The following is a 129,205-nucleotide window of genomic DNA, read 5'->3' as shown; positions in this document are numbered from 1 at the left end:
CATACAGTCTATAGATACATCTATCTAAGAAAGCTAGAACTTAGCACAGCACACTGTCTTCCTTGTATGGTCACTTCTGGCTCAAAAAAACTTAACTTGAGCTTTCAAAATGGGACCGTTATAATTACAATAATTTTCTACATTGAACTGTCAATGTAAGTTTGGCCTGTCATACTTTTTCCACTTACAGTGGAGGAAGCTGGGCATTTTACCCCATTTAAGCATTACTTATAGCCATCTATTTCAGCCGGTTATTGCTTACAACACTTACAACAATTTAGCTATCACTTTAAGCAAACTATTACAACTAATTTAGTGATTAAAGAAAGACTTGGCATTCTGCTCACTTGCTAACTAGCGCATTTTTTACTCTCTCAGTGCCAACACTGGTAAGGTACTAAAACTGATTCTGGAAAAGCACCAGGATTACTAGTCTGTGAGCAGTTACCTTACATCAGTGCATCGAATGCAGACCACAAAGACTCAACTATGATACATGTCAAAAATAAATAAATAATATCGAGCATGTCTTGTGTAGTGTAGACATTACGGTGGAGCAGCGTTTGCACCCCTGGGTGCCTCTGCCATTTCAAATGGCCTCAGACGTCTTGTCTGTTGCATGACCATGCAGATCTATGATCAGACCTAAAGCCTGTGCATGACTGACAGCAGCTACTGTTAGAGATCCACCATCGCGTCTCAGAGCTGCCAACCCATACTGGGCTGAAGGCTTTCCTAGGTTTGCTCCAAAAAAGAAAAGAAAGGGAAATGTCAACCACCTGAAATATTTTTCTTCACTCCACGATGCAGTCTGTACCGTTTTAAGCTTTTTGACCCATCTTTGTCTGCATATGTTTCCACGATTTTGCAGACTGTTATTTTTCTCACACTATGCAGGTGGATTTACGTGCACAGCATGTGATTCACCTGTGTGTGGCAACATATTAAACACCTACACACATAAACATGTATGTGTGTACCCACACACTTTTATTTACGAGAACCTTTTGCTGACTGTATTTATCACCTAAGCACATATTGTAACAGCCACATTTCAACCTAACATTCAAGCATTTAAATCCTAAACCCTTTAACCTACTCTATTCTATGATATTAATGAATTCTGCACACAATTTATAATTCAGCAGACATGTCCATTACAGTGAGAGCAATCAGTGTACCGCTGAAGACAGAGCAGCATGTTAGGACTGTACTGGGAACCGTACATGAGGAATAAGAAGCTCAATGACAAATCAGGAGGTAAAACTTTGATAGGAATAGTCAGGCCTATTAGCAGTAGGTGTTGGACACAAAAAGCTTTGTTACAATTTGAATTTTTAGTTGGCTTATCTCAGGGTATTTGTTAGCCCTTCTTTTGTTTTTTATTTTGAGCAATGGTCTACAGCAGTCTTCTTCCAGGCCAAAGGTGCTTCCAAAGGTAAAGATTATATACAACCATAGCAGCAGAAGTTAAAAGTCAGGCAGTGCTATTTCAAAGCTACAATATTTTAAATTTAGAGGTAATTCTGTGTTGCTGTGGATACTGTTTTCTGGTTGAGCTGCAGCAAGACCATTTTAAAGACTCTTTTTTGGAAAGTTGTCTGCCTGATTTTTTATAACTAAGACTTGTGAATCCTCAAATCATTTTCAATTCCACTCAGTCTGAAATTGGTGCTGAGAAGGCCAGTACACCAAAGGTGAAATATTTAAATCTCAACAACCCTTTCAGCTTATACACAGGCATGTGAATTATTTTTTAAAGCAGACTTAAAATCTTTAAAGCCATTTCTTTAAGATGTATCGCTGCATCTAAGATGGCCAGCTTCCTTCTGGCTGGGAGTAGATTTGTGCAAGTAAAGGCGCTCTCATGGTTTTGCTGATTAGTGAGCGTACATAAGATGCAGAATTAGATATTAGCCAGGGTTAAGAAGAGAGTCAACTAAGCCAGAAGCTAAAGCTGTAGATATAAAGTCTACTCTTAATTTGTGTTCATTAACTTTAAAGTAATAAGATTATTACTACGGCTGACCTGAACTATTAGCCTTCTTTATGACAGTCTGGGCTCAACCGTATTCGAACTGGATAAGGACTTCTGTATCCAGAAGGCCATCTGCTTCTTTTTTTTCTTTTTTTTTTCAAAGACACCAACTGTGGTTTTGGCATCTCATCCGGAGCCCTCGCTGTGTATGGAGGTTTTCTGGGCATTAAGGAGGAGACGCAGAGCACAATGCAGGGATTATATAGACATCCCTTTGGACCCGAGATTGCTGAAAGAACACCAGGAAGAGTTGGAGGATGAGTTGTGGTTGAGGAAATGTGTGTCAGGGCTAGTTTGTGTCCCCTGGACCATGTAGTGTAGGAAAAACGGGAGGGGGTATGATGTTTTAAAATGAAGTATATTGCCAAACTCTGTTACATTAAACCAGGGGTCAGCAAACTTTAACACCCAAAGAGCCATTTGGAGCCGGTTTCCATGCAAAAGAAAACACTGGGAGCCGCAAATACTTTTTGACATCTAAAATGCAGATAACTCTGTATATATTGTTTTTTACTATTATGCTTTGTGTGACCAACTAAGGTGTGTTTCTTATGCAATCCATGAAGTGCTACAGAGAAAATTACATTTTATTTATGTAATTAACACATTTTGAGCTCTTAAAGAAATATAACATAAGGAAAGACACCCAGCTGAACTAAAATGATCCATGTAGCAAACAAAAACTGTTGTGAGCCGCCACCCTTATATCGCCTTTGGGCTTTTGGAGCCTTGACCTGACTTTTAAAAAATAATTGAAAAAAAAGCACTATGCTGCTGAAAAAAATGAAAAATAGATATTTGCATAATTCTGCCTAAATATGTATTTTACCTGGTTAATGTGTGTGGCGGGGCGTGGTCTGCAGTGTCGCTGCAGGAGAGGCGGACGCACCTGAGCGGCACCCGCAATCACGCCTCGCCGCCTTAACGTCTGTGCCGTCTATGCTGTTGTTGGTGTGTGTCGGGCTGTGAGCTGAAAAGCTACAGCCGCCTGTATGCGTACAGCAACCGTGTGTGAAAAGTGGTCAATAAAGAGATGCTGAAAAGCGCATTCATGCAAACATCGTCGGGTCTGCCGTGGTATGTTTACAGTGGGACTTCTGCTCCCGAACCTCTGCGTACAGCGTCTGCAAATCGGAGCTGTACGAAGTCACTTTCATCTTTACACAGGACTGTAAGCTGTCATCTGTGAGGCGTGAGCGGTTTTAGTTTTTAACATGGTTCACGGTGGAGAATAGCTGCTGACATAATGTGAATCCGAAGATCCATAATTGGCCCACCTGGGGTTGAAAGTCTCGATAAATGCACGGCGTTTCGGCGGGTACACCGGCTTCTGCGAGTGTGACGCTTGTTTTGAGCGATGAAAAAATGAAAGAATATAATTGTATTTTTATATTTCAATATCACAATAATCTTCCAATTTAGAACAACAAGTTAAAAAAGAACTGCATTAAACTATTGAAAGTTCCGTTTAAAATTACAATATTTAATTAATTACACAGTACAGAGTACATCATAGGGGCTAACGAAAAACTCTGTTTCTGCTGTTTCATCAGCCTATACTGAACCAAAACACAAAGGCACATTTCTAATAGTATAAACTATTTAAAGACGCTAACAATACCACAGCAACCTTGTGATAAGAGGGTGTACCTGTTTCTGTTGGCTGCATGGAGCCATAGACTGTATATAAAAGATGGACATAGTGGTTCAAATAGTGATGTTGGTTTTTAAACACTATGTCATAAGTGTAAGCTATTTAAAGATGGCTGCTCCTTTTTTCTGCTGGAGATTTCTTCCTGTTAAAAGGGAGTTTTTCCTTCCCACTTTTGCCACCTCCTTGCTCTAAGGGGGTTGGGATTTTCTGTTATTATAAGGTCTTTACCTTACAATGGAAAGCTCCTTCAGGCAGCTGCTGTTGTGATTCTGCATTAAATAATAACAGTTTATCACATGCCTCTTCCTTTCCACATTGCACATAAGGTGTCTTTGGACACTGGTGTCTTGATGCAAAGGCTGCCTATTCTCAGAAAAATAATGTTTTGCAGATATGCAAAGACCACATGAGAGTTATATCAGTTCATGTCATTTATACCTTTCTGTTTAGCATTTGGTTTCCCTTTTTCCAATTTATTTTATTTTCACTCACTTTCACCCACTACTTAGGTTTTGGCAATAAAAACTACTTGGTTAGGATTAGAAAGAAACTGCAGGAGTTAGATTCCCATGGCTCTTATGTCATAACCTGGTGAGGCATGCAGCTACCAAATGGCACCTTTTGAGGAATGAGGCATGCCAGAGGATTTCACAAAATTGTAATATTATAGAGACATAGACTTCTATCCAATTTGAATTACCCATTCAACCAGAGAAGTCCCTGCTCTGCATTAAAAAGACAGCAGGTTTAAAGTGCAAAAGACTTTCTGCCATAGACTGTGTATAAAAGATAGATATAGCCCCAGAAAAGTTTGAGAAATGAAGTGGCTCTTTCTAATAGCCAGCAGGGGGCTAAATCTGCAGTTTCAGAAATCTTCCTGGTTGTATGGAAGCTTTGTCTCTGTGACCGCAGTAAACCCTTTCGTAATGTGACAGTCCATTTTCCACAGGCAAAGACACTAAAGGCAAAAATGCTTAGTTTAAAGAACTTATTATGCTTTCAACATCTATGAGTCTGCTAGGATCTCCTCACGTTTGAGTGGCGTGAACTTCATCATCAGATGGCATGCACGCGGGCCAGTGCAAACATCCCAATGTCTGCTTGTTTTTTGTGGATAATTTACAACACAGTGTGCAAACTATGGACACTGAGTCTCCAGTTGTCTGTGTCCATGCCTATAAGAGACCATAATGAAGTTAACATCTTTAACCGCTACCCATCTTTTATATACAGTCTATAGCTTCTGAACTGGCTTCACTTTTCAGCCCAGAAAGCTGTATCTCTCATTTACTCATGTATAACTTGTGTATGCAAACATTTCCAAGCTTTACGTTTGTTTGCTTTTTAGTGCATAAGCGAGTCGAACCTGAAGTTGATCCGGCTGGCAAAATGCCAACGTTGCAAACTCTAAGCGCTCACCTGAGCTCTAAAAATGGGAATCTTCCTTTGCAGAGGTATGACAGCGCTGTGCCACCGTTAGCAGAAACAGAGCTGTTTCTGTCAGCCGCATGCAGTCATGAAGTTGTCATTATTGTGAAATGTGAGGGCAGCTCTCTACTTTATGCCCCCCACCCCCCTGCAGATACAGTGTGCTCATTATTTGGATCATGAGCTGCGGGAGGGTTCGGGCTCTTTAATCAATGAACAGAATGACACAGGGTATAAGTCACAGTGATCTTCAATAAAGCACACTACAGTAACCAGAAGATGAAGACATAAAGTCCATGTGGTGAAATGTACAGAATTACTGTGCAATAGCCTGGATGTAGATTAAAAGTAGCTGGCTGGACCTGGTGTGACGTTGAGAGAAAACAGGTGGATGGTCCAATGTAATGTGTGTGTTCCCCTTCTGTTTCATTTAGTTCCTATACTGCAATTACACGGATGAGACTCACTGCAAGGCTTTTTCCCTCCAGTGCTCTTTCTCTCTCCCTCTCTCAATCCAAGTCTGTGATTTCATGTATAATTACTTGCATAATTATAGTTCCCTCCATTCTACTGTTTCAGGAGGTCTGTTTCTGTCTCTCTGGTATCGCTTGTCTTTCTCGAGCACTCACACATCCCGCGCACACAGACACAACAGTGCTTGCACCCTACTGATTCTCCCACCCTTTCCCTTTGCCTGGTGGTAAGACTTGTCTTGTCACTTTTCTTTGTTTAGTCGTCGTCTGAGGCAGGCCTGTTCTAATATTGGAAAGACAGCAGAGCAGATACAGTGTGCATGAAGAAGCTGGTGCTTTACTCCTGAGCTGCCATGCTTCCTCATTAATTATTCATCCAGACATCGCAAACTTAAAGAGCCTTAAGGTGTGTCACAGGGAATGAGGGGAAACAAAATGCTCTATAATTTTTTTTGTTCTTGCTTACAACTTAAAGCTTCCCGAACTGTGTGAGAAGACAAGAGGCGCACACGCGCACACACACATAAACACTGATCGTGGCATTGTAAACCAGCACCTTCTAATGTTTTTAACGTTTCCTACGGCTTGTGGATGATGCCAGTAGATACAATTAGTTTGATTGCTTAGCAACAGAACATCACTTTTGAGACAGGGTAAGATTCAGGTGGAGTATCGAGGTTACATGCTGTTTTTTTTCCCAAAGAATCTGTTTTTCCCAAAACTTCCATGCAAAGTAGCACGCGGTGTATCTTCAGTGCCGCTTTAATGTGTCAATCAGCAGAGTAACACACCACGCTGTGTCTCGGGTTAACTGACAATACGATTATATCAACACCACACATAATCCACACACACATACTCGCAGAGTCATTTACTGCTCGACAGGGTTCAAAATATAAGCTTTGTACCGCACTGCAGGTCTACTGTGTAACCAATCATGGCCTACTTTCAGGTATCTGGAGGATTTCCCCGCTTTATCTGGCCACATATGGCCTCATCCTATTTCAACTCATCTTTATGCTGCGATGTAAAGGAGGAAATTCAATTTCTTGTACTTGGAAGTGTTTCAGGATGAGTGCCAAGAGTTACGGGAAGATTGGCACAGTTTGGGAGCCAGGTTTGGCATTTCGATAAGCGGTGCATCAGTAATGTAATGATGCTTAATAACCTGCCACTCACAATTACAGCACAGACCCTAATGGTGGTCAGTTGTGTTCTTTGTCACTGTGCTCTTACCCCCTCTGCTGGAGAGACAAGAGACCGGGACCTGATGTACTCAGCGGTGGGGCAGGTCTCGAGAGTAAAAAGTACCTTCACATCTCCAAGGGAGGGTGATGTATTTGCCCTAGTTCACAAATGTCACACCTCACACTTTCACTCTCCAACTTGAGCTTTTCCTTCAGTCAGGTGAAGTTAGGGTGTGTGTGCGTGTGAGGGAGGGCAGGCACACTTGGGTTGGAGTTGCAGCACATCGGTGAGGCTTTAATTTGGTGTGCGAGGCGAGCCGCCGCGGACTCTCCCAGCAGAGACGGTGCTGTGTTTGTTTTGCGGGTGTGTAAATTAGCGGTAATTCGTTTGCTCAGTAATGACGTGGGAGAGCTAATTAGGGCAGTGTTGATGGGTGCATTAATTAGTCTCTAGTGTGTGATGCTAATGAGACCCTGATTTGGAGTGTGTATGTTTGTGTTCGCATGTGCATGAGTGTAAACCATGTTTCTGTAAACGCCCACCAGTATAGGTCATGCCATGAGGAATGTAGTATGAGAGCATGAGGGAATGGGTAAATACTGCAAGAGAGTGCATTGTGAGTCAACACTGGTACTTTGTGTGTGCGTGTGGTGGAGCAGCAGGGCTATATCTGTGTATGAGAACCTCTTTAATCCTGGTTACGCCATGATGTCGGCTATGCCTGACTGAATATTGATCCCTCCATTGAACCATTACAGGCCCCTGCTCACACACCACAGCGAGGAAACAGGGGCGTGCGTACAGCCGGTCAGTCACACTGCGGTGCTTTCAGTGCTGCAGCTGCATCCCAATCATAAATTCATACCAACCTATAAAAACGTCCAGGACACAAAACAGACAACACAGGGAGCCGTAATGGATGAAAGGCTGTTTTATAAGTGTGTTCAGTGACAGGTCCACTTCACAGATAAGAAGGATCCATCTGTGTGTGTGGTCACAGCAGGGCAGCTCTACTACTCTACACTGTGGGTTCTCTCAGTCAGGGAGTGACAAGGTGGCAGCGTGCTGAAAGAATTTATGGCATATTACTGATATGGCATTCATCATAGCAGCGGTGAAAGGCAAGCATATGCGTTTAGGGGGGGGGGGGGTGCACGGGGTGGCTTTAGAGCCTCACAAGTGATCTATTTTAATCATATTTATTCATGACTATCCCGTTATACATAATCCATTACTATTCCTGTTCAACTGTATCCTCTGCTGTTTCGCAGTGCCGCTCATTTCTTCGCCTCCTCCCCTTTCTCTTGTAAAACTGTGGAGAAAAAGAGAAATTTAAATCAGCACGAGGGGCCAGCAGATCATCCTGTTTAAAGTCATCTGTGGCTCTGAAACTTTCTCTGACAAATACAATAAGGTGATTTATATTTAGCACAGGAAAAGGAATTCTGCTTTCGCCTGAACAACAGCTCAGGCAAAAGGGGTTGAGGGGATGGAGATTTGTCATGGTGAGCTTTATTGAAGCCTGCCAGGGAGAGACTTGCCCTGACTTCAGGTCATGCTTTAGCTTTGAAACTACATTGTTGTGGGAAGTGAAAACTACATCGACATACCTCGAACCTCCAGAGTGCACTCCACCTCGTCTTCCCCGAGGTCATTGATGGCCCTGCAGGAGTATCTGCCCCCATCAAACAGGCTTGGCTTGCGGATATTCAGAGTCAACACTCCCTGGTTGTTTTGCATCAGAAACTTGGGGTCTTCACCGATGATCATTCTGTTCTTCATCCAAATGATCTTTGGCTAAGGCACAGTAGGATGTTGGAGGAGCAAGCAAAATTGGTGGGATGCAGGAAAGGAGAGGAGAAGGGTGTGTGAGTGTACGCGTGGGGGGGGGATAACACAGCGAGGGACGTCAGGAGGGTAGGAGAGAGCAGAGGGAGGAGGGTAGGAGGTGAAATTAGGTCAACGTTTCGCCTTGACAAATCTTTGCCGATTTTGTGTGATTAAAAAAAGTACATGCGCTAAAAGATCTAGCTGCTCCACCTCTTGTTCTAGCTTCCTACATAAAAATACATTCCTGCAGCAAAGGCATCAAAATCCTTTCTGACTGTTCACACACTCACTGCTTGACAATCAAAACCTGTAAAAAAAACACAAAGCAGGAAATCTGTGGCAAACCCTTGCAGTGCAGCTATCACAGGCCAATCCAGGTAAAGTCCACACACGATGGTGCTGTAGTGTGTAGTATAGTCATTTGCAACAAACAGCTGGGGGTTACCTTTTGTGCATTCAGCACTGCTTTATTGACAGCCATGACTTTTTTTTTTTGTCTTAACACAACCACACTAGGACACATTGTACTCACTTTATTTCACATTTATTTTACTCGTCATGCATAAACTAGGAAGCACACTTCTCTATATTTTATCTTTAGGTTTTCTAGATATGTTTGAATCTGTGAGCCGCACACAAACTACCATCAAAATCCACATACTGATTGGTGTCTAAATACCTAACAGTCTAAATACCTTGTTGCTTGGTTTTACAGACCAATTTTTAAACCGATTTTTAAAAATTATTTTATATCTTAAAAATATAAAAAGACAAATAATTAAGAGCAGAAGGATAAATACCTTGGGTTGTAAATGAACTCCAATCAAATGCCCAAAAAACGACATCACTGACACACACCTGTAAAAAGTAAAGTTCAGATACCTTGGGGTTGCCACGAACGGCACAGGAGATGGCGGTACTGTATCCTGCAATGACACTTCTGTCCACCAGGGGAGCTGTGAATTTAGGACAGCTGCTCACGTCTATCTCTTTGTAGGGTGAAGTGTTGTAGAGCAAACCTGGACATGGGGTGAAGACGTTGAGACACACATACACTCACACTGCTTGATGCCAACACAGATATAATGAAACATAATCAAAGTCAACATATATGAAAATAAAGTACATATATCCATAAATAAATCAAAAGGCAGGGTAAAGAGATAAGCTTCAAGTTTATGATTAAAGATTTCAACACGTCCTCCAGCAGACTGGAGCATAAAAGCTAACGCTGACTCCCCAAAGGTTTTTGTCCTGTGCTTTCCAGCTCTTTCTATGATGAATGTGAGACTGAAATAATCCCGAATTTGCTTCCTTGTATCAATAATGGATATTCAACAAATTTACCCATTGATGGGTTAAGAGGAAATTCAAATAATTCTGAGAATTTTCTGAAGAATATGATGAAAAGACAGATGAAGGCCATGTAGCTGAAAAGGCTTACATAGTGTAGCCTCAGAAAAGATGTTTTCATTTCGGTGGGGCATGCCTCAGTTTAAAAGACGCCAAGCTAGTTTGTACCACGCTGTAAAAGTCGATTCTGTCCAGGAAATGTGTAACACATAGACTGAAATGCATAATTATTAACCTTCAGTTGTCACTGTCCACTATTTTGGGAATGTTTTGTCTGTAATATCCACGCCGCATCCTCTCACACAAGCAACTGTTCTCAACTGGCTTTTGAGTTATCGAGGCAGGAAGCTGACTTTTTGTTTTATGCTCAGGTCAGGTGGGCACCGCGATCAACAACCCTCCAAATTTTATAGGCCAGACTGATGCTTGGAACACAAAAGAGATTGGCTGGTGGGCTGCCAAGTCTTCTGGGAGAGTAAGCAAATGCAACAACACAAAAACAGTAGCAGCATTTGGCTGGTGGCAGGTGTTAATTTCCCAGCCTGGTTGCTTTCATAATATGCGGCCAATATTAAATGGTATTTAACACTCTGTCAAAGAATATTTCTGTTAAGCGTAATCAGTGTGAATTAATTTAGTTTTAAACCATGTTCAAGCAATTAATCACAGCCGATAATTAATTATAGGTAGTTCTAATGTTGTTACTGTGTTCTACAGCGAAAATAATACAAAGCTGCGTTTTATTTAGTGTAGCTTCTGTTTTTCACTACTGTACCCTTTACAAACCACAATGCTCACTTTATCTTTCAATTGAATACAATGTGGTCTACCGCTCAGCATGCGTTAGATGTTGCTCAGCATCAAAAGCAATACTATCATGTTACAGAGAGCAGAGCTCTGCGGGGATTTCATTACCTGTTTTGGTAATGACAGCGGTGTTCTTGCTGATGCCAGGCTCATCGCTGAGGCCACAGATGTTTTCGCTGAACACTCGAAAGGAATACTCGTTCCCCATGACCAGGTCAGACACAGTGCAGCTGGGCCTGCGGTTGTGCTCATAGACCGTGAACCACTCCTGATGTATGAGAGAGAAGGAGAGGTTCAAAGAGGCTTATAGCTGAGGTGGAGCTCTATATGCTGAAGAATCTCCAGTGCCCAACATCTATGTTCTTCTAGGCCGCCTTCCTGTCGATTCATTCAACATAACGACCATGGTAGCGTACGACGGCTTTGCGTACGACGTACGACGTTGGGTTTTTTGCACATTCGCTGAGCATTGCACATTCTGACTTTGGAGTAAATTTTCTAGGAAGCCAGAGTGGGAATGCCGTGTGGAGATGACATGTTTTTCACTTGTGAAAAATCTTTCTCACTTGGAATAATGGACTTCAAAGCCTCAAAACACCTTCCCAGATTGATGGGCAGCAAATATTGTTTCTTTAACATGATAGCTGATGTCTTTGCATCTTGGCAATGTATCTACACACCTGAACGCTCCAGACTAGCTTTTACAGGAGTGCTCTCACTTATCAACTATCAGTTAATTAAATGCATTTGATTATATGCACTTGTCTTTCGCTTTCCCTTATATTTCCTGTTGACACAGTAAGGGTGTACTTACTTTTTTTGCACACTGCTTCTGCATTTTGACTTAGTTTTTATTAAATAAATAATGGCAGGGTGTAATATTTCATATGTAATTTTACCCAATTTTAACACCTTCCAAGGATCTTTATTATGTGCTGATTGACAAACTGATTGAAAAACTTAGAACTGACAGTTGATTTCTTTTTTACCATGACTGTAGTGTAAAGTGGGCTTTTAGAGGTTTACTGCTTTCAAGAAATTGTTCATAAAATTGTAGGGGGGAGAGTAACAACAATGAGCAGAATAATTTTATATATATATATATATATATATATATATATATATATATATATATATATAAACATTAAATTGATGCTTTTTTTTTAACATGAAACTTGGGTTAGTTCAACATAGAAGCTGAAAAGTGAGCTCTGGAAGTGATCCATAGGTGCACAAGGAGGCGACCCTGATGGGCAAAATGGGACAAATCAGGTTCAGTTTTTGTTTCTGTAGTTACAGAAAGTTTAAGCTTGCATTTTTTGGGGGTTTTTTACATTCTGTTTCTTTTCTGATGATCAGACACAGTGTGATCGTTCCAAATTTATTCTGCAGCAGCTAATGTCAGCAAAAGATCCCAAAGCAGGACTGATCTTCATGGAGTGTGCCTGGCTGTTTAACATTTAGCAAACCACAATATAGAAAATGTCAGGCAAAAACAATTAAATCTAATCCCAGTGACATTAAAAACAAAACACAGAAGAATTTGGTTCAACTTGTACTTGGATGCATAATTTAAAAGACACTGTTGCTCCGGAGTTGCATGCCTCCAGCACTATTATTAGCGAATTACCTTGCTTGACAAACCCTCTCAGTACCACCTGTACACTCTGTCATGCATACCTTAGTCTTCTTGTCAGCTTTCTGAATGGTGTAGCCAATAATCTCACAGTTGCCGTCATCTTTAGGCGGCTTCCACTCCAGCGCAGCATTGAAGCCCCAGATATCTGTGACATGCACGGCGATGGGAGGACCAGGCTTTTCTGGTGGGATTGTGAGAAGTGGCAGAGTCGAGATACAGGTGGAGGATTTTGTGTGAAACTATGAACAAGACAGGTTCATTAAACTGCACAGCTCAAGGGTGGTGAAAAAATGTTCCACACATGCATAGCTGGCTGAGATAACTCTCTTCTTTGCCTAGACATAGATGTTGGCAAGGCTTTTAGAGGCTGAGAGAGGGAGAAATGTACAAACAGATATGGAGCAGGGAAGTCCCAGTGAGACAAAGAAATCAACACTTGCAGCCGTAGAGATTTGACAGATTAGACAGATTAGAAAGATTGACAGATTAGCAGAGCAAAAGACAATAGGATCAAGGGAAGGCGGTGATAGCTGCATACATTACTAGAAAAACTGTTGGCATAGACGTAACAAAGAAGAAGTATGCCTCGATAACAAAGCAGAGAAATGCAGTGTATTTATCACTGATCCTTCTCTGTGGCCTTCACCAAACACAGTGCAGTAAAGAAAACAGTGCAACATAGTAGTGTGTGTCTCATTAATCTTGCTGTGAACACTCTTTTCTTTTGGAGTACAGTACAAACTGTGAGCACTGCTTCTGTTTTTCCCCTTTAATCCCTCCTGTACTGTCTCCTGCTAAACGAGTACAGTGACAGATCAACTGAGGAGGGGGGGGATCAGAGCCTCTCATTATTAGCTCAACCTTCTCAGCAGAGGAAGTGACAGAATAGCCCTCAAAATCCAAACCTAATCCAAGTCTATAAGCAAATAATCTCAGCAGAGCCCCACCAAATAATCCACCCAGAACCCTGACCCGCGGAGACGAGCAGTAAGCTGGTGAATGAGCTGGCGGCCACAGAGGCAGGAGCCAGGATTATAACAGAGTGAGAGAGGGGACTGAGCACTTTGATGATTTGCTACTTTGAGTCACAGATCCTTCAGAGTATGAAATAAGGAATTATCATCAAATTTGACAAAAAAAGACTCTTGACATGTCACAGATTCAAGCTCGAAGATTCATCCCATTTCAAAAAGGTTATTAATCATGCACTTTGTGAATTACGTGCTATGTTCTAATCTTAATGAGAGAACATGAGGTGCGAGTTTACATTCTTTAGGTGAAGCTTAGAAGGTGTTGCCATGGTGAAGGGACTGACCTACAACCTGGATGTGTATGTCAGCGCTGTCTGACATGTTTTCAATCTGAACAGACAGTGTGTACTTTCCAGAGTGGACCCTCTCGGCAGAGCGAATAAAGAGGATGGTGTCAACTTCACTGGTACGAGTTCCCACTGTGCGGTCCTCCATGGGAACACCATCTTTATACCAGGTCACAACAGGACGAGGCTTTCCCTGTAATTAAAGGAAAGGAAAGGAAATGATTCCAAATATTTCAAGGAATACAGTCTTTCCAAAAATCGGGCACAACCCTTATAGCAAAAGAAGATCATAATTTCCATCATGTCAGACAGTATGTCTCTATTGTCCCATGAGACCATTCTGCCCCGCTAAGCATTTATTTTAAAATACTGAGGCAGCAAAAGAAGCAGGAAGACTTCAGCACAGAACAGAGGAATCATCACTGTCAACAAACCTGATGTTACCCACATAGCAAAATTGGTATGGCCCAGATCTGGCCCACACAATGTGCTTACACATGGCCCACATACCGCAAAGAATGACGGCCCTTTGGTGGCCTAGATCAGGTTTGCCAGATGTGGCCCACGCATGGCCAGCAATGTGTCCACAAGTGGCCTTTTGCTGGCCCTGTGCTGGCCCAGAACAGTTTCAGCTCTGGCCCCAGATGTCAGCCTAATGTGTACCTTAATCAAGCCATGTAATAACAATGTGCATAATAGTGCAAAGTAACATGACAAAACTCTGTTCAGACAGTGAATGGACTGATTCTTATATAGCACTTGTCTACTCTGTCAGATTACTCAAACACACCACACTCACTTTCTCTAAACTGAGTGCTTCCGAACTACATTTATACATATTCACACTTGACATACAGACTGGAAGAGGCAGGGATCGAACCACTAACCTTGTGATCAATAGGTGAACTGCTTCACCTCCCAAACCAAACCACAATTGAGCCAGATATGGCATGCCATCACATAGTGCCATCTATGCCAGGCCTGGCCCATATCTTGATGTCATATGTTTTACCATGCCAGAAGTCAGCCAGCAGTACCGGCTTGATACCAGATCCGGGCCAGACCTGCTTGCTATGTGGGTAGCTGGGGTAGAGGTGGGTTACAAAGCAGCTTGCAGATACAGAGATACACAGCCTGCCCAAAGATAGAGACATGCCACTGAAGTAAATCTGAATAAAGATTTGTTGGCAAAGAATCGCAACAATATCAGATGGACTGCAGAGTGAAGGCAAAAGGGCCAACAAGTGCTCAGCATCTCTGTAATATAAATATTCTGATCCTGATTTGAACCTGCTCTTTGCTCCTGCCGTACATCTGATATCTCATCCCAAACCATCTCGACTGGGTTTAGGTGACCAAGGAGTCCAGGCCATCTGGCGCAGCACTCCATCACTCTCCTTCTTGGTCAAATAGCCCTTACACAGCCTGGAGGTGTGTTTGGAGTCATAGTTCTGCTGAAAAATAAATGATGGTCCAACGAAACGCAAACCGGATGGGATGGCATGTCGCTGCAGGATGCTGTGGTAACCACGCTGGTTCAGTGTGGCTTCAATTTTGAATAATTCCCCAACCATGTCACCAGCAAAGCACCCCCACACCATCACACCTCCTCCCAGCACAGATTTCCACTGGTCTAATGGCAATTCCTTGTGTTTCTTGGTCCAAACAAATCTCTTTGGGTTGTTGCTTTTCCTTAGTAGTGTTTCTTAGCAGCTATTTGACCATAAAGGCCTGATTCACAGTCTCCACTGAACAGTTGACGTAGAGATGTGTCTGCTACTGGAACTCTGTGTAGCATTTATCTGGTCTGTAAACTGAGGTGCTGTTAACTTGCGATTTCTGAGGCTGATGACTCGGATGAATTTATCCTCAGCAGCAGAGGTGACTTTTGGTCTTCCTTTCTTGGGGTTGTCCTCATGTACGCCAGTTTCGTCGTAGCTCCTGATGGTTTCTGTGACTGCACTTGGGGACACATTCAGAGTCAAATTTCCCAGACAGACTGACCTTCAGTTCTTAAAGTAACGATGGACTGTCATTTCTCTTTACTTAGCTGATTGGTTCTTGCCATAATATGAATTCTAGCACTTGTCAAATAGAGCTGTCAGCTGTGTACCAACCTGACTTATGCACAACACAACTGATGATCTCAACCCCATTAAGAAAACAACAAATTCCACAAATAAACCCTGACAAAGCCCATCTGTGAAGTGAAAACCATTTCAGGTGACTGCATCATGAAGGTCACTGAGAGAAGGCCAAGGGTTTGCAGCGCTGTCAACAAAGCAAAGGGGGGCTACTTTCAGGAATCGAAAATATAAAACATATTTAGAGTTATTTATCAATTTTTTCTTTGGTGCATAATTCCATATATCTTGCTTCATACATTTGATGTTTTCTTTTTATACCTACAATGTAAAAAATAGTAAAAGAAAAAAAAACATTAAATGAGAAGGTGTCCAAGCGTTTGACTGGCAGCGTATCAGAATAACTAACTCAGTAGCTGAGTCTTCAGCTGATATGCCATTATTTCATCTGACCTCGATCTGGGGGCCCACCTAAACTAATGCTTTGGTTAATCTGTTGAAAATGAAACAACTGACTTGATTACTCACTAATAATGTCCTTACTAGTAAATTGATCTTTTGATTAACAATAAATAGATCTTATAGAATATTTTTTTAAAAAATTTAAACTTTTGCACATAAAATATTTTATTAAACATGTCACCGATAACTTTAGTTATGGCCTGATATTACATCAGTGTAAAAACAGCCGCGGGAACACACTCAGTCCAGCTCGTGGATGAGATGACAGAACAGTCGGTGCTCTTTTTTCCCAGGAGAACACTATGTAGCCATGTTCTCTGTCTCAGAGAAGGCTTTTCATCTGCTTCTTCAAAAGGAGACCGAGCTATGGCTCGCTTTCTTCTTGTCTATTTTTATTTAGAACAATGGTTTACCCTTTACAGCTTATGGTTAGATTCTTTTTTACCACTGCCATAATTTGCAAGTTGCTGTCAAAAGCTGTAACGCTCCCTGTGCCTTTAGAACTCTTGTTCCCCTGTTACTACCAACATTAGCACATTAGATTCCAGAAGAGGACGATATGTTTTCAAGTAGCAGCCATGGGGAAATAAGGGCTTGGCTGTTTTTTCTTCAAATGACCACTCAAGGATTCACTTAAAATATCTACAATGTGCAGTGGGATTGAGCTTGGGTAGGCTTTGATACAAATGTTACCCCATTTTTAGATTTTTAGATGCCCCGGTGCATGATATAGCCATTTGTTAAAGATAACTAAAAATAGCAAGTTTAAAGTTAAGGTAATGTGGTATTTACAGATGGCCCCAAACACCAGAAATGTGAACCAATAACTTTTGGCTGGGGATTGCTTGACTAGCTAATCATGTTTTTCTGCCATCTTTAGGTGAAATTGCATTTTCTAGTGGAAATAAATTTAGAATAGCAATTAGTAAAGATTTGAATATATGTCTTTTTAAATCATTTTCAACAGTTAGTCATTATGTTTTCTGTCCAACCTCACGGTTTTGCTCACAGCTCATATTTCAAAGCTCATGACTGATTTTGACTCCTTCTGTATTTTTAGATTCTATAAATATTCCATAGGCAGTCGAGTGGAGGTATGTGTGATGTGAAAGCCTGATTTACAATGGGTGCAAAACATTTCTTTAATCTACTCTCTGACCACTTTACCAAAGCTAGATAAAAAATATTTTTAGGTGTCATGTGGATATTCTGCCTTTACTCTCCTTTAATTAAATATTAGACATGGGGTACTGACACTTTGTTCAAAGTTAAAGTGTATAAAATATCACCACTAGGCTTCAGTAGAGTTTTTACCCCTCAAAAAATGTTAGTGTTTGAGGGGTAAAAACAGTAAGCTGTTTACCTCAGCTGTCTATGTGTGTCCGTGTCTATTTATTCTGGAGGCTTTAAAACTCCTCCAGAAGTGAAGCTCACTTCTGTGTGATGACAGCGATACTGGGGAGAGTTGTTGAGGAAATCCTGAACTTTTCTTTTGGTAAGTGCTGCTGTTTTTTGCCACTGTTAGCTACTGTTAGTGTGTTAGTAAAAATTTCTTTAAAGTGGATCTACAATTGCTGGACTTAGTGGGGACTAAGACTGATTATAAGAGGGAAAGTGAATTCTAGAACACTTGCATGATGTTAGCTTATTTTAACAAACTGTTGTTGTTGATTAGACAGGTCATTATCAGCCGTTCGGAAACAGGAGGGTCACATTTAATGACAATAAGTAATTGCAAACATATTTGGAATAAATAAGATGGTTTTGCACAAACCCTGACTTCAGTTTGGGAGATGAGGTTTGAGGTAAAGAGAAAAAGCATGATATTTTAACCAGATGCTGATTGTGTTGTCTCTTTCCTTCACGTTTTGCATCTTTGGTGATGAGAACCCCGTCTTATGTGATAAAACATACTGTAGGTACGATCCTTCATATCTTGAGTCTGGCGTGAATAAAAGTTGCCCTGACAGCAAAAGAACACCTATGAGTTCTCTTCTCCACCGCCTTTGATGTACCACATATGCAGCTGGTCTCAAGCCACACATATAAAACACAATTAAGCAGAACAGCAGTGTCCATCTCGGGTGCTATAGTCAAGATGGCAGGGCAACGTGATAGCTTTCACAAAGCAGTGCCTGCTCCTATGTATTTTTAATGGATTATTTAAGTTTATTATATACAAGTTTATTAGATTGCATCAATTTGTTGAAAGGCATAATCATACATCACATTAATTAATGTATATTTATGAGTACAATATCCTGTTTTTCTATTAAATGAACTCAAAAAATACCTCAAAACCAGAATTTTAGCCTCGAGACATAAGAGCTGTATTTTGGCTGTTATTCCTTTAACATAATCTCATTCTCCTCAACCCTCACTGTCTACTCATATATCCCCGCACTTACTCTGATTCAAAACCAAAAATCAATCATTAAACTTTATGAGAAAACAAGCCGTATTTGCTTTCACTCCATATTTTTTCATGGTCATCTGTCCCTCACCTTTGGGGACTCTGAGCACATGCCAAATGTAGGACTCCAATAAGCAGGCAGAAGGTAGCAAAAGCAAACCTTTTATTTATATTTATGTATTTAACAAAGAAATCCAAAAGCACAGCAAATTGCAACATAAAACTTAAACGAATCCATAAACTTTAAGGGAAAGAACAAAGAGCGCACAAGGGAAGATAAACAAAGACTGAGGCGAAGGACACGACTACTTCTACACAAGAGGGGAAAGTGGAAACAGGAGGGTAACAAGACACAACTGAACCAAATCTATACAATGAGACAGAAGGTTCTTAGTAAAACTAAATGTAAAACCAAAGAGACGAAAAAATTCCAAATGAGTAACAATAATTGCAACAAAGAAAACACAGAGACATGAGTGAAGGTAACAGATGGGAGAAGACGCAGAATGAGACAGAGGAAGCACTGAGGGGACCATAAAAAGAAACTAGAACTAGAATCAAAACCTAAATAATAAACAGAAATAAAAACATACAAAAAAATTCATATTTCCAAAAACTCAAAATGCTGGAACCACCCAGAGAACCCACTCCACATTTAGAGAACCACTGTTCTAACATTTGTATATTTCTTAATATTTGCTAGGATTGTTTACATCTCATTTCTGTTTTTTGTTTGTTTTTGTATTTTGAAGAGGAAATATGTGCCGTTTGCATGAGGAGTGAGACTGGTGTTCTGTTTACAGTTGTTTACTGCCTGTGACTGCACCTTGTTCATTTGCATTTTATGCAGTTAAACAATAAACAAACAAACAAAAACCACATAAGAGCACCTTGTATTGTCCACTCTTTTTTTCCCGATATTGCAAATGAAGTGTAAAAGCTAAAACTCTAAAACCAGACTCACCTGGAAGGGGATGACCAAGTTCACCTTCTCGCCCACTTGTGTGATGAATTTGGTTCTCAGACGCCGAGGCAGGCGTATCTTTGGATTTTCTGGTTGGTGGACACAGAGAAGCAAAAGTTAACTTTGTGAAAGAGTGGGTGATGTGGGGGTGTATAGATATGTAAAATGTAAAACATGTAGAGCTTTTAGGTTTTTCTGTATGTTCCTTTGCGTGGTTACAGTAGAAATGAATGACTCTTATTGGTTAAAAATCTCCGATATTTGCAGTAAATTTATAGTAGCTAAATTATTTTTTTCCCCTCTGATTTATCCTAAATGGTTGCTGAACATGATGTCTATCCCTGAATACACTAAATATTTGCTGTTAAACAAATGTGTTCATTAAATGCTGTGTTTGATTAAAGCTTGTTTCTGACCCACAATCTCTCGGATAGTGACGGCTTGGGAGAGAACGGCAGGAGGACTGTGGCCGGCAATGTTGACTGCGATCACTCTGAATAGCATTTTCTCCCCCACTGGGAGTCCCTTCACCCTGTAATGGATATTTCCCACCGGTTCCTCATTAACCCGCACCCACTGGTCACCTAAAAGCAATAGTAGGAATAGTGAAGAAACAGATCAGAAAACCAGGATTAGTGTGTAACTTTGAGATTAATACTGAGAAATTAATCACGTATAAATATTGCTTACCAGTGAACAGGCAGATATACAAATAACACTAAAACACACACACAGGCACATTGGCAAATACGTCTTCACTCAAACTTTTTTCTTATACCTACTAATCTTAAAAACTCACATACAGTTTGTAAATAGCTGAATGATGATTGCTATTACAGTAGGCAGAAAGTTGGACAGTTTTCTATAGCGCACATTAATCCAGCCTCAGGTGGCCTTTTCTCAGGGGGTCACAAGCTAGTGTACTCCTACAGCCTGGATAAATGAGAAGGTTGCATTAGGAAGGGCATCTGGTGCAAAATCTGAGCCAAATCAAACATGCGGATGTGTGTGCTGTGGCAATGCTTTGGGAAATAAGGGAGCATCTATAAGTACCTCTCACATTACACCAAACACATGATTTCTTTTGCCTTTGGTCATGTTTTTTTGTTTGTTTGTTTTAAGAAGGATTTGTCATATCACTCATTTATTACTTTAACCGAAGGAATAATCATGACCATTACAGTTCCTATAATAAATAACTTTTAGGCAGAGAGGTTTAGCAAATGATCAATCGTTCTCTTTGTATGAATAATTTTTGGGTTGCCAGGATTTGAAGAATCTCATTTGCACGACTGATTTCTAATGTGTCTAAATTCCAGTGTTCAGTGTTACTGTAATCACATTACATTTTTCAGTAATGCAGTGCGAACTGAAGAAGCTTCTAAGATGAGAGGTGAAACGTCTTCAAGCAACTTAAAGAAGTCCCAACGCTTTTCTTTCCAAGCTCCTTAGACTTCTTCCTACACTTGTGCTGCGTTCAGCTGATTTTTTTTCGTGCATGACAACAGAAAAATGCTGGAGCGGTTTAGAGCTTTTGAGGAGCAGTGATATGGATTTTTTTTTTCCATCGGAAAGAAATTCCAGGACATAAACAACTATATTATACTCCAAAACTTTGGCTCTTTGCAGGCATCTACTCAAACAGCATGCTAACATAAAGCTAGCCAAGAGTGACGATAAAGCTCAGCAGACAGGTAACAAAAGCAGCAAGTAGTCAGGCTTGTAGCCTCCATTTCTCTCTGTTTGTGTTTCTACAGCAAAATCCCAGTGCCATGTAGTACATTATGAGTTGACTTGTAAAGGAAATGAATTTCAACGGGGTAATGTTGTGTTAAATCCAACATGTTAAACTTTTCAGTTTCAGCAAATAACATTTCTAATGTTTGACTGTGATCATCCCACTATCTTCTGCCTGTCATGCCTCTGGCTATACATAATTCATGTATATACACAAAACACAACAGATGCAAATATCACTGTTAGCATTTATATTGTAATGATTATCTAACCTGCTTAAAATTGTTTAGTGGCCCCTTCCTTTCTGCTGCATACCCAAGATGGCAACCACTGAGCGTGACAAGTGTTTCACACGTGTAGAGCATTTCATGCAGCCTTGATTGAGAGCCGGAAAACAATCATACACTCAGAATAGCAGGTGTAAGTATGAATTCCTCTTGCTAGCTAACTCAAAGGTGCATAAATATATATTAGCCCACAATTTACTGTTAATATCCCCAATTTGTAAAGTTCTGACATTTATCTAATGTCGTTAGTTATAGCTTACAAATCCAAAATAAATCCTTAGTATAAAGTGATATCCATTTTGGTTATTCTTACTTCCTTCTTTGCAGTATTCAATGATGTAGCCATCGATGCCACCTGCTCCGATTTTCTCTGGAGGACGCCACTTGAGTGCACAGGTAGAATCTGTCACATCATCTACTGTGAGACGAGTGGGCTCACTGGTGGGGGCTGAGAGAGACAAGAGCTAATTAATACGTTAATACGGGGTATAATGGGATGGGAAGGTAGGTTAAGCTGCTTCAAAATGAGCATTGTGTGAAAAGCCTCTGTTAATTAACCATTCTGCTAATGACAAATGGCAACGCACCAATGGGCATGAAGGGCTTTGAGCTTGCACTGGGCTGAGAGATGCCAATGTCGTTGACTGCAAACACCCTCATCTCGTAGAGTACACCTTCAATCATCTTCTTAGCCTCGTATGTGGTGGACTCGTAAACATCAAAGTTGAGCTTCGTCCATCTGGGCGAGCCTATCTTCTTCCTCTCCATCAGGTACCCTCGAGGAAGCAGGATCAACATACGGTGAAGTCGTTAAAAACAGCTCCAAGTCAGTTAGAAAAAAATATTGCAATGTAATAAACAAAATGGAATTTAAACTCCTCTTTTCTCCTGGGAGGAAGACATCAGATGTGAATATTACACGCTGCATGTTTCAGGGGTACCTTTAACGGCAACTCCACCGTCAAAGGCGGGAGGGTCCCATGTGATGATGGCAGAGTCCTCGCCAACTGATGCGCACTTGACGTTCTCAGGAGATTTTGGCACATCTGGAGAGGCAGGTTACAGTTAGAAATTGAAAGCATGGAGAGATGAAACACAGAGAGAAATGGGAGCGTTTGAGGTTTTTGATGTAGTACAGTACGTAAGACAACATGCAGATGTGATTTAGGGAGTCAACACCAAATGCACTGGTAAAGCCATCATATGTTTCACTGATCACAAATGAAAAACGTTACATTTTTTATTACCTCTATATAGACACTGCCACTTTGTAGAATAAATTACATCAGTGGTGATTACAAATCATGTTAGAGCAAGCTATTCTGTGTGTTTTATGACTCTTAAAAACTATTAATCAAATGTTTCTATGTCCCTTATTTAAGTAATTTCATCCACTGCTCTCTATTCATTGCTTACCCTAAAATCCATCTTGGACTAGAGACTAGATAATTATTATTTATTATATAAATTATGTCTTGGTCATTCTTAGTTCTATTAAGAGACAGACAAATTCCTTACAGTATGTATTTTAATGAAAAACAATATCTGAGGTGAAAGTCTAAAAACATATATTTTTTTAAATATATTAATTGTTCTGGGTAGAAGCTGCAAAGACACTGGACCTAAAATTCAGATGATGTGAGTTTTTAAAAGATGGCACCACTATTGAAAATTATGGATTTCCTTTTTTTTTTTACCATGACCCAGTCTCAAACTCTGAGGAACTATTGCCCTCAGTCAGACAGAAGTAATAGAAAGGGATCAAGGAAAGAAAAAGGCAAAAGTAAGAAACAGCCACTGACCCACAACTCTAACAAAGAGATCCGCCTTGTCCTCGCCGACAGGGTTAGTCACCGTGATGGAGTATTGGCCCTCGTCCACTTTCTCCGCCCCCTCTATTACAAAGCTGCACACATTCTGCTCTGACTCCACGTGGACCCGTCCCTCAGCCTCGGACAACACCTACCACACAGGGCAGCACAGTGAGAGACAGAACAAAAGGAGATTGCTGAAGAGGACTGTGTCGCATGACGACAGCCACCACAAAGACAGGTGATTCAACCGTCCCACTCTAGTGTTGTTTCATTCTTCTTTTGTGCTGTTTAATGACTAACGGCGAGGTACTCTGATTGACGCAGAACATATAAAATATCTGACGCGTTTGTGATGCGAGGTGAAGGATAAGAGCCATTTCTTTCTCACTTGGTCTCCTTTCATCCAGCACACAGTGGGGGCCGGCTCTCCTGTGAACTGAACGTCCAGGCGAAGTTTGTTTCCAGCCACCACCGTAATGTTGTTCTTGCCGCCGGAGCTACCGGTGTCCAGGAAGATCTTGGGAGGATCTTTCATTGTGACCAGATGAAGACAGGAAGAAAGAGACCATTTAGTTTAGAACAATGATGTTGGTTCTTTTTTTGTTTTTTATATTTGAGATTCAAGGTGTCTCAAAGGTGGCACAAAGACTAAATTTACTGTTTTTTTATTCTATATATGGTCTTTTTGGACTCTGGCAAAAAAAAAAACACTAGAGGGATTTGGGGGTTTTACATTTGGAGCAGCATCATACTATACTGCCTAAAGCCAAACAAGCAAGTTGGAGCTTTTGTCTACTCGATGGCTTTCCAGAGCTGTGAGCATTTTCAACTTTCACATTCTTCAGTTCATTATATATTTTTAAATTGTTTCATAGAAGAGCCTTTTGTGTTGCATTTTATGAAAAGATCACACAATTTTGAGAACAAAACAGAGAGCAAAGAGCAACTTAACAGCAGCTAAAAAGCAGTTTGTTGTGATTTAACTTCACACCTTTCTGCAGGGATGTATAAATGAACTCCAGGGTACGTCTGTAAACTCTAGGGTGTTGTTGCAGGTGGAACAAAGTGCACTACAGACATACCTAAGCATCAGTCTGAGTGTGGTTAAATAAAAAAGGAAGTGCAATTTCACCAGTATTGTTCAGTTTTATGATTAAGAAATGTAAGTAAATCTGCCAATAAGACATCTGTCACTATGTCTAAAATTACAGAAAATGCTCCACCTCATGGACCCATTATAAAAAAATATAAGTTGCTATAGTAAAATGCTTCTGTGTTTTAATTGTTTTTGTTTACCTATTACTTTATTATTTGGCATAGTATGAGTAACAATAGCAGAGTTCCCTTATCAGTAGGAAAAACTGTAAATACAGTTAAGTTCAGTGATAGGTTTTCAGTCCCTCCAATCCTCTTATGGCTCAGGGACATTATAAGTGCAGCAACCAGAGCTAAGCTCCAAACAAAACCTGCACATATGAAGATTAGAGATAGCCCAGATAACTGTCACCCAGTCTATTTGTATTACCAAAGCATATAATAATGTCTGCGCTAAAAAACTGAAATGAAATCCTTGATGTGCTTCTGGGATAGATGAAAACCTGACATAGACAGAATCTGTCCCACTAACTATAACGTACGGTTAGGCATCAATCAATAAGAGTGTTACACTAACAATAAATGATCAACTATTTGATTTTTTTAAAAGGGCACAAGGACATTTTAACCATTTCCCTGTTCAGAGGGTCACTCAGTGGCATCTTATATGATATTTGCTATATTTTCTCAACAGCTGATTAGCTCAATAATGTCATACACGACAGTATAAAGTATGAATTTTGTCTTTTAAAAAAGCACCTACCTTGTCGTGGAACATATTCAATTTTTATCTCTGTGGGGAAAAATGAAACAGATCAGGAAGATTCAAATTTGCAACTTATAGGTTGAATTCAGAAGAACCGCTTGGTATTTTGATTTTTTACGTCGCTCTCACCCAGGAAGTTCAGTTTTGCTGAGAGAGAAAGTGCGTAGCCATCAGGGACGAAGGTATAATCTCCAGCGTCTGAAGCCTTCACATCATTGATCGTCAGCTTGTGGATCCTGGGGACATGTCGCCAGATGTTACCAAGGAGACAGCAGTTGTTATGACCCGAATTTATGCAAAGGACAGTTGCCCTAGCAACATACTTCAAGAGACAATATCGCAGAGTGAGAAAGCTACTAAATGGCTTTCACCTTGTGTGACCGCTGTCACCTTGGCATATCTCCTTCCATAGGCAGCTCTGATGGAGGGCTTACTGAGAGAAAACCCAGACCCTTGGGGTCTGTTTGTTGTTTGTGTGTGACCATGTGTGAGTGTTTGAGGGAGCGTGTCTATGTGTTTAGAGGTTAGAGCTTTACAGATTGCAGCCTATCCCCAAAAAATGGGTCAAACAACTAAGAAAGCCCTCTGGTAATAGTTTTCCAAGCCATGTAGCAAACTGTTTATTGTCATAGCTATATGATTTTGTGAGCCTGGGTGTGTGTGTTTGCTGTTGTCATAATGCGTGCAGCTGTACATGATAGGTAGCCAAGCTGGAAACAACAGTTTTATCACAACAGAACATCAACCCACTGGAGTCTGATAGCGATACCTTCCAATGTGTGAAATTTTGATGCGATCGCTGGCCTCGACTTCGATACCATCCTTGAACCATTTTCCGGTCACGTTTTCATCAGACACCTCACACTTGAATACAGCTTGCTCAGATGCCTTCACTGTCAGGTCGGCTATGCTCTGTAGAACCTCCAGCTCCTTATCTGCACCACAAAGATCAATCAAAAGTTTAATTAATTAAAAAAAAAAGCCTAATTAATTAAGTGTATCCATGCAAAATTAGTGCAAATACAATGTTACAGTTTTGCGCTTGAGTATTACAACCTGGATTTTATTTGTGTGTTCCCATTTCCAATCTTTAGTGTTGAGTTACATTAACTACCCATTAGAAACCTAATTATTACCAAGTATTTATAAAGTAACGTTGGATTTGGAGGAATCGCTTCCTCCCCCTTTTTTTCTTTAAAAGAAAAAAAACTCTACTATATACCTATGCTGGCATTGCTACAAACTAACAGCGACCTCCACACCCAAATGAAACCATTGCACAAACGTCAAAACTGCAGTTCTGTGAATGAGCACTTGAGGCTAAAACTGAGTCAGTCTCCACAGACTCCTATGTTAGGCTGCCTCTTGCACCGCAGCAATAAACATGATCGCAAAAACGTGTCTTTAGCCATTTTCCCCCTTTTATGCATTCGTTTTAGTACAACTAATCCATACATACATTTTGTAAACCATTTCAGAGACACCCCAAACCCGCTTTTCTGGTCATCTTTTATCTGAAAGAACCCATCCTACTCGGATTCCCTAACCACCACTATGGAGTAGCAGTTCTGAGTTCTGGATGACCTAGAAGATCCCAGAATCAGTACAGAAGAAACTAATTTTCTTATATCTGCAATTTGCTTGCAGCCACAAGTGAACGGTAGGAATGTAGATCAGCTGGTAAATCAACACCTTTGCTTTCACGCTCATCTCTTTCTTCACTGTAGATCTGAGCAGTAGTCACATTACTGGACGGTGACACAGGCAACACTGACAACAAACGGGGAGTGTTGCCTCTGAGAGGAAAACTATTATCCAGCATTCCTTCGTTACCTCATAGGCTTTAGCCATGCTGGTTTTAGCCACTTTGACTGTAGTACTTTGTTTATATCAGCTACCTAATTCGCAGTTACTATAACTATACTATTTTTTCTCTGTATTTCTATCCTTCATCTGAGGGGGAAGGACGCAGATTTTTTCACACTATAATCAATTTATGGGACTCGTTTGACTCACAGCGTGTAAGTGCCTGATATCTGAAGCCTGATATCAATTTTGGAGGTGTAAAACCAAATTAGTATGACGAATAGTGTGATACAACTGATACAAGAGATTAATGAAATAAAATTAATGATGACATGAGTAATGACTAATTTGTTGCTTTTCATGCTTGTCAGGACGGAAAACATCAACATGTGCTGAAGTTTGTTTCTAACTGAGGAGTCATACTGGAAATACATGTCTGTAAACTTTAAACAGCACCACAGATTTCATGGCCTTTGCAATTTAAGAACATTAATATTTTAATTATTAATTTTTATTTTAATTAATAATTATGTAATGTTTAATTTTTAATTGCTCCAATAATATATGATCATGTTGTTATTTGCTTTTCATGATCCCCATTTGTTGTCAATAAGCCCGGTTAGCCTGGATAGCAAGTTTTCAAGCACTGGTGGACTGGAGGACAAATACCTTCAACCTCCAGCTCTGCCTTTGACTCCCCACCGTTGGTATAGACGTAGTACGTTCCAATATCCTCTTTAGTGGCTTCATTTATGATCAAAATATGTCTCTTCCCATCTTTCTTTAACCTGTACTTTGAACCTGCAGTGTCTCTATTCAACTCCACTCCATCTTTCATCCTGTGAAGAAAACACACACACATATATACATCTGAAATACTTTAGCACAGGAACGCGAGAAAAGGGACTGATACTTGAGATGTTGGCAGTGTTGTAGATAGTGAGATCCTTCAGGAGTCAAAAGGCTTTGGGAAAAAGTTGTGCAGTAGGTGAGGATTTTTTGTGTACAATATCTGTACCAAAAAAAGCTGTGTATAGCTTTTGCACCGATAAATCTTTATTTTAAAGCTTTTCATCACACCATCTTGGAATAATAAACCATTACAGTACTGAAGTGACAAAACAGATAAATCTCCACCATTGCTTTTGGTAAATACTGTCTTATTTGCTGAGGGCAGTTAGCCAAAGTATAGTCACAGTAGAAATAAAGTCCACCTATTACTTAGTAGGTTGTAAAATTAGATAAATACACATCAGACTGGCTCGTACTGCCAATCTTTTTAAATCTTATCTTAAAACACATTTGTATTTACTGGCTTTTAATACAATATGAGAGTTATTTGACAATTCATATTTGATGTTTGCTATCAATATTATAAGATATTTTAATAGGTATTTTGTATTCTTGTACAGCACTTTGGTCAACATTCCTGTTGTAATTAAATGTGCTATATAAATAAATAAACTATATAAATGATATAACTATATAAATACAACCTCAGTACAACAGCAAAACATGACATATTACACTTTGTCATCATTTATTTAATCAAACTTAAGCAGACCTGCAGAAACAATACTTGAAAAACTAAGACAGGACAGAAGACAGAAAACCTGATTGAAACGCTGTGCCGTCAATAACCTCAATGAACCTCAATGAGCTCAAGTAACATTGAAAAGTGAGCCAAAACTCTGTGATGTGAAAGCCTGATAAAGTCGTATAGAAAACAGCTACTTCAAGTTACTGCTGCAAACATTCGCCCTAAGAGGAATTGAATCACTGGGTACTTTGCTTTTCACACAATGCATTTTGGATTTTGCATTTTAGTTTTTAAGAAATAGATCATAATATGTTGTAATATGTCATGTGCTGTTGTTCATATCTCGCTGTATTTACAGTATTTAATTTTAAAATGTAAAGCCTTAGGAACTGACATCTGTCCTTTTGCCATGACTCTGTTGGAGTGTCCTTATGCAGAAACCTCAATTACACACTATTAGCCAGTATCTTTTATGTTAGCTTGTAAAAATTAAAAAAATTGAGCTGCGTCAGCATTGCTTTATGAGGCCTGAAACGTATTGTCTCATTGGACTGTTTATTCCGTTATACAGAGAGTTTTATTAGCTGAGTAGCACATTGATGAATTTCAAACTCAAAATGAACCGAAGGGTAAATTAGCTCACCATATGACGTTAGCGCCTTCCTCAGACACTTCCACTTCAAACTCCACCCTCTCACCCACCACTGTATGAACATCATCCAGCAGCTTGGTGATGGTGACTGGAGGTTCTGAAAACAAATAGCTTTGAGTCAAACAACAGATGGGAAGTGAGTCATTAAAGAGATACGCTATTTTATGTAAATCACCAACGGGAAACTGGACATATCTAAATCACCGGAGTACACAAATACGAATGGAGAGTAAAATAAGTGTGGCGAATAAACACATCTGCAAGGAAGCAGGACTTGAGGAGAGTGACTAATGCTTTTCTACGATATTAACAGCAATAAGAATCTATCATTAAAAGATATTAATTATGTCATAATACAGTATACATGTACCTGTAGGTCAGGTTTTTTAGCATTATTTTCTTCTTTTTGAATGGTCGATACCCTACTTTAGTACCTGTTAGCAGAAAAATAGGATAGCACACAAAACATGTAAACGCTCCTTCGTATTTGAATAACAGCATAGTATATTCCTGAATTTCTTATCCAAAGCCACCAAACACACCCATCTTGTGGAGGTGGAAGGCACCTCAAGTCTCCTGAGGTGGTGGGAGTCACATTGTGTAACCACATGGTGTGATGCTTGATGCTCTACTAGCCTCAGCTATTTGTCACAGTCGGCCTCCAGTCCCCCTCCGGACGTTTCAATTCTTTCTCCCCTTAGCTGGTGTGCCCGCAAACTCTCTGAACTACACTCACAACACCACAGAAATATGTAAAAATCTGACTGGCATCACAAAAGTTTTGTGAAATGAATTTGATGTTGTCCACATAAAAGCTGAGGAATATATTCTCTCTGGAATACACAGACACAGCTAGAAGAGTATGACACTGAAATAGCCCAGTAGGTTTGTAATAGCGGCCGTACCTTCAAGTCTGGAAAAAGCAATATGTGATTTGTACTCTGATATGGAATCACCGTGACATGTTTGGAGGCTCCCAGAAACTCTAAAAGTGAGACACTGAATGCAATAGAAATGTAGATGTAGATACAAAGTCATGTAATCAATAGTTTATCATGAATTTGTCCCTTCAATGAAGTAGCTGAAAAGGCAACTGAGTGAGTGAGCTATACAGGTTTCAGTTAGGACAAGAAAAACAATATTTAATCTAGCTTTAAGGGTTTTTTCAGTTACATAATCTGTTTAGTGTTTAATAAATAATCACAAGCTTCATTTCCAACTGTTTTTTTATGTCTGTTTATCTCGTATCCCTTCACCCGTTGCCTACTGGTGGTGGTCAGAGGGCCCGGTGGCGCCAGTGTCCGGCAGCCTTGCCTCTGTCAGTGCGCCCCAGGGTGGCTGTGGCTACAATGTAGCTTGCCATCACCAGTGTGTGAATGGGTGGATGACTGGATATGTAAAGCGCTTTGGGGTCCTTAGGGACTAGTAAAGCGCTATATAAATACAGACCATTTACCATTTATATATTATCATTTTGTTAGTCTATGTATTTATGTAAGCCTGTGTTATTATTATTTATTATCATTATTATGCTATAACAAACAAATATGGGATAAATAAAATATAAACTAAAAGATATTTATTAACTTAATCTAATAACTTGTTTTATCTAAACTGTTCCAGCTGGTCCCTGATTGGCTACTTTTCTTTGATTGGGTGATATCTGAAAAGTTTATTTTTGCTTGTATATTCTGTTTGTAAGCCATGTGAAATACAGGGCTTCAAAATCCCTTTTTGTAATCTAAGGCTATAGCCTGTTATTGTCACAAGGGGGCGCTGTGATGCAGTCTTGTGTTCTGATGACCTTGCGTCTAGTGCGCAGGAAGTATTACCTCTCTCTTCCTGTGAGATTTTCCCTCTGATGGCGGTCAAGTACGTGTCGGAGCGCATGGAAAAAGTATCTTGGTGTGCAATACTGCAACCCGGTTAATGAGACCAGATTGTTTTACGTATAAATGCTAATAAGGTACTCTTTTATTAGGCCCCGAACTCTGACCACAAAGGGAATAACATCTGTCAAGTTATTTGTGTCTGAAAATCCCGGTGAGTCACGTGCTTTCGTTAGCTACCTGTTAAGTTAGATAATGTATTTCACTAGCTGATTCAGCTCAGAAACCTTTGAACAAAAACCAATCGGGAGCTATGAGAATCTGGCGTGTTGTTTTACTTCTCCTGTTGTTCTTTACAGTGTGTTATAAGTGTTGAATGCTTTGAGCTAAACGATGTCGATGCTAGATGCGATGCTAGCTGCTAATAGCTGTTAGCCACCCCACCCCGCTGAAGCCATATTCTGATCGGGGAGGTATTCAAGTAGAAGCAATAGCTCTGTTTATATTAGAATGGTTATGTCTTAATAGATATGAGCATATTTCAAGTTTAATAGGGTTTGCACACTGACAATTCCCCTACAGTACACCTGTTTGGGTTTTCAACGACTTTAAAGGACAATTCAGACTGGACAATTCAAACTTCACAACAGGAACACTTTAATCTGTTTCATTCATTCCCAAGAGCTCTGATACTGTTCAGTATAAATCTTCCATTTAAATGTCTTTATTTTGTTTTGTTTTACATGTATTCACCTTTAAAATGCACTATTAGTGTGCAATTTGGGTTATTGTGTTGTATATGTATATAAATGGTACTGAGGCAATAAAGGTCCCAGTTATTCACTTCCAAGCCAACTCCTTTTGTGAGTCCCCAAAACAAAACCTCCTCCTGAACCTAGTAAGATGTCTAGGGTCTCTATTTGAAGTGAGAGTGTACTGGTCCTGAGTAGAGGCGCTACATGTTCTTAGAAGGAAAGAGAGAAAAGAAAAATATTGGAAAAACTGGAAATTGGAATCGTCCAAGACAATCTAAATTGATGCATCTTTACAATAATGGTACTATAAAGGCCAAGCAAATCTACTTTAAAATTGTATATTGTAGTGTAGTATAGTATTCAGAATATGAATTTGAAGATGGAAATAAGCATGAGATTTCGCTTTAAGAATCTAGTGTTATTTCATAAAGAGCTCAGAGGAAAAATATATGAAACTAAAGCAAATCAACAGAAAAAAATGGGTTTCTGAGCACATCTCAAACTGATGTCTGCTAGCCAGCTTACAGAAATCACCTCTACAGTCAGATTTTGACCTGGTTTGCTGGAGCTGAAAATGCTTCCTGTCTGAGCACACCTTTATGAGTCATTTTCGATCAAGACACATAGACACATTGTAGCTGCCTGGGAGTGGTTACAGAGCTTATTTTTATGGTTCTGATGATGTAAGAGAGTAAAGTATGGGATTAATATAAAAGCAGTAGACTGAGTTACATCCATTAAAATGTACAGTAAAGTGGCATGCATTTAGTCGATCAAATAGGCCCAATTAATACCGAAAATGACATGTGTTACAAGAATACGCAAAATACAAGTGCTTCTTTCAAAAACCCTGAATACAGAGCTATCATACACCAAATCTGCCTAGCAATTTTACTATTACCATTGATCCGTATTCAAATTGTCCTTCAAAAACACACATATCAGTCAAACTCGGATAAATATGTCAGCACATTAATACAAACAGCACGGCGACAATGATACATGACAATAAACAAAGCATGAAAATTTCACTCGCCACGTACCCATTAAAAATGAGTGAGCAGACAACAGAGCGCAGCATGTTACTGCGTGGCATAAAAGCATTGAAATACACAGATGACATGAAGGGAACAGAGCTGTCAGGCCTCTCAACACTCAAATGACAGCATTTGCTAAACCAAGCAGAAAAACCGCTCCCTCCTGAAAGGATTCCTCCAAAGACAGTGACTCATATACCTTTGACAAAAAGCTCCGTGAAGCACTTCTCCTCCCCGACCACGCACTCATATGCTGCGTCATCCGACAGGTTGCACTTATTGATAGTGAGTGTCCGCTTGTTGCCCACGCTCTCAAACACATACCTGGACGCAGAGGGATGGCGGGGGAAGATTATACGAGTCGGATAAAGAAGAAATGAAGTGAGAGACAAAGAAAGGGAGAGAGAGCGAGAGAGAATAATGATTAAGTGCTTTCAGCAAATCCAACCACAGTCAGGCGAACGGGGCCTAAAGACAACAGAGTGACTCAAAGTTACAGATCGAGACAAAGAATGCACACATTTAATATATGCTCCCACACACATGCGTTGAGCTTGCTGTGAAAATATGGTGCCAAACATCAGAGAGCTACAGTAATGCCACAGTGTCATCACACGCAGTGATGAGGCAGTGATGAGAAAGATTCCCATGGTTACAAGCTGCAAGCATTCACATCATCAGACCACTCAAGGTCCATTAACAGTAGGTGTAATTTGAATACTGAATAAGTACTTATTGTAAGGCTAACAGTTAAGCAGAAATGTTAGAAACAGAGTGTTCAGGATTAAAATGTATTACATTTTGATTTCATTGATGTAAACATGTCATGGTCCCTGGATTTCTTTATTATTCTCGTATACTGCTCGAGACAAATAAAGGAACACTTAGGAACACTCAGTGACGCGTTAGGAATAAAATGATGCCACATCATTTGATGGAAATAAAAATGATCACACGGCAGAGGGCTGAATTGAAAAGTACCCCAAAAATCAAAGTGAAAAATACTGTCGGCTGCGATTTCTACCCCTCACAGCAGTTTCAGAAAACCTGACCTCTGACCTTGACCTTGAGGTGGAGGTCACTGAGACCCAAACTCATCTGAGATTTTTAGTAGCTACAACTGCATTATTCATTTCAAACCACTACGTCACTTCATTCTTGAATTCTCGCATTCACAAGCTTGCATGTCTGCACCGCCAGCCCGCCACTCGGCAAGGTGACGACAATATCCCATCAGACTTTTATGAAGCAATACCAAATGTAACTCAGTAGTCTGTATGCCCCCCCTTGCTTGTATGCATGCCTGACAATGTTGGGGAATGCTCCTAATGAGACAACAGATGGTGTCCTGGGGGATCTCCTCCCAAATCTGGACCAGGGCATCACCGAGCTCCTGGACAGTCTGAGGCGCAACCTGGTGTTGTCTGATGGATTAAAACACAATGTCCCAGGGGTGTTTTGTGAGGGGGGCAGTCAGTGGTATAAAGTCCTTCATCCTCCAGGATCCTCCATGGATATGCCTCCCTACACCATCACTGATCCACCACCAAACTTGTCATGCCGAGGAATAGTACTACCACTAGCAGTGACACTGACCCTAGTCAAATGCAAAAATAGTGAAAAAACAGTGAGGAAAAAATGTCAGTGGCCTCCACATGTAAAACATTGCCTGTTTTGAGGGTTGTCTCATTGTTGCCCCTCTACTACAACTGTTGTTAATTTCATTATTGCCAAAGTAGCTGAAACTGATTAATAAGCCCCTCTGCTTGTTTTTTGAGCAGCGTATAATGTGATTATTATAATCAGTAGTAAAGGTTGTAATAAACTCCCCATTGCTTCTTTTTGTACCTTCTAATGCTGTTGCACTCATTGGCAAAACTAACAGGCAACCACGCAACCTAAAAACTAAAGCAAATGTGACCATGCCAAAAACTTGAGTAAATCCTCATAGAATCCAAAGCTATAATACCTTACTTCACAGCAAAAATAACCATGGTTACAGCCTCGTATTTAGAATAATTTTAGTCTCTACAGCATACACTGGCTATGGCAGATTAATATATGAGTGCTAACTCAGCTAATACTAATGTTAGCAAGCTTTTATAAGTTAGTCACTCATCCAAACTTGAGCTCAAATGGCTTGGATGATCTGTACCACACCACAATTTGTCTCATAACCTCAATACACCTCCTCCAGAAGGAACCAACCGCTTAAACATGGAGTGAACTGAATTTTCAGATGATAGATGATAGCTATAAAACAGCTACCCTCGATCAAATGCTCCTAAACCTTAAAGCTTACCAGTATCTAAGAAGATGAAAGTTCACTACCGTAGTATTGTTATAAAGGGACAAACTTTCCATAATGCCAACAATTGTTTATTTACCGAGCTGTGAGGGTGGTTTTTATTGGTGTTGAGTTTGGCATTTTAACACTGGTTTTTAAAGCCGACCTCAAGTGGAATTGCAGCTTGTAGCAGTTTTGCTGTGATTTAATTTTTCAGCCCTTGCTGCTCAGTCATTCTCCACAGACTCCCTTTTGAATAACCCGATTTCAGGAATCAAACTAATATGCTTATGATAATAAAATAAATTAAATCAAATAACAAAATAAAATAAAATATTTGCATCTGTATGGCTATTTCAGGGGGTGATTTTGTATGACTCGCTCAATTAAACTCTTAAACACTTGAAGTTTTCGTTATTAGGGAAGAGTCCACTTTGACTCATAGGTGGACACCAATACTGTCTCATATAATGGGAGGCGGAGCCTTCAGCTATCAGGCACCTCTCCTGTGGAGCTAGCTCTCCATTTTGATTTGGGAAACATAAATCCTTTAGGATTGAGTTTAAAACTTCCTTTTTTGATAAAGCTTATAGTTAGGGCTGGATCAGGTGACTCTGAACTATCATTCAGTTATGGCGCTGTAGGCTCGAGCATTTGCCTTCTCTCTCCCATAATGAATGTTTTAGCATAATCTCTTTATGCTCTCTTCTCTTTCCCTTCATCCAAACAGTCAAAGCAGGTGGTTGTCCCAATCTGAGGCTTTCTTCTCTTAAAAGACAGTTCTTTCTTTTTGTTACTGCAAAATCCTACACATATGGGGTCATCTGAATTGGACCACTGGTTAAGAGGACCATTTTTTAAAGAAAACATCAGACAACTAGCATGACTTATAGTGTAATTAATTCTACAGCCCAAGAAGTCTGTGTTTTAGTTATTTTGAGTAAAATTCTAGTATTTGTATGTTATTCTAATAACTAGCAGGTATATACGACTGTACAATGCATGCATACATACAATAGATGCACTTTGCACCGATGCACTGTCCAGATATTGTCCTCAACTGATGACAGATGAAACTTTAAATTGCAAGTATACAATCTAACAAGCCACATAATTGTAGGTACAGCCATCTTTAAAATACAGTCTGTTTGCAGAACTTCCTATGCCCATGTTACCCACAATGCACCTAACTCTGTTTAACTCTGCAGCTCCAGCTGACTCAACTAGCATCACGGGTGGTCTTTCATTGCCCATATGGAAAAGAAACAGAAAAAACTTATAAAAGACTCGCATCAGATTTGGCTTGCTTCATATAATGAATCATATAAGGCTTATATGATTTACTCATGAAAGTGGCCACTTTCTCAATACTTTCATATATTGTTTTAGGAAGTATCCAAAACATACAAGTTTCATTTATATAATTTTTCAAGGAATCTTTTATCTGTTTTCACTCTTGTATGCTTTTCATACAAGTTTCACACAAGACAGATACAAACTTTATAAGATTTATATATATCTTTTCCATATGGGTGATGTGTTATTTATCCATACTTCACAACACTCCCTCTGTAGCTACAGACGTCTTTTCATACTTTTTTCCCCAACACCTGCGAACCAACTTTCAGTAAATGTCTGTTATTCCACGACATTAGTTCTTGAAGGTATCATTATGTCATGTACAGCGTCCTGCAATCTTAAATTATGGTATTTTTTAATAGAAGAGTAAATTAAAGAAGTGCAGATAGACTAAATTTAATCAGTATGGCATTTTTTCCTCATCTCTGAGGCTTTGGTAAATTAAATGAAACAAAAAGACAACTCAGCCTTCAAGAAAAATCACTTTACCTAATAAACAATGTTTTAAGCTGCTATCAGTGAAGGAAAACACAAAACAAAATTAAATTTATTTTCTATGGTGTAACACTGAGCGGTAAAATAGTGAATCTCAGCTGACCATAATAAGATAATCTCTTTTTATATGTATTATGTCAAAAGAGTTTTTGGATTGGTTTTGGTTTTATGCTTTATCCACAGCAGTAGTAGGAGTGAAATAAAGCAACAACAAAAAAGAGCAGGGCTGTAATACCCTGATCCCAATGGCTTTTAGTCACTAACCTAAAACATTTGATTTGTTAGAGCTGAATGGTCACAGCCCACAGCCTGGAGAGACCTCCAGGGAGACTCTGCTCAGGCCAAAATAAAAGTCGCTTCTCCCGATGTAACTGTCTTAATCATAACAGGAAGAGGGCCGCCTTACTTTCCAATAACAGCATGAAGATTCATGAAATAGCAGATGGTGGAGCTATTGAAAACATAGCACTTGAAACAGCTGTAGCCTCTTCAATGAAAGACCACAAGTAGCCTTTGAAGAAGGAGGGAAAAGAGCACAGAGGAGAGCGACGCAGACACTGGATAAAGCTCAGCAGGCTAAAGAGGCTCAAAAAGTAACATATGTATTCTGTCAGACATCCCAGTCAGAGCTAAAGGATTTTGAATTAACCGTTTACACTCCCTGCACCGTGTTTTGCTTGAGGAAGGATGTGCTTGCTGAACTGCTTGAAATGTACTCTGCAACTCTTGCAGTTGCTCCAGTTGGTCAAGTTGTTATTGCTATAATGTTAGTGACATAATGAGAGCAATCAAGCTAAGCTAAACTATTTAAAGGACAATTATGTTTTATTTATAGATGTTGTATCTCCCCTTAAAGTGACTATTGTGGCTGCAATGCAAACTTTGCACTCTTAACCTCTGTTGAGATGCAGGGAAATGAGAACTCTGACAAATCTGGGACATCCTGCCAGCTGATCTAATCACTAGCATATTCATCTGCCCACGAGTTTGTTTATGTGCATGGGGCTGACCTTAACTGGCGTCATACTGTCAAAAGTTTGTCTTCTTGGGAAAGTCATCACCAAAATGGTGGATTGCCCTAAAACCAGTTATCCTGCTACGGGAGCAGTAAGTCATTCTAGATGCTCAGCCATATTAGTGAAACCAGCGTCAAGAGAACAAGGAGCTACATCAGATACAACACAATACCTGTAGGATGAAGACAGAACGATAACAGGTCTATCCTAAGACATGGTGTTGAATTGCACACAGCACTTTTCTGAGTTAGATGTGAGTTAGAGTTAGACTTACAGTTGCCACAGTTATGTGTTTTCACAGGACTCTGTGTAGTCCGTAAAAACGAAGTACACCCCATAATTAGCTTGTAGACATGTATTAAACAGCAAAAACCTGAAGTATGCATGTTCTATATCACTTCATCTTCCTCTCACGTCATTATTTTGGTCCACTGTTCTTTACAGTGTTGCTTCAGTTTGGTGCAGTCCTTGTCCTGCTGAATGACCCAGCTTTAGCTGTCAGACAGATGGCTTCACACTCGATTCTGAAATGCTTTGGTATACGGAAAACTTCATTGTTGACTCAAAAACTAAAAGGTGGTCAGGTCCTGTGGCTGCAAAACAAGCCCAAATCATCACCATGTTGACAGTTGATATGAGGAGTTTGTCCTGATATGCTGCAGAAAGGGTGTACTTAGTTTTTCATTACATAGACTCCTATGAAAACTTTCTTCTTCACATAATCATAGATGACAGAAATGTGAATCTAAATACAAAAACTGGCACAAATGCAGGATAGTTGCTCACTTAGCTGATGGTTTGATTTCCTGTCCATTTTTGAACCATTTGACTGGAACGTTGGGGTCAGCCACTTCCACTGTGAGATGGATCTTCTCGCCCTTGTCCACTGTGTATGCTGGATCCAGCTTCTTCAGGAAAGCTGTAAAGACAAAGACTCTAAGGGCCAAATAATACCTGTGCCAACCAACAGCAGGCATATGCTAACACATATTCCACCTGTCGTCCCAGTAGCAAAACTGCTCCTCCTTAAAACGCTGGCCTTTATATGCTGCTGGTATTTACAGCCTGCTGCCTGTTATCTCATTCAAAGCACAAACTCTGCTTTTGCCTCATAACTCCGTCCCGTACCATCACTCTTTTTGGACTCAGCCTTCATCTTCTTCAGCCTCGTCAGCATACCCCTCAGGTCTGTGATGCCGTATTGAAAGGCAATCTTCTCATAGTCGCAGGGCTTAGCTTTCTTTAGGATTTCCCATACATCCACTTCTGGTTCCTCCTTCCTCTTCTTCTTCTGCCTGGTGGTGTTTAAGATTGATTGTGAATGAGTTAATGAGTGCAAACCAAGTTTAAGACACATATAGATGGAAGATGCTTCTCTGAAAATGTAAATTATCTTGCCTTTTCTTGAGCAGTGCACTGAAGTCTAGCTCTCCAGCATCCTCATCTGCATCTCCACTGGAATTAAAAGAAATTCAATTCTGGGATTATTATTTATTTCTTTTTATCCTGTGCTTTTTACTTTATTTGTAAATTAGGTGGCAAAAAGACATTAATAATGTATTTACATTCAATAATATACCCTTTTTTATTCCATATTACACATAGGAAATTCTAATACGCAATAATACTGAAGATGGTCGAACAGTAAACTTCTAACAAATTTGTGCCTGTGGTTAACACTTACCCTTTTACCATCCTGCATTCAGAATGATGCAAAAAAGAAAATGGGGGCAGTGAGAACATAGAGTGAATCATAAGCTCTGATCATGCCCTAAACTTGACTGACAGAAGAATCATAACAGACAAGCAGCATGTAATAAAATAAAAGTCTGTTTATATAAGACTCTTGATCTGTTAGGTCTCTGAAGTACACAAAAGCCACAAACAGAGGACCATGTGACATATCACAGATGTCCAGCAGATTTGAACCAACATTAACATTACTTATTGCAAATTCTGTGTTTCAAAATTCCACATTTTAAAAAGTTATTTAGCTATCAATACAATTTGACCATGGAAAAAAGAGCTGTAATTGTGCAACCCACCTAAGTGTTTTTTAAAAGCACAATCTTTATAGTATGACTAGGCTGTACTTTGTGTAGTACCAATTTGTACCACAAGACAGTGGAGTGAATCAGTCAGACATGTCATTAAAATTGTTATTTACAGAAGCAGCTTGACTAAATGCAAAGCCTCCGGAGGAAATCGGAAATGTAAAGTGAAACCAGTCTGTTAAATCTGCATTCTTTCACATGGCCAGCAGGGGGCAACATCTCTGGTTGCAAAAGGAAGGCAGATTGTACAGAACTCCGTGTAGCTCTTGGCTCCCTTATTCTATGTATGATGACTTTACATGTAAACCTGACTATTTGGTCGCTTCTATCGCGTTCGGTGTGTAGTAAGTCTATTTTCATCTGTTTAGCAGGTCATGTCAGTGGGCGGATCCGGGGGTTTCTCTGTGAATTTCACATTCCTGTGGCAGCGTGCTAGGAGCCACATTTAATTTTTCCCTGTAGAAAGAAGTTTTCTTCCCACACAGAGTGTACAGTGGACGCTAATGTCAGTACTTTACTCGTTACTTGACAAAAGTAATCAGATTATCTTTGGTCATGATGTGATTAAAGGAACTTTATGTAAGAATGAGACATAAGCATAGTGAAAGGAAGAAGATACTCAAAAAGCGACAGTCACATGCAAAATATTTTGTTGATACAAGTAGGGGGAATTAAGCATCTGTAACCATGCATAAAACCCTTTATTACCCTTCAGATGCACATTTGCAAGTATAAAGTGATGGTGAATATGTCATGTGCTGTGGCATAATCAGTCGCTGTCTCGTGCTCAACAAGGTGACAAGCACTGTGTGTGGCACACACCAATAAATGTCTACAGGATCGAGTGCTGCTTGTTTTCCACCGTGAATGGTTTTGGCAGCTCCTTTACAGCGTGGAGTGTGTTTTCCTGGCATTGTTGAGGCTCATTGAACCCCTCAGAGATAAATGCCAGTAAATTCAGAGCCATTCTGAGTGATAATGCTCGTCCTATGGATGAACAGTTCATCCAAGGATAACATCCATCCGTGTTATCCTTGCCATCCTAATGGAGGTAAATTCTCGCTGGGTGGTATTGTCGTCGATCACCAGGCACACATGACCACCAAATGATAAAAACGATGAGAGTGAAAGCGATGTCTGCGGTGCTGTGGTCACAGCAAATGCAGAATCTCAATCTGCTTGAGCACTTCAGAGAGCTTCTCTCTGCACAAAAGTCAAGTTATGTGAAAAACTAGACTGAAAGTTTAGATGAAAACAGAGGTGAAGAGCTCTGCTTCAGTATTTGAGCATGTGGAATGAGTGCAAAGAACGATTAATGATACCTGTTAATGTATAATAATATTATTGTGTGGTATGGCAAACAGTGATTCACACTATAAATTCATATTATGAATGAAAAAGCAGTGCTAAACACTAATAGACTGTATAAAAAAGATAAAAGACTGAAGCCACAGCAAAGCGTCATTATTATGCATCCTTTTTGATGGCAGCTGAAGGGAACTTCTCTGGTTTCATAACTTGTAATGTAGAAAAACCTATGAGAAAATGAACCTATTCAGATGTAGTTCAGTGAACATTTTCCTGTTTAGTTCATCTCAATTGCTGGTTTAAGTATTTTCTATTAAAGGGTGAAGCTCATTTTGTAAAAAGGACATAATTTATAGTCAAAAAGATATAGTGGTGCTATTCTATGCATTTAGTGTGTTTGGTTTTAAATGGACCATTAGCTTGTTTGGTTAATTTGTACTAAAATATATTCTGAGACGATGCTTGCTCAGTTTTTCTGATAAGTAGATTTTGTTTTAAACTTGTTCTAAAATAAAGAAAGATAACAGATGCACTGTAACAACCAACGTGGCTACGTGCTACCGCTAAGCTCTAAAACTGTAGTCCACAAACCAGAGCGATGGTCGCTAGAACCATCTTTTATTCACAGTATATTTAAAAAAAACACATTATGTGTATTTGACCTCCACAGCTAGTAACAACAGTATTTTATTTTTCCTTGATTTAGCGTGCAGTAATGAGATTCGTTATCACCACCTATCGCGGCCCACTAAGAAATAAATCAAAATAAAATCCGGTGTCAGAGGAATTCTTTGAATTTAGATGTGTGGTGCATCTGAATCTGTTATTTTGACCTTCATCTCTGTGCAGTAGTGCCATGGCATACTATCTAACAAATGCAGATATGCCCGTACGCATTTCACTGATAAGAATAAACATAGTGGTATAATGAGAATTCTACCTAGAAATGCTTTTAAATGCTGGTGAAACACTGCTGTGTAAACATACAGTGTGTATTTTCTGTTTCCCTTTGAAGCCCTCTCAGCTGGCCGACCAGTCAGTGAAGACGCAACACAAAGAAGAAAATAGCCTGATATGCCTGGGGCACACAATGAGGAGCTTGTGCTAATTCAGGCAGACACGAAAATCTGGTGTTAATAAAACTCCAGAAATTAAGAGAAGAGGATTGTGTATCTTAATGCATGCAGACCTTGTGTTAATGAGAGAAGCACAAATGATCCTCCTATGGGAAACAGGATCCTCTATTCTTATTTTACAGAAGCTAAGCTGCAAGACTTCCACATAACAAGTTGTTTAACGCACTCATACGCTGTTTTCTTCCAGCAACATATTTGAGTTTTAACCAACTTTTCACTTTTCATTTATCTCACTAACCTTCTCTCTCCTTCACCCTCTTGTTCCCTCCTATCAGCACTCTGCAAATAAACGCACCGACATCCTGTCTAAACCACAATATGATGCTGTCTTTTTGCATGTTGCCTTTTTCATCTTACCTGCCCGTTTTTACTCATGCTCTAATGAGGGAGGGAAATTATATTTTTGATCACAGATTACAAAAAAGGGCGACTCAAGGTATCGGTGCAAAGGTGTCAGCTGATTTACCAGCACAAGGCACGTGTACATATGTACAATTTACAGGCTGAGAACAGCTGAAATCTCATTTTTCAAAAAATAAAGAAGACTACACATTCGCAGGATACATTAGCATAGACCAACTTCACACAGGCCAGAAGCAGAGACGGAAATAGACAGTGAGAGAAACAGTTACACATACACACAAAAAGAAATACTCCCTTCGGAGACTGTTACTGAGACATGTGACGAAATACATAAGATCCTAAACCACGAGGGAGTCCAGGTGAAGCAAAACACCAAGGCAGCAGATGCACTGAGACGTGACAGAAAGAGATAGATGGCAGACTGAGTGACTCGTACAAAGTCGACTACAACCGAGGGATAGACAGGCACACGGGCAGAGACGCTGGTTGAGACTGACAGATGCCCAGAGGCAGCGATCTACAGAGGAGCATATGCGAGACAGTGTGATGGGTGACATGTAGAGTAGACCCACGCCGACACTGACACTCACGATCGCTTAAATGCCTCCAAGATGTTGTCCTGCTGGTCCTCTTGTGCAGCTGAAACCAGACAGAAGGAGAAAGGCTGGTGAGAGCTCAGCTAGGTTAATTCATTACTCAGCAGGCTTGAGCAGCAAAGGAATAATGGACTGATGACCTCACTAGGCCACTAAATGATAGGACCTAATGTATATCGCACTCACTGAGTTATTGCCTGACAAAGCTAGTTACATAGTAATGGTGGATACGCCAAATGGAAGATGACAATAATGTGATTAAGTGTCTGTCTCCAGACCTACCCTGCACAGAGACTTCGAATGTGCAGCTGTCGCACTTGTCTTTGGAGGTGACCTCGCAGCGGTAGCCACCTGCGTCTCCATCCACTACTTTGATGATGCTCATCTCGTAAGTGTAGATCTGACAGAGAGAGAGAGGGGGGATGATATGCTAGGAACACACACAATTCAATGAACACCCAAACGCAAAAGCTCAAACGTACACGCACGTACGTGCTGACCAACACATGCTCGAAGTATGGATAAAGCGAGCAGGGTGACACTGATGCCTTGAAATGTTGCTCGGTTAGCTAGTCACTCACTAGACTTTGATTACGTGTTCATCATGTCCTCCGTTTTCTACACAAAGATGTCGGGGAAGAAATGTCATTAAATGGTAAGTAAACAGATTATTTCTACCAGCTTTTATGCTGTTGATTTTTGTGAGTTTTACAAATATTGACTGAAATAAACAAAACTTTGTGGGTGTGATCTGGAAAGCATAAAATCTATTAATTGCAAGTTTTATTTTCAGTTGTTCATTACTGCAATTTGCTATTAATGTTGGCAGGATTTTGCACAGGCATGCCTTCGTGCCTTTGTTTGCAGTAGTATAATCCAAAAGATTCAATATGTTTTACACGAGAAGCTTTTTGTGCCGTGGTGGAATAAATGTGATTTCACAGGATTCAAAAAGTGAATAAATATTGAAGCACATTACTATTTGCTACCACTTGGTTGATCAGTATAAACAGCTGAGCTGAGTTCAGTTACAAAGTTTGGATCTTTCGTTAAAACCGTCAGTTTTACAAAAAGTTTTATCCCATTTTTTTAAAAACCACCAAGAATCTGAGACAAAGCAATGAGCAGGCTGACTTGCATGCAGTCAGGATATTTAAAAACTGATATTTAGCCATTAGCACTTTCACATTTTATGCCTGAAACTTACAATGCAGGTCACTAAGGAAAAACATGTATTCACCAACCTGTTGCCAACTGGTTGCTGAAGGTTTGTTGGCTGTAATTTCACCAAAAATCTCCTTGTGATTGTTTTGGTTTGTAGCAGATTTCACAGAACAGTGACTGCTCTGTAAACGACTGCAAACTAACCACTGAGTGATAGTGAATTTTGCAAAAATGCAGTACATACTGTAAAAGGAAACCTTTGACTGTCAAAGTAAAAGTTGCTCCTTACCACTGAAACCAACATGTTTCAAAAAGTGCAACTTTGACTTCTCTGTTTCCATTTTGCATCTGACTCTTCAGTTTCACAACCACTTAGTGAATAGTTGGTAGGTGCAGCAGTTGGAGATACATTCTGCATTTCTATTTGTAGTCTATCATTTTATTCCCCCCCTTTCTCCCCGACCTCCTCGTATTAATTTTTTTAATATACATGTTTTCAATCCCACTTGTGCATGAAATGAAACACACAGCCATGCAGTATGTCATTATAAACATTTGTGAAAGTATGCGTCTTCTGTATAGCTTACTGAACTGCAACCATTGCAAGAAGTTGGGTCCAGACATTTCTTCCCTCCTACATATTCCCTGAGAGCTGTAAGTGGTATTATTACAAAGCGGAAGCATTTAGGAACCACAGCAACTCAGCCATTAAATGGCAGACTGTGTAAAGTTACTGAGCAGGGTCACCAAATGATGAGTCACATAGTCAACACGGCTCTGCTGACTCAATAATAGCCAAGTTCCAAATCTCCTCTGGCATTAATATCAGTACCAAAACTGTGCGATGGAAGTCTCATGCCATGAGTTTTCATGGTGTAACGTTTATGTAGCCCAATATTTCTGTCCATAGTGCTGTACGAAATACCATAACATACTCAGATATTTTGGTCTACAATAAAGTGGTCAGTCAATCAACTGAAAGATTTGCTATAATATTCATGAGGCTATGGTCCCGTTGATATTACTGTCTCTTTATTAATACATTCACAAAAGTTATATTTAAAACAGAGAGTATAAATGCGTACCTTGGTGTTTCTGTCATAGGACTCTTTAAACTGAAGATGCTTTCCAGCTTTGCTACCCAGGTCAAGCCACTTCCCCTTCAGCCATTTCATCACCGGTTTCTTTATCAGGTTTGAGGAGTCCACTTTAGCCACAAACGTGATGTCCTTGCCTGCCAAGCACGAAGATTAAATGCAGTAATTAATTAAACTGTGTGTGTAACAACTGGAATTTAGCACTAAGTGGCCATTCCTCTCATTTCAGATATAACTCAGTTTTTATGGCCAATGATTTTTGCCAGACCTTTTGTTGCTGTAACACTCTCCGGCTTCAGCACAAACAGGCCGGTCGGCTCAGACAGCTGAGGACCCTCCCCTGGAAGATGATCTGTGACGGGAGTGGAATGAAGAGAGTAACTAAAGTATGAATTTAAACAAGAAAATGTTATCTGGGCACAGCATATAGATTTTAGATAAATAAAGGCAACCAGGCGACCAAGCAAACCCCCAAATCATCTTCTAAGTGCCTATTTGAAAGTCATTTGGGAAAATTCTGAAATTTAGTTCAAGGACACAAAGCCTCAACCCACTAAATTCTGTCTTTGCACGGTTATTTAGTGCTGAAACTGAGCAACAGTCTCTCCACAAGGCAGCTTGTTTGCATTATGCCTTTGTTGTTACACTGCATAAGCCATTTGGGACCCTCTGATAAATGACAAGCGACCAAGGAGCAGGCTGGCCCACAGGGAATATAGAAACTCCTCAGATCACCCCTGAAGACATCATATTACTATTGACTCTCTGCAATCATCTGCCACCCCGACAGAACATAAGCTGAAGCCGTACAGTCTTATCATGGCAATAAAAAATGAGCTGCTCTTTTATCTACTCGCTTGTTTCTTTTGCAAGTAAATTGATGTAACCTTTGTAAGGTGTTTGCTTGTCAGTTGATATGCTTTATAGAAATGCTAACATATTCACTTCTTTTACCATCAGGAGGCAACTCTGCATCGGAAGGGGAAAAAAGAGAAAGTGAGGAACACGTCAGTCTGTACAGTATTTGTGTTGTCCCATTAAACACAAGTGTTAATTGGCCCAGTGATCACCTTGACTTCAAGTGATGAACACTCACACATTAAATCATTGTGCTCTCACACTTCAAAAGAACACAGATTTCTTTCTCAGAGTCTAATTAACATTTTTTTCTCTTTTTTTTTAAAGAAAAGTACAACTGTTAATGAGTTATTTCTTCAACAACTGTCCTAAAATCACTTCAACTGTTCTGAGGTACAGTACACAATCTACATAAACTGTCTGAGTCAGACATCCTGCAGATTTAACAAGAAAAAAGGTTCATACACAAGCAATAAGCCAAAGGTACATCGAATCACCAATCAGATAGAGTGAGTAGGACCCTGACTGGACATCCATTGGACGAGACCAGTTGCTGAGAGAATGGATCCAGGGTCACAAGTCAGATAAGGTCATGCGCTTCCATAAATTCAGAGAGCCATACTGTTGGCGCCTCTTCCTCTCTCTGCTTTTATGGGCTCAGTTAATTTGATCTTTTAATCAAAAAGTACCCCTGAGGACAGATCCAAGTTCAGATGTTCAGCGTGATTTAAAAGGTTTCCATTGGAATGCTAAGTGGGTAAAACTGATTCTGGGATAGGGCCCAGGGGACACTTTTGAATGTTTACACTCTTATGCTGTTGCACTGGATGCTGGCTGTGTTTGGGATGGGGCTTCTAAATGAAATTGACTCTAGACACTGTGGTACTTTGGCACTGGGAGTTTTAAATTATGCCAAGCAACACTATTTAACCATGCATTACTTTTAGACTCTAAAATACAACTTATAGATTTTTTTAACTGTTTGTAAAGGATTACACAGTATAAATAATATGGATTGTATGGGGTTCTTATTTCCTCATAATTTCCTAATCTTTTCTATAGAGTTTAATAAACTACAACTGCAACATTCTCCTGTTAAAACCTTGGTCTTAGCATTCGTGGATATTATTTTAACATTAATTGTCTTAAGTTTGCCAGTGAACATTTACAGTAAATGATTCAGAGAAGGTATGAGAGGAAGCGCCGCGATTAGAACATCATCCCCATAGTCAAGCACAGAGGTGGAAACATTATGCTTTGGGGGGGTGTTTTTGCTAAGGCTAAAAGACAACTAGATGGATGAATTTTGGATGAGAACTTTCTTTCCTCCCAGAACACTGAAAATGCATCATGTATGGTTTTTATAGCATGGCAGTGAGCCAAAACCAAGGTAACAAAGGAGTGGCTAAAGACAAAGCACATTAGCTCTCCAGCCCACAGTCCTTTAGAAAACCTGCAGAGGGAGCTGAGGTTTTTAGTTTCCAAGTGGCAGTCAAGAAACCTAAAGGAAGCAGTTACTGTAAAGAGGAGTACGTCCAAATCCCTCCTGAGATGAAACCCTGTGACAAGACAAGACAAGGTACTAAGTGATGTTTTTGGGGGGATCAAAATACTTATTTCACTTTAATTTCTTTGGAAGTGAGCAAATGTAAAAATTCAGCAGGAAATAATTATTCCCTCCCAGTGTCTTATACTGGGCCTTGGTCTTTCCCCACAGTTCATTTACTGTATGCCCTTAAGCTATCTTATTTCTGATTGGCCTCATAAATTAGAGGTATATACGGCAGGTGGGTGGGGCTTCTTTTGACATAGTGAGCACCATGTGTCTGAGATACCCACATTAGGTATATCTAATGTGCATGTTAAACTTGTGTTAAACTAAGCATTATTGTAACAATATTGTTATTGTAACAATATATACATATATTAAAGAGTGTAAAAAAGATATAGTACTAGATTCCATTTAATAATAGTTTTGTGTCAGATCATAAAAGATGATTTAGTGAAACCCATTAAAATGAATATTCTGACCAACTTAATTCACTGGTTATTGAAAACTTCATTCACTGTGTTAATTTAATTACTGAAATGCCTAGTATGCAGTTTGTAGTGTATTTTCAGGTGAGCACTGACACTGACTAAAGAATCAACAGATACTTGGTTTCCACATTTCACACTTGGAGGAAAAGATAAGAGAGTAGTCGGGATTTCTCTAGTTCTATAAAGTCAAGTACTACACATGGTATACTACTATAATCCTAATTGTACAGTACATATTATTATTATTACTTATTAAGTGTATGAAAACATAATGAAACTAGAGGACCTCATTGTGTAAAGACATGAACAACAGAAAAATCATTATGGCTGTAAACAGTAATCAGTGCAGTGTAACACTCTTCAGCACTAGTAATAATTAGGCCATGTCACACACACAGATGGCATATGTCCAGCAGAAACACAGGCGGGATATACCGCTTTTTACCAATCAGATCTCATCATTTCACTTTTAAAACAGACGTTTGCTTGGATGCTTTGGTGGAAGCAATCTAACCACTGTTCTCTGAATCCTTTTGAAAGACTTTTTTTCACAAGACATTGTCAGAAGCTTTTTTGTTATCTGCTATATTTGTATTTATTTACTCATTTTACCATCAACATGTTTCATCTGACAGTCTATCAGTTGAATTTGCCGTGCCTTGAATTGCTTTTAAGCTGCGCCTTTGCATTGATTTCTTCCTTTTGATTTAGGTTCCTTTATCTGTCTGCTGTGGGGCATTTTGTCACTTTTGTTTACTCCATAAATAAAGTTATTCTCGTCATGATTAGTGTCGTTGTTATGTTCAATGTCCAGAAATCACCGCGGCTATATGTCTGCAACAAAACTGCATCTTCATAATGTCTCCGTCTGCTGAGTGAAAATACTGAAGCTTTAAGCAACACCAGAGCAATCCCAGGCTTCAGTGAGGAAGCGTTTTTCATCTGATACCCATGTCCACTAACGCAAAAAGTGACTGACACAAAGCAAGCACAAACACGGAAAGCACAAGCAAGCTGGCATGTATTGTGTCGAGTCTTTTGCTTACCATCCCTAGGCTCATTGTTGGCTAAATGAAAAGAAACAGTTGGTACATGGAAATTAGTCTTCACAGCACAGCACAGGTCTCATCAGACTGCAGAGGGCTGTGTGTGTGTGTGTGTGTGTGTGTGTGTGTGTGTGTGTGTGTGTGTGTGTGTGTGTGTGTGTGTGTGTGTGTGTGTGTGTGTGTGTGTGTATAAAGAATGAAAATGCTTCAACAAAGATCGGATTAAAGACAATGCATAAGCCTATTCACTCAGACAACCACAGTATCTTCAGACAAACACACAAACACACAGATATAACAACAAAGCAAAGCACTTACCTAAATCTGTTAATGAAGAATAAGCACAGGTTTTGTAAATAAACAGGACTAAATAAGTGGTAATGCAGATATAATGTACTGTAAGCTTTCCATGCAAATGCATGCTGTAAATAAACACAGCATGACAGAAAAGTGCTTGGCGTCATAAACTGCCCGTGCCTCTGTGAGTTACAGTGATAATTGTAGAGATAAATCAATGTGTTTAATTTTACAGATGAGTAAGGACAAAATGAGCGCACACATATGTCAGCACACCTATAACGCTATTTAGCTGCAGGACAGTGCTTACCGTCTACAGCCGGCTGCATTTCTGCCACAGAAAGTGACATAATAGTGTAAAAGGAAACAATCTGAAAATTTTAATTATCAGGCCCCAAAACATAATAATCCCTGCGCTGACTCAAGCTGTGATGTTGCAGGCCATGAGGCATGTAGGTTGTTGGTGGCAAGATCCAGATGTTGTACAGATGTTGACTGAGACTTCCAGATGTAAACAGTGTGCCAGATTACAGATATAAGTTAAAAACAAACAAAAGGCAGCAATCCAAGGATGGCTCAGAGGTTTTTGATAGATAAATTAGGAAGTTTCTGTTATGGTGGATCTGTGAGACCCAAGTCAGGCTGGACACAAAATTGACTTGAAAAGTTGGGGGTGCTGTTTCAGATGCCCCTGGGCCGAGAAGGAAAGGCAATTTTTCCTGTAGTAGTAGAAAATATGATTTAAATTTGCAATACCTCAACAGACTGACTGGCGTCTTCTCATTGGATGATGGGTACTGCCATATTTAAACTTCTCTGCCATGCTAAAATAATGGGGGGAAAAACGTGAGTTCTCACAAACAAATACAAGCTGTTGGTGCCAGCTGTCTTGGGTGGCTTTTACCACCCAAGATGGTAGCATATTTCTGACTTTGGTAACCTTAGATTGTCTGAAGGACTTCTCGATTCTGTTTTGCTATTGTACTCTGGACTGGATGTCGGTCTGGGTGTTAGTTTGTCGTTGTGCATCTTAGACTCTTTAGATGCTATAATCATGTTGTCCATTGTAATCACAGAATGGTAAAAATTGTGTTTCCCAGTTTAGTTGTGGTGTCTAATTCCCCCAGAAATGCAAAATATCTCCATACATGACATGTAAGGGTGAAGTTGTTAACATGCACTATGCACATGTTGTTAAAATCACAGAAATAACATCAAGCTTACAGTCACAAGGTCTGGTGAACTTTCTGCAGCACTTTTGTGTTTTATGTTTTTTAGAATAGCGAAAAAAACACACAAAAAAAAACCAACAACAGAGGCTTATCAGATTTGTTTTGTTTTTTCACATATAAATTCATACGTTCCTACACCTGGAGCGAGATCAGATCAGTAGAGTTTCCCTTTAGATTGCAAAACATCACGCCTCCCTCAGTGTTTATGTTCTCCCCCAAAGCGGGACTCTCAAATCACAGCCAACGTTTTAGCTCTGCCAACTGCAGCCAACGCTAACATGGTGGGCACAACAGAAAGGATTTGAGAAACAAATTAGCTAAGTTCACTGGCATATGGCATATTAAGCAAAAGGTCATGGAGTTAAGAACAGACTAAAGCTGTGCCAGCCATTTGCTTTGAGTGTTGCTTTGGCTTTTTCAATCATGTTTGCTTGGAATTGTCTGATTTGGGTTCTAACTGTATATTGGCCAATGTACCCCTTCAAAGACTGTGACTAAGCATAAATGAGCTGGAGTATGAGTAGAAATCGCTGCTCTACCTCATCATTGCACCTGCGCGCACACACATTTAATCACTCCCGGTGAGCTGCAGAAGGTTTATGTAATAATTCATCTTGACTGCACACACTCACACATACACGGGCAGAGAACCACGTGTCCAACTTTCTTGCTCATGCCCTCTATTACGGTTGGCCCATAATAAGAACTGACATTCAATCCAGAGAGGTGAACTCAAAGGGTGAACATATTACACAAATAGACTGTTCACATAAATGTGCAACAAAGTGTACTTCACTCTCTGGGAACCTGTTATTTAAGACTTTTTATGAGCTGCAATTAAAGGAAATTCGCATAAACATAAATAAAGACCATCGTGCAACAGAATCAAAAACATAGACTGTATAAAAGATTGCTTTTTATACTTTCTGGGTCTGAAAAGAGAAGAGCTTTGTATTCTGTGACTTCAGTAAACCCTTTCCTGATAACTTTACGGTCTTAAAGCTGCTTTCACATCTTCGTGAATACAACACAGTGCCTGTTTTGTACATTATATTTAATTCTATCAAAAAGGCAGATAAAGCCTTGTTTTTCAGTCACACACATCTCTCATCACTTTTGATTGAGGCTTGAGGTTTCATAACAGTAGTTCATAAATCAATGAGTGGCTATGTCTTTTATTTACAGGTAACACACCAGCCACAATCTATGAACATATTATATATGTAAACAACAGTTAATTATAGTTTACTATATGTTAAGTGCCTCCCAGGCCCCCCGACTTCCAGTGAAATTGCTCTAACTCTCAGTTTGAGCTGATTACATATGCACATAGAAGGGTGGGGAGGTCCCAGAACAAAGCTATATATTGCTGAACATACATTTTTTTTGCAGAGAGAAATAATTATGTTTCTTACAGATGTCCCTGATGGAAATAAGAGGAAAAATCAGCAAAAAAAAGAAAATAAAACTCAGTTTTCTTTCTCACAAATACAAAGTAGCATCTTATATTATAGAGAAGGCTGGAAAACACTAAAGGGTGATGACACAACCAGAACAATAACAACAACAATAATTAGTAATAATAATTTATATTATTGATTTGAACCCATCATCGGGCATTTCAGAAAGCGCTAGAGGTGCTGGGTATATCCCAGGTTTACTACTCCTGAATTAAAAATAAATATTAACTATTTCAGTTTGTAGTTTCGAAAAAGGAAAATTCACAGGAAAATGAGCTTTTGCCGATTTTCAGAATAATTCATTATTACATGTAATAATTAACTGTTAACTGACACTTAAACAGTTTACGGTTCAATATTCCAGTTAAAAGTCATATTGAACAAGAAAATGTTAAAATGTAAATATAAAAGCTTCCTTCCACATAAAAGATGGAGGTTAACAGGTTGAGAATCTCCATTCTGTTTTCTAACATTCTTAACCATTAGTAAAACATGTATTATGTCTATTTTATAGTGGTTATTTTAGTAAACCTTTATCTTCACGAAAACAGTAAAACCTCAACAGGTTATCTGACATTTGGATTAACAACTGATGTTAATGTGGAAGTTGATTAAAATCATTTCTATTTTCATGACACCAGTGTAAATTGTTTAGTCCTACTCACTGCCATAGTTTTATTTAGCAGCACAGATAGCATCAGTTCAGACTTCTGCAGTGGCTCTGCCCAACACATTTACTTTCTAAATTATTCATATCTTTATTATCGGCATTGGTAGTACAGTAGTAGTAGTACTGATGCTATTTAAAACATGAGGAAATAGGCAAGAATTTCTGTAGCCATGGCAACCTAGAGATTTTAATTTCAATGCCTTTAATTGTATTACAATTTACCTGCAGCAATTAATACTAAATTTAATGTTTTCCTCTCTGGATATGTCCCCTCTGGAAAAACCAAAAGGGGCGATTTGTCTTCCATGTTGGATTTTGTCTAATCACAAACACTTTTTTGTATATCAGCTAAACATAGATACACATGTAGAAGCTGCAAACAAAAAATCAGACACAAAACCTACTTTTTAATTAAATAAATAAACTAATATCAGGATAAATATTGTGCTGATAAGGTGCCAGCTTATCTTTTTCTAACTGATTTAAAATTGGTTGAAGTCCTCAGCTGTTCCCTACACGAATAAGATTAAATTTAGGAATGCTATATTGCTCCAGTAAATAAATGTAGCTAAAAGGCAAATATTCATCTGTATCCATTGCATGTAATCACAGATTTAAATAAAGCCAAAAATATCATATAGACGGGCTCGTGTATACACGGTGTGACACTTACCCGTGAATTAAACACCTTCTTCACTGCTCGAGATTTTAACAAGTGATTACTGAGGAATTCTGAACTGCTCAAGTGCATGTGTGTAAGTGTGTGATCATGCATCTCCACACTCAACCCCATCACCACAGAAGTTCACTGCTTCTGTGTTTGTTCGGGTTCATCTTTAAACCTTACCCTCCTCCTCTCCTGACATCTCTGAATCAGTGGAAGGAAAGACATTATTTTGATGATGAGGATGAAGGCGATGAAGCTGACAGCGATGATGAAAAGGATGAGAAAGATGAGGATGAGGATGATCTACAGACAGTCTGCGTGACACAGAGACTAACCAACACTGAACGCCGGTTTCTTACCCTTGTTATCTGTAAATGAGAGAAAAAAATTTATATTAGAAGCATTTCTTTAAATATTGGTTTCCAGTGCATGTTCTGCTTAGAGTGGGTGGCCACTGTATGCATTACTCAAAAAATAAATTGGATATCTGGAGCACAGCTAGTGGGCCCAGTTTAGATGTCATGAAGGCTCTTACCAGCAGGGGCTGCTGCATCCTTAACACCCTCGGCTGCTGCAATTAAACAACAATTATGTAAATTAATTTGCACGTCCTCATTATTTCATATCATACAACACTAGGAGCACAGCGCTTGGATAGTCTTTCAGAGCTGAGACTCGGTAAAATGTTTAAAGAGTCACATCCTGTAATCTGAATCCTCACGAGACAATAACTAATATAACCGAGGGCTGCTTGTTTATCGCTATATTTATCTAAAATGCAAAACATCATTCTGTTTCTTACATTCAGCTGTACACCGTCAACACAGATGCTTTCAGATAGGTTTTGGGAACCACTCTGCAGGGACACACTCTTTTTTTTACTAGCAGTGATCAGACACCTTCATAAATACACCACACTGCACATGAAATACACTTTAAAATAAACAGTTTCATTTTAACAACATAAACACACATTCACATGTACCCGCACAGGGAAACGGCAACCCTGCTTTGTGAACCTCTTCTTGGTTTCTGTAGGGTTTGCCGCTGGCAAAAGACAGAATATTGGATTTCAGCGAGGGAATAGTGCATGATTCAAATGAGCCACAGTTTACAGAAACAGTGAGCTTGAGATAAATATAAGCAATTTTGTCAGCGATCATGAGGAATAATTGGGCTTTAAAAAAGTCTGAAAGGGGCAGCCGCAAGACAAAAATGCTTTTGATAGGATAAGTACATCAAAGTTCCAGGATCGCAGATCTAGGTTACTTTAGAAGCTCTAGGGTGTTTAATGAGATGGCAGATTAGGTATGAATTTCTGTCTGCCAGACAAACTAAAGCACACAGTAGCACAGTAATAATTCAGCTCTGGCAGCATTCGCATCTTAACCATCCATTTAAATAATTCTGCAGGTCTGCGCCCTCATTAGGGCCCCTGTTTAAATGTTAAGAAGGTTTCACTGTGGCAGGGAGGTACAGTTGAGACGGCAAAGTTTATTAAAGGGCTGAGCCACGGAAATGAATAAGGACATCATCTTGACAGCTATCATCTCTCCGAACGACCAACGAGAAGCCACAACTGGAACGGCAGAGCGTCCCATGAGCCTACTTAACAGTGGGTCTAAGATATCAAGGCTCAGCCTTGGCACTCTGGTTGTGATCAAGGCTGGCATACCATGTGTGGCAAACTGAAGGGGAGGCAACACTTCTATTTTGGATAAGGTTTGTTTTTCATGTAGCAATCTATTAATGCCTCTCTCAGCACTTCAATCCTTGAGAGGATCTGTGGCACAGCAGGCAGTTAAAACTTTCTTTAGGCTCCTGCTGAACCATCTTTCCCACCTCTCTCCCCCTCGAAATCAGAGGGAAAGTCGGTCACTGAATTTTGCTTTATTAGGTGCTCGTCTGGTCCTCTGTTTTTCAGGGATGTTACCTTGATGTCAGTGTGTTTGCTGGCAGGATTTAATCTTTGACTCAACATGATGTAACCGAAGACGGGAGGAGGTTTTGTTTTTGAGAAACAATTCTCACCCTGAGAGACAACTGGGGCGTTAAATAAATGTCACAAAATCACCATGGAAACAGCCCCGTGCTGATTTCAGATATGTGTGATTAATAATATAACCGTTTTGCCAAAGACGGCTGGAACTCAGAAAGTGTGCGCTATGCACAGGAGTCCCGCTGGTGTCTCACTTTACTGAAGGAAATATCACAGCCTCTCAGAGGAAAATTTCATATGAAAGACTGTTCATAAATGGTTTTAAACCCCACAGAATAACATGAAAGTAAAGTGAGAGAAATTTCCCTGTTAAATTATAGTGAAATACCAGCAGCTGATTTGCCAGCAGTAAACTGTTATTTTACAATCGGACTACTGTAATCTACAATAACATTCTTTATTGTCAAGAAATCTGCATTGAATATAATCTTTACACTGTTCAGCTGTTCTTTTACTGTTTCCATTATCACCTCAGTAAACAATTTATTACACTGTTTACTCGATTAGGACACGTTACCATCTATGCATATTCGTTGTAACTCCATCATAACTTGCACAGCAGTTGTGCAACTATTGCCATCAGAGAATTTTAAAAGAAATAATCAATAAAGGGGAACTCTCAGTCGCAAACTTCCAGTTTCATAGGCAGCGTTAACAAGAATGAAGTGGACCCCAAATTTGCAACAGAAAATGAAGCGGAGTGAAGCATTTTTATGATTATTTTATTGTCTTTTTGATAGAAAGGACTGAGCAATGATGTAGCTCCATTTTGATATGTTTTACAGGGTTTTGATTGTAGCAAAGCGCGAGGCAGGCGTTACTGAAGCAATCATAACCCAACAGTCTATAGAAAATGTAAAACTAAATGAATAGACAGCAAATTTTTATAGCAGTTTATTGCAAGGTACAACACACAGTACCTGCTCAAAGATCATGTCTGGGGTCTCAAATGTGCAACTACCTCTTACTAAGCCTTTCAAAAAAGAATTTCTACAGTTCTCCCACAGTTTTCTACAATAGTGTCATGGTTAACACTTCCTTCTCACAGTAAGAATGTCCTGGGTTTGACTCCACAGGCCAGCTGGTGCCTTTCTGTGTGGTGTTTGCACATTTTCATCGCGTTCCCTGTGGGTACTTTGCCTTTCTCCAGCAGTCCAATGGCATGAGTGTTAGATGAATTGATGTTTCCAAACTAGCAGTAGGTGTAAGTGTAAGCATGCATGGTGTGTCCAGGTTGTACCCTGCCTCTCCAGCCCCCATGCAACCCTGAGTTGGATGAATAGAATTGTAATAAAAAACTATATTGTACACCTGTAATTGCACATTAATAAAACCCAGGAAGGAAAGCCGAGTGTGAGTACATTTTCCTCACATTGTTTGATGGTGAAAGAGCGTTTCCTGACTAAAAGCAGTTCTATAGCTTTCTATTTTTTCTGTACAGCTTTCTTAGATGTAAAAGTTTCAGCTGTCATCGTATGAAATCTCAGTCGGAGCTTCATTCAGTGTCAGCGGAGCAGCAGCACAGCAATATGAGAGTGAATGAGAGTTTTGGTTCACTGGTGTCAAGATATGAGAGAAAGATATTGACGCTCAGAGACTCTGGTTTGACTGTCTTGAAATGTTATATGTGGTGTGACATCTTAGAACTGTCACTGCGGTTAAAGCTAAATCTGCAGTTGCAGGCATTAATGGGAGGCGTCCTAAACAACAGATGAATAAAACAAACATTTTGGTCACGTGATAAACTGGAGACACATTAGAGAGGAGATTAGATTTGCTAATTTGCATCCCAACTGACAACCTTTTCTTCCCCCCTTACATCATAACTTGAAAATACGATGACAAAACAGCACAGGCTTTTTAAAACAAACGTACGGTATAAGATCTCTTTACCCTGTAGCTGCGTGCTGTCTCACCGCAAACAAGCAAGATAGTGACACACTCACCAGTCTCTGCGCAGTTTCCTCCACTGCACCCAGCAACGTTCATTGTGCAGTAAATTAGGTTTCACAAAATAATTTTTAGCCTTCAAGGTCACTGCCACCTCCTCTCTGCATGATTACGCAGGGATTTTATACATTATCAGGATCACCCTTTCACATCTAATTTATAAGCTTTTCACTGCTCTGGATTGGTTATTTTTTTCCCATTTAGGTAGTTTGCATCATGAGGGTAGTATCAGCAAGCGGTTTAGATTTTTTCTGTGTATCCCAGGTGAAACATTTTATGCAGATGATGATAGAGGGGTGAAAAAATGCAAATTATTACCCAGCATCCAAAATGCAGCACGGAGAAAATATTTAAAGATGTACAAGGGACGTTTTACACTGGCAGCTGCAAGTGGCAATAAACGTGAAAAAACAGACAGCACGTGATGTGTAAAAGACACACAGATTGCTTCTGTTTCCAAGAAGTGAAATGTCAAACAGCGGCGAGACAATCTTTCTTTCAACACAATACTCCTTCTCTGCTGTTTATGAGGCCGGCCGCATTTGTGCTCATTTGTTAATATGTTGAAAATGAGAAGCTTTGAGTGCTAAGAGGCCAGTAGGATATCTTTCTTGTCGCGCTACCAGACGGGTCTCCCACTCGACAAGCCGATCTATTCATTCAGAGAGCCAAGTAATTCGCGTGCGTACCTCGGCAATCCTTTGGATAAGTAAGTGAATTATTTTTGGCACACCCCCTGAGGCATAAAATACTCACACTGATGCCAAAGAGCTGATACTGAGCAGGTTTGCAATGTACACCATCTTAATTCAGTGTGTTGGAAAACCAAGATAGAGCATTAGCTAACATTAAATCACCTTAGAGCTTTTTTTTTCTTGTCTTGTATCTTCTTTTCTTTTCTGCCATAAGTCAAAATAAAAGACAAAATACTTTTTTATATAATGATTAAAAAGTGGGAAATTCAGCAGAGTCTTTCATGGTTATCTGACATTTCTTGACATGTTTCAAGGAGTGAAAGATAACTAAACCCATTTACATACACATCATAATAAAATGCAACCCTGAGCAGGTAAATATTATCTCTCCAGTAGATTTTTATGAAAGTTAACTAATTTTCACTTTGCTGGGTTTTTATATATGAAACATTATAACATACTGTGGAAATGATTTGATGCCCCGAGTCAAGTGAATTTATTTATGAGCAGCTTTAAAACAAATATAAGAACTTAGTCTGGCTTTGAATGTCAGAAGCTAAAAATAGAATGTAAAAATACCTTTTAAAATAACTCTCAAGCAAATAAAACATTTCCAGTCTGGAAGAGATGATGCTCACTTTCTAGAAAACTACCCAGCATCCATTTACTGTTTTTATTTCATTTTATTTTTGTTTTTTGGGGGATTTTTTCTGATGCCAAGCTCAAAAAGAAATCAGGTCTGCTGACAACAGGGAATAGCGAACACAAAATCAAGCTGGGAAACACATGAAAGCTCTGGTGTTTAAGGCTTTGCTGTAATGACCTTTCAGATGACATATTATTAGGCCTACAGATTAAGCTACCCATAACTGTGTAACTCAGTTGAAATTGGCACCACATTTACCAGCTGCAACATTATTTGATTACCCGTTAAAGCTGAGCCAGGCAACATATTTTTGGCATCACTGGACACAAATATCTATAATAACCTCTGAGTATGTTTTTTTTTTCAGGCCTTAGAAAATCTAGCCCACAATGGAGAACTCTGGCCATTGGCAAGACTTTTCAGACCAAATAGTGGTGTGATAGGCTGGAAGAGCAGAATTCAGCAGGAGGAACATTCTCTAGATTTCTGTAGCATTATTGCAAATTCAAGTGATATAACATGGCTCATTCAGATCCAGGACATTCAAGGCATATCAGTGATAATCTAGATGTTTTTCATTAGGTTCAAGAGGTCCAAGAGGTAAATCCTATGACACACCTACAATCTGTCCCTGAAACAAAATTTTATGTGAAATGTACTCTTAAAAAAAGCTTTACTTTCCCACAAAACACTCATATTTGAAATGTGCAGAAAGAGGAACTCTACGGCATCTCAGTTAGTCAAGGTTAGTGACGTAGTTCTCTTTTGTAGCTCCACTTTGTGATCAAAGCTGATAAGATGGGTATATTTTATTTTTAAAAAAAATCTTGCCTAGTGCAGCTTTTAAAGAACGATTTTATCCTTTTCTAATTATCCATAAGTGACCCGTTTCTCCTTCAGCCCACGCCTGTAGCACTTCCTCTACTGCAGGTCTCTCTGTCCAGCTCTGAGAAAGCTGTGAGCAAGCCGCAAAGTCACAACCAGGATCACTGTAACCCTTGAACCCTCCCTGCTAATGCTGAAGGTAATGCACAGCTGATGAAGGCTCTGTCTGCGAGGATCCATCTGCGCTCTCATTACCATCCACGCTTCATCGACAGTCCTCTCTGGCCTAGATAATTTCACTCAACAGCCGTCTGCTTCCCTGTCTTCCAGGTATCTGTTAAATGGATAATGTCTCTTGCGGTCTCCATTCCATCTTACTTTTCACTTAATGCAAATCGTCACTCTCAGCACTTTTCGGTCCCACCAATTCTTTGTCCTACTTTAATCTGATTCCACTCTCCTCTGAAGTAAATGGCTGAGCAGAGAGGCAGAAACTAGAACTGGGAGAGAGAAGAACAATGAGCCAGACCAACTGGGGTCAAGCAGCTCAAGGATTGGGTTCTTCGGTGGAGGAGATGAGATATAGGCTACATGGTTTATATTTAACAAATACCAAGTGAGATGCGTGTTGAAAGAGGATTTACTCAGTTTTCGCTGACCCTGCCACTGCCAATACTTTCTTTAAATACACTCATCGCTTGATGCACAGTGCATCCATAATTATAGACCAAAAGCTTATCACTTATATCATTTTAACGTCTCGAGGATTTTAGCACCTCATGACTGTGGCTAAAAACTGATTAAGTCATAAAACTGAAGTCAAGACATAGGGGGGATTTTTAAGCTAAGTGCCTGGGTAGGGGGTTTTCTATCTGACCACAGATACTAAAAGACGTATGCATACCTGAGTTTTCCGTGTGCTTAGAATATAATCTTTCACCACATAGTGCGTAATAATCCATATAAGTTATGCTTTAGATATTTTACTCATCTTCGTGCACTTTAGAGCAGTTTAATGTTCTAATTTGGTTTTTGAACCAGTTATAAATTAGATTTAGCTGTTGTACATTTTCTTCAACCAGCCTGCAAATATTGCTGTTTGGTAAGATCAATGTGTCCTTTGGCACAGCTGCCTTCATGTCCTGACATATTAACACTGAGAAAAATCGTTTTTGCCTCACATTTGAGCACAACTGGTTGAGCGTCATTCTTCAGCTTTCACAGCTAATGCGATGAAGGGGAGCGTTTTAATCCAAACCACGATATTTTCCTAAACCTATTCAAGTCGGTACTGGTGCTTAACTCTTAGCCAAAAGTAAAAAGCATGTGAAAAAGAAGAAACGGAGTGAGAGAAAACAAACCAAATTAAGGTGCAACACACAAACTAAAGGTAACTTGTGACTTACTCCATCGCCACCCCTCCAGCCTCCTTCCTCAGGCTCTGTAGTTCTTCAAAAATCTTTCTTTTGTCACGCAGTGTTGCTGTGGCCAATGCCTAAGACATCAATGCCAAAGGACATTGTGCGTATGTGTCTGTGATGGCTGCAAAATCTGACATCAGCATTTTTACATCCTGAAAACAAGTTCCCTAAACCAGAGGTAATAACATTTTTTGCCAGCAAATAAAAGCCCAGCATCACTTTGTTAGCTCTACTTTTTTTTACATGCAGGTACAAGTCCCTGAAAGAACAATGAGATTGATCCAAATCAGCACCATTTGGGCTGGCAAACCAAATCTATGCTCTAATGACCCAATTCAAGAAGAATTAGTCAATGCCCATTTGTGTATCCAATTGGCTTTCCCATGGCTGCTGTATACTTGCAAGCAGCTCTGGAGTTCAACTCTAGCTCATCTCTTTTTGTCATGTTGTATCTAACTTTGTCATATTTGTGGTCTTTGATGCCTGCTCTGTTCTGTATGGGGATCTAGCTGCTGCTTTCCCTGTCTCGACCTTTCCATTTAAGGCCAGAGAAGTTCCCCCAGAGCAGAGACATGCCATCAAATATAAATTGCTACAAGGAAATATCAATCTTATTTCGACTACAGTGATCCTATTCAGCCACGGAGGTGTGTGTTTTTGATCCTACACAAAGTAAAACCAAGATGAAATAATTACAAAAATAATAAATCTGCCACTTCTTTTACCCAATGAGGTGAGGCCCTTGCACGTGCCTCAGAAAAGCATTTATACAGAATACATTTATACAGAATAAAGCTACTGCAAGCTAGAGCTTCTTTTTTTGTTTAATCAATCCTATTGACACTGACCTCAAGACAAGACTTTGTCATGGTCGAGTTCAAACTTTAGGTATTGATCTGCTCGGCACTAAAGAAAACACTCGGCTTAGTGCTTGTGTTCTCTGAAGCGCAAGTGAAACACGCAGCACTGGAGACAGTTTAAAAAACATTTATATTCCAGAGATCACTTATATTACTATTTCCCCTGTAATGTTATAATCATTACAAATCATACGCATTAGAAAATACAATAAGAACCAGCAACTTATAAGTTTTCTGGGCCGTATCGCAATTAGCCTTAAAAAATATTAGTTTCTCTTCATAAATCTGAAAACAATAAGTAGATTAATTCTGCGCTGATCCTCGACAGTCTCTCTCGCTCTTGCGCGCTCTCTCTCCCTCGCTCCGTCCGCCTCTCGCGCTCTCTCCTCCCATTTTGCTTTTGAAGGGTAACCTCTGTGGAATGTGCTTCGTTAATCTCTCTTGACATTTCCCTGCCTTCCTTTGCTGCATGCGCCTCCTGCTTATTCAGGCAGTTAAGCCAAAGGAGTCAGGCCAAGACAAACATTTGAATCTTGAAATCTTTCTCATCACTGAACAAAGCCAAAAAGGGCATAGATTCCTCATAAGAATGTGTGTTTTGATGCTAGATACTGAACAGCTGTCTCCTTTAAACTCAGTGACTGACATATCCGATGCTGCTGCAGCTCAAAAAAGGCACCCATTACACGGTTTTGTTTCTGCTGAAGCTTCATGTTGGAGTACCGCTGAATACATTAAGCGTGTCTATAACCGTAAGCTATTGCACCAGCGGACATGTTAACCAGAAACTGGGGCTAGTGTGGCCTCCTCTCCAGCTGAGTATAATGCCAATTGGTGGTAACACAGTCCTGCTTCTCATACTTTGTTAATGCATCCTGGCACCATTCTGCACAGCATCCCTGTCATAGCCCTGCAGTCTGGATGAGTGTGTCAGGTGAAACTATAAGCTCCTGTTGCTGTGCTTTTACTTTTTGGAGTCAGACTTGCTCCAGAGGCAAAATAGCACGAAGACCAGGACATAAAAACAGGATCTTTCTCCTGTTACACATTTGTAGTACTTGTGTCATTCATGGGATATAATATTTCTTTAAGATGCCAAAAGTTCATTTGTCAGCAGATGGTGATTCAAAAAATCAGACTGAAGAGAAAACCCCAAAGAGTGCAGATCTTAATCATGCAAAAAAATAACATCTGTGCCTCCTAACGGGCTGCACAACATCAAAACTGTCTCATATGTGTGTCTGTGCTCATATTGAATAAAATAATTCTATCTAAGATAACTTATTGATTAGGATTACTTCCCACAAAGACACAGAATCAACAGCTTAAGGTAAACAGAGGAAAAGGTGTGATGGGACTTTGGTACATGTCCACAAGGGAACTTTTGAATGATACAGGTCAGTCCACTTACTAGCATTGTGTGCTTAATGGGCATGCCACTACACAGTACTGTGACAGACTTTTGACAATTGCTCTGCTACTCTGACTGTGCAAACTCTCGGCTGGACAAATGCCTCTCATATAACCTGTCTGATGTCAGATTTTAACAAACCAATGATTGCTTTTCTGAAAATATGGATTACATTCATATCACACTGAAACAACAACATTAAAACATTTGTTTTGGTGTTTCCAGTCATATCAAGGCAATTTGGAAACCCCTAATTTGAACAGCATAGACTTCAAATGTATGTAAATAAAGACCGAGCAACTCAGTGCATCTCAAATACAGTCAAGTGAAAAAAGGACTTTTTTTTCAGGACTTTATGCTTTCTTGTAAAAAAAAAAAAAAAACTAATTACGCCTTTACTGCTTCCACACGATTAAGCAAGTAAGTAGGAGTAAGCAGCAGCCAGGTGCTGCTAGTCAGAGACAGATGATCAACAGATTAGAAGCTAGTGTGAGCACCTCCAGAAGGAGACGTTTTGGTGTTTTGTTGGTCTGGAGACACATGAAGTGTGTGTTAATACGCTACCACAATCATCCTAGGAGTGAATGTCCCATCAAACTGACCCCAAAATAAGACCATTCAAGCGTCAGAGAAACTTCAATAAGCCTAAGAGCTACACCTGAGACATTACAGGTCTGAACAAGTATGGGTCGTTTAAAAGGGGAGCCAATAGAAATGTCCTCTCCCCTAAAAAAAAGAAAAAGAAAAAGACAATAATAGCACAGCTTAAGTTTGCAAAGTTGCATCTGAACACACCAGAATACTTCTGGAAAAATCTGCTTTGGACAGATGAGAGCAAAGTTTAGATGTACAGCCCCAACACAGCATATCAGTGCAAACACTTCATACCAACTGTCAAGCACAGTGGTGGGAGGCTTGTTTTGCAGCCACAGGACCTGGGCACCTTGCAGTCATTCGTCAAACACAAAGTCATTAAGGTGGGGGAACGTTAAGAGAGCTGTGCATAAATGAAAGCCTGCAAACTTCTGTGAACTAAAGCAATGTTTTAAAGAAGAATAGGCCAAAATTCCTCCACATGAAAGACCGATAAAGTCATACCGAAAATGCTTCTTTCAAGTTATTGATGCTAAAGTTGGTTTTACAAGCTACTGAATCAAGGGGTGTACTGAATCAATGTAACGCCAGTGGGCTACGTTTCCTTAAAGAGAGATGTGAGTATGTGGGGTTTGACTTGGCAATGGATGGAAAAAGAGAAGTGCAGGACCCCCCATTTCATAACACTTTACATTTCTTTATAAGTTGACCTCAAAAAGTGGAATTTAGCCATACATTTTTAACAGTTTTAATAAATAAATGTGATTCAGGAAGTAATTAAATCATGAACCTCGGAGCAGAGACTGTTCTTTTTGAATTAGTCAGATTTAACTCAACCAGTCAGGCTGCTTCTGCTCTGGGAGCAGCTCTGCTTCTTACTGAGTGATGTTTTCAGTAACTGAAAGTCCAATCCTCTCCAATTCTTACGCATTTTTCGAACGCTATTCAACAGGGAATCCCTCAATGCCTGTAAAGCACCTTAATCCCAATATAAAAGCAACTCACTCTTTTATTAATATATGCAGTAATCACATGTGGCCAAGCTGCTGCTGTTGCTACACTTTCCTTAAATCGCATGACGGTGTGACCAAAAGTATTTTTGTATTTTTTGTATTTTCCACAATATTCAGATACACACACACACACACACACACACACACACACACACACACACACACACACACACACACATATATATATATATATATATATATATATATATAAATGCAGTGTATTAGCAGGGGAGAAATAAAAAGAAGATTAATATTAAAGCAGTCTATTTATAAACAGACTCTGTGTATGAGTATCAATGGTATTATTGGCACTTGGCTGGCATCCACACTGGGAGCAGAGCATGACTGATGTAGTTTCACCATTTTATGATGAGGATGGAGAGCGAAGCTGTCAACAGAATCTGGGTACGCTTAAGCCTCTGCCCTCCCGATCACTCAATCATTTGCCAAGTTAATTTGACAGTCTTGATGATCTTTACAGCTGCATCACGTACTGAATAGACTGTCTCTCCATGTAGGAGGAGAAGGTAAATGGATAAATCTCGAGTAGCAATTAAATAGTTGCTTGACATGCAGGTAGTAATGGATGGTGTAAAACATCAAAGAGCAGATGTTCCCGTAATTCGAGTGATTGTCAGAATCAAAAATAATAACTGCACATCACAGAGCAGCTTTCCATGAAATCAATTTGTGACACAGTTTTAAAATAAAAAACATGCAGTTATGAAGATTTTATTGATCTTTTTCTTCTTTTTTTCTGAACTGTTGATCAAAATAACTGCAAATATAAGAAAAAAATATTACTTTGAAACTCAAAAAATCTGTATTGATCAAATGTCCACTCATCTGTAAAATGAAAGCCTCGGGAAGGGAGTTAATCTGCCTGGTAAATAGGAACTCGCAGTTTTAACTGCACTGATACAACCAGGAAATAAACAGGAGCGGTCTTTGCAAATCTAGATGACCTACTTTTTGTTTTCGGCTGCTTAGTTTTAGCTTGTTGGAGGGAAAAAAAACTATATTTAATATTTTAAGGGATTTTTTTTTTCATATGAACCTTTAAAAGATGTGAAAGGTGCTTTGAAGAAGATTTAGAAGAAAATGGTTGAACGTATGCTCCTCCAGACTGTGTCTAGGTTTGAACCATTTTAATCATTATTGCCCTCCTTTTTTAAAAAGGTCACAGTTTACATAAAATCTACAATCTGAACAAAGCTTGGTTGAGCAATCTGAAAATATATGCAATAATCTCTGCATTAACTTTAACATTTGCTGCTACTAGCCTCTCAAATGTTCTTCTTCAGTAAACTGAGTGCAAGTGGGACAAAACAAGCAATTTGAAGGCATCACCTTAGACAGCTAATCAATGGATCGAGGAAAGCGGTGGTATTAGTTGTAGCCTTACACTGTGTACAACAGCAAACCTTCCTCAATCTGTGCTTTGATGAGAGATTTGGTCCCAAGATTGTTGTGCTGTCATCCCTTTAGAGAACCTGTGTGTGATTTATGTGTTGATTTATTACAGCAGAAAGGATGAAATGATATACTTTCTTCTCATTCTTTTCAGTATTTCATCTTGATCTCAAAAGCAAGCTCTGTGCTCTATAGAGACTTTACTATAAAGAAAAAGGTCACTAATAATGTTTCTCCCACTGAGAGAAGTTGATAAAGCTCCGACGGTGCTGACATTACCGTGTTATTCCGTTTGTACGCGTTCTGCAACGATCCTGCATTAAGCCTGTCGTGGCCAAGGACCGAGGGATTAGACGCACAAGCTTGTGGAGGGAACACAAGAGACTGGATGGTTGTATATAATACTGACTTTTAATGATGATGATAAGAATTATGGCTTGTTTGAATTGGACCAGTCATGTCTCTTTCCCCCTGCTTTCTCTTCGCTCCTTGCCACACAAAAGGATGAAGATTTATGGAAGAACAAGAGTGCAGAAAGGGAAGGATTTGGTAATCGGTTTGAAAAATGGGTGTGAAACTGAAGATTAGATTTTATAGCAGTGCTGTAAACTTTCCTGACAATTTCAATGAATTGACATTGTGTGAACAAAGCGCTCTCAACATAAGAAAACAATTACTAAATGCAATTCTAATTTAGACATGAGGAATCTGTAAACAAAGGCAGCTTTAAATACCATATTAAGCTGTCATCCACTTCAGCTTTCCATTTATTTCCTTTTGTCTTGCAGCTCAAATCAACACCAGCCTGTGCACCAAATAGGCTAAGGCCTCTCTCTGATCAAAGAGGAAGCTTTTAGAAAAAGGGATACATTTCTGGGTGTGTATCCACTGCGCATCACACTGCTTGGGCTGCGCTCTGAGAGGCTTTGTTAATGATATTTCAGGGGATCAGTTAACTTTTCACACTCTTTTTGTAGGACCTCGTGGCACAGTTGCTTGACTCTGCATCTGTCTGCAATCCATCAAGCAGCAGGCGCATACCTGTGGGAACTTGATGATCGCCTTGGTATGAAGTAATGCTACACTCGACCCGTTGTGAGACGCGTGGTTCGGGGAGCTGAAGAGCGGAGATGTGACATAATAGACATGGGAATACAGGAAGTTTAACCTTCTGCTAAACAACTGTGAAAAAAAGAAGACAGGCTCTGGCACCAGTTTTACACACAGATACATGATTGGTCCAGGTGTAACTATCACTAAGACAGATCCTTGTTTAGCTCAAAAGAATTCAGTTGCACATCTTAATTCATCCTTTAGAGAAAGCAGTTTTATTCTTGGACTGTGCTGGAGTAGCATGATTCAGAGCTCAAATTGATGCTTATTTATCTTATACCTGGCCTTGGTGTAGCCTCTCACTTCATCCACCTGTGTGAAAAAAGCCATTTTATTTCCTTTATCCTGCTCTTTAAGCCACCTTTTTTCTGAGTGGATACTACTTGTTAATGTAAGATTTGAACAGCTGGTAGTTTGGGCTTCTGTCCTCCCAGCCAGAGCCATGTGACCATAATAATGACATTCCCTCTCTCTGAAATCAGATCAAATTTCTTAACTTTAAAACAAAATAAAAACTGAAAAATAATTTAATGGTTCAAAAAAGTGACACAGTCTCAATGGAGAACAGGCCTGCAGCAGTGCTGTGGCTCGATACTCAAATAAAAAGAAAAAAATGAAACAAACTAAAATTTATTAATGATTTTGGAGTTTTTTTGTCATCTATCTACGCTCTTTAGTCACAGAAACAAACAGGTTTTAGGCTGGTCCCATGAGATATCCTAAAAATAAAGAATTGACCCTAAAAAAACACAGCCAGCCCACTCTCAGGATAACTAAGCAGCAACCTCCTGGCTGATAAATGAAGCCAGAAGTTGCAGAAACTGTGGCTCCATGACCACTTGATGCTGGCCTCAAAAGTGAGTCTGTCTCACCTGATTTCTGTATGCATAACTTCACAGCAGAAATAAACATTTTTTACAGGTTGGTACAAAAACATCTTGATCTCTAATTCAGAGGCAAATTTCCATCTAGATCTTTAGTTTAAAATGTATTAAGTTATTGTGGCATGGCTGTTTTGACTGGAACAGGTTGATGCTGACATCGATGTCTTTAGCCACTAGCTTTCTGCTACTTTTCACCTGTTTTCAGTCACTAAACTGCACAGCTCAACAGCATTTGCAGTGTCTCTGCCTCTTGGTCTGTATTTAATTTAATTCAATTCATTATTTGACAAAAACTTGGCTTGATGTGCAGGTTTTTATTAGTGGCATTCTAATGCTCAACTTATCAAGTATCTATGTCTTTGCAAAGCACTCACTGAAACACTAGCAAGAATTAAATGCAAAAATAGAATTTACTTTAGCTACTGCTGGCTCCAAAAGACCAGGATGGCAAAGACCATTCTTCAAAACAAAAGTTCTCAAACTGACAGTTGGTCTTCTTAGCTGTTATATCCAGTCTATGAGACTAAAAAAAGCTGGCATCAGCAGACGATTTACATGCACTCATAAGTAGCCGTTGAAAATGCGCAGTAGTGATAGCTGTTTTCATTTGTCTGAGCAGCATCATACTGTCTAACAGACAAGTCTGCAGAAGTTCTGCTAAAACAACTGGAGTAGGAGCCGAGCAGTTCGATGTGCTCACTCAAAAAAAGTATGGTTACTCCTACTTAAGATATTCAAGAACTTGATGCAGTGGATGAATGCAGATATCAGTCTACGTTTGCCCTTCATCTGAATCTAAGCCAGATTCAGAGTCTTTTTTGTTAAGCTGAACCGCGCTCCTTTGTATGCTAACAGGGGAGGGAGTGTTTGGGTAGAGATGGCGGCCTCTGGCAGCGTTACTGGTAATTAAAAATTGTGTTGTTATGTCTACGCGTGCTCAGCAGTGGAGCAGCGCCAGCGAACTGTCACCCTGCACCCTGCAACTATTACCATCAACTCTGGTGCGCAAGGTCTAATTATTCTGTGACTGGCTCATTCCAAAGCTCCCACTGGTTCATGAGACATAACAATCCATGATTAACATGAAAACTGTGATCCTACTGGGCTCCTTCCACGTGTCTTATATGGGTCAGCTAAGGTCCATCCAAGTGTGTTTCCCCTCGCTCTCTAGAGGCGCCTTTCCTTTTGTGGATCCACAAGACCACAGCCATCGCTTTTACACTTGAGAACTATTCTTGTGGCTGTTTATTGGGATGCGTGCTTCTTCCCGATCACCAAGTCTTCTGAAGCCCCAACAGCCTTAACACTGGATGAGTCACATGAGCTGTAACCAGCTGATCGACAGGGGCAGAGGGGCTCCAAAGCTGAGGATGTGTGAGGAAGTTCATGAGCGGGGCAATAATTTGGGATGGGTGGAAACACAAGAACAAGAGGAGACTGGGTGACGGCTGTAATGTGGTGTTAGGAACATAATATGTGTGATGTCAGGACGCTGGCCTGGAGACACATTGGATGCAGGGATGGAATTACTGCTTGATGGAAGAATAAAAAGGGAAAGGGTATAAGGTACACTAAAGGGGACAGATTTCAGTGCATCAAATGCATTTTATGATGCATCAACGCTGACGTGCATTTCTAAATACGGACTTTTGCAGACGCATGTCGCTTTCAGCAAAACGCCTTTTTTGGTCTGATCCACATGACTTTGAAAGAGCTCAATGAGTAAAACAGATATCGGAATTATATATCTGAGAAAATGGGAGTTCTGACTTTTACATAACAGCAGTGATATGGTGAACTTCATGCAGATTGGCGAATGGGGAGATTGATGCCAGCAGAGGAGACAGTGTAATAGAATGAGGGAGGCAATCAGGGTCAGATAGATAAGGTGTCTGAGGTGCAGAGATACGACGGCAAGGTAGTTACACCTGACTTGACAGAGGTCCCTCTAACAAATCATTCCCCTCATCTCTCCGCTTTTATCTGTTACCTCTTTCTTCCCTCGTGCCCTCCTTCACTCCTTCCCTCATGCATGCTCTCATTTCTCCCGCTTAGAGCTGCAAGATGATTTACAGTTTGAGGTTGTTGCTGACAAAGGCGGCGGAGCATATTTCAGACCCAGTGACTGATAGAAACATTACAGCATACACTACATCACAGTGCTGTGGTGATGTTTCAGCACTGAGATTACCAAATGTTATGCCACATGCATGGGAAGATTATCCGCTGGAACCACATACTTCCAGTTTATGGTGCAATGAAAGGGCTTATTATCAGTAATAAAAGAAGGCATTTACTGCCATTTACAGCCTCTGTTTTTCTTTTAATTAAATAACTTCAGTGTATATAAAATGTATGGAGTTTTGCATAATTATATGACACTGGATTTAGTGTAAAAACAAAGCGCATGCACTCTGTCTCTGTAATAAAACATAGTCACTTAAGATAATTGCATATGACGTGCATTTTCATCAGTTATAACTATGAAACTCACATCAGACGTCACTATAAGTTTGCCAACTTTTACCGTCTTGCTTTCTTCAGCTTAATTAAACGTCATGTATACAAAACACTTTTCCTATAAGAAAATACAAGTTCAAGCAGCTAAAGAGAATATATTTTTCTTTATCCATAACTTTGGATTGTTTTATTTTTGATTACCAACATTTAGGCAAAAAAAAACCCCTAAGTGCATTTAACTCTGAAAGTATTTTTAAATATTTGTTTAGCTTTCATTGAACTCAGTTGCAGTTTCGCACTATACCTCAGAACAGTTGTTTGGGAAAGAGAAAGCAGCACAGTGATACCAAATGAAGGCATGCACCTATAAACCTAACACTCATGCCACAGATTATTAAACAGCTTTAATTTGCATGCCCACTAATAAATTGTAGTCTATATTAGGTCATTCATTACCAACGACATTATAAAACTCCTGATTTATTGTGATTGAAAAGATAATTTTATCAAGAATAAACACTAAGGGTTAAAATTAGTTAGAAGTGCCTTGATTTTTCTCTTCCCACACATCTGCACCTTGCACAGAATCACTAGCTTCCACGTCTGTTTTTTTCTGTTCTAATCTCACAGGATGGACCAGCTTACCTGGGTTCTGGGGCTCAGGCATGACTGTGTCTGTTTACAGCGATTCCTCTGAAAGCGTCTTCGTCCCTGCTTGGCAGTGGCTCTGCCTGCATTTCCAACTCTTCCATCCCTTTTTATGACCTCCGCCACCCCCACCCATACCACCACTACCACCGCCTTATCCCCCTCATGCCCACCCAACACTTTTACTTTGTACCACTGCCATGCCCCCCCTTAACAAGCAGAACAAGGAAGGAGGAAGAGAGTGACAGAGATGTTGTCACTTGAAACCTTAGTGGTAGCTGCAGAGCCCTGAGGAGGCACTGAGACACCATGAGGGGTAAAAGTGGTTCAGAGCCATAAAGAATTCCAACCCATGGGAAAACCTGCCAGCTGATTAACTCATTAGGCCCTGTAGGCAGAACATTAATAAACTTACTGATGCTAATGAGCTCTGACTGACAATTTGACTGAGGGATGCCGCAGTGGTAAAACTCCACAGATGTTTTGTGTTATTAGAGGGGAGGATAATATGTTTTGCCACTTTAATGAGGGTTAGGAGGTTTAAAAAATGAAGAGTGAATCTTTTCCTTTTTTCCATGCCCTAAATCTATAATTAAGCATAGCTTAAGCTTGGGAAGGCCACAAAGTCAAGCTCAGCTGCAGTGCCAGAAGATCAGACGATCTCAGTCCCTGGCCACATCAGCTGATGGCTCAAAGGAAACCCCTCTACACTTCCAATTGACAAATAGGGCATGCTTTTTAAGAAGTTTTAGCTCGCTGACAGTCGCTGCACATCTGCAACCTCCTTTGCAACCCGTCTCCTCACTTCCTCCCGTATCACACTTAATCAGTGTCATGTCTCTCAGTGATGCCTGCTCTTTTCTGTCTTCTTGCAGCTCTGCCTGCCTCCAGCTCTCCGTGTATGCACATGGAAGGGTTGTGGGAGAACTATGTCACCATGTATAAATCACTGCAAATGCAAGTATCAGCCTTGCTTTCACTAACGGTCTTAAAATTAAGGCTTCTGTGACTCTAATCTTTTTCACTAGCCAGCACTTGCCTCACTTTATTCCGTAGCACAACAGACTGATCATGTAGAATTAACTTGTTATATAATGCATGTTTACCACAAATATATGTTATGCTGTAGTGAATACCCATTTAGCATTGCTTAGCTACAAAATAAGGAGTATTTGGCAATTCTTTCTACTCCTAATGGGCTGTGTTGTTCCATTAACATAGGTTGTGTTGAAAAATTATTGTAAGAGGTGTTCCAGTATTTTTCTGTGTCATGAAAAGGGGTCTAAACTATATATCAATAACCCTGCGGAGGGTGTTGCTCTTCTGAAAAGCCTACCCTAAGGTTCTTCTCCCCCTCTTCCACCCAGTGATTTTTTCACTGTCCCCAGCTGACAAGAAAGGGAGAGGGGGAAGGAAATCAAAAATGAGAGCAAAACAGCGGCAGCCGTGCGTTCCTATAGGCAATGACAATCCCATTTGTTCTTTTGTAGGCATAGCTGTCAACTAGCTGTACTTTGTGAGAGAGGAAAGCTTCATGCAGGGATTTACGGAGCAAGGTCAGAATAGAGAGAGGTCACCTTATGAGTTCCTGAACTATGTATGCTCACACTAGGATTTGTTCTTCACATGTGTGACATATGACGTAATCAATATATTTACCAAAAAAAGACAGGATTTAAATGACAGAAAAAGGACAGTAAGCTCTTACTGTAGACCAAATTACAAACATCAGTGTTAAATTATGCATTTAATAAGCCTTTCACTTTCCATTTCTTCATCCATATGCAGTTCTCTTTTTTCCTTTGGTTTCTGCGCTCATTTTTTTTGCTTTCGAAATTACTCAGGCAGCCCTAACCTTGCATAATAATACGTATTCTTTGAGACTTTAATTTTGGAGAGAGAACTTAAGCCAGAAAGAGAGGCAGAGATTGAAGAACAGCTATTTAAGGTAAGTGCAACTTAAGATTCATATGTTCAAGGAGAACAAAATACCCCAGAGGAAGATTATGGAGAGCTGTTTGAATAGGACATAAAAGGTCCTTGAGTCTGTTAGACTTACTGTATATCATAACTTTACATTACTTTACTTTAAAGCTGAATTATCTTCAATAAATCTTTTTTACGCATTCACAGGTCATCAGTTGCAATTTATAATGTGACTAAACTCTCTGAATGAGCTGAAATTATTCATATATTGTGGATTCAAAGTGGCTATAGAAGACTTACTATAGGTGTCCTAAATGATCCACTGATTCCCTACAGAGGATGACACCAGAGTTATTTAACGCTTGCATTAGTTAAGCCTCACTGAAAAACACTTAATGCCAGCTGAAGCAGGTCCCCTCCATTCTCACAGCAGCTTTCCCAAGACAGCGTCATAGCACTATATAGAGGTTAAAGCTTTTAATGGATGTCATTTAGCAATAATTTAAAAACAAATCTGTTAAGTAAATATATTTTATTGTGTTTGAGAAACTACATTCAGGGTGATATGAGAGTATTTTATGGAAAATGGCAGTAAAAAGACAGAAAATGGTCAGATGAGTATAGCTCACCAATAAACAAAGGAGTCTCTAAATGTCTCATCCTGGTGTGTCAAATACTGTCATTCTGTCAGATGCATGTAGTGTCCGCATAGGTTGAGTCAACAGCCACAACAAGTTTTCTTTTTAATATTGTAGGGTCTTTACCTTATGAAGCACCTTGATGCAACTGTTGTGATGAATTGGTGTTATATAAATAAAACTGAACTGAAAAACTGAACATGTGGTTGGATTTATAGTCTGGGCGACAGGTGCAGAGATTGCTCAGATGAAGATAAAAAAGCACAGAATTTGCCATCCACCACATCATACGAAACATTTTCAGAGGTGGAGCCAATGCAGTGTTAATTGCATAGTAATGGTCGCTAAGTAACTTATTTTCCTTACCAACTGGGAAATAGGAGGCCTACATACAAATTTTGCTAATCAATAGCACTGAAGTTTCTAGCAACCAAATAAATTCAGTGGCTCCACTACTTAAAATTACTAATATGCTTTGGAAAATATTTGTGTTAAGGGTTTATCACTATGTTGGCAGTTCTGGCTCTATTTTGCACCCATCACAAAGACTACAGGAGGATATCCTGATATGAGCTAAAACACCTTCTTCCCAACAATAGTCCTACATATTTTAAATGTTATGTTTATTATGCAGACCTATGACACGTTTCCTTGATTTTTATTAGACAGAGGCAAACTTTGAAATAATAAGGTGTATGTACAAGTACTTCCGGTGAGCCACAGGTTCAGGGTCACTACTCTAAATCTTCAGTTTCTAGTAGACTTTTTCTTCTCTTGAATCTGTATAGTGCCAATAAGATTTATAGTATGTCATCTCAGGTACAGTGCTCTGTCTATGGGCACAAGAAGCACCACCCAACTGTTATTTTTAAGAGGTGGAACCAATTAGAAGAAAAAGCAGGATGATCTTAAAAGGAGCTAAAATAACTCCTTTCAGTAAATTAGTGAACCAAGGGTTTGCATCAAAGCCTAATATAAGATAAATAAGGATTATTCTGAACTGTAACTCAATCAAGTACAAAAATGTGGAGTTATTAATGAGCCCCCTTTAAGGGTGCACAGTGTGACGCCATAAGCATGTACTTTATAAGCATCCATAGCAGTGAGTGACAGCACATACACCAAAGGAAAACCTTATGCATAACTGTCAGATGCCAGTGGCTTTGACAAAACAGCAGTATTTGAAAAAACAAGCTAGTTATTTCACCTGTACAGATAACGCAGTTTATAAATAAACCTCTGAAAGCAAAAATCTGAAAAGCTTAGATTGACTAGGCTCGCTTAGAAGGAATACCCTCAACCTGCCGCTGGGCTCCAAGCAAGCACGTTTTGAACAGGCTGTGCAACAGTGATGCAAAATCTGAGACACCATTTTTCAATATTTTAGTAAACAGCTAGGCCTAGGCCTGATTTGAGTCAGGTCCATGGAAACCTGAGAAAGTTTCTACTAAGTATCATCAACCTGTTTACTCTGATGCCGTGTCCCATCAAAATGTATTTTACAATAGATCAGATTTCTGCAGTGGGAATGGACATAGGCCTACTTATAATGTACTCATAGAAAACTACCTCACAACTTTGCAATCTTTGTAGAGTTATACCAGAAAAATATAGTGCTTGGGTCCACTACATTACACCAGCGTGTTTTTGGCCACAGCAGGTACCTGCTTTCAGGTAATAGTATGTGTGCAGCACACACTGCCAGAAACCAAACCTAGACAGCTAGCAACCATGCAAAAAAGAGTGGAAACTGAACCTACACGCATCCAGTGGACAGAAACATGTCTGCACATGATGTTGCTTTATATGGGATGTGTAAGCTGGTTTCTAATACGTTCACACTTATGGTACACTGGAAAAAAAGGGATTGGCCAGCTCTTGGATATAGTGTAGAAACTACATGAAATGCAGAGAGGCTATTAAATTGTTCATATCATGTTCGAGTGAAGTAAGTCAATAATATAGCAATGTTAAATCCCGCAACACTGCACGGGGTTTCAGTCTTGCGCACTTTGGATTGTGGTTTGAGGAAGGCATCCATCTCAGTCAAGTCGAGCAGCCGCCTCTGCTTTTTTTGGTATACCGAAAAAAGTAAATTGGGTGGTTGTTACATTAAAAAAGTCTAACTTGTAATTTGAACACAATAATTTCATGTTTCTATGAATGTAATTAAATGAGGATCTGTACAAAATTCAACAACTTAATTTGTTCTTGTTGAGATGACATGATACAATCTAGTAAGAGTGGTTAGTTGCTGAACTCATGAAATTCACAAGATCGCAGGAGATGTCAAAATCACTGGGGATATAAGAGGCAGACAACTACACACACACCACGTGTATGCTATTGCTATTTATTGTGGTTTAACCTGTCAAGGACAAAAACAAAAAAATTCTGCATCAAGCCTTGAAATCATAGCGTTCCTGGATTTCCTGGTATGGTGGTTAGTGCTGTTGCTTCACCGTAAGAAGGTCCTGGGTTCAAATCTGCAATCTGGCTAGTTTGTAGTGGTTTCTTTCTGGGTATTCTGGTTTCCTCCCACAGTTAAAAGTCATGCAGTTATTAGAGTTAGGTTTATTGGTGATTCTAAATTACCTGAGAATGTGAGTGCAAATGGTTGTTTGTCTCTATGTGATAGACTGGTGAGCTGTCCAGGGTGTACCCTGCCTCATAACTTATCACTTCAGGGTTATGCCCCAGCCCCCCCTGCAACCAGGATAAAGATAGGAGGATGGTAGTTGCTGTAGATCCATTCACTTTTTATGTTAGCCAGACTCTAGACTTTGTTGAACATTATGTGATATGAAGACAACATGTAGTATTTAAGTGACCAAGTAGTATTGGGGTAAAAGTTTGTCATGGTCCCCGTGCCTGCTCGGCTGGCCCTGTGTGGCTACATGTTATGTTTTGTCTGTTCTCTCTCTCCTCTCTCTCTGCTCGCTGCCTGGGCGGAGCTCATTGTGAGCTCCCGGCCTCCACCACCTGTAGGGAATCACCTGTGGCTCCTCACCTTGTTTGCTCCCGCTACTTAAGGCAGTGACTGAGAGCACCTCAATGCTGGACTACTGAGTAACGCTCGTCAGTGCTACTTTAGCCTCAGCCAGTTTTGAGCTCTGTCCGTGAAAGTTCCGTGCTAACTCTTGTTCTCTGTATCCAGATTTCTCGTGCTTGGTTTGGGGACTCTGGATGCTTTTCCCGACTCCTCTCTGCACCCCTGGGAACCCTGGCCCCCTTCTCCTTCACCTGTATATAGTGCACCTGGAGTGTGTAAATAAACCTGTTTTTCTGAGATTTCAGTCTGCGCCGAGTCCTCCCTGCTCCTCCGTGACAAAGTTATTGAATAGTGTTGAAACAAAATGACAAAATTGTGAAGGATTCAAACATTCCAACTTACTTCATCTAAACATGTTTCAATCACGTTTATTGAACACAAATTGCACAGGTTTATTGAATATGAAAAAGTTGTGTTGATTTAACTCAGTTGTTTAAGTTTCTGCCAAAGCAAAACATTTGTGTGCAACCAATGTCCATTATTGAATTAAGTAAATCCAACATGGCCTTTTTTCAGTGTAGATAGAGCAGTGCTCATAAGTTTTAGACTGCTGTAGATTGCTGTAATATGTTTAATTTGCTATGTAGCCATGGGATGGATGGATGGTTGCATAAAATTCAGTTCTGGAATATTAGAATGAAAACCCCAACAATCAGTTGGCTCTCTATGAGAAACACTTGGCAACAGTGGGAACGAAAAACTTCCTCTTAGAAGAAAGAGCCTCAGGCAGAACCAGCATAAAGGAAAATCTCACATGATCCTCGTGGTGTAACTCTACATGGAAGTCATACCTGCGCTGCACCACCCCGATGTAGGATCAGCTTGACAGCCTCTAAAAAATTGTCTAGCGCAGCCACACTCAGTAAACAGAGGAAAGAGGGATTCTTAGCACGGCGGTAAAAAACTGAAAACAATTCAATTTTAATTTCTATAATTATCTGATTTGTCTGATCAGTTGTAAACACTGCAGTATGAAAAATTTATTCACAAAGACTACACTGCTGAGGCTTGGAAGAAAATGTTTTCTTTAGTGAAACTGTGGTAACATATTTACAACTTTGGATGTTTTTTTCTTTTTCCTCACATCTTGTTCGCTTCCTCTCTCATTTGTCACCCTGCTCCATTTTTAACAGCCCGCAGGCAGACAGGACATGACAGTGTCTTCCTTCAAAGTGAAAGTCCTGTTGTCATTTCACATAAATATACATGCTTTCATATTTGACTAAGAATAGTAAGGTGACACCGTTGTTTAGGGCTGTGACAGAGAGTAATGGGCTCTCCCACTGGGGGGGGGGGGATACTGTATAGGGCTGCATGGTTTCAAAGGCAAAGCCGGGGGGGAATCACATGCCACAGTCACCATATGTTCCATACTGAGCTCTGGCTCCTTTAAGCTGAAGACGAAGCCCAGAGAGACAGATCGTTTCCATCAACAGAAATGTAATAGCAGTATGTGCACATCTATAATTTATGATCAAATAACTGGTTTGAATACATCATAAATACAGTTCATACAATATATTAATATATTAATGTTGGCATATAAGATGTGGAAGGAATTTGTGTGTAAATTAAAGCAGGTTTCGAGCGAACTTTTAAGGAGATCCACACAACTGTTTTGGGACAGCAGGAAAATATCAATTTTGTAAATGTAGTAATTATTTAGCCATTTTTGCACATTATTTCTTCGTTTCAGCTTAATTGTAACTCTTATAAATGTCTGGAATAATAAAGGAATAGGCTTTTTTTAAACAAAAAAAAGAGTTCTGTTTCAAAGAGTTATATGAATAAATAAATAAGTTAAGATAAGTTGGATGTCCAAAAGTAACCTTGACTTCTTGGTATTCCAAACTTTAATGGATTAATGATGAATTCAAAACTCCTTTTCAGCACTTTGATGCTGAAATGTGAAGTTTAAAATGATTGATGCCTTTCACTTGTATCCACAGAGGGTTTATTGCATGTCAGCAGAACTCTTCAGCCAAGAATAAGCATTGAGAAATAAATCGCATCAATCACATTTGGCAGAAACGTGCAGCTGTTTTCTCTTCTCTCTGGTTTGATACTTTTATATTTGGCGGGTACCTCTAATCAGTCAAGTCACAGCTACAGTGCTTCTTGTACCTGACCCTTGGATTGTCCAACAGCATTTCAGCACCTTCAAGCCTAGTTAAATTAGCAGCTGGAGCCAGAATCCAGTGCTCACAGGCACAGAAAAGAGCAGCAACGATCCATAAATTCTGACTTGGAGGTGCCACATTTTGCAGCCTTTACTCACTGAGCCTATTGAGCTGAAGGAACGCTGCTATGTGCTAACAAACTGAGGCAGGACCTCTGAGTTTATAGAGCACTCACAGAAAGCTGAGCCCTTCATAAAAGTCCCATTCAAAATTAAATCTAAATAAATGATTAAAATACTTCTAAATCTTATCATACGCAAGCAGCTCTAAATGTAGATGTCCAAACACCACCATGAAAACCCTAGGATTGAATACTTCATTCTGGGGAAAGAAGTGTGCATTCCTCCACCGAAAAAAAGAAAGTCAATATATGCATATTTTAAGTATTCATGTAGCCCCCTCTCTGTATTTGGTTTCTTTTAATTTAGCAGGAGCACAAGGGAAATAATTTGAAATGAGAGAAACACCCCTAAACAGAAACACTGTAACTGAATTGTCAGGCACTCAAACCCCTGCATCAGAGGGTTTGAGTGCCCATACCTGGCACTGGGCAAAGTACATACTACCAACTTTAATAATATTGAGAAGGTACTGGAGCCAGACTTAAGTCTTCAAATAGCCACTGCAATCCTCATTTCCAGTTTTTTTGGTGAGTTCTAATTGCAGTAGTCACAGTTTTGCAAAGATTAAAAAAAGGAAAAAAAGTCTAGCAGGGAAAAGAAATCTGATGATAAGAGGTCACTTGAGACACATTCCAGTGCCAGATGTGAACTGCTGCCAGTTATGACTTGATGTAAAACCCTGATCTAGCTCTTTAGATTAGTGCAGGAGCGGATCTAAAGAGCTTTATTTGTTTCATCAAAGACTTACCCCTAAGCAGGGCATTTACCTAAATAAAACTCTGGCTGAGGTAGAGCATGAAATGCTGACTAAAAGATGTAACACATGAATTACCCCTTAAATATTTATTATTCAGCTGATAAAAATTGCACTTTTCGGGGCACTTCTGTGGAAGTAATGGGGGTGAGAAGAAGGTCGAGGCAGTGTTTTATGATCTGTTAGCAGCCTCTGCTGGCGTTGGATGTGTCAGTACATGTTAATCTCACTCACAAGAGATCTCTATCATGTTTGTTTCAGTATTTCTGTTTTAGAATGCAAAGGAGAGTAAATTGGCATGTTTGGCATATTGTGACAGATATTAAACGTATATAAAATTGTTATTCCAATACTAATTATACCCTAAATAATTAATATCTTAATTTAAATAGAAAAGATTTTTGGGGGTTGTTGGCTCATCTCTAAAGTAAATTTTCCATCTCTCATTGCACATGACAAAATATAAAGAAATACTAATTTAAAATGTTTACAGCACGAAATAGAAATTAAAACTCGTTTATGTGGTAAGAGGAATTCATTATTGCTGACATTACAAGGTATCACCAGAAGTGTGTGTGTGTGTGTGTGTGTGTGTGTGTGTGTGTGTGTGTGTGTGTGTGTGTGTGTGTGTGTGTGTGTGTGTGTGTGTGTGTGTGTGCAAGCAATGACGTTACCTACATATAGAGCACATGAAGGTCTCCAATCATTATTAGGAATGATGCAGACAACGTAGGATTACTTGATAATGATTAATTGATGGTAAGTAATTAAGCTGTCTAACAGCTTAAAGAAAAAAGAAAAAAAACACTTGCATGTGATTACATTTTATGTTGTTTGTTAACCCTTTGTTTGAAATCGTAATTACTTTTTGAAAAAGAAAAGAAAAGAAAAGAAAAGGAGCTTTTGTTATGAAAATCGCCGGAAGTTAATGTGTTATGCCACTTGAGGCATTCTTCCGGTGTCCGTTTCTGTCAAAATGGCTCGTGTGGTACAATCTAAGGTTGCTGTTGTTTCCACTGTTTTCTTCGTATGTTTACATTTCGCATGTTGTAATAACGGAAGAAGGGTAAGTGTGAAGTGTTATAACATAGACGACATCAATTTAAATGCAGTGAAGTGGATGCTGTACCTGTTAGCTATTTAGCATTAGCTGTGTATGACCGACTGAAAGGCTAACAGTGGATTTCATGTTCATTCTCAGGTTGGTGATGCCTTGGAGACTGAGTTCAGTGGTTTCTCTGTGCCTCTTGAACACTCATTTGAAGTTGGTGAGAAACATATTTAATTCTTTTCTTACTGTAACGTTGTATGATACGACATTGATTATGTTGGTAAGCTAACTAAGCTTAACGCAACAAGAAAATTGTCATGGTAAACGCCAGACTCCATTTAAAAATGTCTGTTTAATATGTTTTTGCATTTATTAATGAATGTACCTGATTTGCTACAAATGTACATATTTTTCAGAATTGTTTTTTTGCGTTTATAACAACCTATGAACGCCTACACTTCACACCTACAGGAGCTTTAATGACATCCATTCTAAATCCATTGGCATTAATAAGGAGTTGGTTCCCCCGTTAGCAGCTATAACAGTTTCCATTCTTCTCGGAAGGCTTTCTACGACATTTCTGTCTGTTTAAAATTAAATTATTCTCAATAATGCGTGCAGCTGGGATAAAGTCAGCTATAACAATACAAACAGTTAAAAGTCATTTCACAGCCCAGAATTAAACACCCTTTGAAATCATAGCATTTGGATGGGCAAATTCAGTATTTATTATACTCTCAAAATGCAAAATCAAAACATGCTGTCAATCAAATAAAAAAAGAAAACAGGCAGTTACAGTTTATTCCTTCATTTAACAATAATAAAACACTCTGCTTTGATGACAGACTTCTACCTTCATTTTATGGTTAACTATGAACTATGTAGAGGTACAATGTGTTGGTTCTTTTTTTTTTTACCCAGATTTTTACAAGTCTCCAAGCAGGGAACGGTTTGTTATCATTTGTAATTTATTTATTTATTTATTTATTTTTCCAGATGATGTAGCAAAGTTTCAAGTGCGTGGAGCTCTGCTGTTAAAGCCTGGAAGAGAGCCGGGTGTCTCACTAAGTCAGAACCCGCTGTCAGATGAGGACAGGACCAAATTGAAGGTGAACCATGTTAACCATTGATTTAGTGATGTTTTCTACACATTTCCAAGATGGCCCAGTGATGGAGAGATTTCCCCTGTTTCAAATAAATATTTAGTTGGGGGTTTTTTGGGGGTTTTTTTGGGTGCCGGGGGGGGGGAGGGACAAGTACTTGTCGGTACTTGCAGTGCACACTGCAGTCACCTATTCTCACGCTCACTCATGCATTCTGTTAGCTTCAGACATTTTTTACCTGTCACTTAATCACATATGAATCGAGGTAATTTGGGGTTCAGCATTTTTCCTGAAGAGCTGTAAATCAAATAAGCAGTCTTCATATAAGTAGACAACCTTCTTCTTGAGCCACCACCTCCTCATCTGTAGAATTACCTGTGACTGAAAGTCACCCAAAATGTTGGTACCAACGTGGGTAACATCACTCACTTGTTCCACTGGTGTAGGATGTGTTTGGATGTTTAGCCAAGTAAAACAATAGGTGAACTTTCCTAGATTTATACTACATTAACCATAGTATTAGTTCAGGATGTGTTAATGTATCCTCCTTATAATGTTTCTGTATGAACATGCGTTTCTAAATTACTTGTTTTTAACTTGGCTATCCCCACAGGAAGTGGCTGCAGTAGACGGTCTATACAGGATCAGAGTGCCTCGTGTTTTCCTGCAGGCTGACAGACAGACAGAGCGGCAGATGGAAGGCTACCTCACAGCATTCGTCAGAGCTGTGTGTATTTCTCTCAAATTCTCCAGAAATTACAGATAAGATTAAAAAACAACACCTCCTGTAAAATTGAGCACATGTTTATTGACGGCTTTTGAGGGTAGTTTTCACTGCATGGTTAAACTTAGCTTTTAGATGGAGACAGGAAAAAGGTAATGACTTGGAGAAAAGTGAGTAAAATCATAGGATGTAATGATAGGTTCTTAAAATATATTACTGTAACTTGATTCCAGCTCCTATTTCTCCTCGTTCTTTTGGCTGTTATCGGCAAATGTTCATGGGTGTTTAAAGCAAATTAATTCACATGATTATTGTGAGGCAAAATTTTGCTTTACTCACGAATCGTGAAAATTACTCTAGACCGGCTCACCACAAAATATAGAAACTTTTTTGTTAATACAAAATTATATTAAACATTTTCTTCCAGCTATGAAAGAGCAAACATTTTGGCTCTGAATGAGGTTTTTTTATGATGTGGTTAATCTGATGTGTTTTCCCCCAAATAATTTACAGTCTAGTTGTTGCTTTTTTTGCTCTTCTATGCTGGAAAAAATACAGTTGGTTTAGAAATGTTATGTTTTTCCACAAAGGATAGAACAGAATATTTATACAGTTATATGTTATACATATTCTAATGTGAGTTCCTCGACCAATTTGACTTGATAAACTCGTCATAGTGGCCTTATCAAAGGCAGTAAAGTTAATGGAAGTTAACTTACTTGTGTTAAAGAACAAATTTCTCACAGCAGGAGGTCGGCCGTTGAAAGAAAAGAATTGAAATAAAATAAGATGAACCGACACAAGGAGTGGGCGAAGTAGCCTCAAAGTTATATCACCGTATTTCAAGGAATATGTGTAATGATATTTGACAATGACGTTTTATTGATGATTGCAGCGGGCAGCATTTATTAGTGCAAACAAAATAAATGGATTTTTCATGTTCGTGTACAATGAGCAATGATGATAGACTACCTAATTCCAAGTTTGAAGTTGTCAGCAGCAGCAATATAATACTACGTACAGTAATGGCACAGCAAGCACAAAAGTCACCTGGTTAGTGTTTTAAGTATAACAAAACTACTTAAAACTTAGCCTTGTAAGTTTTCATTAGACAAGTTTATTGTTTCCATCTTTAGCTATTTTTTTACATTTTGCAAAGTATTGCACATGTTGGAGGTCTGACTTCTTGTAGCCCAACTACTATTTGCATTCCATTGAAGTAGCCTCTTTTATAATTGCCACATGTTCATCTGAGGCTGGTGCGCTGCTCTCACTCTTAGACAGGAAAGGCGTGGTTCTTTTTAACATGTAAACATTTATACACAGATTATGTGATGTATCATATATGAATGTATGAAGTAGAGTCCCTCTATCAGTGGAAAGGTATTATGATAGTATAATATCATGAGTTACTTTGTGATCCTGTCAATAGAAATTAAGAAACAAAAACACATTCACACTTTAATAATATTGAGAAGCAATATTTGATCAGTGCTAGTTTTGACCTAAAGCTTCTCAAACGGTGTGTAATTAGTGTAAATTGTAAGTATTTCTAAGCAATAAGCTGTTATATATTGTTTTAACATTCTCCTGTGATCCTCAGTGTGCCATGGTTGAGTCCCATCTGAGCGATGTGATCGCGCTCCACACTGACGTCTCCGGGTACCTCATCGGTGTCTCCATAGTGACGTTACCTGGGGCCTGCAGGGGCACTGAGGTCGAGGATGAGGTCGACCTTGAGATTTTCAACACCACTCTCAGCATAATGGCTCCAGTGAATGCACCTGGGTCAGTCACACTGCTTTTACCTGTGATTTTGTCCTTTTCTCCTTTACAGCTTCTTTACAATCTGACATTGTTTCAATCTCTACTTGTGGTTGTCTCTGCATAAGTCAAGGCCTCCTGCAGGTTTTTTCCACATCCTTTGGTTTAGCTTTTGCCTTGGCTTAGCAGCTCTATGTCAGTTGTCCTGGGTGGCACAAGTCTTTCTATACCTTTCACAACACTAATTGTCACCTTTCTTCCAGACCTGAGACGGCTTTCTTCCTTGAACGGATGGAACAGGAATCTGAGAAGAAAGGGAAGAACCCACAAGAGCAGAAATCTTTCATCGCTAAATATGTAAGTACTTACACAGAAAACTGCTGATAGGCTAGAAGGGCCTAAAGATGTACAGGTAATAAATAAATGAAAATGACTGTTAAGCTCGTATTTTCTGTTCTCAGGCGCATCACATCTTTTCAAATATGTCTAGTATGTTTTAATATACACTGGAGACATCAGTGCTGTACTGCACTTTTGCTTCTATTTCATTTGCCAGGATTTATGGCAGAAAAGTGAAAATATCTCCCAAAAAGTCAAAATGGTTCCTGTTGTCCTGTTGAAAGGCTCTTTTCTACCTGCAGTTTGTGTCAAACTACGGGGGAAAAAGTTATTTGTCAGTACCTTTTAGGCACAGGTACACTTTTCAGTTTGTTTCTCTTACTCCGCTGAAAGCAGCGATGCGAGTCCTCCTCCTTTCCTTCTTCTTTGCAATGCAACTCTGTTAAAGACACTAGTAAAAAGAACTGGACTTGGTGGTCAAATGTAGATGGACAGTGTAATCAAACCCTTAATTCTGGAACAGATAGTGTTTATCTTTATGAGGCATATGAGTATGCAGACTTGTTTTTCATCTGATTTGTTTTCATACCAAAAACTGCTCCAGGCAGCTGGTCGCTTGCTAGAGGTCCCAGTTTCACGAATCCATGTGTTGCTAGTCGTCTAATATTAGTTTTCCCACAAAGTGCATAAGAACATAAAAAGTAATCCCTTAAACCCAGTGATAAGGTTTTGTGTGTCTTCAGACTTTCTTAGCTTCGAGCTGTTTTTCCAGGCAGAATCCCGCCCTGTATCCAGTCTTAGTTTGCCTGAGCGCTGTTAAATCTGTCTTGTTTTGCTGTTCTGTGTGTTTCTTGCTGTGTTCACTGATCTGTGTTGAACTGATGCTGTACTGTGTTCCAGTGGTATTTAATTCTGGGTGGTGCAATCTTCCTCATGGTCACCAATTCGGCACAGCCCCCAGCAGGGGGAGGCAGAGAGCAGAGCTGAGTCCCACTGAAGTACAGTTTCCTTACTTGTCCCCTTCTTCAGTTTGTATTTAACCTTTAGTCAGCGTGACTAAATGAAACCCCATCTCCTTTCTGTGTCCACTCATTCTGTCCTTCTGTCTTTTCATGGTCTCTTCAGGTCCAATGCCAAATACTTGCAATGGTGCTCCCTTTTGGGGTTGCCACAGTGGATCTTTAGCACCAACCCCCTGCATTTCCTCCTTGACTACATCCGTCAGCCTCCTCTGAGATCTTCCTATTTTCCTCTATCTTCAATATCCAGTGTTTCTCTTCTGCACATGCTCAAACCATCTCAGCCTTGCCTCTCTGACTTTGTCCCTCCTATACTCTTTTCTAATCTTGTTTGTGCTTGTCACTTCCAATGAAAATCTGAACACTTCCAGCTCCACCTTCTGTCTTTTTGTCAGTGTAATTGTCTCCAAACTGTACATCATAGCAGGTCTTAAAACCTTCTTTTTCACTCTTGCTGTTATCCATTCTGCATTTCTCTCGTGCACTGTCTGTCATTTGGGTTGGCCCAGGTATTTAAAGTAATTTTCTTTCCCTATCTCGACTACTTGCATTTTTAACATTCCACCTGCGTTTCTCTCATACATGTGTGATTGGGCGGAAAGGTGAAAATGCCAAAAACATGAATTACAGAGATCAAATTTGTTTTTACTCATCAGCTGTAAAAGGCTGATTGTGTATTGTCATCACTACGCTGGGCTGGCAGGCGACATCGACACCCAAGTTTGTGAATGTGATAACTCAGAACAAGGCGACATAGAATTTTGAAATTCATAGCATAGGGGTATCTACTAGGAGGCTTAGGGATACCACTGGCATCCACCAGTATGTATTATTGGGAGTCTACAGGATAAACCACCAGTATATCTGAAATTATTATTCTGGCTATATTTAGCATGTGTTTGGTGTTTGACCCCTGAGATCGTCACTCTATGGCCCTGTCACCCACTTATGCCTTTTCTTCTCTTCTGTTGTGAAAATGAACTGAAGCTAATCTGGGATGACCAATCAGGAGCCACTGATGCTAGATGATCACAGTTGATTTGTATGTTGAAACCAAAAATATTGCAGTATTTAGTTGCCCTTTTCTTCTTCTCTTCCAGTGGATGTACATTGTGCCTCTCGTTCTCTTCTTGATGATGTCTGGCGCTCAGGATCAGTCGGGAGCAGGAGCTGGCGGTGGAGCAGGCAATGGCGGTGGCCGATGATCAACAACACAACAATTTTTGTTTTGCTTTTGTTTTTTGTGAACTAAACAATACTTCTTGGGCAGTTTTTCATTGCTGTACATAATGCTGTTAATGGAAGATACACGTCGGTCACACACAACTTACCTCTTGTAGAAGAGATATAGTACCCTGCAGATGACTGCGTTTTTAATTCTAATGTGAAAATAAAGTATTTATTACTTGAGCTGTATTTGTTTTTTTTTTGAGGGAAAGTTACTCAAGCTTATATTATTGCTCCTCTATTATACTATACTATAGGTCCTCTTTACTCCGATTTGTATTTAGTTGCACTAGTAGTATGCTTCCAAAACTTCATAGTCAGTGGAGATTAAAAAAAAAAAAAAAAACTACTGTAGTGAAAGAAAACGCAGGGAGAACATGCAAACTCCATGCAGAAATACCCCAGGCTGATGGTGGAATTGAACTCAGGACCTTCTTGCTGTGTGGCAACAGTGCTAACCACCGTGCCACCGTGCTGCCCTGTTTATCCATCTAAATAATAATGTTTTTTATTTTAGTTGCCTCATTTTGGAGGGTATGTGTTTTCTTAATGGAACTGAATGGCAGTTCATGTAGGAACTGTTGCTAAAACTGGACAACCTGCATTCAAACAGTCCAAATGGAAACTTGCACTTCAGGCTAGGAAATAAATCAACCAGTTTGACTCAATGTGTGCAAAAGTCCTCTCTTCTTCACAAAAACTGCAAATGGAAGAAGTATAAATTAAAATAAACTGCAGATAAGAAGTATAATAAGATCTAGAAAATGGGGTAACCAAATCTAATGTATGAGTGACATATACTTATTTTAAGATCTAGCCTTATTTTCAAAACTGTTACTTTAAATCTAGTTCTATCTGCTCTTGTATATTCCGGCTTTCTTCCTGTTTTCTTTCACTAATGGGTGAAGCAAGAATTGCCTCTGTGTCACTCCACCACATGTGAACTGGAAATCCTCCATTCAGCAGTTTAATCTTTTATAATACACCCAAGGGTTAACCCCGTGGGATTAGAGCAGCTGCTGCTTTCCCCCAGCAAGTGTCAACTGTTGTGACAGTTTATTCAGTAAGTGCTGCTTAAAAAACTGCACACACAGAAGGATATTTAAGGATATCCCTTTAAAAAAAATTCACTACATTTTATGATTTCTTATGTATGCAAGAAAATGGATGTTTGGGGAAACACTAAAAGTGCAAGAGAAGAATGCAACACACTGAACATCAAAATGTAAAAAGCAAAAAGGCTCTGCAACCTGCTTGGTTGGGGCCTTTTTCTATAGAGTTTTCATGTTCCTCCAACCTGGCCTAGATTATCCAGTTGGCATTCTCATTCTAGGCATTTGCTTAAGGATCCACACACCTGCCTGTCTGTTAGCCCTGTGATGAACTGGTGATCTGTCCAGCTTGTATCACATCTTTTTCTCCATCACAGCTGGATAGGCTCCAGAATAAATTACAGTCCTCATCAGAATCACATCACAGAGTCTCTTTAAATCAGTCAGATTCAGACTTGGCTCATCATAGAGGGTTTCAAGAAGCTAAGATAACGACAGCAAAATGCTCAGCTTAAGGCTTTACTAACCATGATTGAAAGCAAGGTGGCTATCACCATCCTTTATTTACAGTCTATGGTAGCCATACATTAATCAGCTGCAGCTGTGTGTGATCAATATAGATCACAGCTATGATAATTAATGAAAGGAAGAAAAAACTGTTATTCACTGAAGAGATTTTGTTAATGCTACTGATTTCAAAGGCATAATCCTAGAATAGTAAGCTATTACTTGCTTGGACAGCAGCCCAATCCAAATGAAAGCGGGACAACCCCTCTACCACGGATCCTCCAATCTGTGTATTTATAATTATGAGTCAAGGAGAGAGACCACAGCTTCGTGGCTTTAGTAACAGAATGTCCCAGAATCCCTGAGTCAACATTCATCAGCATATGTCAGTCACACTGGCTGTTTTGAGTCCGCATGTCCAACTGTGAGGGACATCCTCTTCTTTTGGGAGGTTAAATGTTGCGCCTCAAGACTTTGGTCCCCTTTGCCCTCTTCCACTCACCAACCAGACCTTTCTCAGAATCACACACACACACACACAGTCCTACTCTGTGACTGTTTTCAGCCACTGCCTGCGCTATCTTGATGAACAACATGAGGGATAAGGTGATAACAACAGCTGAGAGAAAGATGAGAGCTGGAATGAAATAAGCCATATGACAAAAGTCATCTATTTGTAAAGAGATCTGCTTCTGTCAGACAGCAGCAGAGCTTAGACTAGAGATGGTGATCAATCTGGGTTTTCGTGTAACATCAGCTAAATGAGCCGAGACTAAACTTGTTTTGAAATGTTTCCTGCCACACAGTTTAAAAACCAGAACTACAGCTACACACTTACGTAACTCACACACTAATAAATCCAGAGGGTCAGTAGGGGGTGTGATGTATGTCCCTGTACCAGGGAGCGGGGAGGGGGACCCTGACAGTGACACATTATTGTTGTGCTGATGTTTAGGAATGGAATCCAGTGTATTTGTGGTTACGCTGAGAGTACAGTCTCAGAAAATGGGAACAGAGACATTACAAGAGAGTTCTGAAATTAAATCTAAAGAGAGTTCAGCAAAAGCAAGTCTGGGTTGGAAAAAAAAACACTTGTTGGGGGAGAAATGAGCAAACCTTTTAAGTATTTTTTAATCACATTTGGCTGGTGATCTAAGATATGATGGTTGTTATTTTTAAATGTTGCTATGATGACTGAAATTAAACTCAGCAGACAGTGATTTAAAATAAGTATCCAAAGGCGAGATCCCAAATTCCTCAGAGTGGCACGATCTGTGCCCTTGGAGTCTGCATCTTATTGAGAACAATTTAAACTGTGGTAAAGATTTTGAGTTTAAGTTAATGTAACATACAAAAATGACCCTTTTAGAAAAGTTGCAATTTTTTTTCATTTTATATAAATTCATTAACATTTTTAATGCAGTTTGTCTCTTTACCAACCACTCAGAAGAAACGTACACATATTTATCCCAAAGTCCAGAAATTAGCACGTGTATGTTTCAATACCATGAGACGCTAAAAGATGAATGACAGAAGCATTACAGTAGATAATACGATGGGAGAAAGCAGCAGGGTGAGGAGATCTCAAACAGGCTGCTTGTACTGCAGCATGTTGCTCACAAATGTCTCTGTGTTTGGAGAGCACCAATGTCAGCACGTCACTATGTGAGGAAGGACGCTCCAGCCTTCTTTCCATGTTTTTAGTCTCATTATACTGTGTATAATAACAATAAAGGCTTTAATTCTCTCAGCTACAGCTACAGTGGTGTTGATGATCTAAGAGTACAGATTAAATATAAAAACTTCTAAAAAATTCAAACATAGACTCATAAGCTGTGCTTCTTGTTTTGGCCTTGAAGACCCTGTCCACCCTATCTGTTCCCTCCTTTTGGTTGTTTGGCCTCTTTATTTATTTTTTGGTAATTATCACTCTCTAAATAAATGTTGAGTTCAGGAAGTTGTCATTTTTAATCCCCAAAAAAATACTTTTGATATGATTTATTTGAATGAATATTTCATAAATTGATTGTATATGTGTCGTGACCCTGAAGAAGGTTCCTGATCCCCTTGTTGGGTCTAAAATTACAGTATATGAAGTAAAATAGTCAAATCCTATAGACACATTAATGCTCTGCTGTCTTTGTTCTTTCTCGCATCTTTCACTTTTGCTATATTTAATTAAATATATTCAATAACAGATTTAGATTGTGTACCTTTTGCATAAAAATCCGACTATGTTATTTATTTCTTCTCATTAAGTAGATTTAAATGGTTGCTGTGATCGTTTTCATGAAATATTTCTTTTTGTCACTTCTGTCAGTCTGGGATAAACACTCTTCATAGCATACATACTTAGAGCCAAATACTGTAAATGTGGACAAAACACTGAGAGGCCAGCACCTGCCTTGTCAATCAGAGAAAAGCTAAGAAAACTACAAGGGGAAGTCTTCACAGTCCTGGAAAAGCATCCCAGCAGGCCTCCGCAGATTACGGTCTCACACTCAATGAATCCCCAGCGACCAATTGTGCTATACATTTCACCACAGCCCCATCATGTTAACATGCAATGAAGTAACATGATCAGACACTTAACAGCCAGGTCGGGACAGGAATATTACATAGTGATTGCTGAGTGTATAATGTAGCACCCCTAAACACACATAGACCAAAGGTCATGGTACAATACTGGTTAGACGGCTCACTGGCAGCAGTAAGCAGCAGGTGCTGAAATTTGCTTTCATGGCTTACAGTGTGTATGTAGTATTACAGGAACCATCACTAAGCTTGCGCCTCATTAAAATTCCTCTTGTAATAACAGTGAGACGGAGTTATTTCCTCTTTGACTGTAATTATCAGGATGTGCCAATAAATTCAATACTAAGATGTTGCTTACAATTATATGTAAAAAAAAAAAGAAAAAAAAGTTCCTTTTACCAAACATTATTTCCCCAAAATTGTATATTTAAAAAAAACAACAACCTTTTAGATTGTTAACGTTGTTTTCCACATAAAGTGAAATATTTCATGCTTTTGTCATTTTAATTTGAAGAATTATAATAAAATCAGATCTCTTGAGTCGGTGAGATCAGGTCCAGCTTCTAAAACTCCGTCACCATGTGGTCGGGGCTCCGTCACCATGGATTGTTGCATTGCTTTGAATTTTTTCCGTCCACTGAATGTGTGTTATCGTTGGTAATCAGGCCCATAGACAGAAGTCCAGGTTGCTTTGATAGCAACCCTCAGCTCATGTGTATTTTTGGGCCGGGTGTTCCTCATCTTTCTGTTGACAGTAGCCCATAGATTCCATGTCAGGTCAGGCATGTGTGCTGGCCAGTCAAGCTACAGTAATAACATGGACAGCAAGCCATCTGGTAGTAGCTGTGGCACTGTGTGCTAAGTCTTGCTAGAAAAAGAAATTGGCATCTCCATGAAGCTTGTCAGCACATGGAAAGCTGAAGGGCTCTAAAACTGGTTGCATTGATTTTGGACTTGATAAAACCACCAACCAACACCACCAACACCAGCTGATGATATGGTTGCAGATGTTGCAGAGCCTTCACAGATGGTGGAAACTTCACCCTGGACTTCAGACATCATGGATTCAAGGCCTCCCTACTTTCAATCTGTTTCTTTGGACCGATGATTAAGGTCCAGTTCTTTTTCTCCTTCCCCCAGGTAAGATGCTTCTGGATCAGGAGTGGGTTGATATTAGGACAGAACATTTAAAAGGATGCCTGTGTATGGTGTTTACAACAGTATTAACATATAACTCCACAACACTGTAAAAATTTATCTTATCTTCAAACACAAAACAGTACACTCACTATACTAACTATAAATGTATGCTAATGTTATATTTAATTATTTAATATAACTGACAGTAAATGTGAGTAAAATCTGGACAAACAGACTAATTAGAAATTAGAAATTGCTATTTGCAAGCTTGAAGTGCAGCAGCATTTTTGATAAGCTTTGCTCCAAGTTCTTTGCCACGTGCGCTCAAAGCAACTGCAAATAGATGAGATTTTTGGGTTGACGACAGCTCCCCGGTGGGTAGACATCTCCCACTCGCTGTACAGAAAATAACCCCCTATAGCTTGAGTTAGTCAGTTTAAGCTGCAGTTTAAAAAGTCAGTCAAAGTTCATCGTGTTGCTGAGGTGACAGGACGAGTCCTTATTTGCAAAGGGTCCACACAGTGTATGGAGCTACACATGTGACTTGGCACAGATTTTTACACCAGATGCTTCCCGATGCAGCCCTTACAGGGATTTGTGTCTCCTCCTGGTCTTTCATGTATTAAGCAGATATGCTAATGACTCCTCTATGATGCCACTACAAGGCTAAGCACTGATATGCCGTGTGGATGTGAGCATATGCCAATTAGCCAAAACATTAAAACCGCTGACAGGCTGCATGAATAGCACTGAGTTTCATGTTGAAATGCAATGTTCTGGCAGAAAATTTGCACGTTTCCAAATTCATCTTGATGTCATTTTGACATGTTGACCTCACCACCGCCCTCCTACCATGGCAATGACACTCCCCAAAGGCAGTGGCTTCTACCAGAAAACAAACACAACAAAGTAGCAAAGATTTTGAGTTCCTGACCTGCCAAATCCAATAGATTGACAGAAGCCACATGAGGCAATCCACAGAACATAAAGTATCTGCTGCCAACGTCCCTGTTTGTCTACATCCATGACACAAAGAGGTTTGGGCACATTGCTATATTTTTTCCCCCATTCTTTAAACTAGATACTTAAATTTCTCAGTGCTAAATGCTATGTAAGCTCTGGGGTTTACCTCGTGCATGTGCTCAGTCCATGTGTACGCAGATAAGTTTGCATACTTGGGATGTATTGCTCATCTCCATCAAGCGATCCCAAGAAAGGATCAGGAGTTTCAAGTAACAGGACCATCCCTTTGGATGGCCGGTACATCCAACCCAAACTCGTGCACCTCCCCTCTCTACTGATTTGGAAGTTAATAAGAGTGACACTCCGGAGATGCACAGGCACTTTCACAGGACGTCGCCGATTGATGCCAAACTGCGCCGTGAGAAACACGAGAATCATGCCCGTACCCAGGAAAGCAGGTAAGAAATCAATCTCACCTGAGTCTTTATGAGCATCGTGTCTTCAATATGTCTTTCATGACATTTGAACTGTTGTAGTCAATATTCTAAAGCTCGAGTACATTATACTGTGATGCATTTAATGACAAATACGGCAGTTCAAATGTTTGACTTTCAAATGTAATGTGACCCAAATGTTTTTGTTTGATTGTTTTTTTGTATGTTTTAAATTAAGGTGGCTCAGGAGGTAGAGCAGATCATCTGCTAATTGTAAAGTTGGCGGTCTGATCTTTGGCTGCAGCAGTCTGCATGCCAAATTATCCTTGATACTGAAGCCTGGGCTGCTCAGTGTGATTGTTATATAGAATGCACTTGGGCAAAGAAAAAAGTGCTTTTGTGAATGAGTAAAAATGCATTATCTAAGAGGCAGTTCATTTACCATTCCTTATGGACTTTAAAAATCTTAATTACAGTTTGTCACAGTGTGTTATTACTGATTTATTATGTGTTTTATATGTTGTTTATTTGACGTTGTTAAGTTACCTCACGCTGACCATCCCTGGACATTAGCTGGGAGCCAGATATCCTTCCTCACCTTGGATTGTGCCAGTTTGGTCCATTAATCATGTCAACAAAGAGCCTCTCGCCGGGTGGTGATCGTTTCGTCAATGTCACAGCCTCGCCTGCAGTTTCAGTGCTCATATTTCTGTCTGTCTTTCTTGTTTCTGTCCCTAAGCAACGTGATACACCTGTCCAAACACGCCCACGTTGCTTCATTCTCTGTCTCCAGCTAGAGGAAGATATTTCATATAGATTCTCCATATCCTACCTGCTTCTTATGGATTTTTTCAGTCTTTCCAATTCCATAATAGCTTGCATAACCCAAGTCACCCGCTCTCCCTCCGTCTCCATCCTCAATTGTTGCTAATCCCTCCTCTGCTGCCACAGTAATGAAGTGTGAAATGCTGCACAGTAATTCAGGGACCAAAATGCAAACGCTCATCTTGGTCTTATTTATGGCTGTTTGATTTTGCCTTTATGTAACATATAGCACCCGCGGCTTCTGCAGTTTGTCGTCTCCTGGAGGAATTAGTGCCATTAAAAGTTTAATTTGTCACCATAATGTACATGAATGCAAGCGTAATGTGGCAAATCTAACTAATGTGATTAGCTAATCTTTGATGCATAAAAATACTCTAAAAATAATTAAATAATTCAAAATGGAAATTTGTTATGGGAGCCTACATACTTGTATTAGCCCTTCAAAAAGGCCTTTTCCTTCTGAGTGTACTTTATGTCCTTCCAATCTCCATCTCACATGTGCGCTCGTCACCCATAGGGCTTCTAGCCAGGAAGTTTTGACACTTGACAGGAACTAGAGGGATGATCCTGGATCTCCCTCCACCTCATCTCACTATCTTCTCATCTTGCTGTCTCAGTGGGATGCTCTGAACCTGATCTGTGCAGATAGCTCTGTCCCACTGAGAGAGGAATCTGGGGAGGGGGTGAAAAAAGAGGTTTACCTCGTGACACTCCAAAACAAACACTTCTTGTGAAACACTGTGAGAGTCGCCGTTGACCTTTCCAGCTGGACTGAGCTGAGCTCGAGCGCTCTTGGGGAGGGCACCAGAGTTTCACTTAAAATCATTTCAGGGACTAACCCTAACCCACATCCATCCATTACAACCTGCAGCTTAATCATTAGCCGTCCCTTTTATGGCCTCACTGCCCTTAAATATTTTTATGCCACACACCTCACTCTGTTCCCTCCATGTCTCTATTGCTGTTGTGTCAAGTCATCAATCTTCTGGGGAATATGTTTATCCCAGCGGGGCTTTCTTGTTCATACTGCTGAGTGTAGACAGGAATCCAGAGATGTTTAACCTTCACGGTGCAGCCAGAGATCTGGAATATTTCCAGTAACCCAACTTACTTACTGCTGGCTTGATATCTTGATATCCAAGATTATCGGAGATGTTCAATTTATTCCCTTCGGACAGTTGCCAGGGACATCATATTTGGAGATGAATTTAATGACTGTTGGTCCCTTTTTAATCTGTCCAATAGCAATTCCAGTAAAAATCAGAATGAAGGCTTTTCTTGTATTGTGTCCCCATCCCACCTGCTGTGTTCCTTTCTGAAAGAGCTCAAAGGACGAGAGAGAGAAAGACCGATGAAGTGATCTGTCACCAGCGACTTTCTGCTCCCAGTTTCCAATGATGACTTCATGATCTTCACTATATCCTGCTTTGTCCTGCCAAATCTCTGTCTGCCCCATCCATCAATGGTGCAGCATTATGCGAACGCATCAGTCTATTAAAACGTTTGAGCTTGTGCATTGTAAACTGGCAGGCTTGCTGTTGAAGTCAATCATGACATGTGGACAATATCCAAACTCAAACCTCGTCTGTAACTGAATCCTACTCAGTACGGTTTAATTAATATGTCTGCATGCCCAGCCAATTATCAAATTCTCTGGCCTTAGTGATGTTGATCAGGTAATTGTTCTTGGCGTAATGAGCTCCTGCAAAACAATACCTCAGCCTATATTTAGGTTTTAATTAAAGCACCCAGTGAACATTACTTTACCTATTGAGGAAAAGCCAACACATTTAAAGTTGGCCCACTCCTCTTCTGGAAACCCTACCCTACCCTACCTCGGTGCATTAGCCACAGTAAAGAGAATTGCAAGCCAACACATTTCAGAGAAAGCAATGCCACCCCTTCAATTATATCTGATGTTTGCAGATGTTATGCCAGGCCATCATTTGTCCTTCTGGTTGTCACGCTGCTGGCATCCTCCCCAGTGGAGGGTCACACAGGTCGTAGAAGTAAAGTTTCCCCAGGCTGAGATACGTGCCGGATTCTCCTCTTCAGACATAGGGAAACCTCTATGGGCACAGAAGTCACCTTTCTAAAGACGCGGGATCCAGTGCATTTGCATTCCTGTTAATAATCAAAACTACACACAGGATAACCATTATAATCAAAAACAGCTTTAAAGAGTTTGTAGTTCATCCCATTAAATAATCTATACAACAAAAGAGGGAAAAAAAGAAAAACATAAGGACAATGATTAAAAAAAATAATAAATATAAAAATCCACTAAACCTGGAGATATATAAACTCAAAGTGAACAAGTATCAAGCTGAAGCATGAATTTATTCGATTTATCCTGTCAAGTTTATGTCCTTCCTCTGTTTAGGCTTCCAAAATGAGCTAATACTATTAAAGAAGAAATTACCACTACAAATTCATGTTCAAAACATCTTTGTATTGTGTTTAAGAGATAGTAACTGACTGAAGGTTAACTCAGCCAAGCTATACTTTCATATGGTACCACAAGATGATGCAGCAAGTCAGTATCACCTTTATTTAAACAGGCAAAAGAACAAATGGTGGTGTGGGAAAACGCTGCCCCCTGTTGGTAAAACCTTTAGTTAAAATTGGCAGACGGAAACTACAAACAGTACCTTTAACAAATAAAGTTTACAGGTATATGAGGATTTTTATAAAACAGGATGCACTGTCGCTGCGTAAAACACCCAACAAATATTTAAAGGAGTTAAAATCAACTAATCAAATTACGTCATAATACTGAAGTTAAAAATACTCCTGCACTGGATGCTTTTATTTTTAATTCAAGACTTTTTATGAAGCCTGCAACTGGGACTGAATAAGTATACAACAAAGTAAAAGTAATGTAATTCTGGCCATTCAACAGATATTATACAGCTTTAATAAAAGCACAACTTTCAAATTAAGTTTTTATGTACTGACCCATACAAAGCCTCCACTCTGCAGGAAGTAGTAGATCACTAAAAGCAACGACTTATACAATTATAATTGAACAATCAACCCTTAATCTACATGTCCTCACCAAATGGCCAAGCCTTAAATCTTTACTATCTTTTTTAGTGGAGATGAATGACAATCAGGGATTCGGTCATAATACTGCCATAAAACTATATTTCAGTCTGTTACAGCCTCTTATGGTATAAAAATGAGGGGAGGGAGAGCAGAGTTTAAGTAGGGTGAGGTTTAGTTTAATTAAATTGTCTTGATTTTTTCTTAAAAAGTGAAAGAAAGCATGTTTTATGACTTCTCATTAAATGAACACAGTTATACCCTCCATATAGGACGTCAGAAAAACGAGCCTGTTCTGTCTTATTTTGTTAGACAAATCAGATAAATACCGGGATGTAACAGTCTGTTAAATGAGCGTGAAGCATAAAATAATCGAATTGTTTTCTGTGTGAAATCTGAGAGATGGTAACTTGACATACGCAGAGGCATGATTGATGACCGGACGGGTGAGGGATCACAGTTTTCTCCGAATGTCAGAAGACGCAGTGACTCACAAACTGGAGGAAGAACAAACGGAGAGCCTGTGACACGATAAACACGCCCACAGCGGTGGGAAGAAAAAGCATCCCACAGAAAGTCAATTCTTAGAATCAGCTTCCTGTCATCAGTGGCCATGAACGGTGTTCCCAGCAAATGTATGCGGAGTCCCATACGTTGAAACCAGAACCTCGAAAAGCATGAGGGAACTCCATGAATCAGTGCTGAGCCGACATTTCACACATACCCCTATGTGATCTACAATGTGTTGAGAGCAGCAGGTGATTAACTGCAGCTGCAGTGCTGGCAGACACTATGAAGAAGGTGCAGCCTGTAGAGGAAGATGAAAAGGTTTAAAGTAACCGCCGCTGCCACCCTGGGCGTCGAGCGTTCAGCTTTTTGTCATATAAGCTCATGTGAGAAATCATGTCTGAGGACAGGCTGTAATTCCATATACAGTGTCTGTAGTAGACAGCAGTGAAATGATGCTCTCGTTTTCTTTTCCAGGGAGAAAAAACAGTAGTGCTACAGAAGGTAAAAACCAGCATGGAGTCCCGCTGTTGTGAAGGCTTTGCATGTGGATATTAATGCATTAAATTAAATCAATGTGTCATTTATCCACTTATTCCTCCTCTTTTCAGTAACACTGCCACCATATGAGCCCAATATCCCCGAACCAACCACCAGGGCCGACTTCATGAAATGTAAGGCTTTTTATTTTAATATGAAGCTCCTGAGTAAAGAAAAAAAGATGAATAATTAATAATTAAGTAATGTCCCGCCATGCTATTTTTTTTTAATTCAAAAGAATTATGGAGCAAACTTATTAAGATGATCAAAGATTAAAATAATAATGGTCAAAGTTTGTTCCACATAAAAAGGTTAATGAATAAAAATTTAGAAAGTAATCGTGGTGTAAGACTTAGATACCAGATCACTTAACACCAAATTCAATTAGTCTATTACACTTCCTAATATGTATTTAAATGGTTATTACATTTCCCAGAACCAGTCACTAACTACATTATTAAATAAATATGTAACAGCATATTCACAAATGTTATATCCCACAGAAACAGCGCACCACTTAAACGTCAAATGATTCAAAGTTGCCTCGTCACTTGCCAATAGTTGCTTCTAATTTTTATTATTATGCCTGTTTTTTTGGCTGCTGTTGTTTGGGGGGGGGGGGGGTTAGACCAGGCTGACTGTTAAAGTAAGGTCAGTAAATATTATTTACCCTGCTATACTCACTGCTCACACAGTAAGCAGCTGATTCTGAGAAAGACTGTAGGGGAACACTCTGCAGGGGGCTGACTCTCATATAGCCCAACTTTTTTTTTAAGCTTTTCCAACCCTGAGATTCATTCACTCACGTTGCTGAGTTAGATTACATCATCAGGTTACTGATGTTGTCAGCAAACGTGTACTATAACATGATCCACATTGGAATAAATTATAAGTATAATACTGTATTTGCGCAGGTGTGTCCTCAAAGTGGGTGTCAGTCATACAGTGGGCCCACAGCATGCCTTAGTTTATCCTTTTTTATTTTTCTTTTACTCAAATGGGACAATAATTTACAAAATAACTGTGCTGAATGAAATAAGACTTTTAAAAAAATAGCAACTGAGACATTAAACTTTTCCCAGACATTTCTACACAAACCTCTTTCTGCAACCTTAGACGATGCCCCCTGCTGTCTGTTAGACAGAATAAAGGTTTATAGCACTGACTTTCTTTTTCAGACCCAGGAGTTAATCTTTACCAAACAAAGCTAGTAATGAGAAGCAATAATGAACGAAGGAAGGATGTTAAGGGTCATGAGGAGTTAAGAGAACTGGGAGTTCAGAGAATCTGACGGCACTGGCACTTCATGTTTGTTTGCTTGCTTGTTAAAGCATCGGCCTCAGCTTTAGCTGTTCTTCCTGAGGTCCGACCTACACACACACACACAAACAAGCTGGTTCTACTGGTTCACCTCCACCTGTAACTTACAATGTCATTGATCATCTAATGCACAGCTAATGTGGGTGATTTTACTCTGCAGGGTTGAAACTACAATGTCCCAAAAATGGATCCCAAAAACTGCCTCTTGAGTTGTTACCATGTTGTTTCATGCAGGCTGTATAAATGAGAACCACTCTCTGAAAAATATCACTTTAACACTAAGGAAATTAAAGAATGCCTGTCACACTGTCCACACACACTTGGGATGATCCAGTGTATCCACCTTCTTTTTTTTCTTTTTCTTTTTTTTAAAGGCATTTTGTGGATAAAGTTAAATTAATTATGCTAAAAGGGTAAGGTGGGGTGGGTGGATAGGTAAGTAGGTAAACCTATGTTTGCAGTGTTCGTAGTTCACCTGCCAGTTTAACGTAGCCCGTCTTTGAAGGGTCACTTGTCACTAGGGATGGGTATCGTTTAGGTTTTATCCGATACCGGTGCCAAATCGGTACTTTTGAAACGGTGCCGGTGCTTAAACGGTGCTCGAACCGGTGCTTAAAGAATGGAGAACACAAACTTTGTCCAAAAACCTCTCATGTTCAGCTGTTTTTTTTTGTAAAAAGATAACAATGTGTGCCTTTTCTGCAGCTATGTGGCATATATGGCATCACTCTTGGCTGGAAGCAGTGCTTAAACAATGGAAAAACCACAAACTTAAACCCTCTCATGTTTAACTGTTTCCCACTTTTTCTTTGGTCATTTTAGCCTTTTTGGCCAGGGTGAAGGGAGTATCTGCCATCAAACAAGAAGACAGCCGCATGTAGCTATGATGATGTTTGCTAGTTCACCTTACATGCATTAATGTAATAACGTGGTTAGCCTACTCAACGTAAATTACACACGAATTAAGCTACTCACGCAGAGAAGAACGGCTGCTGCTGCCATCATCATCCTCATCATTTCTGCTACACTGGCAGGGCTAGGGGCCAGGACTCTATTCTTCGGGTTTTTGGGGGATGTTGCTCCGGGTCCGATAACTGGCAACCCACCCGACGTGCACGGTGTGAGGTCTCGCAGCAAGCTATCAAATACGGCGCATTTCTCGGCTTTTAAAAAAACCGCTATGCATCGCCAGCTGTTTAATCGGATTCTTGGTGTTACCTCCTTTGACAGTATCACAGTATCAGCTTAAAGCACTTGTTGCAGGCTGCTGAGTTTGCATATTTTGCTGTGAAGTACAGCCAGACTTTTGACCGCTTCGCCTTGGACATTTTTAATCTGTAGCTCTGCTCTAACAGAACTTACGTACCTGGCCCCGCCTACTATCCTCGGAAACGTAAAATGATTGGCTAGAAGTGTATCACAGCTCAGGAAAAAAAAGCACCGAAATAAAGCACCGAAATGTGCGCTGCTTTTCGGTCTGGTTACTACCGTTTATGTCAGAACCGGTGCCATCGGTACCCATCCCTACTTGTCACATTAATCAAGTCTTTCCTCAACTCTCACTCTGAGTATCCCCCAAAATGAGAGAATTTTTCACATTTACCCAGGTGCTATTCATTAATATAAACTACTAATACTCCCAATAACACACTGGATTTGACAGAGCTACATGGTAATTCACAATATTTTCCAAATCCTAATCACTCCAGGAGCACTAAAATGAAGATTTTCTCTTATAAACAATCAAAAAACAGCTAAGTCAGCTATAAAAGCTTGTATGTAGAAACTCAACACAACAAAAATTTACACATGTTAGAAAATCTGTAATCACAGAAACAAAAAGAAAAGTGAAAAAGCAGTGGAGGAAGTAAACCGCGCAGCAGGGGTTGTGCTCCTAAATTGACATCATGGTCAATGCGCTGCTTGTACAGTTTAACTCTGAAAAATAGACTTACAAGTATTGCACAGGGGCGGTACTGGGCTTTTCACTGAAACTGGGAGGGAAGATCTTATGTGGCAGTTCAGGGAGTGTAAGAGACACTGCAAAACATCAGTGACAGAAAACTCTCGCTGGCTATTCGGAACAAAACAGTAGGAAGCACATTCTTCTGTCAGATGAAACCAAGATAAAGTTATTCGGCTCAGAAGGGGTCCGGCGTGTTTGGCAAGAACCTAGCCACGACTTTCACAATGAATGCATCACAGTGCTGACAGTGAAGCATCGAGGTGGTAGAGTGCCAAAGGTTCTGGGGACATAGCATTTCTAGATACCCTTGGATAAGATTCCAGGAGCCTGTCAGAAGAGGAACGGTCCAAAACAAAACAGTTTCTATGTCATAAAAATATGACATTTAACATCTTTGGGTTACTTAACAGAAAAGTAAAACAAAGAAAAGCTGAACACAGCTGTCTATGAATAATGACGAACACCTGTCCAGATGTTTGGTGAGAAGGCCTGAATCTGTTTTAATAAAGGCAAAAGTAGTATTCAAGTATTCATGCAAGTACATGCACTAGGATGTACTTACGATGACAAAATAATGTTTATGTAGTGGAGGGGGGGAAATTACAATAATGTGGAATAAATGCAAAAATAGTTAATTAATATTACTATTTTAGGTTAGTGCCCCCAATTAAATCCAAAGATATCAGTTAAACATAATTTAAGCCAAAAATCAAACAGAAAAGTTGCACATTAATACTCTGAAAACTGCAACAACAGAAATTTAAGATCAAGGTTTTTGTTTTCTTTCTCAAAAAGTAGATCTCGAAACTTAGACGTGCAATTTTAAAGTTGAAAGTCTTTAATTTTGGGTTACTCTGAAAGACAGCCACCAGTCCATCACCAGCCTCCCGGTCTCAGTTTGTATTTTTGCCCTCCCCTTTCCTCAGATTGGATCCCCCTCTCTTTCGATGACAGAACTGCAGAGAAACTGTTGTGGATTTCAGAGGGTGGCTCTAAGGTGGCTCGTACATCATCAGATGCAGTGTGCCCTTATCCCCAGAGACCTGAGAGATACGACCACTCACCACAGGTAAGCTTGGAGTTAATCATCGTTCTGGGCATTATGGGAACAGGCTCAGGGGCCCATCAAAGAGGCAGGAAGTAAAACTAACAGGAACCAGAACTTTATTTAAACTTTTGGTCTTGGAACCAGCATGTTGGTGCTTTTTTCCTGTATGTTAAAATCAAAAATGACTAGAGTCTTCCAAGTTAATATCTTGATCTGACAACAACAATTAAGAATCCAAAGACAGTTTACCATAATTAAAGACAAGCAAATTTAAAAGGTTCAGAAGTGCATCTACTGGGAAAAAAATGTATTAGGAACATTACTTCATCAAATTGCCTGCAAATCAAATCAATAATTCTGCTCATCATTTAATTCTTGAAGCCATTTTTTTTGTTGCTAGCTTAATTTCCTACTATGGCTCGTCTAACCTTTAGGTGCTGTGCAAGGAAGGGCTGCTGGGCCATCGAGGGTACTGGGAGGTGGAATACGACGGCTGGGTGGTGATCGGGGTGGTCAGCGAGAGCTCACCCCGGAAGATGCAGGACGGACCCTGCGGCATCGGAGAGAACAAAACCTCCTGGGGTGCCGGCTGGTCTGGCTCCTGCTGTCAGATCTGGCACAATGCGGAGAACGTGGACATCCAGATGCCCCTGTCCTCCACCATGGGCGTCTACGTCGACCAGCCCGCAGGCATCATAAAGTTCCTCTTGGTGGAGGGAGAGGCTGAGAAGGAGGTGCGGCTGATTCACAAATTCAAAGAAAACCTCCAGGAGAAGGTCTTCCCTGGATTCTGGGTTGGCACCAATTCATTCTGCCTTATTCGGAAAAAGGATCAGTGATACAGTAGAAGAAGCAAATCGGGGAAAAGGGAGGGAGGGTCACGTATCAATTTAAAAAGCAGGGGGAGATGGGGATCTTGTGATGTTTGGGGAACAAGTGCTGTAACCATTTCTGCTTTCTCTAGTGCATGAAGAAAGCTTATTGGTTTCAGACAGTCCCCAGAGATGCCCAAATGTCATACTAACAGGCATTTATCTGTGTTATTTAAACTTAGAAGAATGGGCATTTAATGGTATATTTCAATCCAGCTGGGACTTTTCATGAGCTAGACTGCCTGTTTTATTCAGTCTGGATGTTTTGTATGTGCCAAATGTAGTCAATAAACTCTCATATTGTGTAATAACACTGAGCTCTTCTATTATATCTGTGTGACTGCTGCCTAGCAGACTTAAACACAGAGCGCTGGTACACTCTAGAGGCCTTTTATAAGAATACATCTATAATGATACAGGAAGTCTTTTCTCTTGGTGTTGCTCCTTTATTTGAAACATAAAAGTAGTTAACGGAACATTTGTTTGTTTTTCGAAATGTCACACATGGACATTTATCTTTTCAGATCCACTCTACCTCTCTTTCACCCTCTCTCACACAGTCTTCTCATTCATTCAATCTTTTCAACAACATATCAGGAGCAAAAAAAAAAGAAGAAAAAACCCATCTCCTACAAATCAGTTTTGATTTACAATCATTCTATCAGTCAGTCATTCATTGGCAAAAGTAAAAGTAAAAATAGGCAAGTTACGACGAGGTGCTGGTGTCCTCTGCTCTCTGCTCACATTATCTAAAGCCACAAGCTTCATATCAAAGCAACCACTGGTTTCTACCCCTTAGAAGGAATAGACTGGTTTCTATTGGGGGCAACAGCAGGCCTCTTGGTCATCTTACCAGGTAAATGATGGGAGTATACAGAAGGAAAAAAAAAACAAATGTGGCAACTTTAGCATGTTGAGCTAAATGACGGCGAGGCCCTGCAGTTAAATCTGACCTCGTCAATGATTAATGACCAACAGATGCAAACGTTTTCTGTATTTAAACCCACAGATCTGTGCGGATCTTATAGGATTTTTTTCATGGGAATGTTGGATTTATGTTTTCTCCGTAAAAGTTGAGACTCTCCCTGCTATTTTTAAACTTTAAAAGGACCAATTTGCCTATTTACCTTCTTTGAAACACGAATGCCTTTGCAGGTGTGAACTGAGAACCAGAGGTTAAATAGCACAGGGGCTGGCTCGCTCTTAAAAGTCACTGATTAACATGCATCTAATTTGTTTACAGCAACGATTTAAAGACAGTTTTGTGTGCATAGTAAAGTTACTAAGCACCACTACCTATTGCAAATCATTTAGACCCATGTTAGTTTCCTCCTGTAATTCTGGGGTGGAGGTAGGAACCATTTTTAGCACCATATGCTGGCGAATTTGTGTAAAGAACTACAGAACCTCTTATAAAATTTACACCATATGTAAGGGTACAGTTTCACAGTACAACTTCAAACAGTTTCACTGTAATGCTGACAGTGAAAAGAAACACCCCTGAACACTCCTAAGCTGAAATTATGGCCAATGTATCCATTTTTCCTTGTTTGTTGACATTTGTAAAGCTAGAAATGCTGCACAGTCAGGTGCTGCTGTGAAGGGCTGGATAAACTAGTTACAGGCCTAGATCCCTCTGTTGGTAAAGACGCAGGTTATAACATGTTAATTTTTAGCTTTGGTGGGGCTGATAGGTTGAACTGAGTCCATCTAGTTTGCAGTTTGCTTTCAGCTTTTCTGGTGTGCAAAGCTTTGCCAAACTGAGACGAGCTAAGCTAACAGTCTCCGGATTATGCCTCAACATTTAACAGACTTGAGAGTGGCATCGATCAAAAAAAAAAAAAAAAATATTAACTACCACATATTGCCTCATCTTCATAATAAAGCTAATACAACTCAAAGTTGGAACTTAAGCACAAAGAAGCAGCATCTATGATGAAGCGGGTACAGGCAGCTCTTCCCCAAAGTCTCATCACTTCACAGGTAACCTGACCAAAAGGCAAACGTCCAAAAAACACCAGGTACATGTTTACACACCCTGTTTTAGTGACTTTTAGTTCAGTGCAGTGGGTCACTACACAAACATCTCGAGGTCCAATTGTAATGTAGTGTCGTGGAAGCTAGTATTGACGAAGTGGGAGGGGCAGGGGTAGTGTTGAAACGTTAGTGTTCATAACCACATTTCTTTAGGAAAGTTACTCCACAAAGCATGTGCCGTTAATTTTGGTTAGTGAGAAATAAATGGAGGTATTAGCTTTTACACTGTGTCACATACTGTACGTCACATTTGCCAGAAAATCCAGGGTTCCTCCTCTCACTCCTCTCCACATTTCCTCCTATCCCTTTACCACTCTCCCTCTTTGTACTTGCCTCACTCCCTTTCCTTCCCTCCCTACACCCTCTCCTTCCCCCCTTCACTCAGTGCTTGAGAGAGAAGTCCCCTGTGTTGAGACGGGGTCGAGGCAGGGCCCCAAACATTTCCGTCCCATCAGTGGCTCCAGGGGCCAGCAGAGCCTTCATACTGGCAGCGATGTGCTCCAGGTCAGCACAGCCCGACTAAGAGACAAACACAGGGAAAACGAGGGGTTAACAAGGGATATGGACTGAAACTGACCAGTATCAAATATTGCCTTTTCATGTTCATTTCCTGTACATTTCTGGTGTTCGACATTCCCAGCTCGACCGTAAACACTCTTTCTGTCAGTTGTGTTCGACAGTGCCGTCATGGCCATTAATGGGTGCAAATGAATAGCGTCTTTGTTTTAGTCTTCAGACAGCATGAAATATGTCAGGATGGACTGACACCAACGGGCATGAACGCTAAAAACAAAAGCCTGCTTAATTATCAAAATGTCATGACCCATTTCTTTTCAGGAGGTCCGTTTATCTATGCCCATCAAGCTGTTGGATCAGAGCATCTGAATTCTGTTTGCACATTTTTTTCCAGAATTTATTTTCAGGACTAAAAAAAAAAAAAAATCCTTCAACTGTCTGTTCTTAAACAGATAATAACATTTGTGTTTAAACTACCAACCAGGCATTATGTCTGCATTCATTCTGAATCAGAAAACCTCATAATGACATTCTAACATTTAATACCATTGAAATTTGTTAGTTACAGATAGTACCACCAGATAAACCTCAGCTCAGCACTGAGTTTAACTCATGGTAAGTTATCCAACCAAAAAAAAAAAAAAAAAAAAAAGTGAAATCTGACATGAAACGAGATCAAACCATCAAAAAATAATGTGTTTATTATTGTTTAAACCTTTTTAAAAGCATCACATGACTGCACTAACTATTCACGGCTGTTAAAACATTTCAGTGCTACTTGAATGTACCACATCTACATACTCCTAATTATATCTCCCACTATCCCCAACATTTAAAGAAGTAGTTAGAACCAGTCTGAACAGTATCAACCTACATAAGCACAACAAGACTGCAGCTGTAACTGTGCTGCTATATATTCAGGATATTCAAGATGAATTAATGAAATACGTTGAAATGACTCTTTAAAAACTGCAACGCTTGCACTTTTGGTGCAGCTCACATGCAAAGAATACATATCACAAACAACTATAAACTGAGCAGCCACCATCTCCCAAACAGATAGCTCTGGTGTTTCAGCTCAAGCAAAGCAGGCATCAATCATCTGCACAGTTGAGAGTTTCTCATATCTGACCTCTAATTTGTTCCCCCTCCTTTCATTTATGGCAATGAACAGGGGTTGTAAAACACGACACTCTCTGTGCAGCTCCTATCCACCATTTTTCGATGCATTATGCATTTACTTATGCAAACTATTATTTGTTTATGCATGACAGTGTGTGGAAAGAGGCATGCCTGAGTTTGGCCCAGCAGAAACTCCACTTTTTCCTGGACTTGCTCTCCCAGTTGCCGTTCTGTACTACATAACTTAGATTATCTAGTAAGTTAAAGGTATCAGCCTCCATTGTATGATCCATCACACTAACTTTACATTACATGAGTGCAGGCCATAGAGCTACAGTAGCAGACACCATCTGGCAAATTAAATTGTGGGGTGGCCTAGCATGTTATCTGTGATCGACACAGACGCACTACAAATAAATTCATGAGAGCTGCTGAACGTTGTTGTGATGCGATTTGATAACATTAGCACACAGATTAGTTTGATAAGAGCAGATGTGAGGTCACTGACGGGCAATCAAAAGGAAACGCATCATTAGATTTAATAAAATTGAATTCTCTTTGGAGTCGAATGTTATTGGACTGTTATTCAGGATTATGTAAGTATATTAGTGGGTCTACTGCATATTTATTAAACTGTATAATGCTGAAATGCTTAAAAAAAAACAAAACATTCAAAATGGTTGAAAATGAAACACTGCAAAAGGCACCACTAATTCAACCTACAATCCAAAGTTTCTGCTGGTTTATACTCTAAACTATCACTTTGCATTTTATGTAATGTTTTGGTCCCAGTAAGGATTCTAACAATTTTTCCAGTTACCCGACTGCTCAGTAGTCAGTGCTGCTGGCCCCTTTTGACCTGAGTCTGTATGTAACCAACCATGGTGATCAACACTTAGGAGAAGTTAAGAGTTAAAACTAGTTAGTCTGAGCTGTAAACGACTGACTGGCTGCCCACCGATCTCCATGTGTGACACAGAAGGTCAGATCATTTGGCCTCAGTGTCTGAGATGCGCTCACCCGTTCTCCACTGTTGCTGTCTCCCTGAGCAGCTCTGCCTCCTCTGCAGCCCCACACAGGCACAGATACAGGCAGGGAGCGGGCCAACGCCATGGGATGGGACTGACGGGATGAATACGCACCCTGACCCACAGCCATACCGCGCGATGGCGGAGGGGCATCCTCACTCAAGGAGCCTGAAACAAATTTAAAAATAAAGAAATTCAGCTCATGCACATATGTGTATGTGTACATATGATGCTCGGCATATTGAACGCTCACCATCCGTGCTCTCTTCCTCTCCATCAGATTCAAAGAACGGCTCACAGTCCCGAGAAACAGAGTCCTCATCCATAGAGAACACACCTGAAGCAGAAGGCATACTTTGAATTGGAATAAACACAACATATGCATTACAAATTGATTTCTCAAAATGTTTTTGCACCCATTTCAACAACATCAAAATGTTTTAAAACTCTTTGTTTTAACATTTCTGTTTCAGAAAGTGAAAACGGAACGAATGAAGCGTTTTAATGATCAAAACACTGAAACAACCTGAATAATGAGCAACCTCCTCATTATCTAAAGTGTGTGTGGCTGGAAAATATGGCCAGCTCATAAAACTAGCAATTAAATAGTCCGAGGATGGAGAGTAATGGTGCCAGAGAGCCTGCAAGACTAAATGAGCAAATCACTACCAAGTCCCATGAAGATATTTTGGGTTTTCCCAGGGATTTTCCTTTTTTGGATGACAATTAGAGACTGATTGTAAAAATTAAAAAATGAATAATAATTATTATTATTATTTGACAAATGTCAAAGATCTCTCACACTGAAAGATTATCATGCATTATATCTGAGCATGGTTATGAAACTTTGATAAATACTGGAAAGGATGCACTGAGTTTACCAAAACACAGGATATCAACAAAAACACCTCACACCAACTGAGCACGGTGGTGGAGGAATGATGAATGATGCTTGTTTTGCACCATCATTTGCGGGACATGGGCACCGTGCAATCATTGAATCAAGCATGAACTCCTCTGTCTACCCAAGTATTCTACAGTCAAATGTGGGTCCATCTGTCCAGCAGCTAAAAATAGCTGAAACTGGATCGTGCAACAGGACAGTGATCTTAAGAACAACAGAAAATCTCCAACAGAATAGCTTGGAAAAACAAAAACAAAAAAGAACCAAGATTTCACAATGGCTCAGTCCAGCCCTCAACCTCACTGAAATGCTGTGGCGGGACCTTAAGAGAGCTGTGCATAAATGAATGGCCACAAACACCATCTTTAGGCCTACAAAACAGACTAGGTAAAAGCAACGTGTTGAATTTTTATTAAAATAATTCAGCAAACATAAAGTCAAACTACAACTGAATAAGTGTGGATGCTGACGTGGTTTTCATGTGTCCTTTTGTGAAACAGAGTGTAGTTTAATAGAACTTATATGTGGGCATATGTATTATAATAATTAAGGTTTTTTTTCTTAAATTAAAAAAAACAAACAGAATACTTCAAGTCATCACGTTTCCAGTGATAACACAGTAAGAATCTGCATGGATCAGGGACAGCAACAGATTACAGTGTCGTTCCTCACCTGCACTTTCATTCCCATAGGGTCTCCTCTCATCCATGTCCTCTTCCTCTTCTTCATCCTCACCCTCTTCTTCTAAATCCTCAATCCCAGACCTCTGTCGACCTCGCTCGGCCTCCAACGCGCTCTTCTCACGTTCCCTCTCTCCGGTACCGTTCTGCCCGCCGCCCTGCCCGGGCACAGCTCCTGAGCTGTAGATCGACGGGTAGTTTTGGGAGTACAGTCTTCCACTAGGACTGACTCCTCCCACTACAACGTCACTTGTTAAGCTCTGCACCAACAACAGAGAATCAAACACATTACAGATGTGAACTTTCTGAATCAATACCGCAGTTTGCTATCTAAAGCAAACAGTTCACTCACCCCCCTGTTTCCAGGGTCAGAGGTCAAGTCAACCACTAGCTTGGTTCCTCCCTCTCCTCCAGCTTGGCGTGTGTGCTTTTGGGCTGTTAGCATGGTTGTGGAGTGCAGCACACCGATGTCATCCATGTAGCGACGTGCCGACTCAGCCAGAAATCCCTGACCCCATACATTATAAGAGAAATCGCACTCCCTGGAAAAGGCACTGCCGCTCTCCCGCTTCCTCCCCACTTCTCCTTCTCCAGTCACCGACCGGAACTTCTTACAGGCTGTGAGTATGGCCAGGTCGCAGCCAGACTTTTGGCAATACACTTCTGCTGCAGAAAGTAGTGCCAGCCAGCTCTCTTTGTGGTTGTCTGGGATTTCGAGTTCGGATGACTGCGTGATGGAGGCCATAATGGTGCTAAATGCTGTTTACAGATTTCTTTGATGAGCTGATTTGATGAGACAACTGAGTAATACTAAGAAGTGATGAAGAGCTTTGAGGACTTGGGGGCACCAAACTTAACAAAATACTGACTTTGGTAGCTGTGGCGTGTCTGACTTTGCTCAAATGGCTGAAAACTTACAGTTACTCACTTGCTGGTGTATGGATAGTTTTTGCACTGATGAAGATGAAGGGGAAGGGTAGGACCTATTAGGCAGAGAGGCACTGGGTGACTTTGAGATATGACATACAAGGTGGTGTCCTTACACACTGGAGAGCCAGGGGAGAGAAGAGGTGTTGTCAAGTTGCTGGTGATACCTAAAAAAATAGAAATAAATAGAGTTAGGTTAAATCACTGCTGTTTTTTTTTCCATGTGAACAATAAAGACAAAAAGGTTGGAAGAACTTAAAAAAATGCAGACTCAATTTGTGAATTTGTGACTTCTCAAAGAACATTACAAAAAAACTTAAAAGTTCTTCAAGCACAATCCAAGACTGAGATCATAGTGGAATTGCCTCTAATTACATTGAACATCTGATGTTTAAAGACAATTAAAGGATTCCAATTATACTTTAACCCCTTTAACAGCCACCATCAAATAACGCAGGGGTTGAAAGAGTTGCATATTAGGCAACAGCCACCTAACACAGGACCCTGGAAAGATTACCTAAAATTCAGCTTCCACTGGATTGTAAGAAAATACATAAATCATACAGAGTACCAGTGCTTGTTCCTGTTACTGCATGTCACAGACATTAAAAACAGACTGATTTTGCAGGGGTTAGATGGGAACATTTCTCACGGTTCACTAATTTTATATGGGGTTAGCTCCATAGTGTAGTGATTAACACATTCACTTGGCAAGCAAACGGTCAGTGGTTTCACTCTAGCCCGAAATACAAATCCCTTTGAGATATCAGCAGGAAAGGAAAACTCTTCCATATCAAAATAAGTGGTGATGCCATTTACAAGTACCTGTAAACTCCATAAAAAGGGAAAGATGACAACCTAACCCTACTGGCACCCAAAGATGGTCCTCAGACATTACAGCAGCTGAAATAGCATACCTTAGCTTCCCTTTATGCTTACACGCAGTTGTAACAATTGCATTCAAATAAACTGTTGTATATTTATTCTTCGTGTGATCGACCCCAAACCTTCAACCTGCGTAGTTTATTTTATTAAGTTAAATATAATAAAATACCACCCTAATGCCTTCCACACTGTTGCATGCAAACACGCTCTCTGACCCACATTTGGTTTTATGGGACCTGGTCTAATTTAGGTGTGTGCAGGTTAACGTGTAAACCTACATGAATTAGTCTGACTGTCGCAGCCCCCACCAGTTCTGTGGGCTGCATGACACCTACCGATGCTAACTACTATAGCTACTGCACCGCTTTCAAACCACTCTGCTCGCTCCTGCTTCCATTTGCTGCCACATCTGCACTGATCTATGTCTCATTTCTGAACTGCACGCTGTGGGCATTACTGCACGGTTGCCACCACTGCTGCTGTTGTTGTTGCTGCTGTTGTTGTTGTTGTCGCTGATCTTGTTGTTTAATCAGTGTTGTGTGCAACCTCCTCATGATGGAAGCACACTTCACCTCCATTTTCGGGCTTTAGTAGGAGTCAAGATTTGGAAAGATAAATTACAAAAACGAGGTGAGACCTTCACCTACCTTGTCAGTTTCTTTCTTCCACGCTGCCAGATGTTTATCGACCTTAAAGTTGTTTGAATCTTTCGTACTGTGCCTTCTACCACGGTTTCTCTCCCCTTGCTAGGCTCGACACCAGCGAGAGCAAGCTAGCAAGGATTAATAAGGCCTTTTCCGGTCAGGAATTTCGCAATAAAAGTCTGTTTCGTCAACATAACACGGCGTGCATTTTTTTTAATTAAGTAAAATACAATTATTTAAAGTAAAATAATCTTGAACTCAAAGCTGTTGGTAAAAAATATTACTTTCGGAGAAAAAGTATTTTTTAAACTCTTACTTTACAGGAGAAAAATCAGTATACAGTTACCCATTGTTTTTTAAGGGGTTTTTAATCAATAAATTTAATACCTGCATTTTTTTAATCTCTCAGTGTGCATTTAAAGTGAATTTAGATTAAGTTTCAACATAACTTATCAAATAAGCGTCCTAGTGTTTCAAAGGCCAGATTTGCTTTAAATGATTTTTGTGTAAACTTGGATAACTTGTTTATTTACTTCCTAATAACTTCCAAAACTTGAAATTAATTAATTATAGGCAGTTACATACATTACTTGAGTTTATTGCCAGAGAGTCGCGTGGACATGTGTGGTCCTCAAAAGGAAATGTAAATCAGTTAATAAAATGTTAAAACATAATAATAATAATAATCCACTGGTCCTACTAAAGATTAAGTTGGGGTACTATTAAAATGACCTCACCCAGACTACATGATCACACTCCCATATCACTACACTCAACTTTTCTAGAAAGCTACAAAGCCATCGTAGTCCACTGGCCTAAGTGTGCGCACTAGCCGCCGGAAGTCCTAAAGAATACAGAAGAACTGAGGTCAATTAAAAATCCTAAACACAAACAGAACAAAGCAAGCCCTATACTGAAAGTACAACTCAATGAATGACAGAAATTCAACACCACGGAGCCCAGGTATTTGGGTATATGACTCCTGAGGAAATACTTTAAAACGAGTCTCTCTGGAGGAAAACCGATCCCCAGTTATTACTCAATCCGCTACAGTAACTCGTTCAGGGAACAGTAGATCTACTGCACACATACAGATTAGAGTACTGTGTTGAATCAGCTTCCTTCTCTGAGCAAGACAAAGCGGCCTATTACACCTGGTCCTGTGCTACCTTAGCATCTCCCACAAACACAGTTCTTACAACTGCTGAATCTCCTAAGCACCAAAGGAATCCCTACACTACATGTGCACTACATATTTACTAACTAAATGACAAAAAGATAAGCACTTGGGTTTAAGTTAGGTTTAGGTTAATAGCAATAAATTATTTATTTAATTTTAAAAAAAATGATAAACCATTTTATAATGCCGGGGTTTGTGTTATATATAGCATTTTACATTCACTTAATACGGCAAATGTCAAGGTGATGCTAATGTATTTAAGTGAATCAGTAAAGCCAGCTTGGATTCTGACCCGGTTTTTTATTTTATTTGTTTATTGAAATTGAGACGTATATGTAAGAAAGCCGTCCTAGAAACAAGTCTTTCCACTTCATCTAAATTAGTTTAAATTTTAATTGGAGAAAAGAAAGAAAGAAAAATACATGTATAGAAACACAAATCAAATCCCTGGGTAAAAAAAAAAGTTTTAATTTTTTTAAAATATGCTTTGCCACATTTCTTTTACCACTATCTCTGCTCTTTGAACTCAGGACTCTCTCTCTCTGGCTCTTATCCGTTTTTTAACTCTGCCTAACTTGACGCCTCTCTGACGTCACCTGTTTACTGCCTTCCATTCGAGAGCACGTTTCACACGTGACAGACGTTTGGGGCCGGGCTCGTGCTCGCTCTGTTCTCGTGCACATGGAGCTGTCCCCCCTAGCCTCATCAAAGCCCACCTGCCCTACCAGCTACTCGGAAGTTATGGGCCTGCGTTGTTTCTGCAGTAAAAGCTGGATAGCTCCAGCAGCTGCCGTCCCTCCCTTTAAAGTGTCGTTAATGACGCAGCCCTCGGTGAACCAGCAGCCTGAGTGATTTTGGAGTTGTGTGTTTTCTGCCACCTGGCGGTCACAATGAGAGCTTGCAACAGCACACTTGGGTGCCGAATAAACATCTATCCAATGATCAGTATGAGCCGCTCGTATTGCTGTGATTATTACACTGCTATTTGGAAACACCTGAGAGTAGTGTAATTATGTTAGCTGTAGTCTAGCAGTTATATTGAGAAAAAGTGCAACATCACTGTCTGAAATTGCACAATAGTAAAAAAAAAAAAAAATGTGGGTCAGCAGCTCTAAATGTGGCATTTCTTCCTTTCTTTCTTGCGAGGCCAGAAGAAACTAATTGTCAGCACAGCCCTGATATCATCATCACGTTCAGTAGCTATAGATCAGCATGAATTTGGAGTCATGTTTCTCTCAGCTGGCGCTCGGCAGGGAGATGTGGTCCTTTTGTAGCTAGATGCTCTTTTGCACTCTCCTCAGGATCTTCCTTGAGCTTTATAAATCTGTGTTTATATATTTCCCAAATAGACATTAACGTTGACATTTATCCTTTTAATAAGTTGCAATCAAATAAATATTGATCATAGCAGCTCTTGGTCACAGTAAAATTTTTCTAAACACATAAAACGGTTGTAAATCGATGAATTATTTAAACCCCAATCAGCCACACTATTTTAGCAGCATAGGGCTATCATACAAAAACTCTATTATTTCTCTGTGATGGATAGCTTCTGTTCTAATGTAATTATCTTGCTGGTGTAGAGGGGATGTAGGGATGCCTGAAACTGCGACTGCATCTGAAAGGTACCATCTGTTCATCCCCACCAAGATCAGTGCCAGAAATATTGTTTTTGAAATATCCCTGAAAGCAGCGAGTTTGTCTAAGGCCTGCCGATCTGCTCTGGTTATTCAGCTGCAATTTGACAGCCGAGTAACCCATTATGTTCAGAATATCTAAATTTAGATATTTTCATCTTTCCAGTAACTGTAGAGTTTTAGTATTAGTATTAGTGTGTAGTATTGTATTGATCATTCTGGTCATGTCAAGGCAAGATGATCAGATCCCACAAAGTTTGAGGCAAAGAGTGTTATATTTTGATGTAACTGTGAACAATATTTTATTTAAATGAAACTTTCCAAAAGCATAAAGGGAAGTTTAGGAATATTTTTATGGTCTTATGTGATATTCTTGAGCCACATTCACATTAAAATGCTGTGCATGCCCACATTTTTCTGTCTTTGAAACCAGTACATTTTGTAACATCCTTTCTTCTTCTTCCTTTAAGTGAGCTGAGTCATTGGTTTGTTTAAAAAAGAAAGTGCTGAAACCTAATTTTGAGTAGTCTAGAGTAGCTTTCATGTAATCATTTCCTCATTATTTTAGCTAAAGTTTACATCAAGTACTTAACACATGTACTGTGTGTTGGGATGTGCACAGTCTTTTGATGTAGGTGTTCATCCTAACTGTGAGGCACTTTGTAACTGTGTTTGTTGTTGTCGTTGTTGTTGTTTTAGACTACAACTAAAGTTATTCTTTTTTCTTTTTCTAATCCATTGCTGTTTAGAGTCAGCGTTGTTTTCTGCCCTCTAGTGGTTGTCATGTGCATTACATAAAAATTTACATTAAGGTATTCAGACATAATAGGTCACTGCCTGTAGCTGACAATCAAATCAAATCAAATCAAATAATACCATAAACTCTTACATAAATATTGGCCTCTGTAATAATATTAAAGCGTTTAAAATATAATTTAAAAACAAAGCAGTACAAATTACGTTCTGATTGGGTGTTTTCTGACATGACGTTGCCATGGGCGGGGTTTTGCATTAGCAGGAAGCTTGACGTCACGTTTGTTTTGGGAGAACGACGGAGACGACAGGAAAATGGAGCAAAGCGCTGAGGATTATAAGGTACTCCTGAATTAAATGTTTAACACGTTTTCACTGGCTGTTTCTGTGAATGTTCGTAACTGTGCTGTTGAATATTGGGCAGAACTTCTGATAGCTGACTAATGGTAGCATCTAAAGCTAGCTGTGGATCTCCAGTACCGTTCGTTAAGCTCGAGCTGGGCTACGTGGTGCTTTAGCTCGATATAAGCTGGATATATTTTTTTGTATAGTTGTGTGTATAACCACACAGACATGAAAGCTTAAAGTGTGTTCAGAAAGTCGCGAACTTAATTCAACTTTTCCTGCTTGGCTGTCTCGCTTTCACCCACTGACCTGAGCAGAGCAGTGACTTTATAGTCATGTGATGTGAATGTGTCATTTACCAGTTCTTTGCTATGATTTACCTGCCGGGTCAGCTGTTTGACTGGTCACGTGGTGCACGGGCTCGTTAATCACATTTGGGCACTGGGTGGGCTACGTTTGCATTTATTTATTTTTTATTAGTATCATTTAGTTTTTAATTTTAGTTTGCTGTCCAGTTTTCCAAAAAGTTTTAGCCGTCGTCAATCATTTTTCAAATGAGGTTTAAAAATAACAGGAAAATACGTTAATCTTCTAAATAAGGTCTCGACGACCTCGTTTGCCATAACTATATGCTATTAAGGCGTTTGAGCTATTTCCTAGGAAATACCGAGCTGTCATTTAGCTTCCTGAGTTGAACCCACCATGGTTTTTGTGGGTTAATGCTTGTGGTGTTGACTGACAAAGACTGAAACTAAATGAGCTAATTTTATAGGTTGAGTGTTATCATGTAAGTATTTCAGTTAGTTCTCATGATTTCTAAAGTTTACGTTATTTTTACAATGATCACGTTTTGTTTTTCTCACTTGACCTCAGATAACTACGAGTTAGTTTGTATCAGCTGTGTTTGACGTTAATTCTTGTTTCCATCTGCCATGTGATGAGTTTATTCCACGTGGATGTTTGTTTTTTTTTAACTGCAAGACAGTAAACTTTCTTTGTTTACAACCAACCTGCTGTCAGTGTGGTACCACCAATTAGCCCGAAGTCAGGAACACAGACCTGTTTGGCGACCACTGGTTCCTAAGGCAAAGTGGCTGCTGGAGGATTTTGGGTTGCCAGGAGGTCACTGACCAGTTTGTGTGTGTGACTGGGGCTGAAAAGACACGTTGGGCTATGGGAGGACGCCAGAGTACCTGGAGAGAACCCAATCAGGTGTATTGAGAACATGCAAATTCCACAATGATTGGGCAAAAACAGGGCTGGGCTAGCCTGAAATGCTGCTTAGATGTCACACAGAGTGCCTAGCCTTTGTGAAGAGGTGTGGACAACCTCTTTACCTTGAGAACACCAGTAGCGATAGGAATTCTGACTATGCACAGGTCATTAAATCCTTGCTCTTTGTATATGGTTCAAGTTCAACTTCTGAGAGAAACAAGTGGTGTTCAACCACACAAGGTATCAGTTATACTGTAGTTATTGATGACTGATTAAAATAATCTTTAGGCTAATTCTTATTATCTGCCTGTTTGAGTGACTGAAATTTGACACCAATAAAAAAAAAAAAAACACCTTTAACTGCAAATACATTTTACACTTAATTTCTGCTACTTCATATTTATGTGGGGCTTTTTTCTCCTCAGCTGATATTTGAGAAGGAGGGGGTATACCTCCACACAAATGCCAAGAGGAGTAACCAGGACACTAGTATCCCAGGGTTCATCCGCATTGTGGAGCGGGTAAGAAAGTCTGTGTGAGCTAAGACTGTTTAGGTCAAAGGTATGATCAGGAAAGCACGGGGGTAACCTATCATGTCTTTATTTTTTCAGGCTGGGCTGCCAGCTCTAGAGTGGAGTCCACTGGAGGATGACGGTCGCAACGCTCCTGCTGTACTCTACAGCAAAAAGGTTGGGAACCATCTATTTGCTACATGCTGAAAAATAAAAAGTATTTGTTATTAGCTCGACTAGGATTCTCATCCAATAATCTCCACCTGATCAGGATGGTGATGGAGGGGAAGAGGATACAAACTTTGACCCGGGCTATGAGCCAGACTGGGCAGTTATAAGCACCGTGAAGAAAGAACGAGAACACGTCCCAGTCAAAAGTTCAGGTGCAGTCTGCTTTTCTGGTGATCCTAGCAAAGGCTCGTGCTCAGAAAACTAAAAACTCCTCTTTTTTCCACAGGTCAGTGGGCGTTCTCGCTGCCTCTCTCAGAGCTGTACTCTCTTCGGAGGTCTCGGTTCTCCTTGGGTCGAAACTTTCTCGTGCTGACTAGTAGAGGTGGCCACCCACTGCCTCCTTTGCACTTCCACAGAGGAGGAACCCGGGAACTGCTGAGGGCACTTCAGCGCTACATTATTCTGGACCCGTAAGCATCACTGCAATCATTTTAGCAGCAGATTTCTAATTACAGTGGAATGCCAGCATTGTTTACATGCTGGAGAAACCCAGATTAGTACCTCAGTTTCAGATGCCCTTTGCTTCTTTGTCAGCGTGTCATGTGGTTTCTGTTCTTGTTATCAGGTCACCACTTGACGGGCGGCTCTTCCTTGCCTACCCCCAGGACTCAGGCACGCTCCCTCAGTCCTTTGATAGGCTGCAGTTTCTTGATGATGGAGGCAATGATCTTGTCTCAGTAAGTAGAGTTTTTTGTTGTTATTTTTTTAGAGGATAGTGTATGTTGGATTTCTAATGAGTAATTTTCTTAAGTAATCTCGCACTTAGTAATTCATAGATTTTAAAATGATTAACTTGTCCATTAACACCAGTGACCCAGTGATGAGGTCATCTTCCACCGAAGCAGCATCAGAACTTGAAAACAAAAGCTAATGTGGAAGTGCCAAAATCTCAATTTCCTCTAAAAGCAGCTTGAGCTATATAGATCCCCGATGTTAACACCTCCAACTGCAGAGTAGTAATAAACATGTTTATAGCATTTTTGCAGTTCAGAGTTTTTGGCCTCCAGAGCCAGTCTCCCCTCGGATGACTACTAAATTCCGAAACCAATTTCTGATGTTTTTATGTTTAAAGTAGGTTGCATTATTTGGGCATGGTCACATTGACAGTTGGATGCCATCACAGGCAGATTTGTCCAGTAGCTGTTTACCAGCCTTCACCTCAATTACCTGCACTAACTGTACTAATAGATCACACAAAACAGAAATTATTAGCAGGTTTCTGTATCTGTGCACTGCTCTCATACAGATTATGCATATAGAAAGCAAGATTACTGATACACTGGATAAAAAGAAATATGCAGTTGGTATTTTTGTTGATCTCAAAAAGGCCTTCGACACAATCAATCACTCAATTTTATTGGATAAATTGCAAAGATATGGTATTCGAGGGAAAGCTGGTAACTGGTTAAAAAGTTACCTAACGGGTCGGGAACAATATGTTAACATAGGGCATTACCATTCAGAGAAACTTGGTATTACATGTGGTGTTCCCCAAGGGTCAGTGTTGGGACCAAAACTTTTCAATGTATACATAAATGATATTTTTGATGTTTCTCAAGTACTTAAACTCATACTGTTCGCAGATGACACCAACATATTTTTCAGTAGCGATGATTATACTGATCTTGTAATGACCGTAAACAGGGAGCTAAAATTAATTAAAAAATGGATGGACATAAATAAATTATCATTAAATATAAATAAAACTAAAGCAATGTTTTTTGGTAATTTAAAATATAATATAGAATTACCAATTATCATTGAAGGTGTACCAACTGATAATGTGAGTGAAAACAAATTTTTGGGAGTCGTAATTGATAATAAAATTTCATGGAAACCCCACGTCAGACACATAAAAACCTAAATTTCCAGAAGCCTCGCAGTTTTGAACAAAGTGAAACAATTCCTTGATAAAGATGCACTTCGTACTCTGTACTGTACCCTGGTTCTTCCATATCTTACATATTGTGTGGAAGTGTGGGGAAATACATATAAAAATACAACTAATCCATTAGTCACAGTACAGAAACGAGCACTGCGTATTATTCACAAGGCTGGTTATCTAGATCATACTCACAAACTCTCTCTTCAGGCAAAGTTACTTAAATTCCAGGATCTGGTTAATTACAATACATCCATAATTTTGTATAAAGCTTTTACTAAACTTTTACCGGCAAATTTACAAACTAGATTTGAAATTCGAGAAAAGGTTTATAATGTGAGAGGCTTTGGAGAATTCAAATTACCCAGAACTCGAACAACCCGTAAAGGTTTTTGTGTGTCTGTATGTGGTGTGAAAATCTGGAACAGTCTGAGTTTACAACTTAAACAATGCAAAAATATTCATAGATTTAAATTTCTCTACAAACAGTTGGTCTGGTCACAGTATACTCAATGATGCTTTTAGTGTGCTCTGTAATGTCTGTCCTCTTACCATTGCTGGTATGGATTCCAAAAAAAAAAAAAAAGTGTGAGTATGTATGTACATATATGTACATGTGTGTGTAGATATATATGTATGTATATGTATGTGTGTTTGTTACTTGTAGTTATTACTGCCTGTTACCTGTGGTAATGGAATTTATAATTTATATATTCTGTATTCAGTTATGAAGGCTCTAATTGTTGTTTGCGAGCTGCCGTTTAGATGCTTGTATGTGCCCGGGGCTGTTGATGGGTCTGTATGCAATGATGGGCGTAGCTGCGGGAAGTTTATTGTTTTGTTTTGTTTTTTGTTGATGAGTGAGTATAGGGGTGGGATTTAATAAGTTTTCTTCGTCCCACTCCTTTTTCAGGCAATTTTTGTTTTTTGTTTTGTGCATTTTATGTTCAATATAGGTATTTGTTGTGCCTGAAAATGAACAAATAAATGAAATGAATGAAGATGGGATCGGCCAAAAACGAAACCATCAGAGCTTCAAACAGGTTCCACCAAGTCAAGTCAAGTCAAGTGGCATTTCATTTCAATCATATGCAGTGGTACAGTACACAGTGAAACGAGACAATGGTCCTCCAAGACCTTGGTGCTACATAACAGACAATCAACACAGGACTACATGTGGTGGCAGCGACACAGTGGTTTCATCTGTCTTTTTTAATCATAGCCTTTGGTACCAGCTAACATTAGTGAAGGAAACATCATACTTAAAACGACAGGCCTTCATTTGCATAAACATTCTTTTTTTTTTTTCACCTATAACAGAGATTTATCCATGACCCGTATGCCACTACATTTGGTGGATTCTCCAAAGTCACAAATTTCTTCAGGGCAGCACTTCGGCCTCCAGAGTCCCCCATCCACACACGTACTCCTCAGGATCCCAGTTTGCCTCCACAGCCTGATGAAGAGCCCGGATTCGAACTCATCACCTGCGTAAGAGAAAGATACAAAAAGATAATTTGAGCGCGGATAGATGGAATAAAAAATAAGTTATTAATGTTTGATTTTATTTCTTTCATCAAGGGTGTGGAACTTGGTCCCAAACCAGATGTAACAAGGGGACAGCCTCTGGATAAGTGGGAGGAGTTTTTGGACTCTGAGGGGCGAGTGACTTGCAAAGAAAAAATCAAAGAACTTGTGTTCAGAGGGGTAGGACAGTAAATAGAGTTAGGCTACATTCACACTGCAGGTCTTAATGCTCAATTCCAATTTTTTGATCAAATCCGATTTTTTTTGTCTGGTTGTTCACACTACAAATAAAATGCGACAGCAAACGCGCTCTAGTGTGAACCCTCAAAGCGGCCCGCATGCGCAAAAGAAGACGTCACACACAACGTGCTCTGTTTAGACCCAGAGCAAACAATATTGTATGACTGATGGCCCTTAATATAAAGACTTCGGACTTTACGTTTCCCAATTTTTGCTTTAAGTTATTTTGTTATTTACATAATAATGTAAATAACAAAATAATGATCCTTATTGCTGTTTTAGAGAGGAGTGGTGCTTCAAAGGATAGTTGCAGATTTCTGTCAGAATCTGCAGATTATACAGTACAAATAAAATGTTCACGTTTCTCCAACGTTGTATTCCCAACAGTTTCACTGGATGGCCAGGAAGCGTTCGCGATGTCTTATCGGGCGCTTCTCCGGAGCTGATGATTGGCGTCTGTCTTGCGTCAGTGACGTAAAAGATGGATTTCATGCGACTTGACCGTTCAAACAGCAGTCGCTTTCTAAAACATCGGATATGTATCGGATTCAGTACCACATACGAAAGTGACTCAGATCGGATTTGAAAATATCGGATTTGTGCCGTTCACACTGTCATAGCATGATCGGATATGGGTCGCATAGGGTCAAAAAAGTCGGATTTGATGCACTTTCGCCTGCAGTGTGAACGTAGCCTTAGAGACAAACATGTGTTTCTCATGTTTAACCAGGTGTGTATTCTTTGATGGGGTTTTTGTGTATCTTGCAGGGCATCACACACTCACTGAGGAAGGAGATATGGAAATTCCTGCTGGGGTTTTATCCGTGGAACAGCACTGCCAAGGAAAGAGAGGACATTCTTCGGGTCAAAACGTTAGTAGAATTTTTTTTTCCTGTCATATCTTTATGATAATTTATTGAAGCTTTGGGAAACACTCTCATTGCCTTGCTTGGTAAATGGTAAATGGACTGGTTCTTATATAGCGCTTTTCTACTCCACCTGAGCGCTCAAAACACGTTATACAACTTGCCCTGTTCACACACATTTCCTACAAAAGTGCTTTCATAGCTAATATTCAAACACACATACACACACTCCGTTGGGTACATCAGAGAGTAACTTTGGGTTAGTAGCCAGGGTTCGAACCACCAACCTTCCAATTAGTAGATGACCTGCTCTCCCTCCCTCCTGAGCTAGCTGCAGACACTTTTTTTCTTTTTTAAGGCTTAGCAGCGAGCCAGTGTATTTCCTAAAATCTTGAACTATTCACTTGCTTTAACAACCCTTCTGCGTGTGCAGGGATGAGTACTTCAGGATGAAGGTGCAGTGGAAGTCTGTCAGTGAAGAGCAGGAGATGAGAAACTCCCTCCTCAGAGGATACAGAAGCCTGATAGGTCAGTGCGTCTAATAACAGAAGATCTGTTCAGCGTTTAGTCAGCTGCCCGTCAGAAGTTAAACTGTCTTTGTTCTGTTGTGACAGAGAGAGACGTCAACAGGACAGACAGACACAACACTTTCTTCTCTGGGAATGACAATCCGGGACTGACCCTGCTTCATGACGTGCTGATGACTTACTGCATGTACAACTTTGATCTGGGTGTGTATTTATGAACCGCTGGTAAACAGATGTGCACTTCATAAATTGATCACCGGTACATGTGACTGCCAAAAAGACCACCTTTGGTAGTTTCCTGGTCTGGATCTTTCAGGTGTAATGCCACAATCTTCCCAGAAGTGGACGACCCAACAAATTCGCCCCAAGGTCACACCGTGCAAGGCGCATAGAAATAGCAGAAAACCCATGAGCTAAGTTCATGACAAGTATGGCTTGTTTGTAAAAGTTGCCAGGAGAAAGCCCGTTCTCTCTAAAAAGAACATGGCACAGGTTTAGAAAGAGCAAACTACAAGACTTCAGGAACAATGAAACCAAAGTAGACGTGTTGGGCCATGAAGAACAGTGCCACGGCTTTGCAGTCACTGACTAGACCATGAACTCTTCTGTATACAAAAGTATTCCACAGTCAAATGTAAGGCTGTAGAAGAGCTAAAGCTTGGCCCAAATTGGGTCATCTAACAGGACATCCTCTCCCAAGCACAACAGCAAATCTACAACAGAATGTTTGAAAAAGAAAATAATCAAGGTGCTGCAAGGCCCCAGTTGAAGTGTAGACCTCAGCCTGATTGAAGTGCTGTGGTGGGACCTTAAGAGAGTAATTCCTTCAAAGCCCAATTAACTGAAGCAATGCTGTAAAGAAGAGTGGACCAAAACTCCTCCAGATACTGATGAAGTCATATAGAAACCCATCACGTCAACCTATTGCTGCTAAAATTGGTTCTCTAAGTACACCACGTGATTCAGTAGCTTACTTTCACATGACTTCATATTGTTTGTATATGAAAATAAAAGTTGAACAAGCATTACGGTGCCAGTACGAGTGGCGTCTGATGACCAGAAAGATTTGTAACAACAGGAGGAAACGTATTCTACGACTTCCTGTTACTTAACTGGCTAATTTTCTCTACTTCATTGTGTTCAGCAAACAACAAAATAAACAGTGAAACAACAGAGATGTCCATGATGTTTTAAGACCAATCAACAAAGGGTTTGGCAGCGATTAAAAGCGGTTTGAGTAAAGTATGTATGTAAATATGTTTGTAACACAGGTCTCCTTTTTCATCGGTGCAGGTTATGTGCAGGGGATGAGTGATCTTCTTTCTCCTATCCTGTTCGTCACCCAGAATGAGGTGGAGTCATTCTGGTGTCTGACAGGATTCATGGAGCTGGTGGTTAGTAAAAATATCTGTTCTCTTTTTTGTTATCGTCTGTCACAACCCGTGATCTTCTGTTGAGACACACAAGAGCTTTTAAAGCTGTTACTCTATATTTGAGTCGATTTCTGCTCCGAATGGAGAATAATTAACTCTGCTGCAGCACAAACATAACCTTTGAAAGTTTAAATGCACTTGGGCCAGTGAAGTGATTTTTGTGCAGTGACTTGAGACCTCATCAACATTTGATTTGAATGAATATAAAAAACGCCCACACTTAAAACTGCTTTGGATGTCTCTCAGTGTGCTCTTCGGCTAACTCGCCGCTGTCTCCAGTTGTGAAGCAACCACAAAAACACTCACTGGATTTTGGTTTGTAGCCTGAGGCTGTTTGCCAACAATCACAAGCATTACACCTTATTAAATGTTAAATAAATGCACATTCTCTCTCTTAAAAAAAAAATGTCATCTGGTTCTATGTTGTGCTGAAATGTGATATTAATCATTGAGATCTGGGGAAGCAGTGAAAGAAAAACAATAATGAAATTAGCGGAGTGTCAAAGCAGAAACATCCAAAAGATTGATGTATTTGTAAGAAGCCGTAGACTCCAGCTGAAGAACAGGTCTTTGTTTTTCTTTCCTGCAGCACCAGAACTTTGAAGAGTCTCAGGAGGCCATGAAGCAGCAGCTTCTTCAGCTCAGTATCCTGCTGAAGGCGCTGGACCCAGAGCTCTGTGACTTCCTGGGTAAGTGAGCTCCTATTTAGCCAGGCACATTAACAGTAGAAGTGAGAGTGTAAAATGAAACGTGCAAAGTAAAGCTGGGCAAGATAAAGAAGTTTTAAAGCTACCTCCTTCATTGTTGTGTTGATTTGCACCTCAGCACTAATTTCAGTTCCTATCTAACTTGTATACATGTGCTTCTGTCTAAAAGGAGCAACTTGTCAATTTGCATGGCATTTGGGGAAGAAGATAAAGTCACAGGGAGGGAAAATCTGGCAGCTAGGGCAGGTAGTGACCAAAGATTGTCATGTCACCACAGTTCCACTCATCCCAACTGATTGTTCTTACTCAGATGTTATAGTAGAACTCGGTTTGGAGAGGTTGTTCCTGGCGGATGAATTTACGGTTTGAAGTTGGGTCAGTTTGACACCGAAGGCAAAGTCGAACCTTAAATAGAGCAGCAATGCAGAAAGACGACCAGAGGTGCACAAAAGGAAGACATTACCGTGTTTTCTGTTGAATCTGACCTCTCACATATAAGTTTAGATATGCTGAAGGTGACATACATGCCACGCATATGTATGAAACTGAGAAAACTCTGGATGTGCAATAATAATTTCTTTTTTGTAAAGAGATAAAATTCCAGTTCTCCCTTCCTTGCATGTCCTTCAGACTCTCAGGACAGCGGCTCGCTTTGCTTCTGTTTCCGCTGGCTGCTCATCTGGTTCAAGAGAGAGTTTTCCTTTGAGGATATCCTCACACTGTGGGAGGTGAGTGCTTGACTGTACCAATTTAACATATTTGTGTCTTGAATTGATTTTTGTTATGAAACCGAATCCCACATTATTATTATTTTTTACAGTCTACAGTACGGATTGTTTGGGCTGCATCTTGACATCGCATTTTATGGCATCGTGTTTTCTTCCTCAGGTCCTCTGGACTCGTCTTCCATGTGAAAACTTTCACCTGCTGATCGCCTGTTCGATCCTCGAGTCCCAGCGAGAAGAACTGATAGGCTCGAACCATGACTTCAACACTATTCTCAAGGTGTGTGTCTGGATTAAAGATGAGTTTGTTTGTTTTTCTGTAATCATACAGATTTTCATCTTCTATAATGTTTTTCATCTGCAGCACATTAACGAGTTGACAATGAAGTTGGACCTGCAGAGCGTTCTGCGTGGAGCCGAGGCCATCTACCTACAGCTGTTTCTGTGCAAGGTAAGACACAGGGCCACTTCATACCTCATGATTCGACATACAGCCAGTAAAATATCTGTTGGTCCAAATCTGAGATTATTATTTTTTTATTAGTATTATCAGAATATAATAGGAAAACAATTTATCTTGTGCTATATTATGTTAACTGATAAATTAATAACTTGCTTCCCCTTTTCCCTCTACCCTTTCCACCCCAGGAGCTTCCTGTTATGGTTAAGCAGGTCCTGGGCCTCTACGTCCCACCCAGCTCAGAGGAAGAGAGCCCAGACTCACAGGCCAGCGAGACACAGCGCCTCCTCAGCCAATCACAGGAAGGAGCTGCAGCTTCTAATTCAGCGTGTGGCCCCAGCTGCTCTTAAATCTGATTATCAGCTGGTGGACTGACACTCACTAAGAGATGTGTGAAAGACATTTATATATGAAATATGTACTAAATATTATCCCATGGTATGGAGTGAAGACTGTTGTTACTGATGGTCAGAGGCAGGGGGCACTGTGGAGGCTCTTTTCTCTCACTGTGTGTTCATGAAAGTTACAATCCAATGTGTTTAAACACTATAGCCGTACTTGCAGTGCTGTTTTTGTGTGTATGCTGTCCTCCTGTTTCCTTGTCACTTGTTTACATTTCCTGTTTTCATGACACTTTTGCTTCTGCTTTTACTTATTATTTAACTATATTAATTCGTTTATCCCTTGCTTACGTTTCAGTTTATTTTGTGTTTTCTTACGGTCCTCTCACCACTCCTCCTGTAAAGGGAAATAGACGAAGCATAAACTCACTGGCAGTATTTTGCTAGTACTGTAAGATGCCATTCCAGCCCTATGCAAAGGTTGTGCATGCCTTATAGGTTCCACATGCCACTTTGGTAATATTAAGCCTTGTAACTATATGTATGATGTTCTAGCATTTTCATCTCGTTATTACCAAATAAATGGTTGAATCATAACAAAACAGGGTATTTAAACTCTACTTTATCCATTTGTAAAAACTTAAGCAGAAGAAGTTCAAGATAACTGAACTTGATCCCCCTGTGGATAAGAATCAGGTGAGGAAGGAACAGACGATAACATCCTCCCCAAGACTTGAAAAGGATTCATTTATCAAATGGTGGAGGTGAGCGTCAGTGTGCAGGTCTGAGTTTACCTGCAGATCCACAGCAACAATAATACACGAGCCGACCGTGGGTCAGGGGGTTGGAAGCTCATCTTGTAAACCGTAAGGTTGCCGGTTCGATCCCCAGCTCTGTCTTGCTCGTTGTGTCCTTGGGCAAGACACTTCGCCTACTGGTGATAGCCAGAGGGGCCGTTGGCGCAATATGTCAGTCTGCCCCAGGGCAGCTGTGGCTACAACTGTAGCTGCCTCCACCAGTGTGTGAATGTGAGAGTGAATGAATAGTGGAATTGTAAAGTGCTTTGAGGGTCTCGAAAAGCACTATATAAATGCAATCCATTATTAATACACATATCAGTGAGGAGTAACTTCACACCGGTCCTTGTCCTATAAAGTTACTTCTCATGCATAAACTCACCAT

The 129,205-nt window shown here is 39.9% G+C and overlaps 5 protein-coding genes across 9 annotated transcripts; 3 read left to right on the top strand and 2 right to left on the bottom strand.

The window, feature by feature from the left end:
* Positions 1–7,697: 7,697 nt before the first annotated feature.
* mybpc2a (myosin binding protein Ca) lies at positions 7,698–72,147 on the bottom strand. The gene is made up of 29 exons (XM_026164140.1): positions 72,044–72,147; positions 54,650–54,685; positions 54,474–54,482; positions 46,113–46,196; positions 45,833–45,981; positions 43,866–43,983; positions 43,578–43,626; positions 39,525–39,581; positions 39,255–39,421; positions 38,913–39,045; positions 33,169–33,293; positions 29,340–29,445; positions 27,826–27,995; positions 26,120–26,285; positions 25,480–25,586; positions 25,348–25,377; positions 23,878–24,017; positions 23,478–23,637; positions 22,617–22,721; positions 22,263–22,451; positions 21,989–22,123; positions 20,068–20,235; positions 19,652–19,740; positions 13,726–13,921; positions 12,452–12,591; positions 10,880–11,039; positions 9,494–9,630; positions 8,392–8,578; positions 7,698–8,093 (listed from the first exon to the last, which is right to left on the bottom strand). Exons 1-29 carry the CDS (start codon positions 72,063–72,065, stop codon positions 8,059–8,061), a joined length of 3,369 nt encoding a protein of 1,122 aa, XP_026019925.1. The 5' UTR covers positions 72,066–72,147; the 3' UTR covers positions 7,698–8,058.
* Positions 72,148–81,640: 9,493 nt separating this feature from the next.
* Positions 81,641–88,128, top strand: emc10 (ER membrane protein complex subunit 10). Of its 2 annotated transcripts, XM_026164139.1 has the most exons (8): positions 81,641–81,784; positions 81,920–81,986; positions 82,766–82,878; positions 83,486–83,599; positions 85,200–85,384; positions 85,624–85,717; positions 86,600–86,697; positions 87,819–87,882. In XM_026164139.1, exons 1-7 carry the CDS (start codon positions 81,695–81,697, stop codon positions 86,684–86,686), a joined length of 750 nt encoding a protein of 249 aa, XP_026019924.1. In that variant the 5' UTR covers positions 81,641–81,694; the 3' UTR covers positions 86,687–86,697; positions 87,819–87,882. The 2 variants fall into 2 exon arrangements, with proteins under 2 accessions (XP_026019924.1, XP_026019923.1); XM_026164138.1 differs by lacking the exon at positions 86,600–86,697 and having other exon boundaries at positions 87,819–88,128.
* A 5,508-nt stretch (positions 88,129–93,636) lies between these two features.
* LOC113020302 (tripartite motif-containing protein 16) lies at positions 93,637–105,064 on the top strand. Its single transcript, XM_026164137.1, has 5 exons — positions 93,637–94,600; positions 99,431–99,457; positions 99,565–99,627; positions 103,706–103,848; positions 104,262–105,064. The coding sequence occupies exons 1-5, from the start codon at positions 94,360–94,362 to the stop codon at positions 104,664–104,666; spliced, it is 879 nt and encodes a 292-aa protein (XP_026019922.1). The 5' UTR covers positions 93,637–94,359; the 3' UTR covers positions 104,667–105,064.
* A 60-nt stretch (positions 105,065–105,124) lies between these two features.
* Positions 105,125–113,592, bottom strand: akt1s1 (AKT1 substrate 1 (proline-rich)). The gene is made up of 6 exons (XM_026164136.1): positions 113,446–113,592; positions 111,339–112,080; positions 110,979–111,246; positions 109,656–109,739; positions 109,395–109,570; positions 105,125–107,255 (listed from the first exon to the last, which is right to left on the bottom strand). The coding sequence occupies exons 2-6, from the start codon at positions 111,729–111,731 to the stop codon at positions 107,118–107,120; spliced, it is 1,059 nt and encodes a 352-aa protein (XP_026019921.1). The 5' UTR covers positions 111,732–112,080; positions 113,446–113,592; the 3' UTR covers positions 105,125–107,117.
* Positions 113,593–117,238: 3,646 nt separating this feature from the next.
* On the top strand, positions 117,239–128,627 carry tbc1d17 (TBC1 domain family, member 17). 4 transcript variants are annotated; one of them, XM_026164132.1, is made up of 18 exons: positions 117,710–118,144; positions 118,378–118,569; positions 118,998–119,093; positions 119,184–119,261; positions 119,356–119,467; positions 119,542–119,725; positions 119,881–119,992; positions 122,518–122,688; positions 122,779–122,904; positions 123,733–123,836; positions 124,264–124,358; positions 124,445–124,561; positions 125,651–125,751; positions 126,380–126,479; positions 127,128–127,225; positions 127,386–127,502; positions 127,587–127,673; positions 127,871–128,627. In XM_026164132.1, the coding sequence occupies exons 2-18, from the start codon at positions 118,531–118,533 to the stop codon at positions 128,030–128,032; spliced, it is 1,899 nt and encodes a 632-aa protein (XP_026019917.1). In that variant the 5' UTR covers positions 117,710–118,144; positions 118,378–118,530; the 3' UTR covers positions 128,033–128,627. The 4 variants fall into 4 exon arrangements, with proteins under 4 accessions (XP_026019919.1, XP_026019917.1, XP_026019918.1 ...); XM_026164134.1 differs by lacking the exons at positions 117,710–118,144; positions 118,378–118,569 and adding an exon at positions 117,239–117,354; XM_026164133.1 differs by lacking the exon at positions 117,710–118,144 and having other exon boundaries at positions 118,195–118,569.
* Positions 128,628–129,205: the final 578 nt, after the last annotated feature.

This window comes from Astatotilapia calliptera, chromosome 4 (assembly GCF_900246225.1).
Source record: "Astatotilapia calliptera chromosome 4, fAstCal1.2, whole genome shotgun sequence".
NCBI classification, from domain to species: domain Eukaryota; kingdom Metazoa; phylum Chordata; class Actinopteri; order Cichliformes; family Cichlidae; genus Astatotilapia; species Astatotilapia calliptera.
Note: the sequence above shows the minus strand (reverse complement) of the source record. Positions and strands in the feature narration are given on the sequence as shown.

What these genes read in the sequence shown, in the direction of transcription:
- mybpc2a (XM_026164140.1), bottom strand. Translation starts at nt 72,065, where the DNA reads ATGCCTGAGCCCCAGAACCCAG. An exon ending in TTGGAGGCATTTAAGCGATC is followed by an intron (nt 39,582 to 43,577) that starts GTGAGTGTCAGT and finishes TTTTAATTCCAG; the next exon opens with TGGAGATGCAGATGAGGATG. An exon ending in CGGTGGAGTTGCCGTTAAAG is followed by an intron (nt 22,452 to 22,616) that starts GTACCCCTGAAA and finishes TGCTTCCTCGAG; the next exon opens with GGTACCTGATGGAGAGGAAG.
- emc10 (XM_026164138.1), top strand. Translation starts at nt 81,695, where the DNA reads ATGGCTCGTGTGGTACAATCTAAGGTTGCTGTTGTTTCCACTGTTTTC. An exon ending in TCACAGCATTCGTCAGAGCT is followed by an intron (nt 83,600 to 85,199) that starts GTGTGTATTTCT and finishes TGTGATCCTCAG; the next exon opens with TGTGCCATGGTTGAGTCCCA. An exon ending in AATCTTTCATCGCTAAATAT is followed by an intron (nt 85,718 to 87,818) that starts GTAAGTACTTAC and finishes CTTCTCTTCCAG; the next exon opens with TGGATGTACATTGTGCCTCT.
- LOC113020302 (XM_026164137.1), top strand. Translation starts at nt 94,360, where the DNA reads ATGTATTGCTCATCTCCATCAAGCGATCCCAAGAAAGGATCAGGAGTT. An exon ending in GCCCGTACCCAGGAAAGCAG is followed by an intron (nt 94,601 to 99,430) that starts GTAAGAAATCAA and finishes TTTCTTTTCCAG; the next exon opens with GGAGAAAAAACAGTAGTGCT. An exon ending in GATACGACCACTCACCACAG is followed by an intron (nt 103,849 to 104,261) that starts GTAAGCTTGGAG and finishes TCTAACCTTTAG; the next exon opens with GTGCTGTGCAAGGAAGGGCT.
- akt1s1 (XM_026164136.1), bottom strand. Translation starts at nt 111,731, where the DNA reads ATGGCCTCCATCACGCAGTCATCCGAACTCGAAATCCCAGACAACCAC. An exon ending in CTATGGGAATGAAAGTGCAG is followed by an intron (nt 109,740 to 110,978) that starts GTGAGGAACGAC and finishes CTTCTGCTTCAG; the next exon opens with GTGTGTTCTCTATGGATGAG. An exon ending in ACAGCAACAGTGGAGAACGG is followed by an intron (nt 107,256 to 109,394) that starts GTGAGCGCATCT and finishes TTTGTCTCTTAG; the next exon opens with TCGGGCTGTGCTGACCTGGA.
- tbc1d17 (XM_026164131.1), top strand. Translation starts at nt 118,729, where the DNA reads ATGCACAGGTCATTAAATCCTTGCTCTTTGTATATGGTTCAAGTTCAA. An exon ending in CTGTACTCTACAGCAAAAAG is followed by an intron (nt 119,262 to 119,355) that starts GTTGGGAACCAT and finishes CCACCTGATCAG; the next exon opens with GATGGTGATGGAGGGGAAGA. An exon ending in AAGAACTTGTGTTCAGAGGG is followed by an intron (nt 122,905 to 123,732) that starts GTAGGACAGTAA and finishes TGTATCTTGCAG; the next exon opens with GGCATCACACACTCACTGAG.